Below are 144,179 nucleotides of genomic sequence, written 5' to 3'. Positions count from 1 at the left end.
CCGGTTCACAATGCAACCATAAAGTCGCATGACAAGTCGAAACATAATAATTTCAATGAGTGCCATCCTAATCAATGTGACTCAAGTCGCAGCGACGGAAAAAGGTTCCTGCACTACTTTTCTGCAACTTTGACGCAAGTTTAGTTCCATAGAACGCAATGGTAAAGCGGAGTTCCAACCAGAAATGGAACTTCCACGTATCGGATTCCCCCCCCCCTCCAGTACCGCATTTGACACTATTCAGGGGGGGTGGGGAGCGGATACCTGTCAAATCCAGGTATCTGCTCCCACCTCCGGGGAAAGATGGCCGCAATATTGTGCGGCGAACTACGCCATGTCCGGCCCCTCCTCCTTCCCTCCCCGCTGCCTTCTGAGAGACAGACGGCTATAAGTCTTTATGCAGGACAGGACTCTGACGGGAGGATTGCGGAGCCCCCTAAAAGACAGTCACCAGCCTCCAGCCGACGAGTATGAGCCGCAGCTCTACAACCAGCTAAAACACAGGTATAGATGACCAACAAACACAAACAACAAACAAACTACAACCCTTGTATACACTTTATGGTACGTAGAGCACTGGGATGTGGATACCACTAGCATACCCTCCCAACTTTCTGAGATGGGAATGAGGGACACCTATCAGCAAAAGTATGCAGGCATAGGACACACCCCCTGGCCACGCCCCCTTAAAGGAGACTTGTACAAAAAAAAAAAAACAAGATTGGTTAAACCCACGAGTGCTTTTTTTTACCACTACTATTCCTTTATATTGAATTTGGGAATTTACAAATGTAGCAATTTAGAAATCAGATGAAAGGTTTAGCACTGGGAAACACTTTTTGATAGATAAAAAGTGCATTTTATATACAACTATATGGATCAGACCAAAATGAGGGACAAATGAGGAGGAATGAGGGACGGAGGGACATTGCTCCAAATCAGGGACAGTCCCTCCAAATCAGAGACAGTTGGGAGCTAAGCACTAGAGCAGGGGTCTCCAAACTGCGGCCTGAGGGCCAGATGTGGCCCTTTGCTAGCCTTTATGCAACCCTTGGGGCACAACTCCTTCCACTGATATGAGGCACTATTCCTCTGAATGACACCAACAATGGGGCACTATATCTTCCACCGATACCAATGATGGAATACTATTCCTCCTACTAATGGGGGGAATACTCCTCCTATTGACCACCAACCCTGGGGCCATATTTATTCTCACTGATGCTGGGCTTGTGACATTTTCTGCCCCTTGCTGGCCACAATCCGGCCCTCCTAAAGTCTGAAGGACAATAAAGTGGCCCTTTGTTTGAAAAGTTTGGAGACCCCTGCGCCCCGAGCCCACCCTATTTTGAAACCTATTAGAGCATCTGGCTCTAATCGGGTGCTTCAAGAAGTACCTCCCCCTCCCACCTCCGCCATAGGAATCCATGCCTCTGGCGTCCTGAAAGGGGCTGGGCGCAAACATGGGGGGGTGCCCGTGCACCCACAGTGCACAGGCTGCCACTGTGTGAGAGTGCTCGTGAGCGCCCCTGCAGCCCACTCACAGGAAACTGTGAATGAATGACACGGCTGCATGGGCGGATAGCTCTTTTCAAAAGGAGACAGCAGGTGTGGGGAGAAGAACCCCCACCTGCTGTCACGAAGGGGAAGGGGGATCAGGGGGAGGAAGGCGGCAGTCACTAGATGAACTTATCCTTTAGGCTGGGTTCACACCATCCCCACATCCGGCTCACAGCAGGGGGTCCGGTGCGCCCTGGTTCACCATTTCAGGTCCGATTTCAGCTTGAATTTTGGGATGAATTCGGACCTGAAACGGACCAATAGACGCACAGCGCACAGCATTTTTTTTTTGCAAAACGCACCGGACCGGCTGCAGAGATATGTGAACCGGCTCCATAGAGATCCGGTCTAAATCTCCTGCTATTGTAAATTGGATGCGCTGAAATCACCTCCAATTCCCAATGGTGTGAACCCAGCCTTATACTTGGTTCACACTCCTGCGACTTAGAATCCGACTTGTGAGACCCAAAGTCGCAGGAAATGTGAAATGCCATGTATCTCTATATTCCAATTGACACTACTGAAGTCACTGTGACTTCAGAAAAGGTTTCTGCACTACTTTGATGCAACTTTGATAAGGCTTTAATGCCAGGGAGTGTAAAAGTCATATAAAAGTCACATAAAAGTCGTATCAAAGTCAGACTCCAACGTCACACTGAAAATCGTGTGACTTTGGAGTGGGCCAGTGTGAACTGAGCCTTAAAGTGGAACTACACTGTATCTGAGCACCACACAAAAAAAAACGCTTTTTAATAAATTTTTAATATTCAAAGCAAACTCACCCATCCATCCATGCTATTTTTTTGTTGAGAAATCACTTTGAAAAACACCCCCCTGGCCGTGGCCACCTTGAGTAAGGGTAGATGATTCATGTAACATTTACTTTCTGGAGTTCATCTGCCCCTAGCTCAGTCATGAAAGCAGGATGATGTTTTCAGCTGAGAGAGTTCCTCCTCCCCTCCTGAAGACTCCTGGTTTGTATGACATCATTTGCCTGGACATGGAACCAGGAGCTAACTGAAGAAAAAAACAAAAAGGTTAAAACAAGGAAATATAATTTGGAAGGCAGATTTTGTATTTCCTCTCCGCACTAGTTGGAACGATTTGAAACCTCTGCAGCGATAATCATGGTGCTTGTGCGCCATCTGCTGTCTCAGAAGTAGAACACCGCCAGTTAGAATTTGGTTTGTATGAAATCTATTTCTATTGTATTCGGTTCTACACTTCAATTTCTACTTTTATGTAAGAAAATGCAATATGTATAGCCAAAACGTTTTTTTTTAAGTAGTTTAAGTAGATCCCTGTCTGTTTTTTTTTTTTCTTTCTCCTGTGTCCTGTTGGTAATATTTCCTTTCCTGAGACACAGCAGAAAGGAGCAAGGGGATATCCCTTCTCAAACAGTTGTCACTGGAAAAGGTTTCCCGTTAGAAAGTGTCTCCTTATATAAAGATAAGTGCTACTTTTTATCTACTTCTTAGAGAATAGGTGCAGGTACTCCCCTTCAGAGTCACCTATTGTCTCCGCCCCCTACCCGCCTCCGAACACCGTCCCTTGGTACCACCTCCAAACACCGTCCCTTGGTACCACCCCCGAACACCGTCCTTTGGTACCACCCTCTATCCACCTCCCAGTACCTCTCCTTTTAAGGAATAGAGAACCAAGTATCATTTTGTGGTGCTAAAAAGTTTGTATGGAATTTGATAATGATTATAGGAAAAACAGTCAAATAGATCCCCTGCAGCCAGCAATAATAGACCCCCCCAGCAATAATAGACCCCCCAGCAACAATAGACCCCCCCAGCAACAATAGACCCCCATCAGCAGCAATAGAACACCTCCCCCCCCCCACCCCCCACCCCAGCAACAATTAAACCCTCCCTGCAACAATAGATCCCCCCAACAACAATAGATACACAAATACTCCACCAGCAACAATAGACCCTCCAGCACTCCTTGCCATTACATACATCCAGTGCTGGAGGTGCTGGAACTGTGCTCCCCCACGTTCCCTGCTTCTTACTAATAATCTGTGCCATAAGACATCAAAGATTTTTTTTAAATTGATTCTGGATGTGGTATAGAAGGGTTAGAACCTCTATTATATTTTTATTGCTGCCTGAGTCCCCCCTTTAGAGATTTACCCTATTCGTCCTAGGGGAGATTGTCTCTTGCGCAGAAATTGATGGGATCTCTAAAATTTGTTGCGGGAACAGGAAGTGAGATGAAGTTTTCCAGTGGTTGGGCTTCCCCTTTCCATGTTTATGGTACTAGTGCATACCTCCCAACTGTCCCTGATTTTGAGGGACTGTCCCTGATTTGGAGCATTGTCCCTCTGTCCCTCATTCCTTCTTATTTGTCCCTCATTTTAGTCTGATCTATATAGTTGTATATAAAATGCACTTTTTATCTTTCAAAAAGTGTTTCCCAATACTAAACCTTTCATCCAATTTCTAAATTGCTGCATTTGTACATTTTAAAAGCCAATATAAAGGAATAGTAGTGGTAAAAAAAAAAGCACTTGTGGATTTAATTAACCTTTTTTTAGGTTAATTCTCCTTTAAGGGGTTGTGGCAGGGGGGCGTGTCCTATGCCTACATACATTTGCTAGTAGGTGTCCCTCATTCCCATCTCAAAATATTTGGAGGTATGCTAGTGCCTGGTTCAAAGTTCCATAGTTTGGCTGTTGAGGATATGGTTATAACCCACGTCCCACACAAGTTATAAGGACCTCTCAAGCTCTATATTGCTTAAAGTGGTTGTAAACCCTTACAACACACTTTTTGCTACAGGTAAGTCTATAATAAGGCTTACCTGTAGCTACCCTGGATATCTCCTAAACCTAAACGATTTAGGAGATATCCCCTGTGTTTGCATGTGCCAACGTCGTCGGCACATGCGCACTGAAGCAAATTGAAGCAATGACAGGTAGGTGCCTCTGCTTCAGTGAGTGTGCCGTTACTGGCGGCTCCCGCGTGGATGCGCGGGAGTGACGTCATGGTGGCTCCGGCCAATCACAGCGCCGGAGCGCGTGATACCCCGAAGTAACTCCGGGAGCGATGTCGGCCGTGGGAGCGGTGAACGAGGACCGCTGCTGGGGCTTCGATCTCAGGTAAGTAATTCATACTAGCTCATTATGCCTTTGTCTTGCAGGTTTTTTTTTTGTCCTAGGTTTTACAACCACTTTAAGGCATGAGAAACCACTGATTGGTGGATGATCCCGCCAGGTTTGCCTGTGTATATTGTTTCGCATACTATGCACTACTGCAAGCTCCTGAAGAAGCGCTTAAGGGAGCGAAACATGTGAGTTTTCTTCACTACGTCTCTACCACCAACCAGCTGCTCCTTCCATTTGACATCATCTCAGTTTGAATCATTACTGATTGATCTGTTCTACTGTGGTAATAGTTGGTTAGGTGTCATTTAGACCAAACACCATGTTTTGTTTTTAACATGTCATGTCAATAATGTGAATTTTAAAGATTAATAAATGTTCATTTTGTATTTCAACGCTACAGATGTGCCTCTAAAGTCCATGTTTTCTTTTTTGAATACATTTTACAAGGGTCAAGTGTTAATGCTACTGCCAGAAGGCATACCTCCCAACTTTTTGAGATGGGAACGAGGGACAGCTTTTAGCAAAAGGATGTAGGCATAGGACACACACCCCTGCCATGCCCCCTTAAAGGAGAATTACAAAAAAAAATAATTTATTAAACCCATACATGTTTTGTTTTTTTTTTTTTGTTTTTTACCATTACTATTCTTTATAAATTTACAAATTCAGCAATTTAGAAATTGGATGCAGGCTTCAATTATTCCTCTCCCTTCAGTGTGTGAGGGAATACCTAGAACTCTATTTATAAATGTCTTCACACAATGATCACTCAAGATTCACACATTTAAAAAAAAAAAAAATCCAATGTGTGAAAACATTTGTAGACAGACTCCATAAGAGTACATACACATGTCTGTATGAAAATACGGCAACTAGTACGCAGGATCTTTCGGGTAGAAGTTAGCAGCAACATTCTGCGTTAAAAGTGCTCAATAAGCTGTACACTTATAATGTTTGAGCAATGTTTACATGCCTACAAGCCTACAGTGTTACCACAGCCTATTGGTTGGTAGAACGCAGGCAACCATTGTGTATTCTGTTGCTAGAACTGTATTGCTATTGCAACTGTAGACACTGGCAGCAAGTTCCAGTGCTAAAAGTTATATGTAGGCTGTGCGTATGTAACATCTGAGCAATGTTTACATGTGGGTCAATGAAGCCTATCGGTTGCTAGGACGCAAGCCAACATTGCCACGTAACGTCCTTCATTGCTAGGGCACAGGTGGCTATTGCCACCTAGAATTCTCCATTGCTATTGTCACCTAGTGTCCTCTGTTCCTTTTGCCACCTAGCATCCTCCATTGCTTTTGCCATTTAGCATTCTCCATTGCTGCCTAGCATGCTCCATTGCTATTTCTGTATCCTAGTATCCTTCATTGCTAGGACACCGGTGGTCATTGCTGCCAAGCGTCCTCCATTGTTTTTGTTGCCTAGTGTCCTCCATTGCTGTTGCTGTCTAGCATATTTTTTTGCTATTGCCGCCTAGCATCCTCCATTGCTATTGCTAGCTAGGGTCCTCTGTTGCTATTGCCCCCCTACTATCCTCCATTGCTTTTACCATTTAGCATTCTCCATTGCCACCTAGTATGTTCCATTGATATTGCCGTTTGGCATCTTCCATTGATAGGACTCAGTTTCTATTGCTGCCTAGTGTTCTCTGTTGTTATTAACACCTAGTGTCCTCCATTGCTGTTGCCGTCTAGCATGTCCTGTTGCTATTGGCGCCTAGCATCCTCCATTGCTATTGCCATATAGCTTGCTCCATTGCTGTTGGCATATAGCATGCTCCATTGCTGTTGCTACCTAGGGTTCTTTGTTGCTATTGCCCCCTATCATCCTCCATTGCTTTTGCCATTTAGCATCTTCCTTTGCCGCCTAGCATGCTCCATTGCTATTGCCGTTTGGAATCTCCCATTGATAGGACTCAGCTTCTATTGCTGCCTAGCATTTTCTGTTGTTATTAACGTCTAGTGTCCTTAATTGCTATTGCCGCCCAGCATGTCCTGTTGCTATTGCTGTCTAGCATCCTCTATTGCTATTGCCGCCTAGGGTCCTGTTGCTATTGCCCCCTATTATCCTCTATTGCTTTTGCCATTTAGCTATCTTCATTGCACCCTAGTATGCTCCATTGCTATTGCTGTTTGGCATCTTCCATTGATAGGACTCAGTTTCTATTGTTGCCTAGTGTTCTCTGTTGTTATTAACGCCTAATGTCCTCCATTTCTATTGCCTCCCAGCATGTCCTGTTGCTATTGCCGCTTAGCATCCTCCATTGCTATTGCCGCATAGCGTGCTCCATTGCTATTGCCGCCTAAGGTCCTTTGTTGCTATTGCCCCTATCATCCTCCATTGCTTTTGCCATTTAGCATCTTCCTTTGCCACCTAGCATGCTCCATTGCGATTGCCATTTGGCATCTTCCATTGATAGGACTCAGTTTCTATTGTTGCCTAGTGTTCTCTGTTGTTATTAACGCCTAATGCCCTCCATTGCTGTTGCCTCCCAGCATGTCCTGTTGCTATTGCCGCCTAGCATCTTCCATTGCTATTTCCGCCTAGCATCCTCCATTGCTATTGCCACCTAACATCCTCCATTGCTATTGCTACATAGCATGCTCCATTGCTATTATCACATGGCGTGCGCCATTGCTATTGCTGCCTAGATCCTTTGTTGCTATTGCCCCCTATCATCCACCATTGCTTTTGCCATTTAATATCCTCATTTGCCACCTAGCCTGCTCTATTGCTATTGCCACCTAGCATCCTCGATTGATATTGCCACATAGCGTGCTCCATTGCTATTGCCCCCTATCATCCGCCATTGCTTTTGCCATTTTGGAATTTCCATTGCCGCCTAGTATGCTCCATTCCTTTTGCCGGATGGCATCTTCTATTGATAGAACTCAGTTTCTATCGTTGCCTAGTGTTCTTTGTTATTAACGTCTAGTGTCCTTCACTTCTGTTGCCGCCCAGCCTTTGTTGCTATTACCATCTAGCATCTTCCATCACTAGGACCCCATTGTTATTGCTGCCTAGCGCTCTCTGTTGCTAGGATTCAGGCGGCCATTGCCACCAGGCGTCCTCCATTGCTAGAACACGGGCAACTGTCGTACTCCAATAAAGTACTTTTGCACAAATGCTTACAATGCATGTAGTGTAAAATATGGTCCATACATAGGACCTCGGATGAGGATTTTCTACTTTTTTATGGATCTGAACACAGTGCATGAATACACCTGCATCCACATCTATAAAAAAGAAACAAATGACTGATAAAAACGTCATTTTGTGCAGCCATGTGCATGAGACCTAATATATATTACACATTTTACATATGCATGCCCTGTGTGTGTTTTGTGATTTGGGTTTTTTTGACATTTGTATTTTTTTTTACTCTTCATTTTTCCTTCACTTCATATAATATCTTTATTAGACTACAAAATGGCTCCTGCCCCTTGTAAACGTTCTCTTCATGGATTACAGGTAATGATCCCCCTGCTTTTAGTGCGGACTAGAGTCAGCAGACTCGGAGGAATCACTGAGGGAGTGCCCAGGGCCGACATTCCCCTCACGGCCCCTCCTCGCCCTCAGAGATGTGACTTTCCACACATACAAAATGGCGCCTGACCAATTCGCCCTAGTAACAGAGCCCGCCCGGGCCAATGGGAGCCGCGGCCCGCGCTAAACCCCGCCTCCCGCACGGGCGCGCAGCCTATCGGAGGCCACCGGGGCGCGTGCGCGCTCTGACTGCAGTGAGCTGCTGAGGGAGGACGTAAGGGACGTCCGTACGTAAAGTTGCGGTGCCCTTCTACCGTGCCCTTAGCGTAGCGTGACGTGTTTCCGCCGGGCTCTAGCTGCACTTCCGGTCTCTGAGAGAAGTGACATTGAAGAGGGGTGTACGGACTGCGAGGCTGAGGTGAGAGGCCCGGGGCGTGAAGTAGGGGGGAACTAGGAGGAAATACGTTATATATAAATAAGAATATAGTCTTTGCGTCACTATTTTAATAAAAAAAAAATATATATAAGTGTGTGTATACAGAGAGGTCTATGGTGGGCTGCCATTCCTGTCATAGCAACCAGGCAGGTGACATTTTTACACACCTTTCCCCCCCTGACAGAGGGAGACTTCTGAGTGACATGTGGTTCTCTGGACACTCACCCTGGACAAGCATGCTGCAAGTGAAGGCAGGGCGCCTCACCCCCCCCCCCTCACCCTTTCTCTCCCCTCGTATGGAGTCAGTCTCACAGAATTAGCGATCAATCGATTGATTTGCACCTCAGGAAATGTCTAAATTATAAGGGAGCCCTCTGTCCATCCAGGAGGAAGTGACATGTTCCCTTTATAGCGCCCCCTGGTGGTGGTGGGTTTGTCGGAGGTCTAGGAAATAGCGGGTACTTCCGGGTATGGGAGAGCATGTGACCTACCCGTCTCCCACCTATTGGGAGATGGGGGGGCCATCTCCCGTTTGGTGGCGGGGGGGTCACCTGTTGGGGGAAGGGCGGGTCGTCTCCCGTTGGTGGGGGGGTCACCTATTGAGGGAAGGGGGGGCCGTCTCCCATTGGTGGCGTGGGGGGGTCACCTATTGGGGGAAGGGGGGGCCGTCTCCCATTGGTGGCGTGGGGGGGGGTCACCTGTTGGGGGAAGGGCGGGTCGTCTCCCGTTGGTGGGGGGGTCACCTATTGAGGGAAGGGGGGGCCATCTCCCATTGGTGGCGTGGGGGGGGTCACCTATTGGGGGAAGGGGGGCCGTCTCGTGTTGGTGGCGCGTGCGGGGGGGGTCACCTATTGGGGGAAGGGGGGATGTCTTCCGTTGGTGGCGGGGGGGTCACCTATTGCGGGAAGGGGGGGCCGTCTCCTGTTGGTGGCGGAGAGGTCACCTGTTGGGGGGAGTCTGAGAAGTAGCCTGCTTTCTATGGGTGGAAGTGGCTGCGTTTGGTAGGGGGAGGGGGCTTTTCAGATGGGGAGGAATCTGGGGAGTACCTGTGTTCTGAGGGGGAAGCCTCCAATGGGGGAGGGGGGGGGGTCTGTGTCCTTCTAGTTCAGGGATATGCAATTAGTGGACCTCCAGCTGTTGCAGAACTACAAGTCCCATGAGGCATAGCAAGACTCTGACAGTCACAAGCATGACGCCCAGAGGCATGATGGGACTTGTAGTTTTGTAACAGCTGGAGGTCCGCTAATTGCATATCCCTGTTCTAGGGGTATGTGGGCTGGCTCCAATAGGGGAGGGGTGAGGGGCTTTTTTTTGATTAGGGGGAGTCCTAGGTGTAGCCTGTCTTCTGTGGGGGGTTGTCTCCTATTGAGGGAAGGGGGTTTGGCTTATTTCCTATCGGTAAAAGGGGATGTGAACCTGTCTCCTATCAAAAGGGGCTGTCTCTTGATGTGGGAGGAGTCTGGGAAGTAGCCTGTGTTCTATGGAGGGGAGCCTTGAATAGGTGAGAAGGGATGCAGAGCTGTCTTCTGTCAGGGGGCTGGATCCAATAGCGGAAGGGTGAGGGGTTATGCCCAGGAGAAGCCTGTCTTCTTTTGTGGGGGTGGGGAGAATTGGGTTCTGTCTCTTGACGGGTGAAGAGTCTGGGAAGTGGCCTGTTGCTATAGGGGGTAAGGAGGTTGTCTCGTGATGGGGGAGGAGTCTTTTTGGCCTGACTCCTATAGGGGTGGAGTCTGTGTCCTGGGGGATAGAGGCTGGCTCCAATGTGGGAGGGGGCCCGTCTCCTGTCAGGGGAAGGGGGCTGCCTGCAATTGGGGTGGAGCCTGTCTCCTGTTGGCATGGCCCATCCCCCTGGCTCTATATGGGCAAAGTGACAGATTCAGTGGAGTCGTTTCCCATGTTGCTCATGACTTGACGCGGACTGTCACCCCGGGTGACCTGCTTATTGCTGCAGCAAATGTGATCACTTTAATGGGACCATCTGTGGCTGTCCTAAGGCAGCTTCACGAACAGATGTTGGCTTTCATTTATTAACATGTTAATGTCATAAGGCCTGTAACTGCTTAGAAATTATTAGCTGGAGTTTGGCTTCAGTTAGTGAATGCAAATCTGCTAGTCCATCTAACTCTCCCCTCCTCCCAGGCTGGCAGTGCTGCTGTTTATGGGTGCCCCCTGTGCTCTTTCATCCAGAGTGGGGAGGTGTCTTGGGCTCCATTCACACCAATGCGTTTTGTCATGCTTTTTGCAAAAATGCAGGACTTTTGTTTTTTTTTCTTTTTTAAATGTGGGTTCCTTTTGGAACGTGTTCACATCGATGCATTTTTGTGCCTTTGTGTTTTTTGGAAAGGGCCAGGGACTTTTTTAAAGCACAAAACGGTGTGTTTGTTTGGTTCAGTCAATTTCAATGGAGAAGCTGCAGACTGGCATGTAGTGCCTTTTTTGCCGCAATTTCCCTCTTAAAGTCTGCTCGGCAACAAATTTCTCCCCCCCAAAAAAATTTATAAAACGCAAATTGTGGTAAAAAAAAAATGCAGACACGCTTAAAAGCAACATGCATAGATGTAAATTGAGCCTTACTGGACAGATCACCAGGTGAAAACGGGAAAAACAAAGAAAAGGAATGCAGCCACCACATTCAGTAATTGGTAAGCTGCAATATGACATGTTTGGTTTTGGGTTTAACACCACTTTAATGTACACAGTGATCTGTTAGTAATATTTGTTTAGATTTGCAGCTGTCTTAATTTGTTACTCCTTTTCAGCAGGCAAAATGGCAGACAACATTCGTACCAAGATTGAGAACTACAAGACCGCACCATTTGATGCTCGTTTTCCTAACCAGAACCAGACCAAACATTGTTTCCAGAACTACCTGGGTAAGATAATAAAAATATATAGATATAGATTGTTGTTTTTTTTTCTCCTACTTGATTGAATTGGGGGTGTTCTGTGCCTTTTAAAAATGATAATATTCCCTCAGATAAGCATTTTCAGGAGCTGATTTTATCACTGTCTGAGTATGCAGCTTCTTTTATCTTGTAATCCCTCCCTATGTTCCAGGTTATTCCGGTGCCATGATCATTGCCCCTGGTCTCCAGTTCCAGGGTGGCTCCTTCCTCTTACAGCATCCTATGGAGCCGCCCTTGTATGCAGGGTCTAAAATTAGTATAAAAATAAGTTGCGCTAAAAATAAACAATCACATTTAAAGTGACACAAACTAAGAGTGACAAATATTGCAATAATGATCATTCAAACAAATGTCCATATGCACAATTAAAATCAGATGGTGACGAGTGCATAAATGAATTGGTATATGGAGAGATGAATATAGATGAACAGCAAGATCCTCTAGGGTTGTGTATTCCAATGTCGATCATCATTCCCTGAGGATAAAATTTAAATGGAAAGAGGAAGACTGGACTCAATCTGAAGAAATGAACTCTATAAGTGGGAACCCTTACCAGAGCGGGTGGACCCCCTTAAGAGCAGAGTCAAACACACAAGCAGATTGAGCCCTCTGCAGGGACAGGGATGTCTTCAGATGCCTCCAAACCCTCGGTGTCTTCAATGATGAACAACGATCGCTTCAGCGAGATGCGGAAAAAGCCCGGCAGACAGACACTACAATCTGTAAAAAGACACACTCTGGCCCGAAGCTACAAGTGCAAAAAAAACGAAGGGGCTCCAATTGTGTAGCAACGTTAAAGTAAGCCTTTAATACTACAAGAACGAACGGTGACATCCGAAAAATAACATGTACAGAAATTTAAAAAACAGCTAGTTAAAAACGAACACCCGTGTACGGGGTTACATGTGGCGTCAGCACAAAGCACCGCCCTACATGTTTCCTAATACCTTACGTCTTCCTGTGGCGGGTCTCCTTCCCCTTGTACACATGTACCCACACCAGCCCCCCCCCCCCCCAAATATACCACAATAGAGGACCAAAATAATGGACCCAGACAAAGCTACAGACCATAACATACAGTATTTCACAAAAGTAAGTACACCCCTCATTTTTAATATACTTTATTATAACTTTTCATGTGACAACACTGAAGAAATGACACTTTGCTACAATGTAAAGTAGTGAGTGTACAGCTAGTATAACAGTGTAAATTTGCTGCCCCCTCAAAATAACTCCACACACAGCCATAAACCGCTGGCAACAAAAGTGAGTACACTCCTAAGTGAAAATGTCCAAATTGCACTCAAAGTGTCAATATTTTGTGTGGCCACCATTATTTTCCAGCACTGCCTTAACCCTCTTAGGCATGGAGTTCACCAGATCTTCACAGGTTGCCACTGGAGTCCCTTTTCACTCCTCCATGATGACATCACAGAGCTAGTGGATGTTGGAGACCTTGCGCTCCTCCACCTTCCGTTTGAGGATGCCCCACAGATGATCAATAGGGTTTAGGTCTGGAGACATGCTTGGCCAGTCCATCACCTTTACCCTCAGCTTCTTCAGCAAGGCAGTGGTCGTCTTGGAGGTGTGTTTGGGGTCGTTATCATGTTGGAATACTGCCCTGCGGCCCAGTCTCCAAAGGGAGGGGATCGTGCTCTGCTTCAGTATGTCACAGTACATGTTGGCATTCATGGTTCCCTCAACGATCTGTAGCTCCCCAGTGCTGGCAGCACTCATGCAGTCCCAGACCATGACACTCCCAGCACCATGCTTGACTGTAGGCAAGACACACTTGTCTTTGTCCTCCTCATCTGGTTGCCGCCACACATGCTTGACACCATCTGAACCAAATAAGTTTATCTTGGTCTCATCAGACCACAGGACATGGTTCCAGTAATCCATGTCCTTAGTCTGCTTGTCTTCAGCAAACTGTTTGCGGGCTTTCTTGTGCATCATCTTTAGAAGAGGCTTCCTTCTGGGACAACAGCCATGCAGACCATATTGATGCAGTGTGCGGCGTATGGTCTGAGCACTGACAAGCTGACCCCCCCCCCCCCCCCCCTACAACCTCTGCAGCAATGCTGGCAGCACTCATATGTCTATTTCCCAAAGACAACCTCTGGATATGATGCTGGGCATGTGCACTCAACCTCTTTGGTCGACCATTGCGAGGCCTGTTCTGAGTGGAACCTGCTGTATGGTCTTGTACACCGTGCTGCAGCTGAGTTTCAGGGTCTTGGCAATCTTCTTATAGCCTAGGCCATCTTTATGTAGAGCAACAATTCTTTTTTTCAGATCCTCAGAGAGTTCTTTGCCATGAGGTGCCATGTTGAACTTCCAGTGACCAGTATGAAAGAGTGAGCGATAACACCAAATTTAACACACCTGCTCCCCATTCACACCTGAGACCTTGTAACACTAACGAGTCACATGACACCGGGGAGGGAAAATGGCTAATTGGGTCCAATTTGGACATTTTCACTTAGGGGTGTACTCACTTTTGTTGCCAGCGGTTTAGACATTAATGGCTGTGTGTTGAGTTATTTTGAGGGGACAGCAAATTTAAACTTATACAAGCTGTACACTCACTACTTTACATTGTAGCAAAGTGTCATTTCTTCAGTGTTACAACTCAGTTGAACAACAGACTGAAATCGTTTAGGTGGGGGGGGGGGGGGGGAAGTAAAAATAAACTAAAATAATATGGTTGCATAGTGTGCACACCCCTTAAACTAATACTTTTGTTGAAGCACCTTTTTGATTTTATTCCAGCACTCAGTTTTTTTGGGTATGAGTCTATCAGCATGGCACATCCTGACTTGACAATATTTGCCCACTCTTCTGTGCAAAAACACTCCAAATCTGTCAGATTGTGAGGGCATCTCCTGTGCACAGTCCTCTTCAGATCACCCCACAGATATTCAATCGATTCAGGTCTGGGCTCTGGCTGGGCCATTCCAAAACTTTAATCTTCTGGTGAAGCCGTTCCTTTGTTGATTTGGATGTATGCTTTGGGTCGTTGTCATGCTGAAAGATGAAGTTCCTTTTCATGTTCAGCTTTCTAGCAAAAGACTGAAGGTTTTGTGCCAATATTGACTGGTATTTGGGACTGTTCATAATTCCCTCCTAGCTTGACTAAGGCCCTTTTCCAGCTGAAGAGAAACAGCCCCAAACCACGATGCTGCCAACACCATGCTTCACAGTGGGTATGTTTTTTTTTTTTTTGGTAATGTGCAGTGTTTTGTGCCAAACATATCTTTTGAAGTTATGGCCAAAAGTTCAATCTTGGTTTCATCAGACCACAACACATTTCCCCACATGCTTTTAGAAGACTTCTGATGTGTTTTTTGCAAAATTTAGCCGGGGCTTGGATGCTCTTCATAAGAAAAGGCTTCCGTCTTTCTGCTCTACCCCATAGCCCAGACATATGAAGAATACGGGAGATTGTTGTCACATGTACCACACAGCCAGTACTTGCCAGATATTCCTACAGCTCCTTTAGTGTTGCTGTAGGCCTCTTGGCAGCCTCCCTGACCAGTTTTCTTCTCGTCGTTTTTTTTTTTTTTATTTGAAATCGAAAAAAGTTTTATCGTATAAAATACAAACATTCCATGTAAAGACTCCACGAGCATTGAGAAGACAAACCGGGAATCATTTTACTCTACATAAAGTATTACTTGTCTAAATTTTCATCAATTTTGGAGGGACGTCCAGTTCTTGGTAATGTCACTGTTGTGCCATATTTTCTTCACTAGATGATGACTGTCTTTACTGTGCTCCATGGTATATCTAATTCCTTGGAAATTCTTTTGTACCCTTCTCCTGGCTGATACTTTTTTAACAATGAGATCCCTCTGATGCGTTGGAAGCTCCCTGCAGGCCATGGCTTTTGCTGTAGGAATGCGACTAAGAAAATGTCAGGAAACACCTACTAGAACAGCTGAACTTTATTTGGGGTTAATCAGAGGCACTTTAAATGATGGCAGGTGTGTACTGACTCCTATTTAACATGAGTTTGAATGTGATTGCTTAATTCTGAACACAGCTACATCCCCAGTTATAGGAGGGTGTGCACTTTTTTTTTAATTAACAGGGGTGTGTCTACTTTTTATATCCTTTGTGTGTGTTTTTATTTTTCTCTAAAGATCAGGTCCATCATTCTCACCTAGGAGAAGATGACCTACTCTGACCCGCAGACCCCACTCATGCGCAGTAACTGTTGCAACATTTCTTCACATGCACACAGTCCTGCAAAGCTGCCTCCTGGGGTTTCTACGAGACTCATCCCATCTCTGTATCTTGCACACGGGCAGAGGCAGCACTGGATCTCTTCCAGTTTACTGGCAGGGCCCGTGGTGTGTCTGCACATGTGCACTGGGTTGGTGCAGACGCATGGCGGGGTAGACCTGGCGAAGATCCCTGCAGCATTTCTGCTTGCACCAGATACAAGTGCAAGATGGCTGGCCCAGAGAGGAGCAATGTAAATTGTCTAAATTGGCCCTAGTATTTGAATTTGAGTTAGGCAAATTAGATTGTAAGCTCCTTGAGGGTAGGGACTGATGTGAATGTACAATGTATATGTAAAGCGCTGCGTAAATGGACAGCGCTATATAAGTACCTTAACCACTTCCCGCCCGACCTATAGCAGAATGACGGCCGGTCAGTGGTTCCGTTATCGTGACTGGGCATCATATGATGTCTTGCACGATAACAGCCGCCGCGCGCTCGTCATCGCGGGGATCGATGGTGCGGTGTGTCAGTCTGACACACTGATCTCGGTAAAGAGGGGGGGTCTGTGCTGATTATCAGTGTATCTCGCCCAGGACCACCAGGATGGCCATCCACACTGGACCACCAGTTATGCCCCCCCAGACCAACAGGGAAATGGAAATCTGTGCCAAGGCAGCTGCCAATCAGTGCCCACTCACAATGACTGCCAGTGCCACCAGGGATGCCTTGCAGTGCCGCCTATCAGTGCCACCCATAAGTACCCATCTTTGCAGCCTTTCAGTCCCCATCAGTGTCGCCTATCGGTCCCCATCAGTGCTGCATATCAGTGCCACCCATCTGTGCCGCCTATCAGTGCCCATCGTTGGTGCCTGTCAGTGCCACCTCATTGGTGCCGCCTTGTCAGTGGCCATCAGTGAATGAGAAAACTTATTTATCTACAAAATTTTATAACAGAAACAAAAGCAAAACTTTTATTCAAAATTTTCTGTCTTTTTTTTTTTTTTTTTTTTTTGTTTAGCAACATATCAAAACCGCAGAGGTGATCAAATACCACCACAAGAAAGCTCTATAAAATGATAAAAATTCTGTTTGGGTACAGTGTAGCATGACCGTGCAAATGTCATTTAAACAGCGACAGCCTAGAAAGCTGAAAATTGGCTTGGGCAGGAAGGTGTATAAGTGCCTGGTATTGAAGTGGTATAATAATAATAATAATAATGTAGGGAAAATTCTTCCTACAAGTAAGACAACACTGAACTCAATTGACTAGAAAGTTTTGTCTTTTATGTTTATTCAGGGATACGTTTTTGGATTTATACAGGTTATTTTCCGTGGTAAGGTTAAGGGTGGGCGATCAAGTTTTAAGGTCTGTTTATAAAAAAAAAAAAAAAAAAAAAATAGTGCGTAGGGCTCCACTAAATGAGACCTGCACTAACGCCAGCAACCATTTAGGAATGTTATTGGTCACATTACAGTTTTGCTTGCTGTCTGGTTTCTCTTTTACGCTAGTGTATTGCATTGGCTGCTTTTGCTCCTTTTTTGCATTGTGAATAAGATGACCTGCAATTCTTACCAGTCTGTTTGATGCTTTTCCTTGTAGATTTTCATCGATGTGAGAAGTCTTTGAATTCGAAAGGACAGGATCCCTACCCATGTCAGTGGTATAAAAAAGTATACCAGTCCATGTGCCCCAACTCCTGGGTAAGTCCCTGGATCTTCTCCTGGTCACTTCAAGTTTTGGATCAAGGAAGCAGGCTTAGGTCTTGTACACACAGGCATAACTTTTAACATATGCCCATGGGAGATCTGTGTTTGCCCTCACAGGGATGCACTGGTTTACCTTGCATCCCCATGCAGGCAGTCCCATTCATGTCGGTGGGGATGCAGCAGCTGCACACACTGCTCACAATTTGACAACCATGCGAGTGAAATTTAAATGCAACTGCCTGCATAGCAATGCATGAAACACCTGTGCATCCCTGTGCAGTCAAGAATGGCTTTTGGGTGGGTGTACGCTATAGTACGCTGAAGTGAACGAGGCCTTAGAAATCCAGTATAATTTGGCTGCAATGGAACCACAAATCCCAGAATGTCAATTGCCTCAGAAGAGTATGGGTATTGCTATCTGCAGAATGAAATTTATTTTTTATTTATTTATTTTTTTAAAGCAGAACTTCACCTAAAAAGGGTATTTCTGCTTTTCCTGCTCCTCTTCCTTCCCTCCCTGTATTGGAGGTAATTTTTTTTTTTTTTTTTCTTCCTGGAATTGAGTACCTATTTATGGCAGGTGCCTGCTCCCACTTCTGCATGGCTCGCTTAAGCAAACTGAGCAGAAGTTTGGCACCGCTTCTTCCTGATCACAACCTCACAGGTCCATTTAGAAAGTGCAGAGCAGCTCGTGCATGCATGGTGGAGGGCTAAAATCAGAACCAACTTCCCACAAGCAAGATGGTGATGTTGGACACCTGGTGAAGAACCAGCCGAGGTGATGCATGCTGGATCCCTAGCTTAGTAAGTCAGCAGCTACAGTATTTGTAGCTGGTGACTTTTAAAGTTTGTTCAAAGGACCTGTGCTCCTTTTTAATGTCGGCGCTATAAATAAAATGTGTCTGAATACTGCTTTAAAGATGAACTGCAGTCTGCTCACATAATTTGTAATAAAAACATCTTTGCCATTCTAAAGCTTCCCTCCAACCACTTTGCATATTTTTATATATACCGTGATTCTGTACTTGCCAAATATGCTGCAGAAATCTCCCTCCATGGAGTCTGGCGGCAACCATTTTAACTGTGGGCAGCTGAAGCTGCTGCCTGTTCACTTCCTGGATTTACACATAGTCACAGCTCTCATTGGCCCTCTTATGACTCATCCCCCAGAACCAAAGACTGCCGCAGGATTCCTAGAGGTCAATTTGCGTTTGATTAGCTAGTAGAAAACACTCGGTCCTCCATGACCACACAACTCCCAATGGTAACATAAATGAGAAACAAAATGCTCCTAATGGTGTAATTAAAAATAAAAAAAATCTTTTTTTTTTTTTTTTATATTTAAAAATTACACAGTAGTACAAGTATAAAACAGTCATCAAGCTTGAACTCTCAGAACGCTTTCACTGTGGTCAAGCTGATGGCGTGTGACATTGGTATGGAAAGCTGTGACCTACGTGTTTCGTCCTCAGAGGGTGACGATACTGACCATTATATTCTCTTGAAAAGAGTTACTTTTAACATTCTTCTGCCCACCCTTTAATCTGGATCTGCCCCTTTGCTCATGGAGAATGTTCCCCATCAGCTTAGAGTGGAAGACTTTGCTCTAACACTCGTCCGTCCTTACGACAATCTTGATTTGCCAATTTTTATAAATGTAATGTCTCCTTTCAGCTTACAACGAACAGCTACCACAGAACCCACTTAATATATTATAATCAACTATCATTTCTGATGAATGTTTTGTTGGGTTCATTAGATATAGTTCTCAAACCTAGCCTCCAGGCATATTCTCTCTGCTCCTTTTCATGTTTTTGTCTTCCTTTGTTGAAGGTGAAGTTCAACTTTCAGGGAAAGAAGCACATATTTTTGCTGTGTGTGTATGTATATGTGTGTGTGTGTGTGTGTGTGTATATATATATATATATATATATATATATATATATATATATATATATATATATATATATATATATATATATATATATATATATTATTGTGTGTGTATATCTCTATCTCTCGTATATACTTGAGTATAAGTCGAGTTTTTCAGCACGTGTTTTTTTTTTTTTTTTTTTTTTTTTGTGCTGAAAGTGCCCCCCTCGACTTATACTCGAGTCAAGCACTTTTCTGCAGCAAAAAAATTCATTTTCTGAACCGAATTTGGGGCCCCGTATCTCAGGGCCACTTTGTGCTAGGAACCCCAAATTTGGTGTGCAAACCCAGTGGAACTGGTACCACAACATATCCAAAGCTGGGGTTCCTAGCACCAAGTGGCCCCGAGATACGGGGCCCCAAAATCGGTTCGGAAAATGTCATTCTCTGCTGCAGAAAAGTGCTTGACATTTTCTGAACCGAATTTGGGGCCCCGTATCTCGGCGACACTTGGTGCTAGAAACCCCAGCTTTGGATATTTTATGGTGCTAGTTCCACTGGGTTTGCCCACCAATTTGGGGTTCCTAACACTAAGTGGCCCTAAGATACGGGGCCCCAAAGTCAGTCAACTGTGTCCATCTGCAGCAATGTCATTTCGGGACCCTTTGGGTTCAGAGATCCCAAATTTTGACTGCAGCTAGGGGGCATCTAGGAACCCTTAACTACCGAGTTTGAAGTTCGGGGGACCTATGGCTGCAAATGGGCACAGTGAGGCTGCAAATGGGCATTGTTGACCCTCTTTTCCACTTACAGTAGCTGTGCATTTCTCACCCTCGTCTTATACTCGGGTCACTAAGTTTTTCCCTTTTTTTGTGGTAAATTAGGGCCTCGACTTATACTTGTGTGTTGTTTTACTAGCTTTCCTAAACTTCTACTTGATTAGGATCACTGTAGCCATCAACAGATTTACAGGACAAGTCCATCCAAGGTTTGTTTGGCTGTACTTTTCCTATGGATAACAGGAGTGCAGTTCGTTTTGCACTACTGTGACCCGTTTTCAGCAGAGAGCGGACTGCTGGCATCACAGGAATCGGTCCAGGCACCGTGTTATCCCAAGAATGGGAGTCTGGATCTGCCAGGTGCCTGGACTGATGCCTGTCTCAGGCTCTCAGCGAGCCGCTGAGAGCCTGAGATAGGCCGCTCCCCGCCCCTCCAAAGCTCAGCACTCCAGTGAGTGAGGAGGGAGCAGAGGAGAGATGCTGATTGACAGTCACCAGCTCACTGCTCTGGAAGCAGAGAGAACCGAGCCATCTGCGATGTTCGATCGCTCGGTTCTCAGTGCAGGGGCACCAGGCGACAGATGCTGCATCCACCGAGGTAAGTATGATGGAGGAAACCCCCCCCCAAACCCATACTTCTCTTTTAAATCTATTGAAGTCTCAGTGTTAAGCATTCTCTTTAGCCGATTGAGGACTTCTTCTATGTAACATTGCGGTGTCTCTCCTGTAGTAGGGGTCTGGCTCTTTTTTTTGTTCACTACATGACTGACAGACTGTGGCAGCACCACAATTGCCTCCTATGTCTCATGAGGAAGTGGAATGAAACACGATGAGCTTTTCTCATTCCTCAACTGTGGAACTCTTCTTGAAGGAAAAAAAGGCTATACTTGCTGTTCATATTATGATTATGTAGTGAGGGTTGGGGGGTCCTGTATATGGACACTCGTATAAAGTTTTCATAACCTGTTTAAATCAAAATGAAGTCTGCATTTTTATTTTTTTAACTAGATTTTATTTTTGCTCTGATTTTAATGGAAAACAACATATTACATAATACTTGGTTGTACTCAGGGATATTTCCATTTTGTGATTCTGTTGGAGAAATCTCCCCTTGCTTCTCATTCATGTGACAGATTGCCAGGATGGGTGCTGTTTTTCTAAAAGTGGAAAGTGAAGCTGATTGGTTACTATGCACAGCTGCACCAGATTCTGAGTGCTCCAGTTTTAGTAAATCTTAGCCCATGTGAGCAAAAATTTTAATACATGAATTGGTTCTAAAAAAAATATCTACAGTGTGGTTGGAGTTGGGCTTTAGCTGCTTTATTTAAAGGATAAGTTCATTCATTTATCGTTTCCTGTGAATGCACCAACTGCAACTGCTGACGGCTTGTAGTTCTGAATGGAGTGTGAGGTCACTGGTGAGCGGCCTTGTAGTTCAGCCACAAGCCCTGCAGCTTGTGAACAGTCGGCCCCTATACAGTTGTGAGCTGAAAGCTGCAGGGCTTGTCTGCAGGAGCCTGACATTGACATTGTACCCCTGATCCACTGATCACTGGTGCAATGCTTTCCAGGCTCCTTGGGGGAAAAATAAAAAAAATGCAAATTTTTTTTTTTTTTTTTTTCTTCTTCTGCAAAAATGTGTTTTGTTTTTATTTTTTTTTTTTTCAAAAGGTGAACTTTTCCTTTTAACATTCATGTATTTAGATATTTGCTGGTCCTGTAAGTATAAAGCATTGTTGATGTTTCCTGACCTGTTGTGTATTTGTTCCAGGTGGAGAAGTGGGATGAACAGAGAGACGCGGGCACATTCCCGGCCAAAATCTGAAGGGTCTACGTTGGACTTGTGAAGTTTATTCCTGTAATCTTGAATGTTCATGCCGGACCTGATATTTCTGCTGGTTTTGTCCACCTAAATTTTGCTTCCGTTGTAAATCAATGGAGGAGCATCCAGTAACTTTTTATTTCTATGTCAATAAAACATGAAAATTATTCAGATTGGCTTTTGTGTTAGGGTGTTTGTGTGTGGTGTGTTTGTTTGTTTTGTTTTTTTTTTGTTTTTTTTCCTGCACTGGAATCTGATTGCATGCGATCTGTTTCAGCCAATCGCACTGCGTTTTGCAGCCTGTTTTTGGGTTTGTCGTTAACCTAACATTGACACCAGCAGTAGTTCATATGCACGGAATGTGATGTGGTGCGGGAAACGCACAGGCATTGCTTTGAATCCCACACCGTTTCAGTGTCAAATTAGAGTCTAAAGCTCAAAACCCTTTTTTTTTTTTTTTTTTTCTTTTCTAGTTGTGATAGAGTGCAGAAGGATTAGAACACCTGTTAGTTTTCATTGCTGTCTGTGCCCTCATTAGGGAGACTCCCTCCTCTTTTTGTCCTGTTTACTATTAAAATAAAATCCAGAATTTTGGGTTGTCCCCAGTAAAGTAATAAAGAAGACCTTTTCCAATGGGGGGGGCCCCAAGGAACCCCCAAAATTTGCATGGATGTCTTCTCACTTCGGCCCCTTTCACACGGGCACTCAAATCTGATCCGCCTATCAGTTTTTCAGGCGGATCTGATCGGAAGCTCAATGCACCTCTATGGAGCGGGCGGTTGTCAGCGGTGACATGTCCGCTGGTATCCAATCCTGTCCGTGAAATCCAGACAGATGGAAACCCTATTTTCCATCCGTCCGGAGGATCCGATTGCATGAAAATGGAGTCCGTTTTTCATCCGATCTCCCCATAGAGCGAGAGCAGGGCTCTGACAGGACCGTCTCCGCACAGTGAGCAGAGACGGATCTCTCATCCGCCTGCTCATCGGGATCAACGGATCGATTTTCCCCACTGAGCAAGCTGAATCCGTATAACGAACAAGCCCGTGTAAAAGGGCCCTTCCTGTTTTGTTTTGGGACAGGAAGTGATGGGAAATCTCTGCAATGGTACACAGATGGCGAAAAAATAAAATAAACTTACAGGGGATATAACCCTCCCTCACTCTATCCTAAAAAGTTTTGCCTATAGTTCTACTTTGAGGGTATATTCACAGCAGATGCGGTGTGAATGCGTTGGGTGGCTATTCTAGCGCAGCCCCAGCGAATGGTCAAGGCAAAATGCCTTGTCTCCTATGTGCCCAGTTAAAACCACTGTGTTGCGGTGGTGTGCAGGCACAGTGACGTGATAAGTACTGCATGCAGCGCAGTGTGGGGCAAGGCAGTCCACTACCTTTGCACCACACAGCCAGCATTTGAACTTTATCTGATATCTTTGTTAACTCAAAGTTCATTTGAAAACAAAACCAAAAAAAAGTGTGATTCGCCGAGCTCAGCGCATCATTAATGAACTGATCTCTGCCAGATCACACTGCACACCAGCCGCTGCAGTGCAATGCAGCAGCTTGTGTGAACGAGCCTGAAGGCTCTGTTGAACCTCTGGCTATAAACTCATTCCATGTGCAAAACAAAAGGTGTCCAATGTTTTATAGTGTTTTTTTTTTTTTTTTTTCTTTCGAAAGCAAAGACAGCCTGAGTAGAAAAGCCTGTCCTTTGCCAGCATGCTGCGGAGAAGGACCTTTGCACTCTGTGTGGAGGTAGCTGTTTCTCTGCAGACATTCGACCCACCCCTCCAGTCAGGTAACAGTGTCCTCCCAATTGGTTTATTGCAGATGAGAATGTAATCATTTTTCACTGGTCATAGCAAAAGAATAATTCGGTGTTCTAGTAAATGTTTATTGGAAAACGGCAGATGATAACATACATGGCACATAAGTATTGCAGACTGTTGATGTGCGCTTTTAACAGGTATATTTATATTCACAGTGCATCGATATTAGAATAGAATGGCTGGTTGAAAAATAAATGCAACAGTATGAGAGGCAGAGAAAGCAATCAGTCAGTTACATCTCAGCTGTCGTTTATCTTGCTGCAACAGGCGAACGCCTTCAGGTTGGTGATTGGAAATGTATTCCATTCTATCCATCGTTCCAATGCTTTACTGGTGCAGTCTTAAAGGGTAACTCCACTTTTCATGGGGGAAAAAATAGCAATAAAAAAAAAAAATATAGCATACACCGTTGTGACACAAGTCATATTATTGTAACTGAATGTAATTAAACATCCTTTTCAATCTGCATTGCTGTGATTTATGATGTAAAATCCTGATTGATTTACTTTTTTAAGAAAAAAAAAAAAATGCAATATGGCAGCCTGGAGGCATTCTGTACACAGATGGTATAAAGAATTTACCCAGAAATATCATTTTCTGCTTGTGCAATTGGTTCACTGATATTTTTCCCAGACGTATACTCTAAAATACAAATCAGATTTTAGGCATTCTCTGCTACAAAAATATAACTTTTGGTGAGCTCCTCCCAAAGGGTTAATCACTTCTTCTAAGGGCCCTTTCACACTGGGGCGGGCGTCGGCGGTAAAGCGCCGCCATTGTAAGCCGCTGTTTTACCCCCTGCTAGTGGCCGAGAAATGGTTAAAAACCACCGCAAAGCGCCTCTGCAGAGGCGCTTTGCCGGCGGTATAGCCGCGCCGTCCCATTGATTTCAATGGGCAGGAGCGGTATACACTCCGCTCCTTCACCGCTCCGAAGATGCTGCTAGCAGGACTTTTTTTTACCGTCCTGCTAGCGCACCGCTCCAGTGTGAAAGCCCTCGGGACTTTCAGGTCGGTTTGCAGGCGCTATTAGCGCAATAGCGCCTGCATACCGCCCCAGTGTGAAAGGGCCCTAAAGGGATGATGACACTGCAACATTCTTCATTAGAGCCCTGCAAGTGCATCAACTAATTTTAATAATGAAAAAGTCACTCCCATTCAGATTCTCTCTGCAAACAACAAACAGCATTTACTTCAGAGCAGTAGCAGGTAGGGACTCTGCAGTAAAATTTGTTAAATCCATGCAATGTACATTAAAGGGGTTGTAAAGGTAAAAAATTCTATGCATTAAGGTGAAAAAACTTTTGACAGTACCGCCGCCCCCAGGCCCCCCGTTTTACTTACCTGACGCCTCGAATCTTCGCTGCTCGTCCTCGTCATCTTCATTGCAGCTCAGCCTGGTCGCTGATTGGCTGCAGTGGATGGATTGAAAGCAGCGCAGCCATTGGCTCGCGCTGCTGTCAATCACATCCGATGACGCTGCGCGCCGGGGGGCGGGGCCGAGTGATACAGCGAGCGGCTATAGCCGCCGGCTGTATCACGGGAGCGCGCTCGCAAGCACTCACCACCGTGCGAGGGAGCTCGCATTAAGGTGGTAAATGCTTGCGGGGAGGAGCTGAAACAGCCGCCGAGGGACCCCAGAAGACCAGGTTCGGGGCCACTCTGTGCAGAACGAGCTGCACAGTGAAGGTAAGTATAACATGTTTGTTATTTAAAAAAAAAAAATTAACTTTACAACCCCTTTAATCACCCAGAGGGGAGTGGTGTGTTTTTTTTTGTTTTTTTTTGTTTTTGTTTTTTTCCCTGAAAAAGTGGAGTTACTCTTTAGGTGAACTTTACTGCCACCTTGTGTGAAAACTGCAGAGGGGTTTAAGATTGGTCCATGTTCTTGTAACCTTAAGAAAGCCTTACATGATGCAATTTTCTGTTGAAACCTGCGGGTTGCAGGAAAGAAATTTGCTTGATTCCCCCATCAACAGTGTCAGTGTTGATGGGGAAATCCCTACCATAGCGCTATTGTGTTCTGCCGACGGGGAGCCTTCCCCCTCCAGCCGAACACAATGATCACTGCTGATAGCTATAGCGGTGATCACATGCAAAAAGAAATCTGACAGGCGGTTGTACTGAAGTTGGTCTATGGATCGACATCAGTACAACTGGCCTGCCCATACATGGATCGAATCTCGGGTGGTCCCTGCTGAACTGGCTGGAATGCAATCCATCTATGGCCAGCTTAAACCTCCATGATTGAAACAATTGGAATAGGCCAGTCAGGCTGTGGAGTAAAAGAGCTAGTTCAGGGATATGCAATTAGCGGACCTCCAGCTGTTGCGGAACTACAAGTCCCATGAGGCATAGCAAGACTCTGACACCTAGAGGCATGATGGGACTTGTAGTGTTGCAACAGCTGGAGGTCGGCTAATTGCATATCCCTGAGCTAGATGAAGCTGGGTGTCTTCCAGCCAGGAAATGAGGTGGCCTCTATCTGACTTTTTTGCAGGTTCTGATGCACATTCTGAGAAGCTCACAGTATGCAGTCAAATTAGAGTAAGCACTTTCAGTCTAGGAGAGGAGCCGGTACAACTGTCCTAGACTGAAGGGAAAGCTGGAGTTCAGCTTTAAGAGAAGTCCTGTTTTCAGCAGTGCTGACTGCTGCCTACTGGTTCTCAGTACTTCCATCTGTGCTCCAAAAAGTTGCCTCCACAATGCAGGTTTTCCAGGCTTTACAGAGTGCCCTCTAGTGGTGTCTGGAAATACTGTTTACAGCAAAGATGATTGCAAACACAGGTCCAGGCCCCATGAAACAGACTGATTTAGGGCAGAATGGGTCTGTAGGCAAGGTATCCCCATGTCCCTTCGAGTGACAATATGGGATGCAATAGACAGAGAAGGCACCCCATATGCAATATACAAGCTGGCATGGCCCCATGGGTCACCAACTGTTTACAAGTTCATCCTCCCTTATGAAGGGACAGGCTGATGCAAAGCTGTGACCAACTGCACTATAATCCAAGTATACAGCAGGAGTATGAATTTTGTAGCTGGGCCTGGATAGCCATTGGGCCCTAGGCTGCCTTGTGATTGATATTGCAAGCACTGGTAGGTTAGTGGGCTAGGGACCACATGTACTTAATAAATGCTAAATATATTCCCACTGGCTGTTCTACCCCTTTCTACAGCAATACCATTTGGAGACAGCATGGTTTGCTCAAGCTTTAATATGTATATAGGGGTGACTTTCTGAGGCACCCAGAGAAACTTGCATGCGTAAGAGCTTGCAATGTATGATTGTGTTTTTTTTGTTTTTAAACACAAATGCTTAAGTTTTATACGATTATGGTCAGCTTAAAATAAATCTTATTAGCGAGTGTGTTAATGTCTAGTTTGTAATGATCTATGTACACGAGGGAAAGATTTTCTTGTTCATTACATTTGCAGGCTGTGCTTCACAGTGATTGTTCCTTGCTGATCCTCTAATCCAGGGATCTCCAAACTACGGCCCCCCAGTTGTTCAGGAACTACTATTCCCATCATGCCCCTAGTCATGTCTGTGAATGTCAGAGTTTTACAATGCCTCATGGGATGTGTAGTTCCGCAACAGCTGGAGAGCCGTAGTTTGGAGATCCCTGCGTCTAATCTTCTGCAACAGGCAAGGTCCGATTGGTAAACATTAGACTGTCTGCAGTGTCTGTTGATATGAAATGCCCAAAGTTCTACAGGTAAGCATAGACCATGTGATCTTTCGCCTAGGCAATGGCTAAGGAGCAGCAGTTTTAAAATTCGACAAAGAAAAGTTCCTTTAAAAAAAAAAAAAAAAGAGTAATATGACTTGCTAATGTACTTCAAAGATTAATTTGTTCACATTTTAATCATGAAAGGGCTGTGTGATACATACACGAGGCGTGCCTAAAAAGTTGGTGAATAGTTCGATACCTCATTGGCAACATGGGCCAGGTGCACATGGCTATCCAGAGACAAGTCAAGAAGCGCCACCTAGCGTGGAGTACTCGTGACCGTCTGGGTAAACCTGCTGCAGGCAGTGGAACGTAGTCGGTGTGACAGGTAGGGTCAACGAGCAAGTTCTGCTAAAAATTGGGGAAAACGGCGACGGATGAAATGTTGGGGGCAAGTGCGCAGGACGAAAGGTGTGAGCAGAAAATGTGTTTTTACGCTTTTGCGATGGGAAGGAAACGGCTGCGGATGAGCCACGTTCAGGTCGGCTGTGGACAAGCAGAACCCCAGACATGATCGACAAGCGAGTGCGGCAAATGCTGGCACGAGATCGGCGACTGACTCTACGATTGATGGTGGAGGAATTTGGTATTAGCAAGGACACGGTGTGCACCATCGTCCGAGAAGATCTGGGTAAGTGGAAGATCTGTTCCTGGTTTGTGATGAAGGTATGGGAGATGTCAGGAGCTACTCCAGAAAATGCCCCATGACAAACGGGATTATGGGCTATCTCGGTACCCAGGGAATGAACAATTAGATATAAAATATATATTTTTATTAGAGAGAACAAGATTGATACATATGAATACAAGCAATGTATAAAAATTGGTTGCATACAATGACAAGATGATACAAACTAAACAGTGGGAACCCCACAATATAGTGGAGCCTCCGGAGATGTGGGTCCAAACCGTAATCCGCTACATGTTTGGTGAAATGATTTGCTTCTTCAGGAGGAGTTGACCTTATACATCTACGAAGAAATACAGTCTTGCAATTAGATTGTCACAAATGGTAAAAAAAAAGAGGGGGGGATAAAAGGAGAGGTTAAACTAAAGATAACAAAATAGATACACTGGTACTTTGAAGTATGTTATAGTCGGGCCTGGCTTACCAATAGGAACCCAATTCGGGGTCACGGGCGGCACAATTTCAGGCACCCAAAAATGAGTAATCCCCCCATGTCGAACACGGGGGGCACTGAAGGGACGCGGTAACTGAAAAAAACGTATTAAAGTTGTGTAACATAACTAATGTGTGTGGGTCCAAAAAACACACAAGTAGAAAAAAAAGGGGAAAAAAGAGAAAAGAAGGGGAGAATAAAAGGGGGCGGGTTGTAGAGGGAGGGGGGTAGAAGGGGAGGAGAATGGGAAAAAAGGGGGAGGAAAAAAATGGGGGGGGGGGGGGGGGGATGAAAAAAAGAGAAGAGGGGACAGGAACAAGAAGAAAGTGGGGGAGGGGAGAGGAAGGGTGGGGTGAAGGTATGTGGGGATATTGGGAACAGGTTGAAAGAAAGGAAAACGGGGAAGAAAGAAAAAAGGGGAGGAAACAGAGAGGAAAAGGGAGGGAAGGTGAAAGGGGGGAGGGGAAGGGGAGAAGAGAGAAAGGAAGAGGAAGGGAAGGGGAAAATAATAAGAAACATCTAGATAGATTGCATTTTCTGGAGTAGCTCCTGACATCTCCCATACCTTCATCACTAGGCTAAGGATGATGGTACCCGCCCCCTACCTCTATTTAGCTACTCAGATTGAGGCATCTCTTTTCACTGTTCCTGGTTTGTGCAACACAAGCTGACAGACGAACAGAAAGCAAACGGATGGAAACCTCTGGAGATTTCATTACCATGTGTGACCAGGATCCATCCTTTCTGTGAACCATCGTCACAGGGGATGAGACCTGGTGCTACCATTTCGATCCAGAATTCAAGCGGCACTTGATGGACTGGCGTTCACCATCGTCCCCACAAACCCAAAATGAGTCGCCTGCAAAAAATCCAAGGTCAAGACTGAAGAGTGCCACGAAAGGCGCAGGTTTTTAGTGGACGTGGCGGCAATCCAAGAATGCGTGACAGCGGTTCTGCAATCGATTCCTAAAAAAGGCCTTCGCTGACAGTTTCCAGAAGCTTTATGAACGTTGCAAAAAGCGTGTTGTGAAGGATGGCGATTATTTTGAAGGCCAATAAAGGAAAATTGTTTTCGGATACCACTCGCCAAACTTTTTTTTTTAGACACACCTCGTATATTGTTCTACAACAGTGAAGGGGACTCATCAATGCGATATTTGCTTTATACTCACTTATGTCTTAATGTGGCAATGGTGATATGCATTCTGAAAAGGCATTGCAAAACAAAAAAAGAGAGAAGACAAGAATGGATATTTCATAGCCAAGATAGTAAAAATGAGGACACATCAAAACAAGCTATTGTATCAAATCAGGCAGGCCCTTGCACTACGAAGGCCCTCGCACTTTTGTTCTGGGAGTGGGAAGGAAAGTTTGTGTCTTTCTATCAGAACACAGCGCTGTATACTGGATGTGTGTATATATTTTTTTTATTTTTTATTTTTTCTTCAAATCACTGAGTTCAGCTTTAACATGTAAAACAGGTGTACCATCTTTTGTGTCAGCAGCTGTCATAGAAGGACGGAGTAGCAAAGGGATATTCAGCTTTTGAACTATTGTAGATAACACCATTGATCTACTGCAGTGGTCTCCAAACTGCGGGCCGGATGTGGCCCTTTGCTTGCCTTTATTGGGCCCTTGGGACACTATTCCTTCCACTGATACAAGGAACTATTCCTTCTACACCAACGATGGGACACGATTCCTGTCACTAACCCCAAGAGTGGGACACTATTTTTCCCACTGACACCAATGATTGGGCACTATTCTTCCCACTGACACCAATGATGGGGCACTATTCCTTCCACTGACACCAGTGATGGGGCACTATTCCTCCCACTGACACCAATGATGGGACACTATTCCTCCCACTGACACCAGTGATGGGGCACTATTCCTCCCACTGACACCAATGATGGGGCACTTTTCTTCTCACTGACACCAACCACGGGGCACTGTTTACTCCCACTGACACCAACGATGGGGCATTCTTTACTCTCATTGATGCCAAGGGATTTTCTACTCCCACTGGGCACAGTCTGGACCTCCTTAAGTGTGAAGGACAGTAAACTGGCCCTTTGTTCAGAAAGTTTGGAGACCCCTGATCTACAGTGTTAGACTGAAACCCAATGAGAAAGTGAAATTACAGTTTTAATTCCTACAGAGCCCAGTAAACCCAAAATGCATCTTCACATCTCAAATTAGCATGTGAAAGTTCCCAGACCTTAAAGTTGGCCACACACGCCCATTTTTATATCAAATTATAAGAAAAAAAATTATAGCAGAAACATATCAAATTCCATACATCACTCCAGGCTCGCTCCTCCTGCCATCCACAAACAGTCAGGGTGCAGGATCCCGCAGCCCATCTCTGCTCACCATTAAGGCTCCAGTCACACCTGAGTGATCCGAATCGCAGTCGGAATTTGCCGCGATTCGAAATCGTGGCAAATCGCGGGACGCTTGTGCGATGCCAAGACTTCTTAATGGCACCCTAATCGACTTTGGTGCGATGAATCCCGGCAAATTGCAATGCGCGATGCTGTCGCTGAAAAGAAGTGCCTGCTCCTTTCTGAGCGACAAGCGTTGCATGATTTATCGCGGCAAAATCGCAGGGCAATTGGGCTGCCATTTAAGAAGTAATGGTATCGCACAAGCGTCCCACAATTTGCCACAATTTCGAAGCGCGGGCAGAATCGCGGCGATTCCGCCCGCGCTTCAGATCACTCAGGTGTGAATGGAGCCTAAGAAATGAAAAAGCTGCACTGCAGTAATAGCTTCTCTTGGCTTATTTATTCAGTCATCAATAGAGCGCTGCATACATGGGTATCTCCACGTGATGACCACACTTCGTAAACGCGTTTCACCACGATGGACTTGCTCCTGTGAGCTAACCAGTTGTGGTGAAATGCATTGGAAATTGTGGTTATCAGGTGGAGATATGTATGCAGCGTTTTATTGATGACTGAAGAAGCCAAGAGAGAAGTAAACACTGGAGTGCGGCTTTTTATTTTTTTTAAATCATTTTTCATTCTGTAAGAAAAGATTGACAGTGACAAACAACAACCTCCATTTTAAGGGTAACTCCACTTTCTTGGGTAAAAAAAATAGCAAAAAAAAACGCACACAATTTTGACACAAGTCATATTGTGATTGAATGTTATTAAAAACAGCTATTTCCTCAAAATAACAAAAGGGTGGGAATCTGCAACAGTTTGTTGCAATCCCTGCAATGTACATAAATCACCCAGAGGCGAAGGCTTTTTTTTTTTTTTTTTAACAAAAGTGGAGTTACTCTTTAAGATCTAAAATTTTGAAACCCGTTTTACTTTTTTGACTAGACCTCAGAAGAATGGCATGAATGTCACTGAAAAATTGCACACACAAGCTAATTACTGAACGATTTGATTAAAGAAATGATAGAAAATCCAAATATTCCAGTGATTTGGCAAGGGACCTGGAGATGTGCTCTGCTAGGAGAATCACTTCCTGGTTCACTATTTGCTGAGCTCATAGTAGACCAACTAACAGGAAACCCATTCATTTAGATGGATCCAAAGGCAATTTCGCCCTTGAGGTCATGGGGGGTGGGGGTTATAGCGCAATCATTGCATCATCTGTGATGGGGGTGGCTCAATAGGAAAGACAAATATTTTTTTGATTAGGTTCTATCCCTATAAGCAACTATAGTGCATCCTTTATCAGGCAGCGGTATTACACAAGGGAAGGTGGAGCCCAATGCACGCTTTGCCAGTGGTAGAGCAAGCACTGGTGTTTTGGACCAGCCTGCTGTGAGGATCTGGTTTGCTAGTGAAGCAGATATGCTGCTAACCTTTGAGTTTCTAGATTTTGTAGTGTATATATGCATATCTAGACATCATTTTTAACTGTTTCATTGGCTTATTCTTATTCTAGGGGTGGGGGGTGGGGTGGGAGTGGTATTGCAGTGCATTCTTTGCCAGTGGTAAATAGGGTTGCCATCTTTTCTTCAAACCAAACCCAAACACTTTAGCGGCCTGGGACACCTATAGCTGCCCCGTAGGGGAGTAGTAATGCAGTGCGCATAGCGTGCCGCAGCGAACAGTGGGTATGGCCATATTGCTCTTGCTTACATCATCGCCCTGCCCCCCCCCCCAGTGATGCCAGGCCTGCCCCCAGACAGCCGTCTGCAGCTGCCGGGCGGCAACAGATTTGTGTGTGACTATCTCGGTTACAGCCAGGTCTGAATGATGTGCCCGGGTTTCAGTCCGCCTGAAACCCGGACACGAGATTCAAAACCCGGACTGTCCGGGTGAATCCTGTACAGGTAGCAACCCTAGTGGTAAAGCATGCCCTGGTCTTTTGGACCAGTTTCCTGTGTGAATCTGGATTGCTAGTGAAGCAGATATGCCGCCAACCTTGACTCGAAGTGACCCAGATACATTCGCTGGGAGTTCTGGCTCCTAGGGCATACTTTACCATTGACAGAGCATGCTCTGGCCTTTAGGGCTCTGATGAAGGTGGAGTGGAATTGCTCCTGAAACTCGTTGGCTGCTGTTCTTTACATTTTTTTTCTATCAGCAAATAACATTTTCTTGGACTCTTTTCTCCGATTTGTTCTGGCGCTATTTTCTTTATTTTTATGCCTCCACCCCTGACTCGGAATGAGCCAAGGGTTCTAGCTCCCAGTGCATTCTTTGCCAGTGTTAGAGCATGCACTGGTCTTTTGGGACAGTTTTCCATGGGGATCTGGTGCACCAACAAAGCAGACATGTTGCCAACCTTGACTTGGAACTAACCAGATACATTCAGAGAAATTTCTGGCTTGTGCAAATGGAATGGAGAAGTGCAAAATCTGGTGCTGCTGTGCATGGTACCCAAGCTTGTTTAATTAAAGTGGATGTAAACCTGAATTTTTTTTTTTGATGTCATAATGTAGAGTATAAGATTTCCTATCATTTGAGCCCAGTCTTGCCACACAGAGTTAATCCAGCTCTGAGCAATCCTCTTTTATTGTTCAGTGAGATAAATCTTGACAAACAGAGAAAAACTTTGTCAAATCCTCCCCCTTGCTGTGAGTGACAGGTGATTTACATCTCATGCACTAGCCTAAGACATGCAGTATTTTTTAATTCCCACCCCCACTCCTTTCTTCGGCAGCTCTGCAAGGATTGGCTGTTCCACACCTCAGCATGATTTGGCATGCTGAAGTCATGTGGTTACTTTCCTGTCTTTTCACTGGATGTTAGAGATCATAGCAGAAGTTCAGTGTAAGAAATACACAGGAGAAAATGCATATTGACAAGGGGAGTGTAGAGGTGGGCGGGGAATCTACTGACATCACGACTCCGCCCACCGAGCTCCAAACAACAGACCCCGCCCACAGAATATGCAGAGGGGAGACATTTGACAGGTAAAGATACATGCAGGAGGCGTGTATATCCTTATAGATAACCCCTATGGCAGTAGTTTAGAAAGGATGACATTGGGTTTACATCCACCTTAGGCTTTGACAAAAAAAAAAAAAAAAAAACCTGGAAGCTGATCGGCTTCTTAGCAGAGCTGCACAAGATTTTGCACTCTCCAGTTTTAGTAAATCAACCCCAAGGACTGTGCACTTTGCAAGGGCATTTTCTCCAGAGCTTAGTAAGCGAAGGGGAAGCTCTGCTGACTCCTATCATCCAATCATGTGCAATCAAAATTGCATTTTTTTTTTTTATGTTCCTTGCATATGATTGGGTATTCTTTGCAAAGTGAAGCGTTATCACATTTACTAAGCCTTGGAGCAAATAGTTATATAGCAAATAGGGAATTAGTTCCCTTTTATCATAAGTTTTAATACATTTTATCTAAAGGATAATGCACATGGCTGGTGCACCCTTTCTTTCTTTTTTACCCTTGGAGCAAATGCAAATTGCACAGTCTATTTGCCTTTAGTAAACCAACCCCTATGTGTGTTCAGAATGAGAGGTCTCTGGGATCATCCTGAAATGATGGCTAGCCATGCATTGTGCAGCTCACAGCATTTCTATAGGAGAGGGTATAAAGAATGAATATGTATATGTGTGTGTATATATATATATATCGTTTTTTTGCTGTAAATCTGCCCACCTAATAATCAAGAAATAAAAATGAGCAAATTGCAGATTCATTTATGATTTACTAATGTAGCTAATGGATGGCCTTTAATTGCTCATAAAAATTTTCGGATGGTTCCTACCGTCTGTTACATTGTTATTGGTTACATAGGTCTCTGTAGCTGATGAATACTGTGCTTCTCATTGCTTCAAGCAGGTAATGTAAGCACAGGGGGGTGAAGGGGGAGGCTACATATAGATACTGAAGACTGTGTAGACATGTGAATGATGGTCAGTCCTTAGAAGGACTAGAATGCTCTTGTCTCAGCTTACATGCTGCCTGATCATTTTATGTTTGGCTCCCCTAGAGTTCATAACAGTAACTGCAGTATATAAAAAGCCAAACTAATTCACTGTCTCTGCCAAGACTCCTTTAACATCTCTGGTACTATAATAATACTGACTGTGGCCTACAACCATTAGATAAAAAATTGTATATTCTACCACTTTAATGCCCTTTACTGCTTTAAGGATTATGTCTTGAAGAGGTCAACCACGGCATTTCAGGAAGGTGGCACCATCTTTGTATTGCTGGCAAATATTCCATACATTTTGTGGGAATCCCACTACAGTGTCCCTACTGGTTCACTCACAACCGTCCAGTTTTGTTTTACTAATGTCCCCGTTGGCCACGGCCGGGAGGACCTCATCCTCTGGGCCTTCCTGTATGTCGTTGTCCGTGGTCTGGTTGCCCTTGCTGTTGATGGAGGTAAGCTGCAGGGCCTCGCCTTTCTCATTGAGTTCTGCCAGATCTTTGGCACTGCAGGTAGGGGTGGGTGTTTCGTCGGTGTTATGGAAAGTGTCGTAGTCCACTTCATAGAAACCTTCTTCAAGAGTAAGGACGGGCATGAACCGATGGCCCCATAGGACCTCACTTTCCACGTAGGAGCTGCGGGCTTGGCATGTCATCCCTAAAGAACAAACAAGAGCATAAAGAGAACCTGTGAATTTTACTTTGTCAGATTTGTAGTATGTATAGATTGGCACTTAAGATGTGCCAGGCTGTTTGCTTACAGTTTATCATTGATTGCTAGCGAGAACAAAAAAGAAAAAGAGAGGATAAATCGTATTTATTATCAGTCAGTCTATCGTTTTTACTGCTCCCCCTTTAGTTTTAGAGGCAGCGGTTGGAGGGTTACACATGCTGCGGCAGGAATTACTGACGCTTTTGGAAAGGCGCTACGTTAAGTGCCGGTTCACACCGGGGCGACCTGTCAGGTGACTTAGCCGCCCGACAAGTCGCTTTCCATGCAGTGCAATGAAACCATTTTAATGGTAGCGACTCAAGTCGCTCCGACTTAGAAAAAGGTTTCTGTACTACTTTCAGGCGACTTCGGAGCGGCTTGCATTGACTTCTATCAGGTAAGTCGTTTGCAAGCCGCGCTGAGGTCATGATGTGCGGGGCGGCTTCAGAGTCAGACGACCCAGTGTGAAACCGCACTAAATGGGGCCACTCTGCAAGTGCCTGCATCACAGATGCGGTGTTCTAGTGCGGTCTTTACCAGGTTACGATACAACGCCACCACACCACGCCTTTCAAATGCTCTCTGAAGAGCAATCCCGCTAATGCAAATCAGCCTTAAAGGGGTTGTAAACCCTTGCGGTTCTTCACCTGTCAATCAAATCCAATGACACGGGAGCCGGGGGGCGGAACCGAGTCCTGCTGTCTGTGTCAATAGACGCAGCAGCAGGACACGGGAGCGCGCCCACACGGGTTCCCCTCGAGGGAGAGCGATTCTCTTGACGGGGCACTTGAAAAGAGGAGGAGCCAGGAGCGGTGCTGAGGGACCCCAGAAGAGGAGGTTCGGGGCCACTCTGTGCAAAACCAACTGCACAGAGGATGTAGGTATGACATGTTTATTTTTTGTTTTTTTAAACAAAAAAAATAAACAACGAAACTTTAGATATCCTTTAAGTGAAAAGTTAGCACAACAGGGAACACATTTTGACAAAATATACGGCTGCACATTTTGATGTACAATTACCACTGATTTTTTTAATTTAAAGGATAAGTTCACCTTTCTGAACATGTTACATGTTATACCCGTATTTATGGTGACATGTTCAGCAACCATCCTTGCCCACCTCATACCTCATAGTGACAGCGGGCAGGGGGTCCTCTCCATGCACACGCTGTCACAATTTGAATACAGTATGGGCGTGCGGGGCTCCGCCCACACAGCTGCGTCATTCATTCACAGTTCTGTGAATGAATGAACTACAAGTACAATCTTTCATTGGAGAACACAGCTTGTAGTTCTCAATGAACTGCGATGGGCTGATGAGCGCTCTTGTAGTTCATTGATTATTCCTGTCCTCCAGTAACTGTCTGCCTGTACAGGATGTATGAGCCTGCAGACTCTCTTTACTGCCTGGCATTGCACCCACGATTGGCTGATTGCGGGTGCAATGCTCTGCAGGCTCTTAAGAAAAATATAAAAATAAATGCACATTTTTTTACCTGCAACATTTTTAGAACTATATATTTATCCTCCTAAGGACTGCCCCACGCAGATATACTGTGGCAGGGTGCGGCCCTCCTGCGTGAAATTATATACCTGTACGTGATCTCGTGCAAAGTGTCTGGGGTACATTCGCGTGTGTGCTTGCCACCGGCGAGCCGCTGCAGTTGGTCACAGCGGGAGCCAATCAGCGCAACCGCCGGACGCGATGTCCCCTGGGACCCACTGATCATTCACAGGAGAGGCAGAACTGCGGTCTGCCTATGTAAGCAGACCACTGTTCTGTCAGAGAGGAAGATGGAGATCTTGTGTTTCTGCTAAGCAGACACAGCCATCACGTTAGCGCCCATGTCCCGATCTGTGATGGGCTGTGTCCGAAGATCACAGCCATCACAGGATCGCGCCACTGCACAGCCTTCCGTGGCCACTTGTTCTGAGCGATGTAGGGGTATGTCCACCCAGAACAGGGAAGCTCTCACCCAGCTGTTTATGTACATTGGCTGGGTGGGAAGCGGTCAGAGTGATTCTAAACTCAAAAGTAAAAAAAAATACAAAATACTTGCTCTGACCCCCCCCAAGGCCCCAAGGTCCCTAAACAATTACTGCTCACGTTCCATCACTGCCCCCGGCTACAGCATCACTCTCCTTTTTACTTTAATGCTAGGAATGCTTTTAAAGTCATATTAAAAGTTTTTTTTTTTGTTTCTTTTTAAATAACAAACATGTTATACTTAGCTGCTCTGTGCAATGATTTTACTCAGAGCAGACCCAATCCTCCTCATCTCGGGTCCCCTGCCGACGCTCCAGGCCCCTCTATCTTACCCAGTGCCCCCCCCCATAGCAAGCCGGCTCATGAGCCGCTGCTCCGTGTGTCCGTTCACATTTGGAGCATGACTCGGCCCTGCCCCTGCTCTTTCCCCATTGGCTCACTGGTTGTGATTCACAGTAGTGGGAGCCAATGGCTACTGCTGCTGTCTCAGCCAATGAGGAGGGGAGAGACCCATGAGAGCCGAGGCTCTTGTGTACATCGCTGGATCAGGATGGGGCTCAGGTATGTTTTGGGGGTATGTTTTAAGAATGCATGCAGTTAAGAATAACCTTGAGCCTTTAGAACTACTTTAAGGTAAAAAGAACCACTTTAATTTTTACTTTTTCATCTCTTTCTTTTTTTTTTTTTTTTTTTACCTAAAGGACTTTTTGCACAAATCTGGATTTTTTATTAGTCATTTATGATAAGTTATTTTTATTTTTGAGCAATTCATCTCCTGTGTTTCACTTCTTGTAAAAAAACTATGGACAATATCTTTGGAAATTAAAAAAAAAAATCTTTTTTTTTTTTTTTTCTTTTTTTAACGCCAAATCATTTTCTTATTTTTTTTTTTTTTTTTTTTATGCCAAGATGTGTTTTATTGATATATTATGGGGGAGATTTACTGAAAATGGAGCACTCATAATCTGGTGCATCTGTGCATGGCAACCAGTCAGCTTCTAACTTCAGCTTGTTCGTTTAAAGTGATTGTAAAGTCTCGTTTTTTTGGGGTTTTTTTGCAAATACCTGCTCTGTTGCAGTGGATTTGCACAGAGCAGCCCCGATCCTCTTCTTCTCGGGTCCCTCTTTGCTGCTCCTGGCCCCTCCCTCCTGTCGAGTGCCCTCCCACAGCAAGAAGCTTGCTACGAGGGCCCCCTGAGCCGAGCTGCAGCTCTGTGTGTCCATTCAGACATGGAGCTGCCGTTCGGCCCCGTCTCCTCTCTTCTAATTTGCCAACCAACCTTGACAGCGCGGGAGCCAATGGCGCCGCTGCTGTGTCTCAGCTAATCAGGAAGGAGAGTCTTTGATGGCTGAGGGACTCGTAGACATCGCTGGACAGAGAGGGGACTCGGGTAAGTATTAGGGGGTGCTGGGGAGGCTGTGAATGCTGATCGGATGCCGATCAGCAGCTGTTTTTCCAGCATGCCCGTTCCACAGAACTCAGACTGGCTGCTGAAAACACAGGACGAATGTGGGACGATTTCTATTGAACCAGGCTTTAGTAAATCAACCCTTTTATGTCTTTCTGTCTTGTTCTAGACTAGAAAAAATGAAATTTGCAGTTAATTTGTCAGGTGATCAAACAAAACAATTGAGCCATTCAGGTCATTGGTTACATTTGATGACAAACGCATAATAACCCGCATAATCTAGAACTCATTTAGTTGTGATGCATTTGGCAAATGCACTGTAGGACATTAAACTGCACGCTCCTGGGATCCAAAACCGTGTTCTCTAATGTAACACTATTGGGCAAAGCTGCATAGAAACCACCCCGTACTACCCTGATGAAAATGTAATTCTCAAAATCAACAGCAGATGTCACTGTTGGATGGGGAATCCAACTATACATGGCACTCACCAGCATGCATTGCCTTATAGATACAGTAATCAGTTTTGTCAACTCTCAGTATTTTTACTGACAGCTAGTAAAAAAAAAAAAAACGGCACATTTTTCCTGCCAGTAAATGCCAGTGACAGGAAAAGGTTGGCAGTAAAAAACAGGGCTCTGACGCTCCGCCTGGAACTGCGCATCCCGAGCCAGCCGAGACCATCTGAGTACCTGCAGTGTGTTTGGGTGGGATGCATTGAGGTGAAAAAACACAGAGGGGTTACAACCCCATTAATAGTCGACAGTAGAGGTCGACCGATATATCGGCCGATATTTGGTGTTTTTTTCTTAATCGGCATCGGCCGATTGTACTGATAAAAAGGCCGATATAACTCAGCGAAGTCAATACAAGTTGCCTGTAGTCTTCTGTGAAGCACTTCTCTCCCCTCTCTGGGCAGCCAAATCTGATAAAAAGAACCTGAATTGATACAATGTTTACACTTCTGAATGAGCTGAACTCTGTGTGTAGAAGCTCTCAGTTTAACCATTTAAAGACTAAATCTTTTCTGACATTTGTTGCTTACAAGTAAAAATCCTGTATTTTCTGCTAGAAAATCACTTAGAACCCCCAAACATTATATATTTTTTTTTAGCAGAGACCCTAGGGAATAAAATAGCGGTTGTTGCAATATTTTATGTCACACGGTATTTGCGCAGCGGTCTTTCAAACGCCATTTAAAAAAAAAAAAAAAATACACTAATAAATTAAAAAAAAAAACTAAGCAGTAAAGTTAGCCCATTTTTTTCGTCCAAAAGTTTTGATTACCTGTTTTTGTGTATTTATTTTTAAGATATAGTTTTTTTTTTTATATATTTTTTTTTTTAATCTAAATTATACATACAAGTGAACTGATTGGAGGTTTGTTTAATAAATGTTTAAATGTAAAAAATTTTCTGTATCACTTTAGGTTGCTTTCACACTGCAGCGGGCATGCGTTGACGGTAAAACGCTGCTAGTTTTAGCGGCGCTTTAGCGTAATTTTAGTGGCACTATTCGGCTGCTAGCGGGGAGCTTATAACCCAGCTAGCAGCCGAGGAAGGTGTTAAATGCACCCCTGAAGTGCCGCTGCCGAAACGCTTTGCAGGCGCTTTGGCAGCGGTGCGCATTCATTTCAATGGGCAGGAGTGGCGGTATACACCGCTCCAAAGATGCTGCTTGCAGGACTTTTTTTAACATCCTGCCAGCGCATCGCCTCAGTGTGAAAGCACTCGGGATATCACACTGAGACTGCAGGGGAGCCGTTTTACAGGCGCTATTTTTAGCCCAAAAGCGCCTGAAAAACGCCCCAGTGTGAAAGGGGTCTAACTGTTAAATTTGATGAGATGAAGGGAAAAAAAAAAATCGGCCTAATATATCGGCCCAAAAAAAAATCGGCATCACATATCGGCCATCGGCCACCGAGATTTCTAAATATCGGCATCGGCCAGAGAAAAACCCATATCGGTCGACCTCTAGTCGACAGGAGCAACCTCCACCCACCCTTCACTGACTCTAGTGATCACAGTATTGGTTTATGTGTATACAGATGCTCCAAACACCTGCATATAGTTTGTGATCTTATCTCATAAATCCTAGTAACAGCCGCCTCTCTCATTGAGCCTAGCATGACTTTTCCAATTTAATTATTTCCTACCCCTGGGGGGTCCATACACACACAGATTACCTATACATGTTTTCCATTGGAACTAATCTTTCTTAACTAGGTAAGTGTGGTATCCCGCTGACAATCTCTGTGTGTATGGTGATTTGGCATCCAGACTTTCTGTTGTTATCTGTATGTGATTTCTTTATGTGTCTGTGTGTCCATTGTCTGTTTCTCACACTTCTCTTTACTAGTGTGGGATGCTATTAACCGATACCGGTGAAGGTGCTATCAATGTTTTTATATATTGAGTACGTTTTTATCGCTCAACCTTGAACTTATTAATTTGCTTTGTACTTTTTATCAGCCTTTATCACTGCCCCTTGCTGCCTTAGTAGCCGCTTTCTCCTTACCTGGGCTCCTCTTTTGTACGCCTTGTTTTCTGAGGCTGCACAGTTTCCTTTACTTGGCTGTATTACCGATCAGATTCAAACTTCTGGCGGAAAGGTTTATTCTCATCGATGACTTTGAGAACACCTGGGTCCTTCAATGCAACAAGGTTTCTATAGGACAGGGAAATGCAATTAGCGGACCTGCAGCTGTTGCAGAACTACAAGTCCCATGAGGCATAGCAAGACTCTGACAGCGACAAGCATGACACCCAGAGGCAGAGGTGTGATGGGACTTGAAGTTTTGCAACAGCTGGAGGTCCGCTAATTGCATATCCCTGCTATATGAGATAAGAGCCTACAGTGGGTGTGGCTGAGAGTGCATCCCCAGCATTACAGACAGGTACAAAAAAGGGGTTCTGAGATCCGCAGGTGGAGAGTGGAATAGACTGCCGTATATCACCGATGTCTAAAGACTTTAAGGTTTAGCCCAAATAAAAAAATAAAAATAAAAAATACGCACAAAGGTCATTACTTGTTATTGATCAATATGTCCCTTATGCTCCTGCCCACCCTTTCCGCCCAACAGTGACATCAACACAGGTAACACAAACAACCTAATCTACAAACCATGAAATGTGTCAAGGCAGATATTGATTGTCCATGAACAGGATGAGAGGTGTGAAAGTTGTGGAACCAACCTGTTCCAGTTACATAATTCTATACTTGGTGTCAGGAAGTCTGCATAGGTGTTAATTCTTCGATTCATATGGCTACATGTGTGAATTGCTGTCAAATCACCAGGGCAGAGGTGTTAAAACGTTTTTTTATGTGAAAGACAGGTGGTGTCAAAGGCCCCCAACCCTATTCAGCTATGGCTGCTTCGGTCTGACACATTGCATGGTGATTGGATTAAGGTGTCTGTGCTACCTGTGTAGATATAAATTCAGGGGTATGTTTCCTGATACTCATTAAAGTGATTGTAAACCCTCACCTTGCAAAACAACCCATTCAGTTTAACCACTTAAGCCCCGGACCAGTTGGCTGGCCAAAGACCAGAGCACTTTTTGCGATTTCGGCACTGCGTCCCTTTAACTGACAATTGCGCGGTCGTGCGACGTGACTCCCACCTTTGCGTTTTTTATTTTTTGCGCTATAAACAAAAATAGAGCGACAATTTTGAAAACTTTTTGCTATAATAAATATCCTCAAAAAATATATAAAAAAACAATTTTTTTCCTCAGTTTAGGCCGATATGTATTCTTCTACATATTTTTGGTAAAAAAAATTGCAATAAGCGTTTATTCATTGGTTTGCGCAAAAGTTATAGCATCTACAAAATAGGGGTTAGTTTTATGGCATTTTTATTATTAATTTTTTTTTTACTAGTAATGGTGGCGATCTGCGATTTTTATCGTGACTGCGACATTATGGCCGACACATCGGACAATTTTGACACATTTTTGGGACCATTGTCGTTTTTACAGCGATCAATGCTTAAAAATTGCATTGATTATTGTAAAAATTACACTGGCAGTGAAGGGGTAAACCACTAGCTGGCTGGGGAGTGATTCCAACTGTTAGGGGGCGTGGCTAAGAGTGACACTTCACTGATCACTGCTCCCGATCACAGGGAGCTATGATCAGTGACAGTGTCATTAGGCAGAACGGGGAGATGCTTGTTTACATTAGCATCTCCTCGTTCTTCTTCTCCGTAAAAGACGATCGCGGGTATTCCCGCGGACATCGAGTCTACGGGACCCGCGATTACACTCACGGAGCTCGTGACAGGTACGCCCATTTGCCCAGCCATGCCATTCTGCCGATGTACATGCACATGCGACGGTTGGCAAGCGGTTAAACACTTTAGTACCACGCCATAGCCAAAAGACAGCTACAGTGCGGTACTATGGACATCCATAGACATCCTCCCAGAACCCTGCTTCCTGCGCACCTCTTGTGTTGTGCATCGGGTTCGCTCTGTGACTGCTGTGTCCGATCACAGGTTGGGGTTAAGGGCCAATCACAGTGGCCCTGTACCATGTGATCAGCTGTGTCCAATCACAGCTCTTCACATGTAAACAGACTTGCTGGTTATTGGCAGTCCTTTCCTCACGCTCTGTGTTTGTGTGAAGAAAGGACTGTCCATACCCGGCAAGCCTGTTAGCACATTATTTACTCTGATAATTAGGACACTGATTATAAGTGTCCTGATTATCAGTGCTGCCTATCGGTGTCCATCAGTGCCGTCTTATCAGTGCTGCCTATCGTGTCCATCAGTGCCATCTTATCAGTGCTGCCTATCGTGTCCATTAGTGCCACCCTATCTGTGTCCTGATTATCAGTGCTGCCTATCGTGTCCATCAGTGCCACCCTATCAGTGTCCTGATTATCAGTGCTGTCTATTAAAGCCACCTATCAGTGCCCACCTCAATTGAGCACTCTCATCATTGCTGCCTCAACAGTGCACATCAGTGAAGAAGAGAAATTACGTATTTGCAAAAATTTATAACAGAAAATAAGACATTTTTTTTTTTCTAAAATTTTCAGTCTTTTTTCATTTGTTTAACCTCCCTGGCGGTATGATTCTTTCTGATTTTAGGTGCTGAAAGCGGTACATATATTTTGCATGGAAATTTGGCGTTTTATATTGTAGGTCTGTAAATCTTAACAATAACACACTTAAATCTGTCCAAACCAGAGTCTAGTAGATATCCCGGGTATGATAAAGTTTGAAACACAAAAACATAAATTATAATATAATAAATAAAAATAAATAATTAAAAAAAAAAAAAAATAAATAGTAATAAAATAAATTTCCCCACAATTCACTATCGCTCAATTCTGCAAGTGTTCTAATTTACTATCGCTGTTTTCTAGCTGGTCTAAAGCCACTTTCTAAAGGGACACTTTTTGGTTGCTATGGACAATCTCCAGTTTCCAGGCAGAAAGAACAGTGTATATCATGTAAAACTGCATGCAGGGCATGGGCCAAAGCACTGGGGACAAAAGGGATGTGAAATCATTTCATACAGTACTGTAATCTGTAAGATTACAGTACTGTATGTGTTATGATTTTTACTTTTTTTTTAATTTGCCGCCAGGCTCCGCCCCCGTGCGTCGCGCCGCTCGCAGGGAACGGAGCCTGGCACGGAGAGGCTTCGGAGGAGGACGGAGCCCTCGGACACTGCGGGTGACATCGCAGGATCCCGGGGACAAGGTAAGTAACGCTGCCCCAGGATCCTGCAATGCGATCCCGAGTGTGGCTCGGGGTTACCGCTAATGGTACTGAATTTTAACCCCGAGCCACACTCGGGAAAACCGCCAGGGAGGTTAACAAAAAAAAAAATAAAAACCCAGTGGAGATTAAATGACACCAAAAGAAAGTTCTATCTATCTCATAAAAATTATAAAAAATAAAAAAAAGTGTTGCATGACCGCTCAATTGCCATTCAAAGTGCGACAGCAGCAAAGCTGGGTTTACACTGCCGCACGGAGCAGCTCACAGCAGGGGTCCGGTGCGTCCCTGTTCACTGTTTCAGGTCTGATTTCAGTCCAGAGTTTTGGCTGAATTTGGACCTGAAATGAACCAAAAGACACTCACAGGATCCTGTGCAATTCGCACCGGACCTGCTCCGGAGATGTGTGAACTGTCTCCATAGAGAGCCGGTCACAGTCTCCTGACATTGGAAACCCGCATCCCATTCACATAAGTGTGAACCCAGCCTAAAAGGTGGAAATTGGACTGGGCAGGAAAGGAGTAAAAGTGCCCAGTATTCAGGTGGTTAAAGTGTCCAATTGATCTCAACGTCCTGCCACATTTTTGTAGCTGCTGACTTTTAATAAACAAACAAATAACCGGAACTCTGCTTTAAGCACGGATAGTGCATTTCTGTTTTACATGTAGAAAATACATATTCTTAAGGCCCCTTTCACACTGGGGGCGGGAGCAGCGTCGGCGGTAAAAAGGCGCTATTTTTAGCGTCGCTTTACCGTCGTTTTAGCGGCGGTATTCGGCTGCTAGCAGGGGCGGTTTTGCCCTCCTGCTAGCAGCCGAGAAAGGGTTAAGACCACCGCAAAGCGCTGCTGCAGCAGCGCTATGTCGGCGGTATAGCCGCGCTGCCCCATTAATTTCAATGGGCAGAAACGGTGAAGGAGCCATGTATCCAACTTTTTTTTACCGTCCTGCCAGCGCACCGCTCCAGTGTGAAAGCCCTCGGGGCTTTCACACTGGAGACACAGCAGCAGCTCTTTCAGGATGCTTTGTAGGGGTTATTTTTAGCGCTGTAGCGCCTGCAAAGCGCCCCAGCATGAAAGGGGTCTTACAAGCAGTAAGTAAACTTTAAAATTGCCCCAATGACCTATGTAGCTGCAGGCGCCGCATCATTGGATTTGATTGACAGCAGAGGGAGCCAATGGCTGCGCTGCTATTAATCTGTCCATTCAAGAGCCGAGAACCCCGGGCAAAGAAGAAGAGCACGTCTCTGCCGTGGGAAATTCCAGGGCTCAGGTTAGTAAAACGGGGGGGGGGGGGGGGGGGGGGCTGGTCACTGCCAGGTGTTTTTTCACCTTAATGCGAGGATTTTCAACTCCTTTAATAGATGGAGAGTTGAAAAAATGACTGAAGGTCCACTTTAAGAGGGGAGAGTGGAGTACTGAGACTTGACTAAAAGGAAGTCAGTGCTTCAATTTGAATCTTGAGGATTGAATATTGCACAGTGCCCACAGTTACAGAGGTCAGTATGCTCCTTATTTTACCCACTTGAGCTCTGGAAGATTTTATCCCCTTCATGACCATGCCATTTTTTGCTATTCAGCACTGCGCTACGTTAATTGCGAGGTACCCAAAGGAAATTGATATAATTTTTTTCACATAAATAGAGCTTTCTTTTGGTTGTATTTGATCACCACTTGGTGTTTATTTTTTTCAAAATAAACGAAAAAAAGACCAAAGTTTTGAATTTTTTTTACTTTCTGTTATAAAACATATAAAACTTTTTTTAAAAAATCTAATTTTTTCATAAATTTTGCCTAAAATGTATTCTGCTACATGTCTTTGATAAAAAAACAAAACAAAAACACAATAAATGTATACTGATTAGTTTGCGTAAAAGTTAGAGCGCCTACAAACTACAGTATATGTACTTGATTTATTTTTTATTTCTTAATACTACTAAGAGCCCGTGCACACTGGGGCGGTATGCAGGCGCTATTGCGCTAATAATAGCGCCTGCAAACCGCCCCGAAAGTGCCGCTGCTTTCATTCCAGTGTGAAAGCCCCGAGGGCTTGCACACTGGAGCGATGCGCTGGCAGGACGGTAAAAAAAGTCCTGCTAGCAGCATCTTCGGAGCGGTGAAGGAGCGGTGTGTATACCGCTCCTTTACCGCTCCTGCCCATTGAAATCAATGGGACGGCGCGGCTATACCGCCGGCAAAGCGCCTCTGCAGAGGCGCTTTGCGGTGGTATTTAACCCTTTCTCGGCCGCTAGTGGGGGGTAAAACCGCCCCGCTAGCGGCCGCATACCGACGGTAAAACGCCGCTAATAATAGCGGCGTTTTACCGCAGACGCCGCCCCCCGCCCCAGTGTGCAAGGGCTCTAATGGCCCAAATCATTGGGTGGAGGGGGGGTTATGGTGTGGGGTTGTTTTTCAGGGGTTAGGCTTGGCCCCTTAGTTCCAGTGAAGGGAACTTTTAAGGTGTCAACATACCAAGACATTTTGGACAATTTCATGCTCCCAACTTTGTGGGAACGATTTGGGGATGGCCCCTTCCTGTTCCAACATGACTGCGCACCAGTGCACAAAGCAAGGTCCATAAAGACATGGATGAGCGAGTTTGGGGTGGGGGAACTTGACTGGCCTGCACAGAGTCCTGATCTCAACCCGACAGAACACCTTTGGGATAAAGTAGAGCGGAGACTGCGAGCCAGGCCTTCTCGTCCAACATCAGTGCCTGACCTCATAAATGCGCTTCTGGAAGAATGGTCAAACATTCCCATAGACACACTCCTAAACCTTGTGGACAGTCTTCCCAGAAGAGTTGAAGCTGTTATAGCTGCAAAGGGTGGGCCAACTTCATATTGAACCCTATTAAGGGTTCCCCTACTAAGACTGTGACGCCAATAAAGTTCATGTGCGTGTAAAGGCAGGTGTCCCAATAATTCTGACAATATAGTGTATGTGTAATATGTTTAAAGTGTGCTGCTTTTACTAATAGATCTCTTAGTTTCTCATCCCTGCAAAGAAACAGAGAGATCGGTCCCTCTGTACAGAGCTCTGTGTTGATTGCCAACACAGAGCTCTGGGCTTGTACACAGCCAATCAGCAGGTCGGGGGGGGGGGGGCGGCGGTCTGCATGTAATTAAAGCTTATTTAGTCCTTGTAAATATTTGATTGACTGATTGACCTTAGCCTACCTAAGTGTAAATACCTGAATTTTACTTGTTATTGACATCTTGCACTGTACAGTGGAACTCAGATTGTGAGAGAAAGAAGTAGGAAAAAAGGAGCCAGTCAGTTGCCCTGCAGAGCTCATGTGCTAACTGAGGGACATGCTGATAGGGGAAGAGAACAGAGTGAATGAGCTCATCAGTCTGCTGCTTTTGCTTTCCCAGTCCAGTCACAGGCTGGGGGAGAGACAAGATCTATAAGTACTACTGAAATAAAGCAGAGAAAAATCTGTGATGTTCAGCTTCCACTGGGATTTTTCAGGTATGACACATGCATACTTGCACTGGTCCAAGCTGGACCAATGCAACTATGCAAAAATATGCATAGCTAAACTTCAGCATTAACAGAAATAATAAACAAAAGCAAACAAACAAAGTACAAAACCCACAATGCTCTGAGATACTGGTGTTGTGCATACACTTGTAATAAATTAAATGAAACCAATCTTTGCTGTCTACTAGATACGCTGGATGAATAATCTTCTGCACACTTCCGGCTGTGTTTGATGTCCGGTCCCCAACTGAGCCCTGTGTCTCCTCCATCAACCCCTACTTCACCACTTTGTCCTATAATGTCGCAGAGGCCAGGTTATAAAAACCAAAGTGCCAGGCGTCTGACACTCCCGGGCACTGAAGATTTTTCCCTGGACACCCAGGGTGTTGTGCGCTGAAAATGTTTCATCCAGCATTTTTTGTAAAGACAGCAAAGATTGGGTGTGTGGGCAGCGGGAGGGATAAGTAGTAACCCTTTTTTTTTGCCGAGAATATTTATTTAAAAACGTTTTTATTAGCATTTTTTTATATCAAAGTAGTTCCAGACTTCAGGATCTGGTTATACTGTATTGCCATGCCAAGTGTTTCAATACAATGCCTTACCCGTGGCTTCGACCATCCCTTCCAAAATAACTACAATCTCGAATTCTTCTTTCCCCAACTGCTCTTTGGAGATCTCCCAAAAGGGGCTATGTTCATTGAACTCGTGGCAGATGATTAGCGGAGAAACCAAGAAGAGGCGGTCATCCCCGGTGTCAAAACCCACATTGATGTCTGTCTGATTAAGAGGGATAAACTCGCCCTCCTTTGTTTGTTTGGATTTGATCATTTTGGCCCTTATAGATGCCTCCACGATATGCGAATTCCTCAGATCTCCAACCCTGAACATCAAACAGAGTTTGCTGTCCCTCACAGAGATGACGGCCATATTGGAGAACATAAGGGTCTCCGCTCGTTTCTTTGGCTGGGAGATCTTAACAAACATGCAGCCCACCATGAACGCATTAACAATGGAGCCAAGAATGGCCTGGACCAACAAGAGAACAATTCCTTCTGGGCACTTGTCCGTGATGACCCTGTATCCATACCCAATGGTGGTCTCTGTCTCAATAGAAAAAAGAAAGGCTGACACAAACCCGTTTAACTTGTCCACACATGGTGTCCACGTTGAATCATCTATATGGTCAAAGTCCCCACGGATATAGGCAATAAGCCACCAAATGAATCCAAAGAAAATCCAAGTGATTGTATAGACCATGGTGAACACCAGTAAATTAAATCTCCATTTGAGGTCTACCAAGGTGGTAAATATGTCCGTCAAGTATCTGTACCTTTCTCTGACATTTCCGTGGTGGACATTACACTTTCCGTCTTTCTCCACATACCTCTGCCGTCGCTTCTTTTCCGGCTCCGCCATGACCATAGTTCGGTTTGTGGCCACCAGCGACGGGTTCTGTACTTGCTTGGGCACCTTAACTCCCCTGCCCTCAATGTCCTGATCTAAAAACTTGCAGGTATTCATCTTGACTCGACCACACGTGGAGCACCGTCACTCCTGACCTGAACAGAGAGAAGAAAGGTCACGTATCGAAGAGAGCACATTAGATCTTTCTCTACAGCTATGCAGCATTCATATCAAATTACTAAAGTTCAAAAATAAAATACCAACCCCCCCCCCCCCCCCGTCTCAAGAATTAACATACCAGCACAAAAAATATTAAACATAATTTAAATTAAGTGCTGAATGCATTTATTTCTAATTAAATTAAGCAGATGTGTGCATTTGCATTGTTTTTGGAACGATGTTGGAAGGCTTCACATGATTTAATTTACTGAGCTAAGAAGGAACAAGCTCACATAGAGATTGTACATTAATTACACGATTATGCTCCATTGCCTCGAATATATTTCACCCAACAAGGTTCTGGAGAAGACGAAATCTGGCTTTATTCAAGAGAACATTTCATTACAAAAATGCTTACAAACTATTCCAAGACACTAATTGAAATCAAAGTTTTGTGACTGATTGAATTGTGGGAGATGTTTAGTAAGCCATCCGTGAGAAAACTATTGATGATTTTTTTTTTGTGTGTGTGTGTTTGAAGTTCTTTAAAGCTCAACCCCCTGTGGGAGGTTCTCTTCCAACCCCCTATGGAGGCCAGTGTTAAAGTGGTTCCAAAAGCTTAAAGTTTTTTTTTTTTTTACCTTCATGCATTCTATACATGAAGGTAAAAACCTGTGTGCAGCAGTCCCCCAGCCCCCCTAACACTAATACGCGTTTCACACATACATCTTGTGCTTAATCATTGATTAAGCACAAGATGTATGTGTGAAACGCGTCTACGTGACCACAGTTTGGTGTCATTGGTGTTATCTTTGTGAAACAAAATAAAAGGCAATCGGAAGTTCTGGATGTGCAGCCATTTCTTTCTTCTTTCCAAGTTTCCCACGGAGGCAGGCCTGGGCTAGCACTCTGCAAGATACTCCAATCAGCCTTATCTTTATACACCTGGAGCAGCGGTTCTTTTTCTTGTAAACTACCCCCTAATACTTGCCTGAGCTCTCTCTCTATCAATGTGCATGAGAGCCTCAGCTCTCCAGGGACACTCCTTCCTCATTGGGTGAGATAGCATTGGCTCCCGCTGCTGTCAATCACAGCCAGTGAGCCAATGAGGAGAGGGGGCGGCTTTGTGTGAATGGACACACACACAGCCGCAGCTCAGGGACAAGCCTGCTTGGGTGCCCCCATTGCAAGCTGCTTGAGGAAGGGACCAAGAGGGCCAGCGAGGGACCTGAGAAGAGGATTGGGGCTGCTCTGTGCAAAACCATTACATAGAGCAGGTAAGTATGACATGTTTGTTATTTAAAAAAAAAAAGAAAGCTTTTAATATCACTTTAATTTTTGTGTCAAATTTAGATTTAGTTTTAGTCATATAGTCTTTTGAAGGGTACTGTCTAGAGCTGCACGATTCTGGATAAAATGAGAATAACAATTGTTTTGCTTAGAACAAAGATCACAATTCTTGTGGCCTTACATCATCTGTCACATCATGCAAAAAAATTGGGCTAACTTTACTGTTTCACTTTTTTTAAATTTCATTGAAGCGTATTTTTTCCAAAAAGATTGCGCTTGAAAGACCTTTGCGCAAATACCGTGTGACATAAAATATTGTAACAACCGCCATTTTATTCTATAGAGTCTCTGCTAAAAAAAAAAAAATATATATATATATATATATATATATATATATATATATATATATATATATATATATATAAAATGTTTGGGGGTTCTAAGTAATTTTGTAGCAAAAAATACTGATTTTAACTTGTGAGCAACAAATGTCAGAAAAAGGTTTAGTCTTGTTAAGTGGTTAAACTGACCTCATTTACAGACTGAAGTTCATTCCTTTGATCTAAAAGAACTAAATGTTACATTTTATCTCTTCTCTTCTTTATCTCTCAGCTGTGGATAAACATTTGCCAGCTTTTTTTTTTGACAGCTCTGAGCAGAGAAGGGCTCTGTACTGTTTACATAGAATCGTAGAAATGCCAGATTAACCACTTAAGCCCCGGACCATTTGGCTGGCCAAAGACCAGAGCACTTTTTGCGATTCGCCACTGCGTCGCTTTAACTGATGATTGCGCGGTCCTGTGACGTGGCTCCCAAACAAAATTGGCGTCCTTTTTTCCCCCACAAATAGAGCTTTCTTTTGGTGGTATTTGATCACCTCTGCGGTTTTTATTTTTTGCGCTATAAACAAAAAAAAATTGTCAATTTTGAAAAAAAACGCATTATTTTTTACTTTTTGCTATAATAAATATCCCCAAAAAATATTTTAAAAAACCCCATTTTTTTCCTCAGTTTAGGCCCATACGTATTCTTCTACATATTTTTGGTAAAAAAAAATGCAATAAGCGTTTATTGATTGGTTTGCGCAAAAGTTATAGCGCCTACAAACTAGAGGATAGTTTTATGGCATTTTTATTAATAATTTTTTTTTACTAGTAATGGTGGTGATCAGCGATTTACTACGACATTATGAAGGACAGATCGGACACTTTTGGCGCTATTTTGGGACCATTCACATTTATACAGCGATCAGTGCGATTAAAAATGCATTAATTACTGTGTAAATGTGACTGGCAGTGAAGGGGTTAACCAGGAGGGGGCGCTGCAGGGGTTAAGTGTGTCCTAGGGAGTGATTCTAACTGTAGGGGGGATGGGCTACGTGTGACGCGACACTGATCACCGCTCCCGATCACAGGGAGCGGTGATCAGTGTCCTGTTATTAGGCAGAATGGGGAAATGCTTGTTTACATCAGCATTTCCCTGTTCTTCCTCTCCGTGAGACGATTGCGGGTATCCCCACGGACATCGGGACCCCAGGACCCGCGATCACACTCACGGAGCTTGCGGCAGGCGCGCACGCGACAACGCGGCGGCAAATTTAAAGGGACGTACCTGTACGCCCATTTGCCTGTCCGTGCCAATCTGCCGACGTAAATGTTCGCGCGGCTGTCGGCAAGCGGTTAAGATGCAAAACAATTACACAGGGCAGGTAAGTATAACATGTTTGTTATTTTTACCTAAAAAAAAAAAAAAAAAAAAAAGGAGACTTTGTTATCACTTTTAGCTTATTTGGCTGTGTTTCTCCTATGGATCACAGGAAGTGCAGTTTGTTCTGCACTCCTGTGACCTGTTTTCAGCCAGCAGCAGGCTAAAGCCCGCTGTTGGCTGACGTCACAGTGCCGGTCGAGGCTTGGAAAAGATTACGACTTTACAGTTGGGATCCGCCCAGATTCCTGGACCAGCAGCTGGATCAACCTCTCAGCGAGCCCCTGAGAGCCTGAGCCAGCCGCTCCCGCCCTCTGTACAGCTCAGTGTTCCAGTGAGTGCTGGAGGGGCAGAGCAGGGAGCCGGTAAATTCAGGCCGAGGACCCAGAGCTTGAGCAATCAACCGTGTTTGATCGCTCAGCTCTCGGTCTGGGGTCGGCAGGGGACAGATGCAGCATCCGAACGATGCTGCATCCACCAAGCTGAGTATAATTTTGTTTTCTCAAGAATCCCATACTTCTCTTTTAATAGTGGGGGCCACATCGCGGCACAGCAGTCTTACTGCTGTCGTTTTTGCTACATACAAACAGCAATGAATAAAATTATGTACACATCATTTTCCCTTTAAGGTAATATTTAAATTCCAAGATCTTTGAAAGATTAAAGAATGTCTTTCATCGTCTGCTAGTAAATCATACAAGACACATAAATTAGGCGGCGAGGGCCTGTACATTTAATTAATTTAAATATTTAAGCAACGTAAATAATTAAATACAGGAGTGTATCCAGGAGCAGGCCAGGCGCTCCCACTACTCTGCATTAGAAATTTACGGCGCGTGGTAATTGTCTTTATTACATTTTCATGCGCCGTGAACTCGTGTATGGGCTCTGCAAACAGAAATGATCGGGATGAGTGACTGCAGATGCTGCAGAGGCACGAGTGGGGATCAGGTAACACAGGGAGTAAAAACTGAGCCGCACCATGGTAAAATCACTCACAAGTGCTCCCAAAGCAATCTACTTTAAAGGAGTGTATCACTTTACCTAGATGTTTATCCCTACCCCCTTTAAAGTGATATTAAAGGTATTTATATATATATATATATATATATATATATATATATATATATATATATATATATATATATCAAACATGTCATACTTACCTGCTCTGTGTAATGGCTTTGCACACAGCAGCCCCGATCCTCCTTTGCTTGGGTCCCCTGCCGACGCTCCTAGCTCCTCATCTTCTCTGAGTGCTCCCACAGCTGCTTGCTATGGGGGCACTCAAGCATGCTCGCTCCCGAGCCCCGCTCTGCATTCTTTAGACACACAGAACGAGGCTCGTCCCCGCCCCTGCTGCCTCCTCACTGGCTGTGATTGACAGCAACTGGAGCCAATGGCTCTTGCTGCTGTCATTTAGCCTTCCAAGAGGCAGAGAGCTGGGAGAGGAGGTATTAGTTGGGGCTGCATATTAAAAGGTTTTTTTTACCTTAAAGCGGAGTTCCGCCGTTTTTTTTTTTTTTTTAAGTCAGCAGCTACAAATACTGCAGTTGCTGACTTTTAAAATATGAACACTTATCTGTCCAGGGCGCCCGCGATGTCGGGTGCTGCCGCCACCATCCTCGGTAAGGGAATCAGGAAGTGAAGCCTTGCGGCTTCACTTCCTGGTTCCCTACTGCGCATGCGCGACTCGCACTGCACTATCCCACTGGTCCCTGCTGTTTTCTGGGACCCGTGTGTCTCCCAGAATACAGCGGGTGGGGGGGGGGACGGGAAGTGGCGTAGATACGTGCGGGTGGCTCGGGTATCTATGCCCGGAAGTGGGAGCAAAATACCTGTATTAGACAGGTATCTGCTCCCCCCTCCCCCCTGAAAGGTGCCAAACGTGACATCAGAGGGGGGGAGGAACCAGAAAAGCAGAAGTTCCATTTTTGGGTGGAACTCCGCTTTAATGCATAGAATGCCTTTAGAACCACTGTAACCACTGGATCACCTCTACATGTGGCAGAATGGGGTACCGCCCTTCCGCTACCACTGCCTTTGCTTGGCTCTCACATCCCATCGGGGGGGGGGGCCCGATATCAAAGCGACCGGCTGCATCTGATGCCCAAGACAGAGTGAAAAGGACTGACGTTATTTCTTCCCCTCTGTGATGTCAGAAACTGGAAGCAAGAAGGATTTCATCACCTCTGTTTTCCATCTTGTTGTAAACAAGCCATTCCCAGCTTGTAAAGGAACTGATCAAACCGATCTCAGTTTGATCAGATATTTTGGAGGGCAGAGGAGAGATCTGGGGTCTAATAGACCCCAGATCTCTCAATAAAGAGAGATTTGCCAAATAAAGTTGATTTAAAAAAATGTAAAATAAAATAAAAAATGTGAAAGTGCCCCTATGCTCACACACAAAGGTGAACACGCATATATAAATGGTAATTTCACCACACATATCACCGCAAATGTCAGAGCAAGAGCAATAATTCTAGCACCAGACCTCCTGTGTAAACTGGTTGCCATTTTTTTTTCTTTCATCTGGAGAATGGTGAGCAGGGGCTTTCTCAGCACACCCTCCTGCCTGCATGCCTGAGCGAAGGGCTAATGGATTCCAGGAAGTAAATACTACATAAATCATCTGCCCTTACTTTGGATGGCTGCAGCTAGAAATGCTAGGGGTGTTTTTCAAGGTGATTTCGCAGCAAAATAAAGTTTGCTTTGAATATTAAAATAAAATAAAAAAGTGTTTTTGGTTTGTGGTGCTCCACTTTAAGTATGGTTTGTCCTCCAGGCCCTCAGGATTCCCCCATGCCAATTTTAAGGATCTTTTGTCCTCCAGGCCCTCAGGGTCCACCCATGCCACTTTAAGAAACTTTTGTCCTCCAGGCCCTCAGGGTCCACCAATGCCACTTTAAGAAACTTTTGTCCTCCAGGCCTCCAGGGTCCGTCCCATGACACTTTAAGAATCTTTTGTCCTCCAGGCCCTCAAGGTCCGTTCCATGCCACTTTAAGGATCTTTTGTCCTCCAGGCCCTCAAGGTCCGTTCCATGCCACATTAAGGATCTTTTGTCCTCCAGGCCCTCAGGGTCCGCCCATGCCACTTTAAGGATCTTTTGTTTACTAGGCCCCCAGGGTCGGACCATGTTGGTATCAGCTGGCACGTCCCTAACTTCATAAATGCTCTTAGCTGAACATCAAGCCTGCAGCAGGGGGCATTGCCCTTAAGTTATAAACGATTAAGATGGTGCTCCACTTCAAGTATGGTTTGTCCTCCAGGCCCTCAGGATCCGCCCGTGCCAATTTTAAGGATCTTTTGTCCTCCAGGCCCTCAGGGTCCACCCATGTCAATATTAAGGATCTTTTGTCCTCCAGGCCCTCAGGGTCCGTCAATGCCACTTTAACAATCTTTTGTCCTCCAGGCCCTCAGGGTCTGCCCATGCCACTTTAAGGATCTTTTGTCCTCCATGCCCTCAGGGTCCGCCAATGCCAATTTTAAGGATCTTTTGTTTTCCAGGGCCTCAGGGTCCGTTCCATGCCATTTTAAGGATCTTTTGTCCTCTAGGCCCTCAGGGTCCACCCATGCCACTTTAAGGATCTTTTGTCCTCCAGGCCCTCAGGGTCCGTCCCATGCCACTTTAAGGATCTTTTGTCCTCCGGGCCCCCAGGGTCGGCCCATGTTGTTATCAGCTGGCACGGCCCTAACTTCATAAATGCTCCCAGCTGAACATCAAGCCTGCAGCAGGTGGCATTGCCCTTAAGTTATAAATGATTAAGATGAGCTGATATAACATGCCAGCCTGGCAGATGATGGTGCACAGATGGCCGCTTTCCCCGCGCTGCTACTCAGCAACTAGCCGTTGCGCGTTCCTGAATGCTCGCCAAAACAACACAAAGTGTCCAGCATTCAATTAAAAGACATTCAGCATAAAATAAAGCTCCTACTTATGGATTTGGCAGAGGGAGATAAGGAACATAAGTGTGTGGCAGGATCAGCCTCTTGATTGCCTTTGCCAGGTCGATCAATGAGAATCATAAACAGCCGCCAGTTATAGGCTGAATATTTGTCTTTTCCCGCTGTGGACTGGAGGAAAAGTAAAAAACTATGAGATTATTTTATATATATAAAAATAAATAAATTTTCAGCAACCAATCAACAACTTTCAGCAATAAAACGAAACTCCATTAATGTTCCATCTGAATCTAGTTAATAAACCAGCTGAACCGTCATAAAACTCATTACTCTGTAAGGATAAGCGTCTCATAAGCTCGACTCCCCCCCCATCTCCTTAAACCTCCAGATGTTCCCCTAGTCCGTCTGCTCCAATTAACGTCGCCGAAATGCTCTGCGGCGTATTCATGCGCGCCTTACAAGAGCGCGCGGCTCGAGCCCTTGAATAAGACTTGTTAAAACTGAGAGCAGCTGACAGGAGTCACCGCCGTCCGTAGGGGAGGCTCGTAGAGGAGACACGATGCATCAAGATCAAATCTACAGTCTTCTCCCGCAACGTAGCCTGACAGCGAGAGCTGGAAAAAATCCTGCCAGGGAGAAGGGCGGCTTGTGATGTTCTGAATCAGTGCAGCTGAAGGAACAGCACAATCCTCCAAGGAGCCAGATTTCCGATTTAAACTGTGTTTATGTTTTTCCACCAACGAGCACTGGAGTGTGTGTAAAGCTAGGGAAGACGGCCGTGCGACCGCCAGAGAACAAAATGTCCTTGGGTCGTTCAGTTAGCGCGAGCAATTATTGGGTCACTTCAAGGGTGGAGATGTTCATAACTCTTTAATTTAAAGCGGAACCAAACTTAAAGTGATACTAAACACACACTGTTTAACTTACGTTATCCCTTCTCTTTCCATATGTGCATAATGGCACTGTAATTATTTTAATCAACCACTTATATTTATATTTAACTGACAATTGCGTGGTCATTCAACACTATATCCAAATGAAATTTATATCACCTTTTTCACACAAATAGAGCTTTGTTTTGGTGGTATTTGATCACCACTGGACTTATTTTTATTTTTTGTGCTATAAAGGAAATAAGAAAATTTTGGAAAAAGAAAACAATATTTTCTACTTTCTGCTATAAAACCTATCCAATATAGAATTTTAAAAAATCAAATGTCTTCATAAATTTAAGCCAATATGTATTCTGCTACATATTTTTGGTAAACAAAAAATTCCAAAAAGCATATTTATTGATATTGGTTTGACAGTTATTACAAACTGTGGTATATACAGTATCTCACAAAAGTGAGTACACCCCTCACATTTCTGTAAATATTTTCTTCTATCTTTTCATGTGACAACACTGAAGAAATGACACTTGTCTACAATGTAAAATAGTGAGTGTACAGCTTGTATAACAGTGTAAATTTGCTGTCCCCTCAAAATAACTCAACAAACACACAGCCATTAATATCTAAACTGCTGGCAACAAAAGTGAGTACACCCCTAAGTGAAAATGTCCAAATTTGGCCCAAAGTGTCAATATTTTGTGTGGCCACCATTATTTCACAGCACTGCCTTAACCCTCTTGGGCATGGAGTTCACCAGAGCTTCACAGGTTACCACTGGAGTCCTCTTCCACTCCTCCATGATGACATCACGGAGCTGGTGGATGTTAGAGACCTTGCGCTCCTCCACCTTCCTTTTGAGGATGCTCCACAGATGCTCAATATGGTTTAGGTCTGGAGACATGCTTGGTCAGTCCATCACCTTTACCCTCAGCTTCTTTAGCAAGGCAGTGGTCATCTTGGAGGGGTGTTTGGGGTCATTATCATGTTGGAATACTGCCCTGCGGCCCAGTCTCTGAAGGGAGAGGATCATACTCTGTTTCAGTATGTCACAGTACTTGTTGGCATTCATGGTTCCCGCAATAAACTGTTTTTACTAAGGGATGTGTCGGTTTTTACTGGCACATCTCCTCAGACAGGACAGAGCTTGGTATTGTTTATATTCACGAGGCTCTGTCCTGTCATCCTCTTTGCCGTTCAGCGGGTGCCGGAAGTCAATCATTGACCGGAACCCCCTGATAGGCTTGTGCTGTGAGTAATCACACAGCCGGCGCGGTGGCTGCGTGCCCCCCCTACTCGGAAGTGCTGGATCATGTATTAGATACTCCAGCGCAAGAGTGGGGACATGGACGGAAGGAGGAAACAGTTTTTTTTTTCAAAATACAGAAAACGAATCCCATAGTGAACAGCATTTAATACACCATTTATTGAAAGTTTTTTAATGATGTGGGTTTAATGTCACCTTAAAGCTCAGTTTTTACAAGGTTAATGTTGGTCCAGCTTGGACCAATGTAAGTATGTATGTGCCATACCTGTAGGATTCCCATAGAAGCTGGAAATCACTGTAATAGGCACCACTAATGCAGTGACTGCTGCAGCTTTCAAGTTCTGTCCCAAGCAACTTCCCTGCTGCTAACTGAACAGAGGAGGTTGACCTCTCAGCACAGGCACCATTCAGAGGACACTTTCGTTTTTTTCATTGAATGAGATTGATTTACTAAAACTGGAGAGTGCAAAATCTGGTGCAGCTCTGCATAGAAACCAATCAGCTTCCAAGTTTTATTGTCAAAGCCTAATTGAACAAGCTGAAGTTAGAAGCTGATTGGCTACCATGCACAGCTGCACCAGATTTTGCACTCATCAGTGTTCTCTGATTTGACGAGGAGATCATGATGCCACATTCCCATCTCCCCACCTAATCCAATCAAAGAACCCTTTGCATTGAGAAAATGGAAAGTGTTCTCTGAATGGCGGCCGTGACAAGCGGGTTACCTCCTGTGTTCAGTAAGCAGCAGTGCAACCCCTTGGCACGGGACCCAGAAGCTAGTAGAGATCACTGGAGTAGTGGTGCCTAGTATAGTGTTTTCCAGCTTCAACAGGGATCCCACATATATGGCCAATACATACATACATTGGTTCAAGCAAGTCAAATGTAACCATATAATGATTGCCGTACCTTGAAATTTATCTTTAAAGCCCAATTCCAGGCTGTGTATAACTATAAATTGGCAGCACTGCAAAAATTACCAAGTGCACAACAAATAACATCAATCAAAATAATATATTTAATGAAATGCAGAAAAAAAACTCTCCAATGTAAACGCGCTCCAAAAGTGATACATTTAATTAGTATCTCAATAAAGTGCATTCAGTGTTCCAATAAAGTGCTTTAAACAAAAAGCACAAAATTACTACTGCGCACTTATCTATAGAGTGCCTAAGAAAGGGCGACATATAACCATCCAGCTTAAACCTGTAGGGGGAGCTCCACCGCTCCACTTCAATTACTCTGGAGCCGGCGTGAGTTCCCCTCCGAAACAGAAAACTAGAAGTTCAGAACTGGATGTGACATCACATGTAGTAAACCACATCCCAATACGTTTCGTCCAAACGTCCTCAGGAGGCAGTCAATTTTGGGCTTGCTAGTCTGGCAACTCCTTCTCCAATTTACCTCTCCCCCCCCATTGCAGCACCCAAGCAGTCTTGCAGTCTTATAAAGAAAAAATATACATGCCCGTTTTGTCACAACCCATCTTTACCCTCTTCTGACTCTAGTGGTGGGTGGATCTTAAATGCTGCAGAGATTCAGGTACTTACACTGCTTACATATGTAAAACACATTTAATGGTGCAAGTGCGATTGGAGCCTTATACATCATTGAATGTATTTTATATATGTAAGCAATGTAAGTACCTGAATCTGACCAGATATCAGCCTCTTGCAGTCCCTGAGGCTGGAGTGTGAGAGAGAAGAACCAGCGCAAGGAGCCAGTTAATTGCTGATGTGCTGACAAGAAGCATGCTGGTAGGAGCAGAAAGCAGAGCAACAGGGAGGTGAGCTCATTACTGTGCTGCTTCCTCTTTCACTGCTCAGCAACAAGTTGGGGGCAGGTCCAGGATGACCTGGGCTTAGAGGAAGCGGGGTTTAATGATGCCAGCCATCAAAATGATGACATCTACTGGTAAAGGAAAAGTACTGCAGGGTAAATCTCTGAACTGAAGGTGAACACTGCAGCAAAAGCTGTCTTTGTGATTATACCTGATAGGGGGCTATTCATTTTCATCGTATTTTTGGCTGGAGTTCTGCTTTAAGTGACACTTACTCAATATGAACCTATGTGCAAAATACAATGGGGCGAAGTAACCAGTTAAGAACCACCTTATAGCAGATTTACTGCTACAGGGCGGCTGTCCTGTGCATGATCGAACATATATGTGATTATGCATTTCCGCCTACAGGAGATTAATCACAGCAGAAGCTGATCTGGTGCCGGGCACTGGATGTCTGCTAGCACCCGCCGATTTTCTGTAAAACACAAAGAACGCAGATCTCCCTATGTAATCAAGGCAGATCTCCGTCCTGACAGGGGGAAAGAATGGATTTCGTGTCCCCGCAAAGCAGGGAATAAAATCCATATCTCCCCCTAGTAAAAGCAGCACACAGTACAGAAAAACACTCACTAGGCACACAATTAACCCTTTGATCGCCCCAGATGTTTAACTCCCTTCCCAGCCAGTGTCATTAGTACAGTGACAACGCATATGTTTAGCACTGATCGCTGTATTAGTGTCACTGGTTCCCGCAAAGTGTCAGTTAGTGTCCGATTGTCCGCTGCAATATCGCAGTCCCGCTATAAGTCGCTGATGATTACTAGTATAAAATTATTAGTATTTTACTAGTAGAAAATAAATAAAAATTTGATAAATATATACCATAGTTTGTAGACGCTTTGTTCACGTAAACCAATCAATATACGCTTATTGGGATTTTTTTTTTTTTACCAAAAATATGTAGCAGAATACATATTGGCCTAAATTGATGAGGAAATTAGATTTTTTTTTTTAATTTTATTGGATGTTTTATAGCAGAAAGTAAAGCATTTTTTTTTGTTTTTCAAATCTGTCGTCCTTTTTTTGTTTATATTGCAAAAAATAAAAAAAAAAAAACACAAAAGGTGATCAAATAGCACTAAAATAAAGCTCTATATGTGGGAAAAAAATGACATTTTATTTGTGTACCGTGACCCTGACTGCGCAATCGTCACACACAATGCCGTATTGCAAAAAATGGCCTGGTCATGAAGGGGGGTGGGGGTGGGGGTAAATCTTCCAGAGGGCAAGTGGTTAATAGTCTCTGGGACAAACTATGTCTCAACTTTGTCTCATCTGGACCACAGCCAAATCAGCTTTTACATTTTCATTTTCCAAAATAAAGAAAAATTCAGTGGAGTTGGGTAAAAACTTTGAGGACTTATGTTGCCTGTGCAAACTTTATGCTATTTTTGTTCTATTCTTCCTTTTGTGATGTTAAAAAAAAAAGGAAAAGTTACTGAATCTGCCAAGTGTAAAGACCGGTTGAGGCTGTTCTGTTGAGTTGTTTTATGCTGCAGCAAAACATCATAGGATGGCATCTGATAAAAAACAAAGAAAAAAAAAACATATATATATAATAATATCACTAGCAAGCGGGATCTGGAACACAGAGGTAAATGATGCTCTTGGGTGGAAATAAATAAACTAATCCTCTAAAGGAGGAAAGGAGGATGACAAATTGCTGAAGCAGAACGCCGTTTCAAAATTGACCTATTTCCAAAGTTTCTTTGTCAGGAAAGGAAGAAGAGAGTATGAAATCCTATTCTCTTTGGGTCAGAGAAGAATAAAAGATCATGGAGCAAACGCCGATGTCTCGTTTTTGGTGAAATGTTTCAGTCCAAAGCCTGAGCAGGTTTTTAAAGAGGATTTTTGGAGGGTATCTGTGGGGATTGGTGGCCATTTGTGAGGTCAGGGTACTGATGTTGGATGAGAAGACCTGGCTCACAACCAGCCTTCTAATTCATCCCAAAGGTGTTCAGTAGGGCTGAGGTCAGAGATCGGTGCAGGCCACTCCAGTTCCTCCACACCAAACTGGTCAACCCATGTCTTTATGGAGCTGGCCTTGTAGACAGCGGTACAGTCATGCTGGGTCCAAAAAGATTGTTCCCCAAACTTGGAAGGGCACAATTGTCGAAAAAATGCCTATGTATGCTGGAGTATGAACAGTGCCCTGCACTGGGAACACCTCAACTCTCATTATTTGAAAGGGGATCCACATTTTATTATTATTATACAGGATTTATATAGCATCATTAAATGAACCCAAAACAAGTCCAGTATGTGCTCAAGGTATGGCCCCATGGCACAGGCCGTAAATGACCAAGGTCTAAAGGCACCGGCACATATTAGAAAAGGCTGAGGGAACCGGCGGAAGCCCCAAAGGAAAGAGAGAGAAAGGAGAAGAAGAGAAGAGGAAAAAAAAAGTGAAAACGGGACACAGAAGGACACAAAGGGGAAGGAAGGGGAGTGGGAGAGTAAAATACCCGCAGCCTAGGATCTAGGCCCCACCATTAATTATGAAGTGCCCAGACCGATTGGTTACAATACAATTCAATACAGGAGGAATCACAGGGCTCTGCACGTCAGAGCTTACAATCTAAATAGATCTTACTATATAAAATAGAGGAAGTAACATTTTTTTTCTCTTATTTGCGTTCCATCTTTCAGATCCACACAGCTTCAAAGATGAATTCCAGGTATTGATATTTTTACATGGTTACTTTGGTCCAGCTTGGAGCAATGTAGCTATGCATATACCATACCTGTGGGATCCCTCTAGAACAGATGTGTCAAACACAAGGCCCGTAAGCTGGATCTGGCCCGCCAGGTCATTTTACGTTGCACTTGCAACCAGGGCTTTTTTTCAGCCGGAATGTGGCAGGAACCCCTAAAGCCTGCAATATGTATGTAGCGCACTCCACAACCCTGCACGCTGTACACAGCACACCCCTGATTGCTTCACTCTGTACACAGCTCACCCCTGATTGCTTCACTCTGTACACAGCACACCCCTGATTGCTTCACTCTGTACACAGCACACCCGTAATTGCTTCACTCTGTACACAGCACACCCATGAACTCCGCAACCTGTACGTAGAGCACCCCTGAACCCTAGCCTGAACCTTTGAGAAAGCCCATTGGGCGCTACGCGTGAGGTGGGTGGTGACGTAATCACGCTGGGACTAGGTGTAGCTGTGTATGCAGAGGATTGTATTGTGAAATGCTCGTTTTTTTTACTTCTGAAGTGTGAGTGGATTTTTATATGGAAATAAATACTTTTTATTAGCGATTTGTACTATGGTTCTTTCCTCTTGCCTCCTATATGACTGACACCACGCTGAGAGTCATGGATTTGGAGTGTACAGCCAGTGGGAGTAGTGCCACTTATAACACTGCAAAGCGCATATAGACCTCCTGGAAGTAGTGAGGTCCATTCAAGCAGGTGAGAAGACACCCATAGGTGGGGTGGAGGGCACTGTGGTGATCAGAGGCAATTACTGAAGAGTTTCTGGTGTGTGGGACTGCACATTGAATCATTTATTGATGGACTGTATATATATTTAAAAGAAAAGATGGACTCACATAAATATATTATATATAGATGATTTTTACACAGTTTTCAGATATTTATTTATGCACTATAATTTGAATGCACTTTATTTAAGGAGAGCACTGCACTGTTTTGTGACTACACCCCTGAACTCTGCACTCTGTATGTAGCGCACCACTGAACTCTGAATTCTGTGCATAGAACATCACAAATTCTGCATTCTGTTAATAGGGCACCCCTGAACTCTGCACTCTGTACACAGCACACCCCTAAACTCTCCACTCTGTACACAGAACACCCTTGAACTCTCCACTCTGTACACAGCACACCCCTGAACTCTGTACGTAGCGCACCCCTGAACTCTGCTTTCTGTGCATAGGGCACCCCTGAACTCTGCACTCTGTACAGAGCATACCCCTGAACTCTGCACTCTGTATACAGCACACCCCTGAACTCTGCACTCTGTACGTAGCGCACCCCTGAACTCTGCACTCTGTATGTAGTGCACCCCTGAACTCTGCACTCTGTACACAGCACACCCCTGAACTCTGCACTCTGTACGTAGCGCACCCCTGAACTCTGCACTATGTATGTAGTGCACCCCTGAACCCTGCACTCTGTACAAAGCACAGCCCTGAACTCTGCACCCTATATGTAGCACACCCCCGAACTCCGCATTCTGTTCAAAGGGCACACCGATCTCTGCATTCTGTGTATAGGGCACCCCTGAACTCTGCACTCTTTACGTAGTGCACCCCTGAACTCTGCACTCTTTACGTAGTGCACCCCGGAACCCTGCACTTGGTACATAGGGCGCTCCTTCAACTCTGCACTATATACGTAGCTCACCCATGAACTCTGCACTATATACGTAGCTCACCCCTGAACTCTGGGATGGGAAGTGATTGAGTTCCTGCACCTATTGTCTGAAAAAAAATGCTGTGGATAAATTTATATAGTCTTACAGATACCACTGGCCATTTGAGGGCAACCATAATGCTGATGCGGCCCGCAATGAAATTGAGTTTGACACCACCGGGCTAGAAGCTGGAAATCCTTGTAGTAGACACTCCTACTACAGGGATCCTCACTAGTTTTTGGGTCCTGTGCCGAGTAGCTGCTCTGCTGCATTCTGAACACAGGAGGTCAGCTAATCAGCATGGGGCACCTTTCAGAGGTCACTTTGCATTCTCCCAATGAATTAAAAAACGATCTATGATTGGATGAGGTAGGGAGGTGATGTCACACTCTCCACCTCATCCAATCAGAGAATGCCTTACATTCAATAAGAAAATGCAAAGCCTTCTCTGAATGGCGCTCGTGCCCAGCGGCCGACCTTCTGTGTTCACAATGCAGTGGGTCAGCCACTCGGCATGGGACCTGGAAGCTAGTGGAGACTCACTGGAGTAGTGGCGTCTACTACAAGGATTTCAAGCTTCCAGGGTCATCCCAAGCTGGACCAATGTAACTAACAATGTAAAAATATTAATAACTGGAATTCTCCTTTAAATCTGAACTTTAAGCTTATTTTTTGCCTTCTCATCTCCCCTCATCAACATGCTAATAACATTTTTAAATAAAACCTTGCCATTTTCATTACAAACCTTACTAAAGTCTAATGAATGAAAGGGGTGGGGGGAGGAAAGAGCTAGATGAGGCTGGGCATCCTCTAGCCAGGAAATGAGGTGGGCTCTATCTGACTTGCTGCAGTTTCTAATGCACATTGTGGGAAGCTCTGATTTCGCAGTGAGATCACAGTAAGCAATTGAAGTCTTAGTAAGTTTTATAGGTCTTTTATTGTGATATGTTTGTGAAGAGGATTTATATTAAAGATGTTACAGCGTCCTCGTACACAATTCTCCTTCTCAGGGAAGAGGTCTCTCGGGGGGCTCCCAGCTATGCGAAGGCCTAAGACCTTAGAATGACACTTGCTATAAATCTGAAATGAATGGAAACCAAAGAAAAACTCCGGAGGGCACATTGATATTGAATAATTTAGATTTCTGTAGACATACATCACAATAATTAGGGAGACATAGCAATTTATCATTGTCACCAGCAAGAGTGGAAAGGATAAAAAAGAATAAAAAAAAACATTAACTACATTAAAAACACCAAACAAAATATAATAAAGCACAAAAAATAATATAAGAACAAAGGCAATGCATATTGCTACTACTTAAAAAACATAAAAACAAAATAAATTAATATTATTATAAAAAATACCAATAATTAAAAATAAAATAAAAACAATATAATTTAAATCCCAGTTGTAGCTTTCGTAAAAACATAAAGTATCAAAGCAAGGTGCATAAAAACATTGTTTTTTAAATGGCTTCCTTTTTCTTTCTCTTGAATTTTTTTTCCCGTGGCGGCCCACATGGTAAGGGTCGTGACTGATGCCCTCTGTGTGAAAACAGAGGGTTGTGTCCAGTGGTCTGACCTGCCCTCAGCATAGTCACAACCAATTCTGTCCAATCAGCAATAGTTGTGACTGTTCAGGGGATGGGTTGGACCATGGGTGATGGACTTCTATTTTCACAAAAAAAATATATATATATCATGTGTATATATATATATATATATATATATATATATATATATATATATATATATATATATATATATATATATATATAATATATCAATAGTATAATAATAATAACAACGTTATAAGATTATTATTAATAACAATATTCATATAAAAAAAATAATAATAAGATTATTAGTAATATGAATAAATATTGCTTTTACTCTGAATATCCAGTCACATGATAGCAAAAATGTCCCTTTCCTTTAAATTTCTCTCATATGACTGAGTATTCAATCAATTTGTAAAGTGAACAGCTGCTATTCTAACTAAACAACAGGCAAAACGTAAAAATGACATTAGTATTGCAGATATTTATAATAATAATATACTATTGTAATTTCATGATATTATTATTATTAATAATATTAATAATATCATTAAATGAAAACTAAATAACAATATCATGCTGTTTAAATGTCATGATAGTATTATTATTTATTATTATTATTATTATTATTATTACTACTAATAATAATAATAGTAATATACAGTGTACATTTCATGTTATTATTATTACTTCCTTTGAACAACATTAAAAACAAAAAAAATGAAATTAAGATTAAAAATATTTAATAATACAATTTTAGTCTTATGATGTTATTATTACCATTATTATTTCATGAATTTGCAACTGTATATTAATATCATGAATTTAAAGCTGTATATTAATTTTGTTAATATTGATAATAGTAATAACAATAATAATAATATACAGTTTACATTTCATGAAATTATTATTAATAATAATATTAATAATGATATACATTTAAAATTTCATGATATTATTATTTCCTTTGAACAATATTAAAGCAAAAATGGAGACACTTAAAAACTAATTATAACTGTGTTAGCAAAAATAAAAAAAATAAAAACACTAAAGAAAATAAAATTTCTTAACTAATTAAAAAGTACTATAAAGCAAAAAACAATAGAAAAAAAACTTACAAGGTACAAAAGAACACATAAAAATAATTACAATTTAGAACTACAAGACTGAACAGTGACAATTTACACGACATTAATTGAGCAAAGTAAGACTAATTAAGAGAATAATGAACCGAACGCTCCAATTCTGTAGCCAATAGCTCTTCCAGCAGATTTGTAGTAAAATCTCCATGGCAGTCAATCCAGAAGACATATCCATGACTGAGTGCCTAATCATTCTGTCTCCCCTTTCCCCAATTGCTTTGTTATTTATAGACCAGATGTTCGTGTGAATCTTGTAGAAGCTGAGCCAGAGTAGCATCTCTGTTATTTCCCTGGAACTGGATGTTCTGGAATTATTTTGGGACTTTAGTAAAGGGTGATGAACCAGGACGGGGAAACTCGACTCTGATAAATTTACATTTTACCACTCACTGCATCCAAGGGGTGGTACGATAAATCCTGTCTTCCAAAAAGAACTTTCAGTACAAACCGGCCCTGAGGCACCTAAAAATAATAATTCTTGGAGCCTTCTGAGATGATATGTTGTTACGTTTTAAACAAAATATTAAAGGGAAAAAAAAATATCAAATTGTGGTCCAAACATTTTTAGATAATGGATTTTGTTGCATTTTGCAGGCCAAATAAGTCATTTTTGTAATTTTGTCAGTGACAAAGATTTGCCAGCTCTGACTTTTCCAAATCTGTAAAGATAATTTTTAAGGGATTCCGGTGAAAACAAGAAAAACTTCTTTTAAAATTGATATAATGGTTTCTTTCTTATAAAACATTCCTGTTCTGGTTTGTTCAGTTTTTGATTCAGCAAGTTTCTCTGTTTTATACAACAGCTTTACTGAGTCATTTTTTTTTTTTTTAGGATTATGTCTCTCTTTTGAATCTGTGCCTCTTTTTATACAAAAAAAATCTTGCTTACTCAGGAAGCTGAATCCAAATCTTTCTCCTTCATTGACTCACCCAGTTTTACTTCTAGATTGTATGATGCTGGCACATTTTTAGCCTCAGGTTCATAACTGCAATTACCAACAGTAAACCTCATTTGTTGTGTAGTTGCCCAGTCAAACAGTGCACACTTCCTTCCTTCCTTCCTTCCTTCCTTCCTTCCTTCCTTCCTTCCTTCCTTCCTTCCTTCCTTCCTCCCTCCCTCCCTCCCTTCCTCCCTTCCTTCCTTCCTTCCTTCCTTCCTCCCTTCCTTCCCTCTCCCTTGCTTTCTTCTTTCCTGCCTCCATCCCTTCTTCCTTCCTTTCTTCCTTCTATTCTCACCTATTTATCTCCTTCCTTTCTTTTATTTCTTTCTTCCTTCTATTCTCACCTATTTCTTTCCTTCTTTTCTTCCTCCTATTCTCACCTATTTCCTTCTTTCTTCTATTCTCATGTATTTCCTTCCTTCCTTTTATTTCTTTCTTCCTTCTATTCTCACCTATTTTCTTTCTTTCTTTCTATCTTTCTTTTTTTCTTTCTACTCTCACCTATTTCCTACCTTCCTTCCTTTTTTTCTTCCTCCTATTCTCACCTATTTCCTTCCTCCCTTTTTTCTCCTATTCTCACGTATTTCCTTCCTTCCTTTCTAGCCTATTTCCTTCCTTCCCTTCTCACCTATTTCTTTCCGTCCTTCCATTCTCACCAATTTCCTTCCTTTCTTCATTTTTGACCCATGTCCTTCCTTCCTTATCTTTTTTCCTTCTATTCTCACCTATTTCCTTCCTTCCTTTTCTATTTCCTTCTTTCCTTCCTTTCTTCCTTCTATTCTCATCTATTTCCTTCCTTTCTCCCTTCCTCACCAATTTTCCTTTCTTCTTTCTATTGTCAGCTATTTCCTTCTTCCCTTCCTTTCTTTCTTCCTTCCTTCCCTCCCAATTTTCATTCTTTCCTTCCTTTCTCACTTTATTCCTTCCTTGCTTCCTCACCTATTTCCTACCTTTGCACTCCCCTTTCCTTCACCTCCCTTCTTCCTATCTCCCTGCCTCTTTCTTCCTTCATCCTTCCACCTTTTCTTTATTCTTTCTTGCCTCCATCCCTCCCTCCTTCTTTCCTTCCTTCCTTCCTACCTCTCCTCCTTCCTTCCTACCTACCATTTCTCCCCCCTCTTTTCTTCATTACTCTAACAGGACCCTTATAAATTAAGCTTTGTTCTTTTCTGATTAAGAAAGCCGTGGTAACAGAAATGTACAAGCAATTGTCCTTTAAGCCAGGTCCAATCAATACTTCAACAGCCAGGATTTAAAAATTACAATTCAAAGACAATTTCCGCAGACAAAGCAAATAAAGTCGCTACGGAAATCAATGAGAAGGATATTATTCTAATGAATCTGTCCATAACAAGGACAGTTACTGGCAGAATTACCATCAGGTCGGCTGCGACATGGGGACAAGAAGATTATAGGGGAAAAAGAATTTGTAAATGTCTGATCTGCATGGAAGGAAGCAGAGATGAAGGAAGGAAAGAACGAATAAAAGAAGAAAGGAAGGATGGGAGGAATGGAAGAAGTAAAGAGAGGAAGTGAGGGGAATGGAAGGAAGGGAAGAAGAAAGGAAAATCGGAAGGAAAGAAAGAAGAAAGGAAAGGAAGGGAGGAAGTGAGGGGAATGTAAGAAAGAAATGAAGGAAGGGATGAAGAAAGGAGAATGGGAAGGAAAGAAATAAGTAAAGAAATGAAGGAAGGAAATGAGGGGAATGGAAGGAAGAAATAAAGGAAGGGAGGAAGAAATGAAGGAAGGGAGGAAGAAAGGAGACTGGGAAGGAAAGAAAGAAGTAAGGAAATTAATGGAGGAAGTGAGGGGAATGGAAGAAAGAGATGAAGGAAGGGAGGAATAAAGGAGAATCGGAAGAAAAGAAAGGAAAGGAAGGGTGGAAGTGAGGGGAATGGAAGAAAGAAATGAAGGAAGGGAGGAAGAAAGGAGAATGGGAAGGAAAGAAAGAAGTAAAGAAAGGAAGGGAGGAAATGAGGGGAATGGAAGGAAGAAATAAAGGAAGGGAGGGAGACAGGGAAGGAAAGAAAGAAGTAAGGAAAGGAAAGAAAGAAGTAAGGAAATGAATGGAGGAAGTGAGGGAATGGAAGAAAGAAATGAAGGAAGGGAGGAAGAAAGGAGAATCGAAAGAAAGGAAGGGAAGCAGTGAGGGGAATGGAAGAAAGAAATGAAGGAAGGGAGGAAGAAAGGAGAATGGGAAGGAAAGAAAGAAGTAAAGAAAGGGAGGAAATGAGGGGAATGGAAGGAAGAAATTAAAGAAGGGAGGAAGAAAGGAGAATGGGAAGGAAAGAAAGAAGTAAGGAAAGGAATGGAAGAACTCAGGGGAATGGAAAAAAGAAATGAAGGAAGGGAGGAAGAAAGGAGAATTGGAAGGAAATAAAGAAGTAAAGAAAGGAAGGGAGGAAATGAGGGGAATGGAAAGAAGAAATGAAGAAAGGGCAAAGGAGGGAAGAAAGGAGCATGGAAGGAGAGAATGTAATGAAGAAAGGGGAGCAGAGAGGGAGAAAGGAAGGAGGGAAGGAAGGATGTTTAATGAGATAAATGGTTGATAGAACTGGACAGAAACCGCTCACCCACACTGTAGGAAAATACACAACAGGGATCAGAAAACTCCACTAAAAACAAATGACTCTGCAATAAATCATTTTCATTGCAGGCAATGTAACCTATGCATCAAAGTCAGGGAATGCAATGTGGGGTGGACTCTTGCAGGGATTATATAAATAATTTATACATATCTTTGAGAAGAAAGCCCAAACCAAACAGGTGATTCTGATGCTATACACATCACTCAGCACGATGGGTCACAGCTTCTCATACCCACTGCCTTCCATCAACCTGTGCTGTGATTTCCAGACTATCTTGTGCTGAAATCAAGTTGTAGTAGGAGAGGATAAACTACCAACTGATGGGTGGGACATGGAATTACTTAGATGAGCTTAAAGTATAGAGAGAGCTCGGGGCAAGCCTCTCCACTGTGGTCTCTTCACTAGTGCCCAAATGCCAATAGGAGGTGTAGCAGTGACCTCTAGTCTACAGAATTGTTGGCTAAATAAACTGTTGTCACGCTCCTTATTCCCTGCAGTCACATCCATGCACAGCCTTAAGAGCTTTACAATGTATAGTAACTCCCCTATGAGTGCAGCTTTACCTTTCAGACATTACTAGATGTTTATTCTTTATTTAAAAAGGAGTCCCCCCCCCCCCGAAAAAAAAAAAAATCAGAAGCTACAAATACTGTAGCTGCTGAGTTTTACTATCAGGGCACTTAGCTGTCTAGGCAGCCAGCGGTGGCTCTCGGGTGCTGGCGCCGCCATCTTGGCCAAGGGTAACCGTCAGTGGAGCCTTGTGGCTTCACAGCCGGTTTTCTACTGTGCATTGGCGAATTGCACTACGTTCAGGTAGGAGACAGGTCAGCCTCCATGGGAACCATACAACCTGACAAGTCTACTCTGGCAAAGAGAAAATAATAGCTAACCTTAAGAATTAAAGAGGAGGTCCAACCTGGGTGAAAAAAAAAAGTCAGCAGCTACAAATACTGTAGCTGCTGACTTTTAATATTAGGGCACTTAACTGTCCAGGGAGCCCGTGATGTCGGCACCCCAGCTGATCTATGGATCGACTGCCAGGTGCTGCTGCTGGTAAGGGAGCCCGGCAGTGAAGCCTTTCGGCTTCACAGCTGGTTCCCTACTGCGCATGTGCGAAGCGCGTTGCGCTTTCTAATTGTCCCAGCTGCGGGGGAAGGAGGAGGGGGGCCGAACTTCCAGGAGACCGGGCTATGGCCCTGTCTCAGGAAGTGAAAAAGGGGACCTGTCAAAAACAGGTTCCCGTTCCTCCCCCCTGTGAAGGTGGCAAATGTGTCACTGAAGGGGGGAAGGAAGCGTATAAGTGGAAGTTCCACTTTTGGGTGGAACTCCGACTTAAGGCTCAACTGTTATTACAATTTAAGTTGGACATCCATGTTTTTACAAACACCCAATACTTTATGGTTTTCCTTTAAAATCGTTGATCACTGAGCAGTCACTATATCAACATGCTTATAGTCAGGGCCACTGATAAGCCAGCCCTTCTGTACTGGGTCTGGACCCAATCAGTTCAAAAGGGGGGCCTGGGCACCTACTGAGCAGGTGAGCTGTACTATCTTATTGTATACACTGATCCTCTTCTGCTCACCCCTGCAACGCTGCCAGCTTCTCCACCTCTTTCTCCCTCCAGCTGCACTGCAGAGGGATTGGTTCTAGCACATGCACCCCTTCCATCTACTGTCTGGGCCCCCATGTGTGCCCATTTCCCCCACAGTGCTGCCGGCTTCCCTCCTCTCCCACCGGCGGCTGCTACGGTTTTTATCACATAATGTTTATTATGCTTCGGTTTGTGAATGAGCAGGAAGCCTCTGAGCGCCTCCTATTCATTCATCTGTGCAGCTGAGGCTTCAGAGAAAGGGACTGTTAAATCTGTGTCCTCAGTCCCTTTTGACCGGGGGGGGGGGGGGGTTCATGTCAGGTAGGCTGTATGGGGGGCCCCCTGATTTCTAACAGCAGCCCTGCTTATAGTTCATGTCTTACAGTCTGGCCTTGAGCTGTCTATTCTGGCAAAATGGGTGAATACAAGTGAATAACAGCACACATAGCTATCCCTGAGAGGTAGGGCTGAACTATTTTTACTGTTTAGGAGTGGAGATGTTGATTCTTACAAATACCAACTGCTGGCTGGTTCTGCTTTAAAAGCTTTGATCACCAAGCAGTCACTACATCAACATGCTTGTAACATTAATTGCTAGAAGAGACTTGGGAAATTAGAGTCTGCAGAACCATGAATAACGCATTCTATACATATACACAGACCAGTGTGAATACTGAAAGAAATTATTGAATATATTCATTTTTATCTGCAGCCATTGACTATGGGAACTCTCAAGTCAGGTTTGGGCATTAATAATTAACTCGTGTTCTGACAGATCCTATGCGTGTGGGAACATTAGCCTTTGCTGTGTAAGGCAGACACTTCAACAGTAAATCAATATAAGGAATACAGTGCTGATCTCTACACAACGTCCTCCCTTTCCACGTTACCTGCAAACAAAATCTTCTTCTGCTTTTCTCAGTCTTCTGTTTGACTATAGGTGGTTCATTTATTCTTTTTGTATCCCAGCACAAAGCAAATTTGCCAGTTTGTGGCTCTTGTGGTTTTATTTGCCAACCCGGTAACCATCGTCCCATGGCTAATTCATTAGCAGTTATCCCGTACGCCTGCACACACTTTGCATATTTGCTAATTGATATGGGATTCAAAAATGACTTCCGGATGCATTATTAATTGCCAGTACCTTTAATTAACGTCCTATCTTTTATTAGAAAAACACTAAAAACATGAACAGGAATTATGCATGCCAAAAAAATATTGAAAGGGGTACAGGTCATCCTTGAGGCCCGCCAGAGACTTTAAAGAGGAACTGCAATCTGCTCACATAATTTGTAATAAAAACATCTTTGCCATTCTGAAGCTTCCCTCCAACCACTTTGCATATTATTTTATATATACTGTGATTCTGTACTTGCCAAATATGCTGCAGAAATCTCCCTCCACTGAGTCTGGCTGCAGCCATTTTAACTGTGGGCAGCTGAAGCTGCTGCCTGTTCACTTCTTGGATTTACACAGACACACAGAGGAACACCTCCAGCTCTGCAACTTTCATTGGCCCTCTAATGACTTTCCCCCCCCTTTCTTCCTGGCAAACTCTCGAGAGTGAGAGAGTGAGCTGTGCATGATGTCATAAGCCTAGGCTTTTTACCAAACAAGAAACAGGAAGTGGGCTGTATAAGGTCTTTACTGGCAGAAAAAATTGTTTTACTATCCAAAGTTAAAACAACAACAAGGGCAGAAGATTTAATAGATGGAAAGATGAAAAAATGACTTAAGTTCCACTTTAAAAAGCAGTCCAACATGTAGAAACAATCAGATCACTAAAGACTATGAGCAGCTCTGCTATAAGGTTCTCGACTTGCTCACTCCACCAGACAGGGAATAGGCATGAGCGAAACTGGGAATTTGTTGCTTAGCTGAAATTTCTGCGAAAATCCTAACATTTTGTCAAAATTCCCCGTTTTGGCGAAACATATTGGTGTCTTTTGGTGGTTTGGGTGCAGCAGGCTTTAAATGACTCTTGTGGGTTAGAGATGCTCATTTTTTTTATCCTGTATCTATTCCTGTACCAAAAAAAATGCAGACTCTAAATCTAAAAGTAACACTATTCCTGACCATAATGCTAACCCTTGCTATAGCTCTAACCCTAATGCTAACCCTATTGGCACTCCTAACCCTAAGGCTACTCCTAACCCTATATCTAACCCTAATGCTAACCTGATTGGTACTCCTAACCCTAACCTTAAGGCTACTCCTAACCCAATATCTAACCCTAATGCTAACTCTATTGGTATTTCTAACTCTAGCTCTGATCCTTAATGGTACTCCTAACCTTGCTCTAACACTAATACTAACCCTTTTGGTACTCCTAACCCTAGCTTTAACCCTAATGCTAACCCTAATGGTACTCCTAACCCTACTTGTAACCCTATAGCTAACCCTAATGGTACTCCTAACCCTAGCTCTCATATAAATAGTACTTCTAACCCTAGCCCTAATCCTAATGGTACTCCTAACCCTAGCTCTAACACTAATGCCAACCCTATTTGGTACTCCTAACCCTAGCTCCAACCTTAGCGGTACACCTAACCCTAGATCTAACCTAAATGCTAACCCTATTGGTATTCCTAACTCTAGCTCTGATTCTTAATGGTATGCCTAACCCTAGCTCTAACACTAATGCTAGCCCTATGGGTACTCCTATCCCTAGGTCTAACCCGAATGGTATTCTTAACCTTCGCTTTAACATTAATGCTAACCCTGTCAGTACTCCTAGCTCTAAGCCTAACGGTACTCCTAACCCTGGATCTAACCTAAATGTTAACTCTATTGGTATTCCCAACTCTAGCTCTGATCCTTAATGGTACTCCTAACCCTAGCTGTAACCCTATTGGTACTTCTAACCCTAGGTGTAACCCTAATGGCTTTCTTAACCCTAGCTCTAACATTAATGCTAACCCTATTAGTACTTCTAACCCTAGCTGTAACCCTAATGGTACTCGAAATCTTGGGTCTAACCCTAATGGTATTCTTAACCCTAGCTCTAACATAAATGCTAACCCTATCGGTACTTCTAACCCTAGCTGTAACCCTAATGATACTCAAAGCCTTGGGTCTAACCCTAATGGTATTCTTAACCCTAGCTCTGACATTGATGCTAACCCTATCGGTACTTCTAACCCTAGCTCTAACACTAATGCTAACCCTATTGGTACTCCTAAAATTAGATTTAACCTGAATGCTAACCCTAATGGTACTCCTAACTCTACCTGTAATCCTATAGCTAACCCTACTGGTACTTCTAACACTAGCTCTAATCTGAATAGTACTCCTAACCCTAGCTCTAATCCTAATGGTACTCCTTACCCTAGCTCTAATTATAATTCTAACCCTAATGGTTGTCATGGTCTGGAGTCAGGCTTGGAGGCCAGGAGCTATAGCAGTAGAGAGGCACCTACTGACTGGATAAGTACAGAAGCAGGTCACCCTGGTGGATGACGCAAGCTCATCTGAGGTGCAGAGTCTAAGTACTAACTGGTGTTCACCAGAGCTTCTGATGATGGAGATGGGTTTTGCTGCATGTTAGTACCAGGTGATGGTCCTCAGGATTGCCCCGCCAGGAGGTGAGCAAGCCAGGGTCCAGTAGCAGTGATTGTGGGTACGGATAAGCAGAAGCGTATTCCGTAAACATGCCAAAGGTCGGTGACAAGTGGTTGCAGGTTGGAATCAAGCAGAAGCGCGTAGTCGAGGAACAAGCCAAAGGTCGGCAACGGGTGGTAGCGAACATATGGACAGCAGGAGGGGTGACAAGTGCAAGATATTGGCTGGACAGAGCACAATATTCTGGCAAACAGGATGTGCAGAGACATGGCTAAAATCAGGAAGTTCATTGGAGGAGAAAAGAGTTCAAGGTGCAAAAAAAACAGGGTTCAAGGCAAGATCATTCAAGGAATTGTCCAGGGAGCTGTCCAGCATCCCAGGTGGCTCAGCAAGAAGAGACATAGCCAGACACAGCAGAGGTTGCGAGTTTAGACCTGGGTCCTGACAATGGTATGCCTAACCCTACCTCTAGCCATAATGCCAACCCTATTGGTACTACTAACCTTAGTCATAGAAGGATCCAATGAAGATCTCCCCCCATCGTGATGGTCATAGGTAGTTTGGCAGTACAGTTGTACAGTTTGGCAAGACTTTATTGCGCAAACGTCGTAAGATACTTACAGACTAAAAGAATTAGTATCGCAACAGGTAAAATCAAGGAAAACGCCGCATCCAGCGTGCGTTCCACCAAAACCGGAAGTGACGTTGTTTGGACTCGAACACCGGAAATTATGTCAATGCGTTTTGCCCTCACACGATGGCGTCATCAAGGACCTGATGGGATTGCCTTGTCAGCACTTCCGATCAATAAAGACATGTCACACAGCTATGGATTGTTACAGCTTAGTACACCCAATGCTCCCAATCCTACCCTGTCGGAAGGATCATTTTCACCTAGGGTTAATGGCCCGTGGGGTTTGAGGTCACACGTACAAACATGAATACAACGCCAAATTGCCAATATTCGTTGTCACCTCCCAATTTCATGTATGTGTGTACCTTAAATCCCAATTACTGCCAAAGTTGTGCCTTCCTATTCAAGTAAGGAACCATCACTCCTTTTCTTGTGTAGGTGTCACAGTGACAGGAAGTAAGGAAAAGTGTCACAGACAGAAATAAAAACAAAATCTCAAAATGTTGGGAGGTATGTATATGATACGGGCCATCACTGCAAAATGGCCCTGGCTACCCACAATGCACTGGGCAACAATGTCTCCCCGACCACCTCCATATTGTGTATTCAAACTGAACGCTTGACTTAGCTGAAATTGCGGCCGTCCTGGGAGATCATTATCTTTTAGTTCCTGCCGAGGTCAGGCCCGGTGGCGGTCCAGATAACAAAGAAATTGAAATGGAAATGTTACGCACCAATAAATTAAATGACATCGGAATCAATACGATGCGTTTAAGATGCTCTTGTCTGGCTTGCGGGGATCCTCCTTGGAATTCCTGGAGGGATTGACGGGGTAATGAAATGCAACCAAAACATGGCAAGCCTACAGAATCCTGAGGAGGTACTTTGTGTGCTCAATGCATTTCGCAAAGCTGGAGAGGAAACCGCAGAGATAGAGAGAGAATGACAAGACAATGTAAACATATATGCAGTGCCTTGCAAAAGTATTCACCCCCCTCGGCATTTTTCATGTTTTGTTGCCTCGCAACCTGGAATTAACATGGATTGTTTGAGGATTTGCATCATTTAATTTACAGAACATGTCCACAACTTTGAAGATGTTTTTTTTTTTTTTTTATTGTGAAGCAAACAACAAATAGGACAAAATTACAGAAAAAGTCAATGTGCATAACTATTCACCCCCCTAAAGTCAATACTTTGCAGAGCCGCCTTTTGCGGCCATCACAGCTGAACGAATGGACTTGCCTACACACGATCACACCAAAGTCCGACGGATTCGTACGTGATGACGTACACCGGACTAAAATAAGGAAGTTGATAGCCAGTAGCCAATAGCTGCCCTAGCGTGGGTTTTCCTCCGTCGGACTAGCGTACAGACGAGCGGATTTTTCAACTGGACTCGAGTGCATGGGAAGCATTTGAAACATGTTTCAAATCTAAAGTCCGTCAGATTTTTGACTGAAAAAGTCCGCTGCAGGTCCAATACAGCCCACGCACGGTCGGATTGTCCGCCGGAATTCGGTCCGTCGGACCAGTCCGGTCGAAAAGTCCGCCCGTGTGTACGCGGCATTATACCTGCCAATAGATTTCTATCGCTGGTCATCCAGTCCTGAGATTTACACAGTTCTCTCTAGTACAGGGGGTCTCAAACTGGCGGCCCTCCAGCTGTTGCGGAACTACAAGTCTCACGAGGCATTGTAAGGCTGACAGTTACAAGCATGACTCCCACAGGCAGAAAAATGGTTCTGCAACAGCTGGAAGGCCACCAGTTTGAGGCCCCTGCTCTAGTAAGATTGGGGGGGGGGGGGCTGATCTAGGCCAAATCTTTCTCTGATGCAGTTTCACTTTCACTTACATGCACCCTCCTCACTCTCACCCTTTCACTGAGTAGTAAAAGGAGAAGCAACAGACTTAGTAACTCTTCTCTTTTACTCTGCTCTCTCCTATCAACCTGTCCCTTGCACTGCAGCACAACAGATTGGATTCTTGTGCTGCTTCTACTAGTCCGAGCTCGGCTGTAACCTGCAAGAGGCTGAGACCAATTCAGGATAAAGTTGTTATGGTTGCTTATACCTTGGGGCTTTCTTTACCCAGGTTTAGGAGTAGCAGGGAGTGAATAAAGGTGAGTATATGCTGCTGGGGAATGGGGTAGTAGAGTGACCCACTTATTTTGTCCTGCATGGACAAAAGGTAAAGTATTGAACTATTTTTAATCCTGCTAGCATTAGTAAATACATAGCTCCCAACTGTCCCTGATTTCGAGGGACTGTCCCTATGCCTGCATATATTTGCTGATAGGTGTCCCTCATTCCCATCTCAAAAAGTTGGGAGGTATGGTAAATACACTTACCAGACACTTTATTACGTCCTCCTTGCTAGTACCGGGTTGGACCCCCTTTTGCCTTTATTCTTTGTGGCATAGATACAACAAGGTGTTGGAAACGATCCCCAGAGATTTTGCTCCATAGTGACATGATAACATCACGCAGTTACTGCAGATTTTGTCGGCTGCACATCCATGATGCCAATCTCCCATTCCACCACATCCCAAAGGAGCTCTATTGGATGAGATGTGGTGAGTGTGGAGGCCATTGGAGTACAGGGACCTCATTGTCCAGTGGTGAGATGATTGGAGCTTTGTGACATGGTGCATTATCCTGCTGGAAGGAGCCATCAGAAGATGGGGACACTGTAGTCATAAAGCAATGGACATGGTCAGCAGCAATACTCAGGTAGGTCGTGGATTTTAAACCATGCTCAATTGGTACTAAGGAGCCTAAAGTGGGCCAAGAAAATATCCCCCCCCCCCCCCCACACCATTACATCACCACAAGGCAGGATGGATCCATGCCAAATTTTGACCCTACCATCTGAATGTCGCAGCTGAAATCGAGACTCGTCAGGCAATGTATTTCCAATCTTCTATTGTCCAATTTTGGTGATCCTGTGCCAATTGTAGCCTCAATTTCCTGTTCTTAGCTGACAGGAGTGGCACCCGGTGTGGTCTTCTGCTGCTGTAGACCATGTGCTTTAAGGTTCAATGTGTTGTGTGTTCAGAGATGGTATTCTGCATTCCTTGGTTGTAAAAAGTGGTTATTTGAGTTATTGTTGCCTTTCTATCATCTGGAACCAGTCTGCCCATTCTCCTCTGACCTCAACAAGGCATTTTCCTCCAAACTCACTGGACATTTTCTCTTTTTCTGACCATTCTCTATAAACCCGAGAGACGGTTGTGTGTGAAAATCCCAGAAATCCTCAGACCGGCCCGTTTGGCGCCAACAACCATGCCACATTCAAAGTCACTTAAATCCCCTTTCTTCCCCCATTCTGATGCCCAGTTTGAATTTCAGCAAGCCGTCTTCACCGCGTCTAGATGCCTAAATGCATTGAGTTGCTGCCATGTGATTGGCTGATTAGCAATTTGTGTTACCAAGCAATTGGACAGGTGCGCCTAATAAAGTGGCCGGTGAATGTAGATAGGAAGATATATTATATTTATATCACAGGAGTCTTCATGAGCAATTTTTTTTCTTTCACCTGGGGGAGGGGCTTTCTCAGCTAACCACACCTTTCTGTCTGCACGCTTGAGCTAAGGGCAGATGGATTCCAGGAAGTAAATGCTACATGGATCATCTGCCCTTACTGAAGGTGGTCATGGCAGAGAAATGCTAGGGGGGGTGTTTTTCAATGTGATTTCTCAACAAAACAAAGCATGGAGACATGGATGGATGGTGGAGTTTGCATTGAATACTAAAAAATGTATCAAACTGTGTTTTCAGTTTTTGGTGCTCAGATACAGTTTAGTTCTGCTTTAAGAGCCAGTAGCATGAAAAGGCCGTATAATGAAACATTCGCTTAATCACAATAGAAAGTTCTCTTTCTAATTGGTTACGGGTCTATAAACTGCAAAACGCTGTAATAATGTAAACCCGGTGTTATTACAAGGGATAATAAAACCAGAGGATTATGTGTTGGAGACGATATTAAGGAAAACTCACCCTGTAATTATGTTTTTATTTCTTTTTTTTTTTTTTTGGTTTAAGTCGCCCAGTTTGAAGCATCAGATTCGCAAACGCCCCCTAAATTATGGATCCCCACAGCCACTGAAAGATTTGCTTCAGCAACTAAAATTATAATTCTGTTCCTATGAAAGCCGCAACATGGTTACTTTGTAAGTGCGGTTGAAAAGATACATATCCATCGAGTCTAACAAAAAAAAAAAAAATTTTCTTTCTAAAATTCTGACGGACCAAGAAATAGAACACGTTTCAAATCTTTCCAACGAAATCAGTTCCTACCGGGAAAACCGTTCGTCTGTATGCTATTCCGACGGACCAGAAACAACGCAAGGGCAGCTATTGGCTACAGGCCATTGAACTTCCTTTTTCTAGCCCCGTCGTACGTCATCGCGCTCTAAACGATCGGACTTTGGTGTGATCATGTGTAGGCAAGTCCGTTTCAGCGGAACTCCGTCGGAAAGACCGTCGGAGTCTATTCTGAAGGAAAGTCCGGTCGTGTGAAAAAGCAGCCGGTAATGTTTATTAACAACACTAAAATAAAAAGAAACATTGTTTCTTTTTGTATCTTTCTGTTTCTTCATCTGCAGATCAAAGGGATGAACAAATGTTCCTCTGTTTAACCCCTTAATTTACTCTAATCAGCCTCAATTAACTCCCTATTCTCTTCCATTTAATTATTATTTTCCTGCTTTTTTTTGTTCACGTCTATTTTATAAACGATAAACAATTAAAACTTTTTTTTGTTTGCTTTCTTAGTGATTTTTTTTACACATATATATATTAACATATATTTACACATTTCACATTGAAAAAGCGCAAAATAAGAAAAAAAAAAAAAATTATTTCATTTGTAAATAGCTTTTCAATGCTTTATACCATTGCTGGCAGCTGGAGTGAAAACAAAACAGTTGCGGTAGGTATCGGTAATTTGTATCTGCGAGTACAAAAAAAAAAGTATCGGTACTTGTAGTCGTTGTAGAAAAAATGGTATCGGTGCATCCCTAGTCAAATCGCATGGGTATGAACTGGGGATCGACCGATATCGTTCTTTCGGTGCCGATACGATACCGATATTTCCGCCACTTCTCAGACCGATATTCTGTACATTTGAAATTTTTATTTTTACACTGTCCTTTTACATTTTTATTTTTTTAACACTGTTATTGCGGTCACAAGAAATGTAAACATCCCATGTGACAGGAATAGTCAGTGACAGGTACTCTTTATGGAGGGATCTGCGGTCTATAAGACCCCAAAAACCCTCCTCTGCACTTGAAAGTATTCAAAAACGACAAGATCTGCATTTTTTGAATACTCTTTTTTTTTTTAAAACTGACGCCTTTAGGATGGCAGTAATCCGGGAAGTGATGTCATGACTTCGCTTTCCTGTTTACTAGATCTGAGACCTGGTCTTCAACCAGCTGGGGGACGTGCCGACTGGTTGCTCGGGCCTCCTGGTGGGATGGTAGAGCCCGGTCGAGCGGTGGCAGGAGGAAAGAGGGGTGACGTCACCTCCCGCTGCTTGTAATTACAGCCGAGCGGCTGCTGAGCCGCATCGGTTGTTAATACAATAAAGCTGACCGTCCGCTCTAAAGCTGCACGCATCACCCCGGTAGAACCCCTTGAAGCAATATCGGTAATATCTGGTAGGTTTGTGACCGATACTTCCAAAAAAGTGAATATCGGCCGCACCGATAATCGGTCGATCCCTAGTATGAACACCAGTGCGGCAACAAAAAAAAAGGCCCCTGCACCTGTATGGATACGGTGCGATTTGAGCCATAGAAAATGATGGGCTCAAATAAGGCTCCATGCACACTGGAGGTTACAATAACGTTATAAAAACGCCAGTAGCTTTGCAGTGAGTCTTTCAACGTTTTTGCAATAGCGTTTATTAGGCTCCATGCACACTGGAGCTCATAAACGGACGTTTTTTAGAGTTTTGGGTGTTTTTTTTAAACAGCCCATAAACTCCACTCCATGTTATCCTAGGTGTCCATGCACACACGTTTTTTAGCTTTTATCAGCAGTGGAGTTTATGGGCTGTTCTCTGAACGCCATAAAATCGCGCTCAAAGTGCCGTTTTTCCACTGCTGATAAACATCCAAAAACGTCAGTGTGTGCATGGACACATAAGATAACATAGAAGGGAGTTTATGGGCTGTTCAAAAAAAAAAAAAACGCCCAAACTCCCAAAAATGGTAGTTTATGAGCTTCAGTGTGCATGGAGCCTCAATTTGTGATTCTGTATATTTATTTATCTTTTTTTCTATTTGTTGCACTAGATAGACTTGTGTCTTTTTTTCATTGCCGGGCCTTGACTAGTTCCACAATGACAAGACAGAGCACAGCTGTTGTCCTGATTCACACCTTGCAGATAAATAGATTTCTTTGTTAGGCGATATAAAAAAAAAAAAAGAGAGAGAGAGATATGGTAATGCTGGAGGCTGCGGATGCCGCTGTCTGCACGTCACATCATCAGCAGGGTGAAATTACAGGGAGAAGTGACATGTGTAATATTTACAGCTCCCATCTCAGCGTACGAGTCAATGAATGACTCTGTGCAAATCACATCCCGTGTTGTGTCATTCTGGGAGATTCAGCCACCCACCTGCACAGAAGAATGAAACATTCATACCGGATTCTATTATCTTACTACCCCTTCTTCCCTCTCTCTGTGGCTGCCTGCCCCCCCCCCCCCCCCTCCCTGTGCCATGCATTCCCCAACTCCCTTCCTTTTCCAAAGTACCACACCACCGCTAGAAGGTTAAGGTAAGACTGTATTCCTGTAAAAGTCAGGGGGACAATCCAAAGAGCAGCCATACTTTTTTGATTGTCCCTTTGTCTTTTATGGGAATAAAGTTGAATCTAGACCTCTTTGCAGTGGTATGGCGCTTCCATTTCCATTTGTGTGACATAGTCTGATTTTGCACATGCGCAGACACACCACAGGTCTTTTCCAGGTCCTGTAGACCCATGGCATGTGCATTTGCAAAATGCGTAGATATTGCATAGCATACGTTGTCCTCTCCTAGGCGAAGGATGGTGGAAGTAAAAAAACGTTGAAAAAAGAAACAAAACAAAGGTATTGATTGTTAAAAAAAAAAAACAAATTTGCTTAAAGTGGTTGTAAACCCTTTTGTTTGTCTTTTATCTATAGGTAAGCCTAGAATTAGGCTTGCCTATAGGTAATGGAAATATCTCCTAAACGTATGCCGTTTAGGAGGTATTTCACTTGTAGGGCGCCAATGTCGTCTTCGGTGCATGCGCTGTGAAGAAACGGACCACTGTGCCGTTTCTTCCCCCAGCGTGTGCCACGACTGACGGCACGCAACTCCAGCCAGTCACAGAGCCCGAGTCCATGGCCCCGGAACGAAGGAGGGCGAAAATGGACATGGCCTGCACAGGGGACAGCACGGGCTTCGTTTGCAGATAAGTGTCATATAATGGGCTAGTATGCGATGCATACTAGCCCATTATGCTTTTAATTTGCAGGCCTTGCAGGGAGCAAAAGAGGAAGTAAAACCCATCGGGGTTTACTTCCTCTTTAAAGAAGAAGTCCAGCCTGTGCTCATTCGGCTGGGCTTCTCCTAAGGATCACAAGAGAGCAATTCGTTTTGCACTCCTGTGTCCCGTTTTCAGCAGAGTGCGGTCTGATGTCCACTCTCTGCTGACGTCACACAGATCAGTCCACTTCGGAAGTCTGGATCCGCCGGGTGCCTGGACTGATGGCAGTCTCAGCCTCTCAGACGGCCGCCGCTGAGACGGCCGCCCCCCCACCCCTCCACAGGTCAGCGCTCCAATGAGTGTGGAGGAGCAGAGCAGGAGAGCTGCACATTGAATGTTTTTTTTTACCATGCCTTCATAGAATGCATGAAGGTAAAAAAAAATCCTCAGCCTTTGTAATCACTTTAAGGGAAAAACTTTTTTTTTTTTTTAGTTTTGGATAGAGTGGAGAGGGATTAGAACCCCTGTCAGTTTTTATTGCTGTTTGTGTCCCCGTTAGGGAGATTCACCCTCTCTATTTACCTGTTTACCATTATTATTGAAAGTGAAAGTAAAAGAAAACTCCAAATTATGGGTTGTCCCCAGAAAAGTAATAGAGGGTAAACTAGTTCTGGGGGGCCCCAAGAGATTCCCTTAATTTATGAGGATTTCCGGGCACTTCCTATGTTGGCGAAGGGACAGATAATGAAGGTAAATCTCCCCAATGGGACAAAGATGGCAGCAATAAACTTTACAGGGGTTACAACCCTCCCTTTGGCTGGGTTCACACTGGTGCAAATTGGATGCGGTTTTCGCTGCATCCAATTCGCATGTCAGGAGGCTGTGGCCGGCTCTCAACGGAGCCGGTTCACACAGCTCCGGGACGACTGCGGAGCGGTTTGCAGAAAAGTCCTGTGCGTCTTCTGGTCCATTTCAGGTCCCGAATTCAGCCAAAAATTCTGATTGAATTCAGACCTGAAACGGTGAACAGGAACACACCGGACCCCCTGCTGCGAGCCACTCAACAACAGTGTGAACCCAGCCTAAAGCCTCGTACACACAATCGCATTTTCATCTGGGAATTGTGTGATGACAGACTGTTTCCCTAAAATCCAACCGTTAGTAATCTCCATCAGACTATTGTTGGCCAACTTTCTGCTGATAAATGGATGGCAGGCTAGTAAATGTGCGGCGGACAACGGTCTGTTGTCAGATTTTCGTGAGTACAAAAGTCCGTCACACAAAAGTCCAAAGTACAAACACGCATGCTCGGAATCAATGCTCACCAAACACGACATTAGCAGAAGGTGCCCAAAGGGTGACGCTCAAGAGCTGAAATTCCGCGTAGTCCGTCACTACGTTTGTGTTTGTTGGCCGACAATTGTGTGCCGTATGTATGCAAGACAAGTTCACGGCACACGCCCTTCGGACAAAAGTCTGAAGCTTTGTCTGCAGAAAATCTGATCGTGTGTACGAGGCTTTACTCTAGCCTAAACGAAAAAAAAAAAAAGTTTTGCCTATAGTTTTACTTTAAGAGGAAAGAAAAATCTGCTTAAAGCGGAGTTCCGATAAAGAAAAGAAAATAAAAGTCAGCAGCTACAAATACTGCAGCTGCTGACTTTTAATAATCGGACACTTACCTGTCCCAGGGTCCAGCGATGCGGGGGGAACAAAGCCCCACTCATCTCCCCCTCCTCTCTGCGGCACCGGGAATTTACCTGTGGGCGCCCGGCTGTGGCTTCACAGCCGGGCACGCATTGCTCATGCGCGAGTCGCGTGGCGCGCCGTGACTGGCCGGGCAATCATCTGGGACCTGTGACGCATCCCAGATGATTGCCGAGAGGGAGGGGAGAGAGGTGATCTCCCTTCCGGCGTTGCGGTGCGCCGGGAGGAAGTGGGAGCTGAATCCCTCTAAAAAGAGAGTATCTGCTCCCCCCCCCCCCAAAAAAAAAATGACATGCCAAATGTGGCATGTCAGGGGGTCACCTTCCCTTAAAGCGGAAGTTCCATTTTTGGGTGGAACTCCGCTTTAAATAGAGTAGACACAGCAGGCGGGAAAACGCTGCTTCTAATTGCAAGGCAGTGGCTTAGCATTGTCAGCCGACATAAGGAAGTGTTGTGCAATTGCCAGGAGTCTATTGGACCTAGGGCTGGGAGATTTTCTGAAAAAAAAAAAAATCTGAGATTTTCTTAAAAAAAAAACTCGATTCACGATTCCAATCGAGTTTTTTTTTTTCACCGCGCCGGCCCTGAGGAGCCTAGTGCGCAGCGTCCGGCCTTGCGGACTAGGCTGAAGCCGAGGCCTCGCCTAAAAACTCCTGCCCGCAGCTCCTCAGGACCGGCGCGGTGAAAAAAAAAATTTGCTTAAATTTTGAATCGATTTGACCTCTCAACTCGATTCAAGATTTAAATCGATTTTTTTCCCCAGCCCTAATTGGACCTCGCTGAGACACGTTTGCGCATGCGTGCAATCAGGCCAACCCACCGCACATGCGCAGATGCACCACAAGACTGGTACAGACCCGCCGCAAGATGGGCAGCGTGGGAGCGGAGCCCCAAGGCAGGCAGGATCTCCAGGGAAGAAACTTTGCAACCAATGAAAGCTGTGAACATTGGGGCATGATGCCAAAAATAAAGATAAAAGCCATTTTAGGTTTATATACTTTCAGGGCTGCAGGAAGTGTTGGCACAGAAAAAAAGTAACTAATATAATAAATACACTTTTTTTCTAATTAAGAGAAAATGTATTCGTCTATCACCACTTCAAACATCAACTTTACAGACGCCGTAGTCATTGTTCACAGCATGCATTTTTGCAGTCTGTTTTCTTTTATTTTCTGTAGATTCAGCTTTGTGTACACCCACCGCCACGCTGCCGGGTTTATTCTCCGTCTTCCCATTGAATCTTGGCACCGGTGAAGCTCCAGCGGGCTTCCCTCAGGGAAGTTTTGATACACTGAGGAGCGCCTCTGTAATATAACGTATGGGCGCACAGAGACGCTTGTTCTCTTTTGATTAGAGTTTCTTTCATGTGTTTTTTTTTTTTTCTTCCGCATTTCATGCTCAAAAGATGCAGCCATCAATGAGAATGACAGATGGGCACAACATGAAAAATGATGCTCCGAGAAAAAAAAAAGGAGATCGAACAGGGAGGAATTTATGGCAGATTAAAATATGTTTGTGTGTTCTCATTTCCATTTTCTTCTTCGATATGGAAACATATGCTACTGGCAAAAGCATAGGCGCAACATGAGATCATGTTAATGAGGCACACAGTTAAAATGCAAATTGCGACTGTATAGATCGCATTCCTTTGCCAACAATGCAGCTTACACGGCTTCTTGGTAATTGTAAATTGCGCTGGGACTAGGTGCTTAGGCAGCCAAGGAAAAATGGCCAAAGTCAGCTCCCACCTTCATGAACTTGCACCTACCCATGGGTGGGTTGTCGAATTATTTTTTTTTTCCACAGCACATTGGGGTTCCTACTTACAGTATATACAGTATATCGTCAAAACCTTTTATTTTTATTTTGAGTGGAGTAGAGAATGGTTAAAAACCCCTGTACCCCGTAATGTTTTCTTTCCTACTTATGTGTCTGATTGGGGAGATTTCCTTCACTCCCTGTCCTACTGACAGAAAAATTAAAGGATATCTGAGGGAAATTTTCTTTTATATGGTTGTAGATGGAATAAGTGGCCCTATTTCTTTAGATTATTAATGATAAAAGAATTAATGTAGGCTTTCTTATGACTAAATGGGAATATTAGGTGCTTATATGCTAATGTTTGATTCTTTATATAATAACAGGTTTGCTTGTCATAATGACTTTGCGGAAACACCGTATGTTACTAGAACAAGTTGTTGTTCCCATGTCTTTGGAATGTCTTGTTGTGCAGTGAAGAAAGATAGATTGTTTCCATATTCTACAGAGAGGCATTTTAGAGTCAGGGTTGCAGTCAAGTTGATAAGGTTGTCCCAAGATTGACTGCAGGAACTATGGGGTCCAATATGGGCTGCAGGACCTATGGGGTCCACAATGGGATGCAGCAACTGTGGGGTCCACGATAGGCTGCAGGAACTATGGGGTCCAACATGGGCTGCAGGAAATATGGGGTCCACGATGGGCTGCAGGAACTATGGGGTCCACGATGGGATGCAGGAACTGTGGGGTCCAGGATGGGCTGCAGGAACTATGGGGTCCAACATGGGCTGTAGGAAATATGGGGTCCACGATGGGCTGCAAGAACTTTGGGGTACAGCATTGGCTGCAGGAAGTATGGAGTCCAGAATTGGCTGCAAAAATGATGGGGTCTAAGGTGGGCTGCAGGAACTATGGGGTCCATCATGAGCTACTTGAACTTTGGGGTCCATGATGGGCTGCAGGAACTATGGGATACAGACATGATGGGCTGCGGGAACTATGGGATCCAGACATGATGGGCTACAGGAACTATGGGATCCAGATTGGGGTGAAGGAACCATGGGGTCCATCATGGGCTGCAGGAACTATGGAGTCCAAGATGGGCTGCAGGAACTATGGGGTACAGCATTGGCTGCAGGACGTATGGGGTCCAAAATTGGCTGCAAAAACTATGGGGTCTAGGATGGGCTGCAGGAACTATGGGGTCCATCTTGAGCTGCTTGAACTATGGGGTCCATGATGGGCTGCAGGAACTATGGGGTCCAGATTGGGCTGCAGAAACTATGGGGTCCAGGCTGGGCTGCAGAAACTATGAGGTCCAACATAGGCTGCAGGAACTATGGAGTCCAAGAAAGGCTGCAGGAACTATGGAGTCCAGAATAAGCTGCAGGAGCTATGGGCTACAGCATTGGCTGCAGGACTTTTGGGGTCCAAAATTGTCTGCAAAAACTATGGGGTCTAGGATGGGCTGCAGGAACTATGGGGTCCATCTTGAGCAGCTTGAACTATGGGGTCCATGATGGGCTGCAAAAACTATGGGGTCTAGGATGGGCTGCAGGAACTATGGGGTCCATCTTGACCTGCTTGAACTATGGAGTCCAAGAAGGGCTGCAGGAACTATGGGGTCCAGGCTGGGCTGCAGGAACTATGAGGTCCAACATAGGCTGCAGGAACTAAGGAGTCCAAGATGGGCTGCGGAAACTATGGAGTCCACAATAGGCTGCAGGAGCTATGGGCTACAGCATTGGTTGCAGGACATATGGGGTTGAGAATTGGCTGAAAAAACTATGGGGTCTAGAATGGGCTGCAGGAACTATGGGCTCCAAGATGAGCTGCAGAGACTATGGGTCCCAGAATTGGCTGCAAAAACTGTGGGGTGAAGGAGTACAGATGTGTAAAAAAAAATTAGGAGATAGGAATGCAGATCAAGCCATATCTAGACTGGGTCTGGCTATTTTCCTGGTGACCCTCCACTGGAAAAGAATTTGGAATACAGCTGTAACACATCACAGATTATAAGAAATCGGGTGCTCTTCTGCATACACCATCTGTTGGAATATTGCCGAAGCAGCACCACTAAACCTATTACAAAATAGCAGAGTCAAGTAATTTGGACTATTCTCGGTTGTATACAGAACACAAGAAATGTGGTCGAGTGCTAACATTCTGACACGTCTCCTTTGATCCTTGCCGTGGAACACGTAGCCTTGGCATTTGCGTTGCTCTGATGACTTTAATTGATTTTCTGTTGTTTTATCGGTTCTTATTATACTTCGGGTGAATAGCCAATAAATAACAAGTAAAAACCAATTCATCTAGAGTGTTGAAACCAGGTGATTAATTAGACTTCTGACTGCATTAGTATTCCTGCACAGTGCTTGATGCTGGAGGATTGGTGTAGGTAATGCTCAGATCTCTGTGTCTTCTGATAAAGATATCATCATGCCTACCTACTGTATAGAGGGGATGAAAGGAAAGGGTCCGTGCTGCCCATAGCAACCAGATTTTAACTATGACAGCAAGGGCACATACACTTTTCCCTTATCGGAATTTGTAAAATGTTATTGCATATTGTAACTCTATTTAAAATTGATTTATTTTGGTTTAAATAGAGAGGGGTAAGGTTTATTCCTTCGCAGGTCTTCACTGGACTAGTTCCCTCAATGGTTGAGCTTGACCTGAGCTACTATTATCACCAGGGTTTGAATTGTAGACCTACGATGAACTGGTTCTGCCAGCCCTTGTGACCCACACCTCCAAACCTTGTCTGTAACCCTCTTTTGAACCTTAACGGAACCCAGATTGACTCTCAAGATATATGCCTGCAAGCGTACCAAGAGCCCATATACAGTGCCTTGAAAAAGTATTCATACCCCTTAATATTTTCCATATTTTGTCATGTTATAACCAAAAACGTAAATGTATTTTATTGGGATTTTATGTAGTAGACCAACACAAAGTGGCACATACGGTAATTGTGAAGTGGAAGGAAAATGATAAATGGTTTTCAACATTTTTTTTACAAATAATTACCTGAAAAGTGTGGCGTGCATTTGTACTCAGCCCCCTTTACTCTGATACCCCTCACTAGTGAAACCAATTGCCTTCCGAAGTCACCTAATTAGTTAATAGAGTCCACCTGTGTGTAATTTAATCTCAGTATAACTACAGCTGTTCTGTGAAGCCCTCGGAGGTTTGTTAGAGAACCTTAGTGAACAAACAGCATCATGAAGGCCAAGGAACACACCGGACAGGTCAGGAATAAAGCTGTGGAGGGGTTTAAAGCAGGGTTAGGTTATAAAAGAATATCCTAAGCTTTGAACATCTCATGGAGCTCTGTTCAATCCATCATCCGAAAATGGAAAGAGTATGGCACAACTGCAAACCTACCAAGACATGGCCGTCCACCTAAACTGAACGGCCGGGCAAGGAGAGCATTCATCAGAGAAGAGCCAAGAGGTCCATGGTAACTCTGGAGGAGCTGCAGAGATCCGCAGCTCAGTTGGGAGAATCTGTCCACAGGACAACTATTAGTCGTGCTCTCCACAAATCTGACCTTTATGGAAGAGTGGCAAGAAGAAAGACATTGGTGAAAGAAAGTCATAAGAAGTCCTGTTTGTAGTTTGCGATAAGCCATGTGGGGGACACAGCAAACATGTGAAAGAAGGTGCTCTGGTCAGATGAGGCCAAAATTGAACTTTTTGGGCAAAAAAAAAAAAAACGCTATGTGTGGCAGAAAAGTAACACTGCACATCACCCTGAACACACCATCCCCACCGTGAAACATGGTGGTGGCAGCATCATGTGGTGGGGATGCTTTTCTTCAGCAGGGACAGGAAAGCTGGTCAGAGTTGATGGGAAGATGGATGGAGCCAAATACAGGGCAATCTTAGAAGAAAACCTGTTAGAGTCTCCAAAAGACTTGAGACTGGGGCGGAGCTTCACCTTCCAGCAGGACAACGACCCTAAACATACAGCCAGAGCTACAATGGAATGGTTTAGATCCGGGATATGCAATTAGCGGACCTCCAGCTGTTGCAAAACTACCACTCTCATGAGGCATAGCAAGACTCTGACAGCCACAAGCATGACACCCAGAGGCAGAGGCATGATGGGACTTGTAGTTTGTCAACAGCTGGAGGTCCGCTAATTGCATATTCCCGGGTTAGATCAAAGCATATTCATGTGTTAGAATGGCCCAGTCAAAGACCAGACCTAAATCCAATTGAGAATCTGTGGCAAGACTTGAAAATTGCTGTTCACAGACGCTCTCCATCCAATCTGACAGAGCTTGAGATATTTTGCAAAGAAGAATGGGCAAAAATTCCCTCTCTAGAAATGCAAAGCTGGTAGAGACATCCCCAAAAAGACTTGCAGCTGTAATTGCGGAGAAAGGAGGTTCTACAAAGTATTGACTCCGGGGGGCGCCATATAAATGCCCCCCCACACTTTTCACATATTTATTTGTAACAAAATGTTGAAAACCATTTATCATTTTCCTTTCACTTCACAATTATGAAAATATTACAGAAATATTTTGGAACGTCAGATTTTAAATAGATACCATCTACTGCCTCTTGATAGCCTCTTGATAGCACATGTCTGCAGCAAACTCCAAGTTCCCTCCCACCTTTCTGCTGCAGGAGTCGACCCCAAGCAATCTCTAGGTGTCCGATGGTGTCGGCTTTTATCTGGGTAAAAACATAATATTCTTCAGGCCTGTCACATTGGGAAAGGTTGGTGCTCTCCAATACTGGGGGGTCTGAGTAAAGGCTCTGATGGAACGATGAGTTGTGAGGGAGCTCGGATTGGATAACTGTACCTTGTTGGGGCTATCAAGAGGTGCTGTCATTTGCCCTTTATATATATTAAAATGACAGCGTCTCTTTAAAAACCTAAGTGATTGTAAACTGAATACTTACTCTCTATAATGGCTAAACTGCAATCCCTACATTTTACTTCAATCACAAAATATGGAAGTGCAAGAAAAAATGTGTACATCACATACAAAAATTACCTTATGCATAGGTGTACACAGCCTATTGCATTAGAGTGTGCACCCCAAAGCTCAAACACACATGTATATATACTGCCGGTGTCAGTAGAGCAATGGACAGTGTCAGTAAGGCAGAGTTTGGTGTCAGTAGGGCAGTGGACAGTGTCAGTAAGGCAGAGTTTGGTGTCAGTAGGGCAGTGGACAGTGTCAGTAAGGCAGAGTTTGGTGTCAGTAGGGCAGTGGACGGTGTCAGTAAAGCAGAGTTTGGTGTCAGCAGGGCAGTGGACGGTGTCAGTAAAGCAGAGTTTGGTGTCAGTAGAGCAATGCACAGTGTCAGTAAGGCAGAGTTTGGTGTCAGTAGGGCACTGGACGGTGTCAGCAAGGCAGAATTTGGTGTCAGTAGGGCAGCGGACAGTGTCAGTAAGGCAGAGTTTGGTGTCAGTAGGGCAGTGGATGGTGTCAGTAAAGCAGAGTTTGGTGTCAGTAGGGCAGTGGACGGTGTCAGTAAAGCTGAGTATGGTGTCAGTAGGGCAGTGGACGGTGTCAGTAAAGCAGAGTATGGTGTCAGTAGGGCAATGGACGGTGTCAGTAAAACAGAGTATGGTGTCAGTAGGGCAATGGACAGTGTCAGTAGTTTTTATTTTTATTATTTTATTTTTTATTATTATTTACAATTTTTTTTTTTTACAATTTTTTTAGGAGCCCCGTTAGTGGGCTTTGGTGAAATATCAGGGGTCTAAACAGGGGGGATCTGCAACACACAGGGTGATTAGGGTGTTCCCAGACACACCCGGCAAACCCTGTGCGCACACCTATAACCTTATGGTTAGCACTGCAATAATAACTCAAACCATCCACTCTGCCAAAACACACTCTACGTTCCCTTTAAGAGAGATGAGATGAATCCAGCAGGCCAGTATCGATTCATGGAATGTAAATAAGATGAAAGAGGGCTGTAAAACCCCCATTCCTTCCTCACCCTCATTCACACAGCGAGTAATCTATAGGACGTGACAGTCCCAAGGTCGAACGAACGAAATCTTCCAATATCCTAATAGGACACGCTATGCAGTAAATGGCGCTTTAATAAAATTAGTAGAGCAGTAAAAAGAAAAGAGTGAATGTATTGGTTATTTTAATGTTTAGCAGAAGGTAACAAAGCTTCCACACTGCAGATTAAAATCCCCCTGTTCATTCCAATCAAAGGCATCAAAATGGTCATGTGATCTCTGCCAACTGCCACTTTGGGCTTTATTTAAAGCTGTACTCAAGTCAGGGATAAAATATACGAATAAGGCAACATTGTTTTCTTTATGACCTCAAAGGAGGGCAATAGGGAAAAACAAATAGGGGTTATTTGTGGCATATTATTAAAAAATGAAATAAAACTGAGCCCTTCTAAATATTTAATATATTTAGAAATATTTATATATGTATTTATTTATAAATATATTGGTTAAAGCGTAACTCCACTTTTGTTGAGAAAATAAACATTCCCCTCTGGGTGATCTATGTACATTACAAGGATTTTAACAAACTTTGTTGCAGATTCCTACCTTTTGTTTTTCTGAAGAAATCACTGTTTGTTCCTCTGTGCGGAGTGAGTCTAATGGGAATGGTTTCATAATTATAAACCAGCTGTGCACCTGCAGGGCTCTAATGAGGAAAATTGCAGGGTCTGCATCCCTTTAGGCCTGGTTCACACCTGTGCATTTTTTAGTGCGTGTTCAGTTTTGCAAAAACACACTACAGTCCATTTAACATGGTTTCCCATGTTGACATCTGTGCATTTCATGGAAAGGGCCAGGGACTTTTTTTCTGGTTTTTGGTTCCATAGGCTTCACTGGATCAAAATGGATCAAAAACGTGTATTGAAAAATGGAATGTGCAACCTGCATAGGTGTGAACCAAGCCTCAGCTGTAATTTCCTATTGAAAGTATCTCACCAAAAATGAAATTTTTGTTGCCGGGGATGCCAGAAGTCTGTCGTGTATCTTAGTGCAGACTTCTGGGAAAATCGGTGAGCCAATCACACAAACAGGAAATGATGTTTCTGGGGGACGTTCTGTACACCCTCTAGGGTAGATTTACTAAAGACAAATTGACTGTGCACTTTGCAAAGTGCAGTTGCACTCTGCAAGAGCAGTTGCTCCAGAGCTTAGTAAATGAGCAGAAGCTCAGCTGACTTCCATCATCCAATCATGTGCAAGCAAAAATGCTGTTTTTTTTAATTTCCTTGCATGTGATTGGGTATTCTTTGCAACGTGAAGGTTTACTTCATTTACTAAGCTCTGGAGCAACTGTTCTTGCAGAGTGCAACTGCACTTGGCAAAGTGCACAGTCAATTTGTCTTTAGTAAATCAACCCCTCTGTGTACAGTACACCTCCAGGTGGCCATATTGCATTTTACAGAAAATGACAGCGGCTGCAGATTGAAAAGGAAAGACGATTTTTAATAACATTCAATTACAACATGACTTGTGTCGCAATTGTATATGCTAACTAATTTTTTTTCTTTATTTGCTTTTTTTTTTCCCCCCACAAAAGTGGAGTTACCCTTTAAGGTTATGCATAGATCTATTGCAAAATTACTAATGCACAATTCACATAATACACAGATTTTCATCCGAAGCATTTCCTGGAACAAAGTCCAATTTTTCAGGGGCTGCACCTGAATTTCAGATGGAAAACATAATTTTGTATTGGATTATGTTTATTATATTATATCCAGAACACCTTAACCAACCCAAGGGTGGGCAATGAAAGCGGTAGTAATCCGCAGGTGGTTAAAAACAAAAAAAAAAACTCCCTGCAAGGCAATGTCATAATGTGCTAGTATGCATCGCATACTAGCGCATCAAGATAAACTTACCTTAGAACAAAGCCCTCCAAGTGTCACAATGTCACCGTTGAGAAGGCTGACATCTTGTCCCAGTCTTCCTTCCAGGTTCGTAGCCTCTGGCTACATGAGTGGCCGGGGGCGCGATGACTTCACTCCTGCGCATACATGCGGGAGCCGCCGCTTCCGGCACGGGCTCTGAAGGTCCGGCACTGTAAGCCAGACCTATAGAGCGCATGCGCCGGTGAAGTCATGGGCTGCAGGCACTCTGAACATCTTCTAAACGGTGCACGTTTAGGAGATATTCACAGTACCTACAGGTAAACCTTATTATAGGCTTACCTGTAGGTACTAGTGGTGTAAGAGAGTTTACTACCACTTTAATTTTCCCAAGGGGCCACATGAGAAAATAAGACTGTTGTGGAGGGCCATATTAAATATGGTAAGCTGGCATCTTCTTGGGGAAAAACATACACAACAAAGCAGCCAGTCTATGGGAACCTGTGACAGTGCCGGGCCCTGCCACTGTGAAAATGTAGGAGAAAATGACTCAAGATTCACATTAAGGCTTAAAGCTGAACTCCAGCACTTTATATAGCCTGTTTGGGCCAAGCTGGCCCAAATGAAATGTTCCTCACTAACATGAGGCCACATACAGCATACTGCACTATGTTCCGAGTTCGAGCCGAGACTTCCTGTCTCAACCCTGAACACAGTAGAGTCTATCTGATCGGCGCTCTGTGCAACTCATTGGAAAAAGCACCTACCACATGAGTATAATCACCCCAACACCACAGAACCCTATGATGGTATTTATATATTCTCTCCACTGTTAAGCACACCTTGTGACGTCACTTCCACAGCAAGGCAAAAGTTAAGGCCAGCTCCTGGGGGGTGTAGACTTTGCTCATTACATGTGAGATGGAGAGCGTGACCTAGCAACACTTCCCCACATGCCCTCATCCACATCATATCCTTGTTACTTACCTCCCATGATCCGCCCCAGTTGCTCCATGGGCAGCACTACTCCTCTTACACAACCAATGCTGTTCTGAAAGGGCGGAAATGCAACCGCTACCATCTTGGCGACCGGCAGACCAACAAGGGAGGAAGCACAGCCGCCACCATCTTGCCTGCCTGGACCCAGGGGTTTCTCATTTCCATTTGACCTCATGCGAGCCAGACAGGGACAGCCAAAGGGCTGGATGTGGCCTGGGGGTCCCTAAAATGCCCAGGTCTGCCTTAACCATAAATATAAAGTATCACAAATATACCCTTCCAGGTGATGGCGCTAGATCTGGGGAACGGATTCAGCATCAGGGATATAGAGAAGTCCTCGGATTAGGCCATTCCACCCAGTACCAAAGGCTGCCCACTCGGGTTATAAAGTAGTATCAGTTTATTTAGTAGCATGCCACAAATATCTGCTTATTGATTGTTCCCTATTGCCACTGTACAGTATCTCACAAAAGTGAGTACACCCCTCCCATTTTTGTAAATATGTATATATTTTTTTCAAATATAATTTTTATTGAACTCCAAGAAAGGATAGAACCCATTTGATACAGGAATGACATACAATTAGTTAAACTTATAATCACATAAGAGCTTGGACTTGCTAAAAATAAGAGGGAGGTATTCTAATGACTTCCATAGCTTCAGATTTATGTATCTTTAGGTTCAAAAGTGTGTGTCTTAACCCTCTTGGGCATGGAGTTCACCAGAGCTTCACAGGTTGCCACTGGAGTCCTCTTCCCCTCCTCCATGACGACATCACGGAGCTGGTGGATGTTAGAGACCTTGCGCTCCTCCACCTTCCATTTGAGGATGCCCCACAGATGCTCAATAGGGTTCAGGTCTGGAGACATGCTTGGCTAGTCCATCACCTTTACCCTCAGCTTCTTTAGCAAGGCAGTGGTTGTCTTGAAGGTGTGTTTGGGGTCGTTATCATGTTGGAATACTGCCCTGCAGCCCAGTCTCTGAAGGGAGGGGATCATGCTCTGCTTCATTATGTCACAGTACATGTTGGCATTCATGGTTCCTTCAATGATCTGTAGCTCCCCAGTGTCGGCAGCACTCATGCAGCCACAGACCATGACACTCCTACCACCATGTTTGACTTTAGGCAACACTTGTCTTTGTACTCTTCACCTGGTTGCCACCACACTCTTGACACCATCTGAACCAAATAAGTTTATCTTGGTCTCATCAGACCACAAGACATGGTTCCAGTAATCCATGTCCTTAGCCTGCTTGTCTGCATCATCTTTAGAAGAGGCTTCCTTCTGGGACAACAGCCATGCAGACCAATTTGATGCAGTGTGCGGCGTATGGTCTGAGCACTGACAGGCTGACCCCCCACCCCTTCAACCTCTGCAGCAATGCTGGCAGCACTCATACGTCTATTTCCCAAAGACAACCTCTGGATATGACGCTGAGCATGCGCATTCAACTTGTTTGGTCGACCATAGCGAGGCCTGTTCTGAGTGGAACCTGTCCTGTCAAACCGCTGTATGGTCTTGGCCACCGTGCTGCAGCTCAGTTTCAGGGTCTTGGCAATCTTCTTATAGCCTAGGCCATCTTTATGTAGAGCAACAATTCTTTTTTTTTGGATCCTCAGAGAGTTCTTTGCCATGAGGTGCCACGTGGAACTTCCAGTGACCAGTATGAGAGAGTGAGAGCGATAACACCAAATTTAACACACCTGCTCCCCATTCACACCTGAGACCTTGTAACACTAACGAGTCACATGACACCGGGGAGGGAAAATGGCTAACTGGGCCCAATTTGGACAATTTCACTTAGGGGTGTACTCACTTTTGTTTGTTGCCAGCGGTTTAGACATTAATGGCTGTGTGTTGAGTTATTTTGAGGGGACAGCAAATTTACACTGTTATACAAGCTGTACACTCACTACTTTACATTGTAGCAAAGTGTCATTTCTTCAGTGTTGTCACATGAAAAGATAGAATAAAATATTTACAAAAATATATATCTCACTTTTGTGAGATACTGTATAAATACTGCATAACGTGGGTCAACACACATGCATTAATGCACGGCAACGGTATGAATGGGCCCCCAGGCTAAATGGAAATGTATGCATTTATCTCTGAGTATTTCACTCCCGCCACCTAAGCATTCGCTGTAAATGGATGCAGCAGGTGCATCCAGAGTATGGAAAATCAGCTCATATGCAATCCGGTCTCTCCCCGTAGGGAGCCGTGCCTGCCAATACATTATGCCTGGAACATGTCTTAAATTGTCAACAAATAGTTCAATAGCTGTTAGAATATAATAAAATGATCTCTGCCTTGGCAACCGGCCTCTGCTGTCTAATATCAGTGGGGATAATATTATCCCCCCCCCCCCCCCCCCACTTCTCTCCGGCTCTGGGATAAAAGCGTGATTCATAATTCTTGTACTGTGCTGCTTTCAACAGGGTACAATGGAGACGGAATGATTTCCTGGTATTAATGAATGCTTTCGATCACAGAGAGACGTAAAACCCGGCTCTGACGGAGAATAGTGCCTTATTGCTGAGTATGGGCAATTTGGTTTTCAGATATTATGTTCTATGGATGGTTAAAGAGCCAGTCCACCCAGAAATCGATGCTTCAGCTCTAAAGCTGCGATGGCATTTGAAGTGGACCTTCAGTCATTTTTCTATCTAATAAATCTTCTGCCCTTGTTGTTGTTTTAACTTTGGATAGTAAAACATTTTTTTTCCTGCCAGTAAATCCCTTATACAGCCCACTTCCTGTTTCTTGTCTGGTCTTTATTCTAGGCTTATGACATCATGCACAGCTCTCTCTCTCTCACTCTCATGTGAGTTGGCCAGGAAGGGAGGAGGGGGATGAGTCATAAGAGGGCCAATGAGAGCTGCAGAGCTGGAGGTGTGCCTCTGTGTGTCTGTGTATATCCAGGAAGTGAACAGGCAGCAGCTTCAGCTGCCCACAGTTAAAATGGCTGCAGACAGACTCAGTGGAGGAAGATTTCTGCAGCATATTTGGCAAGTAGAGAATCACAGTATATATAAAATAATAATGTAAAGTGGTCGAAGGGAAGCTTCAGAATGGCAAAGATGTTTTTATTACAAATAATGTGAGCAGACCGCAGTTCCTCTTTAAAGTCTCTGGCTGGCCTTAAGGATGACCTGCACCCCTTTCAGTATTTTTTAGGCATGCATAATTCCTGTTCATGTTTTTAGTGTTTTTCTAATAAAAGATAGGACTTTAATTAAAGGTACTGGCAATTAATAATGCATCCGGAAGTCATTTTTGAATCCCATATCAATTAGCAAATATGCAAAGTGTGTGCAGGCGTACGGGATAACTGCTAATGAATTAGCCGTGGGACGATGGTTAATTATTATTAAATTATGTGAGCAGGCTGCAGTTCCTCTTTAAGGTATGCTAAGTAGTGCCGAAACCAAAACTTTTTCTTTTTTTTTTTAAATAATTAAAACCCCTGTCTGTTGATTCAGATTCAGAATTCAGATTCAGAATACTTTATTAATCCCTAAGGAAAATTATTTAGACATAGTTACACTCAACAAAGACAACACAAGATCGCAACAATGAACAAAACAAGACACAGTGACACAACAATATTACCAATAACAGCAATTAGCACCAAATAAAACCAATTAAAACTCTGCTCTAATAAACCATCATAGAATAAATAACACAGATTAAAAAAATAACAGAAATCAAACTACCAAAATGCAAATAACGCACCACTATGGAACAAAGAAAAAGAAAAAAACTATTCGTTTTTTTTTTGTTGTTTCCCCTTGGGGAGATTTCCCTTCACTACCTGTCCTGTACCCACAGGGGCAGGAGGAGCGACTGCCCTGGGCACAGCATGTATTGTAGGGATGGGGGGGCGCCGCAAGTTCCTTCTACTATAAGGCTGATAGGAGTAGTGACAGCAGCATCACTACTTCTGTCAGCCCTGGAAGTGGCAAGGAGAGGAGGAGAGAGCTGGCAGGAGGTGTGAGCTGTGCTCTCACCCCCTCCTCCTCATATACTAGCACATAATGAAGGGGGGGGGGCGCAATTTGGCATCTTTGCCCTGGGCACGGGATGATCTTGTCCCAGCACTGTGTACACACAACAGGAAGAGGGGGTCTTCAAAGTGGGAGATGTCCCGATTGGACAGCTGTCATCTGCACAGGTGTCCATGTTGGAAGATTTCTTCCCTATTGCTGTTCGGGTGACAGCTATTTGTCCTGGTGTCACCAGAACAAATAGATAAGGTGAATCTCTCCAGTGGGGACACTGAAAGCAAAACTTACAGGGGTTTGATCTCTTCCCCTTCTATAAAAAAATAAATAATTCAATTAAAAATATAAAATTTAAAGCATGCTAAACATGATATTATTGACTTATAGGTCATGTTAGCATACCTTAAACCAGAACTCCATGAAAATATTGTATTCTCCCATGCACTGGGGCTCTTCCCGGTTAACTGCTCGTATAGTCTAGAGCAGGGGTTCTCAACCCCTGTCCTCAGGACCCACTAACAGGCCAGGTTTTATGTATTACCTTGGGGAGATGCAGACTGGAATAGTGCAATCACTGAGCAGCAAATTATATCACCTGTGATGTATTTCAGTTATCTTGCAAACCTGGCCTGTTAGTGGGCCCTGAGGACCTTCGATCCTCAATCTTGGCGATACCTCACATGTGTGGTTTGAACACTGTTTACATTTGTGGGCGCGACTTACGTATGCGTTCACTTTTGTACGCGAGCTCGGAGAGACGGGGTCTTTTTATTGATTCTTTTTTTCTTTTTTTTTCTTTTTCTTTTTTTACATTGCCCCCTTAAATGTTTTATTTTTGATCACTTTTATTGATGTCACAAGAAATGTAAACATCCCTTGTGACAGTAATAGGCAGTGACAGGTACTCTTTATGGAGGGATTGGAGGTCCATAAGACCCCCCCCCCCCAATCCCTCCTTTACACTTAAAGCGGGGGTCCACCTAAACCGCCAAAAAAAAAAATATTAAAAGCCAGCAGCTACAAATACTGCAGCTGTTGACTTTTAATACATGGCCACTTACCTGTCCCAGGGTCCAGCGACGTCGGCAGGCGACGCCGAGAACCCGCTCGGTTCTCGGCAGCTGCCGCCGCCATCCTAGGTGAGGGAATCAGGAAGTGAAGCGTTGCGGCTTCACTTCCTGGTTCCCTACTGCGCATGCGCGAGTCACGCTGCGCATCGTAACTGGTCCCCACTATCTCCTGGGACCTGTGTGTTTCCCAGCAGACAGCACGGAGGGACAGGAAGAGGCATAGACTCCCATGGGAGTCTATGCCGGAAGTGGGTGCAAATATCTGTCTTAGACAGGTATCTGCACCCCCCCCCCCCTGAAAGGTGCCAAATGTGACACCGGAGGGGGGGAGGGTTCCGAAAAGCGGAAGTTCCATTTTTGTGTGGAACTCCGCTTTAAAACCATTCAAAACGCCAAGTTTGGCCATTTTAAATACAGTAAAACGTTGGATTGTGAGCACAATTCGTTCCGGAAACACGCTTGCAATCCAAAGCACTTGTATATCAAAGTTAATTTCCCCATAAGAAATAATGGAAACTCAAATGATTCGTTCCACAACCATTTATTCATAGGTTCTTCAGTTTATAGTCCATATAAAAAGATTATAGCAATGTGATAGGTTGTGTAACCATAAAATGTCCATCTACAAATGGAAGCCTCCACAAGGGGATTAGAAGCAAAATCCAGCAGGAGCTCCAGAGTATAAAAGAGAAGAGAGGCGCCTCTAAGAGCCCATTCACACAGGGACGACTTGTCAGGTGACCTAGTCGCCTGACAAGTCGCCTCCCGTTCTGTGCTATGGAACCGTTCTAAGGGGAGCGACGCAAGTCACTCCGACTTAGAAAAAGGTTCCTGTACGACTTCGGGGGCGACTTGGGGCGACTTGCATAGACTTCTATACAGAAGTCGTTTTGCAAGTCGCCCGGGCAGTCGTGTGCAGGTCGCCTCGCTGAGGCGACCTGCAAGTCGTGTTGCCCCTGTGTGAATGGGGTCTAAGTGTAGCAATATGTTGCTAAAAGTTGTACCTTCATAAATGTAACCATATTGCTACACTTAGAGGCGCCTCTCTTCTCTTTACTACTCTGTTGTGACATGACGCTACTTGTATATCAAGGCATCGCTTGTATATCAAGTCAAAATTTATATAAAAATTTTGCTTGTCTTGCGAAACGCTCTCAAACCAAGTGTACTGTCATTTTTTTTTTTAATCTGGCGCCTTTAGGTCTTCAGTAAACCAGAAGTGATGTCATGACATTGCTTCCAGGTTACTAGATCTGAGACCCAATCAGGGTTGCCAACCGCCAGTCAATTTACTGACAGTTTGTATAAATCGGTGATTTTTTTTTTACAACTGCCAGTAAATGTCAGGGGCTTTTCATTTCATGCCGTGTTGACTTTTCAAATGTAAATCAAGCAAATTACTTTGTTCTAGGTATTGTCAGCATTTCCACATCATGTTTATACTAGTCAAATATTCGCTGTGTTAGTTTTCAACAGGAGTTCTGTAATTTCTCAGGTTGCAAGTAAAAAATGTGCTCCGCCAGTAAATTTTCCACGGTTTGTCCGTAAAAAAAAAAATGCCGCGGGACGTTGGCAACCCTGGACGCGATGGGTTGCCGGGATTGGCTTTGATCGGGCCAGCCGGTGTGTCGCTTAGGCCTCCCGGTGGACAAAAAGACAAAATGAGGTGCCGCTCAGGTAGAGAGGTAAAGCCCAACTAGACCGCTGTGAGTGCAGGCATGGGACAGGGAGCTCGTCCCAACTCCAAATTCAGCAATGTCAGAGGAAAAGATCCATAAGCAGCATATCATGAAGCAGACCCCTGTGCATGAAAGATGAAAGGCAGCCTCAGCCTCCACTCCAGTCAGGTCACGCCCCCCCCCGATGTGTTTCGCTCGGCCCCTTGGAGCTCAATCACGGGGAACATCTCACTTCATGCACATGGGTCTGCTTCATGATGTGCGGCTTGTGGATCTTTTCCTTTGACACTGTGACAGCCAATCACAGTGGTCACATGATCACCAATCCCCCAGGTGTTCAGAAGTGCTGTGCAAACTGTTGCCGCTATATAAACCCTGTATAATAAGAACAATAACTTAAAAAAGGATGCTGGGGCAGGCGGTAGGGTTGCCACCTGTCCAGGATTCACCCAGGCAGTCCAGGGTTTTTGAATCATGTGTCCAGGTTTCAGGCGGACTGAAACCCGGACACATTATTCAGACTGGGCTGTGGCTCCCCAAGTAACCAAGATAGGCACACACAAATCTGTTGCCACCCGAGAGCTGTCTGGGGGGGGGGGCAGGTTTTGTATCACTGGGGGGCAGGACGATTTGGCCACACCCACTATTCGCTGCGGCAAGCTATGCGCACTGCAGTACTATTGTCCTTGGGGGCACCCAAAGGTGCCGCTAAAGTGTTTGGGTTTGGCTTGAAGAAAAGGTGGCAACCCTAGCAGGCGGGAAGACATGAAAGTAATACTATAGGCGAAACTTCTTTTCAGTTGAGGCCCGGGTCACACTGATGCCACAATCCCTCCGAATTTGGAGCGCTTCTCGCATCAGAAGTGGGACCCGATTTGGACCCCATTCTCTGCAATGGAACCCATTGTACTTGGTGTGACTTGAGTCTCACCGACTTAGAAAAAGGTTCCTGCACTACTTTTGGCCCGACTGGCATTGACTTCTGTTGAAGGAGTCGCATGCAAGTCGTGCCGAAGTCACGATGGGGTCCGACTTCAAAGTCACGCAACTTTGATGTCGGGGGGGGGGGTGTCAGTGTGAACCCTCTGTTTGTTTTTATTTTTTGCTGTCTGCATCTCTATTAGGGAGATTGACTCTCTTTTAAATGTCCTGATTGGCATACCTCCCAACATTTTGAGATGGAAATGAGGGACACCTACTAGCAAGTGTATGTAGGCATAGGACACGCCCCCTACCACACCCCCTTAAAGGAGAATTAACTAAAAAAAAAGATTAGTTAAATCCACAAGTGCTTTTTTTTTACCACTACTATCCCTTTATATTGGCTTTTAAAATTTACAAATGCAGCAATTTAGAATTTGTTTAGCGCTGGGAAACACTTTTTGAAAGATAAAACTTGCATTTTATATACAACTTTATAGATCAGATCAAAATGAGAGACAAATGAGGAGGAATGAGGGACAGAGGGACTTTGTTCCAAATCAGGGACAGTCCCTCGAATTTAGGGACAGTTGGGAGCTATGCTGATTGGTAATGTCATATAGGAAGAAAGTCAGGGTAAATCCAACATTTGTAGTTGCCACCAGAACAGGAATAGAGGGGAAATCTTTCAATGGGGAAACTTGTTTTTGTGACAACTGCCTAACACCTATGTGCAAACACTCCCACCAGCCATGATCTGTCTGCATTCATAGCTCTCAACTGTCCCTGATTTGGAGCAATGTCCCTCTGTCCCTCATTCCTCCTCATGTGTCCCTTATTTTGCTCTGATCTATATAGATGTATATAAAATGCACTTTTTATCTATTAAAAGGTGTTTTCCAGCGCTAAATCTTTCATCGGATTTCTAAATGGCTGCATTTGTAACTTCTAAAAGCCAATATAAAGAAATAGTAGTGGTTAAAAAAAAAAAAGCACTTGTGGGTTTAACCAATCTTGTTTTTTGTACAATTCTCCTTTTAAGGGGGTGTGGCCAGGGGGTGTGTCCTATGCCTGCATACTTTTGCTGATAGGTGTCCCTCATTCCCATCTCAAAAAATTGGGAAGTATGCTGCATTGCATAGAGAAGCACAGAGATGTCTTAACTAAGATATGTAATGAAAATAGAAAGGTTTTATTGAACAATTTATGTTTTCATGTTGATGGGGGGGGGGGAGAACCAGGGAATGCAAGATATATTTAGATTAAATGTGAGCGTTAAGTAAATCCAGGCAGTCACGCCATAGTAACAACCGAACCCTGTTTACTGTTTCTCAACATCAAAAGCTTGCCGGACGTTGGGCTGATATCTCCTGCTGCTTTTCTTTGATGTATAAAAAAAAAACAAAAAAGATGACTTAAAGCGCCGTTTCTAAAAGATATTTCTCTTTAGTGGCATTCTAAAAGCTGTCTTCCCTTTCTCTGCTATTATTAACCTCTTTACCCAATTATGTCTAATTACTTTACTAATTACCTAGCAGCAGATCTCGGAATAAAAATCATCTCTCAAGCAAGGAGGCAGAGATGTTAGTGAGGTCACAACACAGCCAACCCAAACTGTCTTCCTCCAGAGGGATCCTAGAGGTTAAAGTGTTCCTATGGTGGCAGAAAACACACGTTACTGGCCTGCTCCCGGAAATGCCAATCGCTTGGCTGCCCTTTGGTTTTAATACTTTGTGGGTTTCTGACCTGGAAGAAGCATGAGGCAAGCGCGAGTTTGGGATAACTTCGGTGCTAGTTATCTCTATGCTGGTTCCTGTCGGTGATGCCACAGAAGTATTGACACTAAAGCAAGACAGGCATAGAACTAGCATTTTCAGATGAAGCGATCAACGGGGGCAACCTTAACCACTTGCTTACTAGGCACTTTCACCCCCTTCCTGCCCAGGACAATTTTCAGCTTTCAGTGCTGTCACACTTTGAATGATAAGTACGTGGTCATGCAACACTGTACCCAAATAAAATTTTTATAATTTTTTTTCCCTGCAAATAGAGCTTTCTTTTGGTGGTATTTAATCACTGCTGTTTTTTTATTTTTTGCTAAAAAAAAAAAACGAAAAAAAGACCGAAAATTTGGAAAAAAAATTTTGCAAACAGGTAGTTTTTCACCTTCATTGATGTGCGCTGATGAGGCTGCACTCATGGGCACTAATAGGTGGCACTGGTGGGCACTAATAGGTGGCACTGGTGGACACTGATGAGGCGGCACTGAGAGGTGGCACTGAAGGGTGGCACTAAAGGGCATTGATAGGTGGCACTGAAGGTCACTGATAGGTGGCACTGATGGGCACTGGTAGGTGACACTGATAGGCAGCACTAATAGGTGGCACTGATGATGAGGCACTGATGGGCATTGATAGGTGGCAGTGGTGGGCATTGATAGGTGGCACTGGTTGGCACTGGTAGGTTGATTACCGATCTTTTATTTACATCACATGATCAGCTGTCATTGGCTGACAGCTGATCACGTAGTAAGGGGAGGGGATCGGCTCCTTACTCCAATCTGTAATCAGCCGAGTCTCATTGACTCGGTGATCACAGAGCGTGCCATTTGTGCCCCGCAGGGGGCGTGCAGGCAGCTTATGCACAGGAGGACGTCTATTGATGCCCTCCTGGCAATTAAGGCCCGGCTATAGCGCGGGCGGGAAGTGGTTAAAGTGTTACTAAACCCAGGAGCCTGCATTCACTATATCTGGTCTCCCACAGTACACAGAACATGGAAATACAATTATTATTATTTTTTTTTTTTATATATTGTCATTTTTATTAATTTCCAAGAAATTACAAAGTAATATAAGCAAACAGAAATTAGAATAAAATATAATAAGATTACAAAGAAAAAGCTATAACAAGCAATCTTACAAGCACCAATATATTATTAAACCCAGGACCCTGCATTCACTATATCTGGTCTCCCACAGTACACAAAACATGGAAATGCAATTATTTTAGTAAATATAAACTGCTAAATACCTTTTCTCATCAGCGGTATATAGCAGTCTTGTGCCTTTTATCAGTGTCTGGTTAAAACTTGTAGGAGTTTTTATTCTCCTCTGATTGTCCTTTGAGGCTGCAGTCTGGACAGTGCTGATTGGCCCTGTGCTGATCACCCTCCCAAGAAAAAAAAGGAGTGGCTGGATCAAGTTCTCAGCAGCACAATGAGAGGCTGTCATGAATCTGGGTGGATCCTGACATTAAAGTCTGGATCCCTCCAGGATCTGAACCTGCTGAGATTTTAGCCCGCTTTTGGCTGAATACAGGCCACAGGAGTGCAGAACGAAGTGCAATCCTGTGACCTACAGGTGAACAAGGGCTAAAAGAGCTTTGACCTTCTCCTTTAATATCTGTGATTTTTTTTTTTACAATCTATAAAATATCTTTGGTTTACAGATAAATGTTTAAAACTTGACAAAGGATTCCCAAAGCACAGTGGGCTACCTAAAGAGGCAGTACAGCAAGACAGCTTGCTTTAAGGCTACTTTTGTCTGATTAAAACCTCAAACTCATGTGATAAAGGAGGAGGGAGTGCTGTGATAATTCATAGGAGTTCTGTGACTGATAGGTAAGGAAACACAAACTAAACTCTCCCTTTAAAGCAGAACTTATGTAAAGGATATGTAAACGTTCAGAGTGGCCCCGATCCTCCTTTTCTGGGGTCCCTCAGCGGCGCTCCTGGCTCCTCCTCTTCTCGAGTGCCCTGTCGGAGAATCGCTCTCCCTCGGGGCACCCATGTGGGTGCACTCCCATGTCCTGCTGCTGTGTCCATTGATGCAGACAGCAGGACTCGGCTCCGCCCCCCCCCCCAGCTCCCACGTCATTGGATTTTATTGACATCAGCGGGAGCCAATGGCTGTGCTGTCTTAATCAGGCTCAGGTAAGTCAAAGGGGGGCTCTAGGGGGCTGGTGCACTACAAGAGGTTTTTCACCTCAATGCATAGAATGCATTGAGGTGAAAAAACCGCAAAGGGTTTACAACCCTTTCAAGGCAGTTTATACCCACCATTCCTTTAATAGTCTTGTCCCTCGCCGGCGCCAGAATCTTCTCCTGTGTCCATCTTCATTGGCTGTCATGGGATGATGTCACTCCTGCACATGCGCATAAGCTGTCATTCCAGCACACCGGGATTGGACCAGCCGATGTAAGCTGAGCTGCACATGCACAGCTCAGTTTACATGCCGGGGGTTGCTGAAAGCAGGCAGGTAAGTGTATTTTATTTTTTATTTTGCAATAAGAAACCTGCCTGCTTGCAGTGAGCAACAGTGGAACTATTTTTTCACTTTAAGGGCTTGTTCACACCTAGTGCGTTAATCTGCGCTGATCAGGGTTGAGGGCACAGAAAATACTCTTGCTGTTTCACGATCCCAGAGTGAGAATTTAAAGTAGATATAAGCCCATATGGAAAAATATTGTATAAGCTTTAATATGTCAATGTAATTTCAAAAACGGTGTTCAATCTGCCACTTTGCATTACTACACTGTGCGTTTGCAAACAAAATATAATCCAGTTAGGGTTTAGATTTACTTTTAAAGTAGAATTTTTTTTTTTTTCACAGAATCATATTTTTATCTAGGTGGATGCAGTATTGTTCCGATGCTGCATTTGTCCCCCCCCCCCCGTCGGCTCTAACACTTAGAACTGAGCGATCAAACACCGCTGATCACTCGGTTCTCAAAGACTCCATGAGCAGAGAGCTGTTGACTGTCACTCTGCTCACTGGAGTGCTGGGCTGTTGAGGGGGGCGGGAGTGGCCGGCTCAGGCTCTCAGCCGCTCGCTGAGAGCCTGAGCCAGGTTGCTGGTCCAGGCATGTGGGCGGATCCCGACTTCCTTGTCGCAATCTTGCCCGAGCCTGGACCGCCTCTGTGGCGTCAGCTGATTTCAGGCAGCCGTCTGAAGAAAAATGGGTCACAGGACTGCAGAACAAACTGCACTCCTGTGATCCACAGGAGAAGAACAGCCAAACGAGCTTTGGCTATACTTCTTCTTTAGGGTGTTCTAGCATGATGTCACTTCAAATCTACAATAAGGAACATCAAACTGTGTAATGGACATAAAAACTGCTGCATGCAGGAGTTTGGACTCGCACCACATGCAACCCCAGATGTCTGAACTGAGCTGTTTAATAAAACTTTGCAGTTCCCACATGGTTATCATGCATTGCAAATGCATACCTCCCAACTTTTTGAGATGGGAATGAGGGACGCCTGTCAGCAAAAGTATGCAGGCATAGGACACACCCCTTGCCACGCCCCCTTAAAAGGAGAATTTTACAAAAAAAACAAGATTGGTTAAACCCACAAGTGCTTTTTTTTTTACCACTACTATTCCTTTATATTGGCTTTTGGAATTTACAAATGCAGCAATTTAGAAATCAGATGAAAGGTTTAGCGCTGGGAAACACTTTTTGATAGATAAAAAGTGCATTTTATAGACATCTATATAGATCAGACCAAAATGAGGGACAAATGAGGAGGGACAGAGGGACATTGCTCCAAATCAGGGACAGTCCCTCGAAAACAGGGACAGTTGGGAACTATGCAAATGTTAAGCTAAAACCCTCAGACCAGCCATTCTCAATCAGAGTTCCATGGAACCCTAGGGGTCCTCCAGAGGTAGCTAGAGGTTCCTTGAGTTGATTGACCTCCCATCTGAGGGTGTCTGCTTAGTTCCGGAGCCAACGCTACTTGGCAGAGCCAGCAGCATGACACTAATTATTTTATTTAGCTGCCTGTATATGAGGCAGTCTTCCCACTGGTCACCACTGTAATGGGCAATTTCCCTCCCTGACCCTCAATATATTGGTTTCAGCAGGGATTCCCAGAGAGTTGAAAATGATTTTGAGGGTTCCTCTGAGGTAAACAGGTTGAGGAAGGCTCCTTTACACATAGGGAGGTGTACTGTATATTTATACTGAGTAGCTAATATATCAGCCCTAAACCAAAAATTATATGAACTTCCTTTAGAAGGGTCTAGAGCAGCCATTCTCAACCAGGGTTCCATGGAACCCTGGGGTTCCTCCAGAGAGTTGCTAGGGGTTCCTTGAGCTGTGGCTGATGAACCACCTATATGCTGATGCCTACAGGATTCAAGGTTCAGCACCACTTAGCAAAGCCAGCAGCACGACACCTAATATATTTTTAGCTTTTTAGCTGTCTTTAAGGGTGGCATTCTGAGCACCACTTTAAGGGGGGCCTTCTTCCTATTAATCACCAGTATAAGGGGCATTGTCCCTTTTGAGCCCTGATGAATTGGTTTTAGTAAGGGTTCCTCAAGAGATGAAAATTATTTTTGGGGGTTCTTCTAGGGTTAAAAGGTTGAGAAAGCCTGGTCTAGAGATTCTCAATCCATTTGTGATTTGGAGTCTCCGTTCTAATTATAATAATCTCTCAGGTAAACTAAATGTGGAAAAAGACAGTTATAATGGACAATTTTATGTTATAAAAGTATGATAAATAAAACCTAGAAGAAAAAAAAATCACAGCAATACCCTATCTTAGCCTTTCTAAACCTTTTCGCCTCCCAGGAACCCTTGAAATGATGTTCACATCTCAAGGATCCCTGCTTAAAATGATTTTGTATTCAAATTGCTTTAAATTAGCCACACATTAATGGATAATGAAATATGGTCCACTTAGGCTGGTGGTTATCGATAAGAATGTCCATTACACTGGTGGCCCATGTGGTTCCCCCCATATATTGGGGAGTGTGTTGAGAATGCTCATTACATTGGAGGTCAGTGGGAAGAATGTCCCTTACACTGGTGGTCAGTGGGCAGAATGTTCCTTACATTTATGATCAGTAAGAAGAATCCTCCTTACATTGGTGACCAGTGAGAAGAATGTTCCTTACATTGGTGGTCAGTGAGAAGAATGCCCCTTACATTGGAGGTCAGTGGGAAGAATGCTCCTTACATTGATGGTCAGTGAGAAGAATGCTCCTTACATTGGTGGTCAGTGGGAAGAATGTTCCTTACATTGGTGGTCAGTGGGAAGAATGTTCCTTACACTGGTGATCAGTGGGAAGAATGCTCCTTACATTGGTGGTCAGTGGGAAGAACGCTCCTTACATTGGTGGTCAGTGGGAAGAATGCTCCTTACATTGGTGGTCAGTGGGAGGAATGCCCCTTACATTGGAGGTCAGTGGGAAGAATGCTCCTTACATTGGTTATTAGTGGGAAGAATTCTCCTTAATTTGGAGGTCAGTGGGAAGAATGTTCCTTACATTGGTGGTCAGTGGGAAGAATGTGCCTTGCATTGAAGGTCAGTGAGAAGAATTCTCCTTACATTGGTGGTCAGTGGGAAGACTGTGCCTTATATTGAAGATCAGTGAGAAGAATGTTCCTTACATTGGTGGTCAGTGGGAAGAATGTTCCTTCCATTGGTGGTCAGTGGGAAGAATGTTCCTTCCATTGGTGGTCAGTGGGAAGAATGCTCCTTCCATTGGTGGTCAGTGAGAAGAATGCTCCTTACATTGGTGGTCAGTGAGAAGAATGTTCCTTACATTGGTGATCAGTGAGAAGAATGTTCCTTACATTGGTGGTCAGTGGGAAGAATGTTCCTTCCATTGGTGGTCAGTGGGAAGAATGCTCCTTCCATTGGTGGTCAGTGAGAAGAATGCTCCTTACATTGGTGGTCAGTGAGAAGAATGTTCCTTCCATTGGTGGTCAGTGGAAAGAATGCTCCTTACATTGGTGATCAGTGAGAAGAATGTTCCTTACATTGGTGGTCAGTGGGAAGAATGCTCCTTACATTGTTGGTCAGTGAAAATAATTTCCCTTATATTGATGGTCAATGGTAAGAATTCCAGTTTATAGATAGCTGAAAAGATCATTGGGGTTAATAGTAACTTATCTGAAAAGTACATTTTAAGGAACCCTGTTAACTTCTTGAGGAACCCTAGATTTGCCACATAACCCTGGCTGATAAAGGAGGATCTAGTGCAACCTAGAGGTCATTTGGAGCCTACAGTCTAATTACAATCAACTAAAACAAATAAGTAAAGGTCAGTTTTAATAAACAATGTTATGTGATAATGGATAATATAATGAACAACAACATGAAGAAAACAAATTTCCCAGCAATACCCTATAACTACCCCCATAAGCAAGCTCTGTTTAAAATATACAACATCATTTTCTTTAATGACATCACTTTTCGCACACGGCGATGTACGCCATTTCTCACCTCCCGTAGCTGCCGCGCATAAAACTAACTTCGCACAAGGCAGTTTTAGCCACGGGGAAAAAACTGATCGTAAGCGGAATTAATTAAACACAAGCCCGTGCAGTGCGGGGAAGCAGCTGGAGAAGCAAAACCTTTGAGATTGTTGGTGGAGCTTTGGCAGAGACGGAGTTAACTCGGGGTGAACCGCAAAAAAAAAAAAAAAAAAAGAAAAAGCGCCCAACGCAACGGTTACCGCTTTTTTCTGCTTTTTTCTCTAAGCGCGCAATTTGTTTGCTTTCATTGTCCTGTTTTTGATGCATTTAATAAGTTGCAAAATTAAGCGCTGCCTTTACATTCCTTTCTTATCTTAAACGATAACACGCTTGCGTTTTGCGTATATATTGTGGCCTTCACGTCCAATTGAAGAATAAAAATAATATTGACAGTTATTAAAACAATTAAGTTATTTTCTAAATCATTTTTGACTCGTCTATTGCAGTTCTGAGTTTATTCCGGGCGTATTTCAGTTTAGGGTTCCCCCTATGCTCGTGCCTTGCTCCACGCGTCTACTACTCCTTTTGTCAAATCGTAGTTCCGTTTTCAGACAATGACAACTGGAGACAATATCAGGGGTGACAAAAGACATCAGCCAGCAAGCTCCACGTCCCAGATATGTCCCCAGGCTGTCAAGAGTTGGGTAGCGTTGTCTCTTACCTGGGATGCTATTTAGAGAGATGACCCTGGAAGTGTCCCCGGTCCTGCATGGTGCTGATGCTGCTGGAAGGAGCCCCGAAAGGATGAGAGCCAGAGAGTGACTGGGAGGAGGAAGCGGAGTGACAGCAGAGAAAGAGATGCAGATCAGTGCTTGGATGCTGGACTGAGCAGCATGCGATTGGGAAGACACACACATCACACACAATGGGGTTTTATAAAGAGGAGAGAGGAGGGGCAGAAGGACGGGAGCCCACCAGAGACAGAGAGGAGCAGGAGATGCGAGGAAAAAAAATGGGACATCGGTGGGAGGTATGGCACGCGCGCGGTGAGGACAAGAGACGGCAAAGCCACGCGGGCGAATGAGTCGCTGCTGAAAGCAAGCAGCTGGCGATGAAAGGCAGAATTTACTGACCAGCCAAGACTTGAGAAGAGGCAGTGCTGCGTGTGTTGTAAGGGGAGACAGAGACTGGCATTTTTGGGAAGGCGGTATATCAGCAAGAAGCCATCGTGCCATAGATTACCGCACGTGAGCGAGCGCTAGCGAACAGTTGGACATGCCGATTAATGGTGTCTTTTGAGCCAGCTTTTGCCCCAAATAGAGACAGTCCGGCTATCTGGTAGCGATTAGACAGCGTTTGGGGCCGACGGGCAGATTTGTCCTGAACGGAGACTGGTTACTTGGCAGGGGGGGTTAGACAAATTTCAATCAGCTCCCACCCCTGGTATCTGGGAGCGATTGGACAATGTACGATCGCCTTTCCCGGGGCCGCCGGGCAGTTTGGTGCCCAGGTTGGCTCTTTGATTCATTGAAAGGTTTATGGTCACCTTTTTTTTTTTTTTGGGTAAGGGTGATAGTATTTTTAAAGTATAGGGCTCAATTCACAAAGTTTTATCAAGGATCGGCGACCCGAGGCCCACGATACTATTTGCATTGGCCGATTGATGGTGTCTTTTGGGCCAGCTTTTGTCCTGAACCGGGACGGTCTGGTTACTTGGCAGGGGTTAGACAATTTTCAATCAGCTGCCACCCCTGGTATCTGGTAGCAATTAGACAATGTACGATCGCCTTTCCCGCCCCCAAGAACGGTACGTTCTGGGGGCCGCCATGCAGATTAGTGCCCAGTCTAGCTGATCGATTAATTGAAATGTTTATGGTCACATTTTTATTTGGGTAAGGGCAATGCTATTTTTGAAATATAGGGCTCAATTCACAAAGGTTTAACACAGGTGTCGGCAATCCATGTAGTGTTGCTACCTCATCCCTTTAAACCCAAACACACATTAATTACACAGGTTCTGTGGGTGATTAAGGTGGTAATTAAACTTACTTGGTGCCTTATCTGTATTTAATTAGCCTCAGAACCTGTGTAATTCAAAGGTGTTCGGGTTTAAAGGGATGAGGTGGCAACCCTAAATCCATGACATGCCTGCCCAGGTGGGCACACATTGCCATTTGCGCTGGCATCTACTACCACTGGTTGTATTTGACAGCCCACAAGGCTTTCAGTTACAAAGCCTGGCCCCACCCTACTCCATGATGTCACTGAAAAACTGCCGCTGAGGACGTTGGCGTCCTGTGTGGAAGAAGCCTATCTACACACCTAGAGTGTTAATCTGCATTCCTAAATGTATAAGGATTGGGGCTGACCCAAAGTCTGAAACCCCATGCATTGAGGCTGATCCAAGGTCTGAAGTGAATGCCTTGGGAGCTGATCTTAGGTCTGAAGTGCATACATTCATTGGGGCTAATCTGAAGTCTGATACAGTGGTGGCCCGTCCATGCAGGGCGCAGGGGCGCCACCCCCCCCAATCCATCCATGCGCCCGGCCCCTAATCTCCATGCAGGGCGCATGTTGCATGGATTTGATTTCAATCAAGGTTTTTATTGGAAGCACATGATTACAGCCTGAGGTGCGAGTTTGCCACCCCAAAATATTGAGCATAAGCCGCCACCGAGTCTGAAGTGTATGCATTGCAGCTGTTCTGAAGTCTAAAGTGTTTGCATAGCTCCCAACTGTCCCTGATTACGAGGGACTGTCCCTGATTTGGAGTAATGTCCCTCTGTCCTTCATTCCTCCTCATTTGTCCCTCATTTTGATCTGATCTATATAGTTGTATATAAAATGCACTTTTTATCTTTCAAAAAGTGTTTCCCAGTGCTAAACCTTTCATCCAAATTCTAAATTGCTGCATTTGTAAATTTTAAAAGCCAATATAAACAAATAGTAGTGGTAAAAAAAAATCCCTTTTCATTATTTTTTTTGGATTGAATTAAATTTTTTTGGTTAATTCTCCTTTAAGGGGGTGTGGCAGGGGGTGTGTCCTCTGCCTGCATACGTTTGCTAGTAGGTGTCCCTCATTCCCATCTCGAAATGTTGGGAGGAATGTGTTTGCATTTGGGCTGACCTGAAGTCTGAAGTGCATGCATTGGGGCTGATCCGAAGTGCTTGCATTGAGGCTGACATAAGGTCTAAAAAGCATGCACTGTGGCTAAAGGTCTGATCAGCCCCAGTGCATCTGAGCATACCTCCCAACATTTTGAGATGGGAATGAGGAACACCTACTAGCAAATGTATGTAGGCATAGGACACGCCCCCTGCCACATCCCCTTAAAGGAGAATAAACCCCCCAAAAAAGATTAATTAAATCTACAAGTGCTTTTTTTTACCACTACTATTCCTTTATATTGGCTTTTAAAATGTACAAATGCTGCAATTTAGAAATCGGATGAAAGGTTTAGCACTGGGAAACACTTTTTGAAAGGTAAAAAGTGCATTTTATTTACATCTATAGATCAGACTAAAATGAGGGACAAATGAGGAGGAATGTGGGACAGAGGGACATTGCTCCAAATCAGGGACAGTCCCTCGAAATCAGGGGTAGTTGGGAGCTATGATTGCAGCTGATCTGAAGAATATGCATTGCAGCTGATCTGAAGCATGAAGTATATGCATTGAAGCCTTAAGTGCATGCATTTGGTCTGATCTGGGGTCTGTAGTGCATGCATTGGGGCTGATCTGGGGTCTGTAGTGCATGCATTGGGGCTGATCTGGGGCCTGCAGTGCATGCATTGGGGCTGATCTGGGGTCTGTAGTGCATGCATTGGGGCTGATCTGGGGTCTGTAGTGCATGCATTGGGGCTGATCTGGGGTCTGTAGTGCATGGATTGGGGCTGATCTGGGGTCTGTAGTGCATGCATTGGGGCTGATCTGGGGTCTGTAGTGCATGCATTGGGGGTGATCTGGGGCCTGTAGTGCATGCATTGGGGCTGATCTGGGGCCTGTAGTGCATGCATTGGGGCTGATCTGGGGTCTGTAGTGCATGCATTGGGGCTGATCTGGGGTCTGTAGTGCATGGATTGGGGCTGATCTGGGGTCTGTAGTGCATGCATTGGGGCTGATCTGGGGTCTGTAGTGCATGCATTGGGGGTGATCTGGGGCCTGTAGTGCATGCATTGGGGATGATCTGGGGTCTGTAGTGCATGCATTGGGGCTGATCTGGGGCCTGTAGTGCATGCATTGGGGCTGATCTGGGGCCTGTAGTGCATGCATTGGGGCTGATCTGGGGCCTGTAGTGCATGCATTGGGGCTGATCTGGGGTCTGTAGTGCCTGCATTTGGGCTAATGTGAAGTCTGAAGTGCATGCATTAGGGGCTGATCCGAAGTGCATGCATTGAGGCTGACATAAGTTCTGAAGTGCATGCATTGGGGCCGATCTGAGGTCTAAAATGCATGCTTACAGGGCTGAATGTGTTTTGTGTGTGCGCCAGTTAATCAGTTTTTACACACATAGCTGTACTGCCAATGGCAAGTTATGATATAATAATTAATGAGTTTAACTTGCCAAAACTGAAAACAAACCAAGACAATACAGCACGCTATTTTCCACTGGCATGGTTGTTGAATGCTTGTGAACACGGTACAGAAAAGGTTGCTTACCCTTTTTTTTAACACAAAAAAAAGAATGTATAAAAAAAAAAAAAAAAAGTAGGAATCTTTATTTTAGCCATGTGACTGTCATTTTCAAACCTCATTGGACTTGGTTGAGAATAACTGTCACTTTTTTTTTAAAGTAAGTGTCCTTACGCCGGTGTGAAAGCTTTGCGAATTGAGAATATATTTATAGTCCCAATTCACAAAGCTGACACACCGCTTTCAAAAAAGTGACAGTTATTTTTCTGCGGAGTCCAATGAGATTTGAAGAAGTGCAGTCACATGGCTAAAAATACAGATCCGTGCCGTTGCAATAAAGCTTTGCGAATTGAGCCTTCTGTGTTTTTCGTGAAAAGAACCTGGCCGCCTAAAAGTGGCATTTCATTTAGCGGTGGAGTCTGGTGGGTTAAGTGACCGGGCAGAGTGGAGAGAGATTAGAACCCCTGTCAGGTTTTTATTGCTGTCTGTGCCCCCGTTAGGGAGATTCACCCTCTCTGTTTGTCCTGTTTACTGTTATGGGTGAAAGAAAATCTCAAATCTGGATTGTCACCAGAACAGGAATTCGGGGGAAATCTTTCACTGGGGACACTAGTTGTGGTGACAACCAGGGATTCCTTCATTTGGAGGGATTTCTTCTCACTTCCTATTTTGTCTATGGGACAGGAAATTAAGGAAAATCTCCCCAATAGGACACGGATGTCAAATAAAGGGGTTGTAAACCCTCCCTTACTTTATTCAAAATGAAAAAAAAGTTTTGCCTTTGATTCTACTTAAAAATGACAGTGTTGCATAGAGTGGCCCGAACCTCCTCTTCTCGGGTCCCCCCAGCCGGCGCTCTCCTACTCGTCTCGGGGCATCGCTATAGGAAGCTGCTTCCAATGGTGGCACACCTACTGTCTCAATCTTGAGCCGGGCTGTGAGTGTCTATTGACACACACACACAGCACAGCTCAACCCCACCGCCCTGCTCTCTGCTCACAGGATTTGATTTTCAGCAGCTTAGGGTTGCCACCTGTCCGGGTCAGACTGCCTGAAACCTGGACACATTATTCAGACTACTCTGTGGCTTTCCAGTAGGGTTGCTGGCTGTAGGTGTCTAAGCTGAGAGTGTCTGTTACACTCTCTTTCATGCTGCCCAAAGCCAGCACTAACAATTCCCCCCCCAACACACACAGACGGGAGAGGAGAGAGGGCTCAATCTGCACCTCTTCCTCCCGCCCCTACCCCTCTGTGTCTGCCCACACTCCAATCCCTGGCGCTGTGCCTCAGAAAAGGAAAGTGGGGACCAGAAATGTGAAGTCCAGCAGCCTCAGATACATCTGGATGAGAGGTGCTGACTGCCAAGGGGTGAATGAGCTCACCATCCATCCCTGTCTGTGACTGAAGTCTCCACCCTTCTCTCTCCTGCCTCTGAGTGAGTACACTAAGGTAAATCAGAACACCCCTTACATCAGAGTTCCCCTCTCCACCAGAGGCCACAGTGTCCCCCCCTTACATCAGAGTCCTCTCAGTATATCAGAGTTCTCAGTGATCCCCCTTAAATTCGGGTTCCCAGAGCATCCCTTATGTCAGAGTCCCCAGAAGTTCTCCCTTACATCAGAGTCTGCAGAGTCCCCCCTTACAGTGAAAGGGAACTCTGCGAGTTCAGATGTAAAAGGAGAACTCTGTGGACTCTGATGTAAAGAGGGACTCTTCTTATTAACTTCATATGATTAGAAATGTTATTTAATAGCAAAATATATGTATAGTTTATACTACAAAAAAAAAAAATAGCTGTGCACCGCTAAAGTGTTCGGGTTTGACTTGAAGAAAAGGTGGCAACCCTACAGCAGCTGCTGCCTCTGCAAGCAGAGAGGAGAGAGCCGCTGAGGACGAGCACAGCACTGGGGTCAGGCTCAGGATAAAAACACAGGGAGGTGAGGGGGCTGTACAAACACTGGGACATTTGTCTACCTTAAAGAGGAAGTAAACCCTCGTGCCCTTCCTTCAGTGCGCATGTGCCGTTAACGTCGGCGCAAGCATATATGGTAAATATCTTCTAAACCGTGCAAGTTTAGGAGATATTTCCAGTACCTACAGGTAAGCCTTATTATAGGCAAACCTCCGGAGATGGCCTCTATGACCCACACCTTCAGGCCTTCGGTGGACTTTTGATGTTCAGTCAAAAAATGTCTTGGCACACTGTGCTCATCACATCCCTGCACCGCATACTAGCTCATTATGAAATACTTACCTTAGATCAACGGCGTTTCTTCCGGGTTCGCGGCTCTGGCGCTGTGAGTGGCCGGAGCCGCGAAGACGTCAGTCCCCCCAGCATGCGCGTGGGAGTCTCCTTCCCAGGCAAGGTCCGGCAGCATCTGCCGGACCTTCAGCCGGCCATTCAGAGCGCATGCACCGCTGACGTCAGCGGCTGCATGCAAAGTGAATATCTCCTAAACCTGTACCTACAGGTAAGCCTTATTATAGGCTTACCTGTGGGTACAAATGAGGGTATACAACCACTTTAAATAATCCCCGATGAGCTTGCCGAACGGGTCCCTATTCAGGCACTTCCTGTTAGGGGGGTGACAACGCTCTGACCCTGTCTCCCAGTTGCTATGTGTTGTCACCCTGAAACACAAGCTTTTGAGAGAAATGACAAGTGGAAATTACAACACCCATTACACAGACATGGTCCACTGTTGTCATCGTCAGTAAACCGCTTTGAGAAATGCCATGCCGCCATCGCTGGAGTCTGTGTAGATAGGAAGTGGCTGTAAAGTATCATGCGTTGTTAGTTTAACATTGTAGCCTCTATATTTCAATCTAATACTCTGATCCATCCTGCAGAATTCCCTGGTTCCTGTGCAGCCAAAGCAAAGGCTATTGATGGCATCAACACCCTTCCCCCAATGGATTTTCCAATATGCAGAATAAACAAATAACCAGGCAGGCCGCCTGTCAGAGGGACAGCTCGATTATCCCCTCGAGGAAAGGAGGGAGGAGAAACTGTTTATTTCCCTAGATTATCCAACTGGGACATCTAGTCAGTTTATGAAAGGTTCTTCTGTTGTATTATTCATTATGACTTTAGAAAATCGTAGGTTTTTAGATTTAAAAACAGGAAAAAACAAAACAAAACAAAAAAAAGGCATTTATTAACCCTTACCAGTGCATGGTGTCGAACACATGATCCCTGGGGAAGGGCGCCCAATTGGGTCACTCTGTGGTTGGGGGTATATAAAGCCAATACTTGTTTTTTTTTTTTTTTTTTTTTTTATTTAGTGTTCCTAAAGTCTGAAGGTTTTTTATTTTTTTTTGGTTTTTTTTAAAGCGGAGTTCTGCTTAAAAAAATAAAATAAAAGTCAGCAGCTACCAATACTGCAGCTGCTGACTTTTAATAATCAGACACTTACCTGCCCCAGGGTCCAGCGATGCGGGCGCACGAAGCCTCGCTCGTCTCCCCCTCCTCTCTGCGGCGCCGGCATTGTAACCGTGAAGCCACAGCCGGGCACTCACTGCGCATGCGCGCGCCGCGTGCCTTGACTGGCCGGGCAATCATCTGGGACCTGTGACGTGTCCCAGATGATTGCCGAGAGGGAGGGGGGAGAGGTGATCTCCCTTCCGGTGCCGCAGTGCGTCGGGAGGAAGTGGGAGCTGGGACCCTCTGAAAAGAGGGTCCCAGCTCCCCCATCCCCAAAAAAATGCCATGCCAAATGTGGCATGTCAGGGGGTCACCTTACTTAAAGCGGAAGTTCCATTTTTGGGTGGAACTCCGCTTTAAAGAAGATACTGTAGCTGCTGACATTTAATATAAGGACATTTACCTGTCCAGGAAACCCGCGATGTCAGCACCCCTAGCCGATTCTTCAATCGGTTTTGGGTGCAGGAGCCATCATTGTAAGTAAGGGAAACCGGCAGCGAAGGCTTCACAGCCTGGCTTTCTACTGCGCATGCGCGAGTTGCGCCGCGCTTTCTGAATGTTCCTGCCGTCTTCTGGGACCTGTGTGTGTCCCAGAAGGTGGTGGTGGGGGGGGGGCTGGGAGGGGCCGGAAATGTCACAGATGGGCTATCTTACCCGGGATTGGATACCTGCCAAAACCAAACATTGCGGTGCATTCCAGGCCATTTAGTACTGCAAGAAGCCTTAATGCATTGCAGTGCAGTGTGGATGGGCCCAGTCAATACCAGGACCTGGCCATGCACCACCCAGGGTGTAAATTACAAATGCGAAGATGCCACTGTGCTGCAAGCTGCCTAAATTGAGGTATACTGACATGATTGCAGCGCTGTCAGCACACCTCTGTCAGGGAGCTTGCTAGCAGTAGACTTCAGCAACCAAATGTCTTCAGGCACATAGAACTCTTCTTCCTCCAATTCAGTAGCAGAGTGCAGGGATTGATATCGCAGCAGGCAGCCCGCTGCAGGACGGGGGATGAGCTCGGCTGCTTGTTCAGGCTGACCATCAGTACTGATCACAATTGCAAAAGAGAGTGGTGGATTTGCTGGCATCCTTTGGAGCGGGGGGGGGGGGGAGAACTGATACCAGGCTCAACTAGGGTCGCCACCTGTCCAGGATTCACCCGGACAGTTCGGGTTTTGAATCATGTGTCCGGGTTTCTGTCCACCTGAAACCCGGGCACATTATTCAGACCAGGCTGTGGCTCCCCAAGTGACCGAGATAGTCATGCACAAATCTGTTGCCGTCCGGGAGCTGCGGGCAGCTATTTGGGGGCAGGTTTGACTGAAGGGTGGGGTGATAATGTCAGCAAGAGCAATTTGGCCACACCCACTGTTTGCCAAGGCACGCTTTGTGCGCTACATTACTACTCTCCTTGGGGCACCCAAATGTATCCAAGGTCTTTTAAAAATCCTATAGTGTTTACTGCAAAAAAAAAAATTCCCTGTGTTGCAAAAGTGTTCGGGTTTGGCTTGAAGAAAAGGTGGCAACCCTAGGCTCACCTGGTGCTGCTGGTAAATTACAGGACTGTAATAAGGGTACAGATCACTCTGCGGCAGCCCCCACTCCCACAGGGAAACACTGCACTCTAGGTACATGCCCCTCCTGCCCCCTCCACCTCATCCCAGCCCCTGGAACCAAAGTGTTCTCATTGACCTGCATTATCAATAGCAGCCAGGAACCCAAAAATCACTGAAGTGGACACAGTTCAGTCTCCCATCTTGTGACTTCTTACAGTGTACAATCTGAGTAATTACTTGGTGGGGGGGGGGGGGGGAGACTAAGGAAATGCTTGCTCCTGTTTGCAGCAGACTGATGGCATCATCTCAACCAAGCCAAAGTCACTGAACGGCTTTTTAATTTAATAAAGTGGATATTTTTTGATAAATGATACTGTTGCTGTATACAGTGACGGTAAAAATGTATATACTGTATTTATTGGCGTATAACACGCACTTTTTCACCCTGAAAATCAGGTGCAAATAGCGCGTGCGTGTTATACGCCAATACTTCAATTTTAGCTACCTCGGAGGGGAGGGGGGCGAGACGAGCGCCATCAGATTACATACAGTGAGAATCTCCTGTTTACTTGGCGGCCTTTGTAATAGGAAGTCCTGTCTCCTGGACTGCCATTGGACCACTGTTCTGTCTATCATAGGAGATTCTCACTGTATGTAATCTGTCGACACTCGTCCCGCCCCCCTCCCTGTCCCCTCCAGGCTGCAGATGGGCATCGATTAGGCTGCACTGATGGCAGTGGTGAGGCTGCTGCATTGAGGGCAATGGTGAGGCTGCTGCATTGAGGGCAATGGTGAGGCTGCTACATTGATGGCAATGGTGAGGCTGCCGCATTGATGGCAATGGTGAGGCTGCTGCATTGAAGGCGATGGTGAGGCTCCCGCATTGATGGCAATGGTGAGGCTGCTGCATTGATGGCACTTGTGAGGCTGCATTGATGTGGACTGATGAGGCTGCATTGATGGCACTTGTGAGGCTGCAGATGGGCACTGACCCTTATTTTGCTTCAAAGTTCCTTATTTGAAATTTAATTTTTTTTCCTGAAACTTCCCTCTTAAAATGAACGTGCGCGTTATACGCCGATAAATACGGTATATACAGACTTGCAATATTCTGAAAGGTCCATCGTCGATCAATCACAATCTTCTTATTCTGCAAGAATATAAATTTTTTGTCAAATTCTATAAATAAAACGGCCCAAAGTTTGCTCAGACAATGGAGCGCAGCGATCGCCGGGGCCCCGCTCAGGTGTTCGCAGAGTCCTGCCATTTTGGTTGCTAAGTGCCTTATAGATCCGCAGAGAAGGAAACAAAGGAAGACTCCAACCTCTCGCCGGCAGATCGATAGAAGGGCCTCAAAAAGTTCATTTTAATCCTTTTGCTGGAGCGGCACAATCCATAACAGCACATATCAGAAGACGCCTTGCCTTCAGCGTTTCATAGACATCCGCGTAAATTCTCCAGGAGCCAGCTGGCGGGTTCAGAGCCGCCTCTCACCAATGTATTCGGAAACGCTGTCATAACTCACTTTCCATGACGTCCTGCCTGGGTTCTGTTCATCATGCCATCGATTTTCTGCCTGAGCTGAGCGCGCTTTAATGTTTAACGCACAATTCGCTTTGTTGGCATTTTCTAGCTGTCAGTTAATTTTATTATATATATATATATATATATATATATATATATATATATATATTTCCAAGGGTAGCCACAGCACTCTATGTTTGAAGTAAATGCCCAGGTGCTCACCCATAAAATAAATCCAGTAGATAGATATTTCAGCTTACCAATCATTAAATGTGGTGGCTGCATTCGTTTTCTTCCTTTAAGGCAGGCCATACACGGGTCGAATTTCGAAATAATTTTCTTTCGAAAATCCTATCTAAAAATTTTCGTTCGTATTTCACACCATTAGTGGGGGGCTGCAGCAACAGCCGATTTTCGTGCCGCAATCAAATTTGAGTAATCGGACATGTTGGAAATTTTTTGTTAAAAACGAACGATTTTCTAATCAGTGATGGGAGAATCGCGCAAGAAATGTAATCGAAAAAGAAAGGCGCATGTGCAAGAAAAGAAAATTCCAGGAAAGAAAAGAAGATTCCCAGCCCCGAAAATTCTTTTCTGTAGCAACATGGAGGTGAAATTGAAGGCTTTTGTTTGGCCCGAATTTCGAAATCAATGGTGGCGCCATCGGATCGCAAAAACGCACAAATTTTCTAATTTTCAAAAGACAATTCTTTCGAAATTCGACCATGTATGGCTGGCATTAAGCTCCCCTCCCCCTCTGTTTTCACCTGTTGATCTGGCCAGTTAAAAACCTCCTGTTTTAGAATGCCTCCAATTTAGGAAGGAGAACAAGGGACACCTATGGACAGCAGCATTGCAAGTCTGGGGGGAGGGGGGTGCCTTTGACTTTTTTTCTGCCTCTAAACACCTCTCCATGTTATAAAAGTAACAATAATAATAATAGTACCATAATCAAATGATGACATAGTAAGTTCATAATGTAAAACATTATATAAAGGCAAGTACATTAGATAAATTGATATAACAATGACAGTGACACCAACAATGATAGCATAGTAAGTTCATATCATGCACAACATAGAAAACCATTTTCATAGAAACGTGTCTCCCTGGTAAAAAATGATATCTTAATTCATTGGTACAATCCAATTGGTAAGTACGGTAGTGTTGGTGAAGTACAGTATGGGCAAAAAGGCATCTATTGGCTCTACGCGTTTCGTGGCGACTGCCACTCTTCAGGAGCAAGTATGAGGAAGAAGCCTATATATATTGAAACACATAATTATTTTATAGAATAAGGTAAAATGATATAATCATTGTTGTAAAGAGGAGAAGGAGAGGGATCCCTTCAGGGTCTGGTACCCCCATGGTCATGGTGTATCCTGGAATTCACCTACTTCACTGCTAATCAGGTATCCCCTTGGTACCCCCTTCTTACCTCCTACCTTTCACTATTTACACTATTGCTCTCATATTTCTTCATCTTGGGCATTAACTACCCCAGTCTTGGGGTTAACGAGTAATTTACACCTCTTCCTTTTTTACCTTGTTATCCTTAATGGGAGGTTGCATCTTACCCCCACACTCTGCACTACAGGTACTTTTGATAACATATACTACCAGTCTCTTTTTTGTAACATATTGATTGCCATACCCCTACTTAATTTCACCCTACATTTTCTCTTTCACAGAAAGTCACACTTCTATGGCACACTACTTTTTCTGCTTCCTCACCCACAGGGGCCCTTCCCTGGGGAGCATTATCTCCCTCTGGCGATCCATCTACGCCTGGGTTTGTCCACCTCAGCTCCCGGGACTGGTATCTGCTCCCGGTCGGCCTTCCGGCCCTTCACGCCTTCACCTAGTCTCATTGACATATCTGTAAGTAGTCTTGGTAAAGTAGGATTATTTCCCCTCTCCTTCTCCTCTTTACAACAATGATTATATCATTTTACCTTATTCTATAAAATAATTATGTGTTTCAATATATATAGGCTTCTTCCTCATACTTGCTCCTGAAGAGTGGCAGTCGCCACGAAACGCGTAGAGCCAATAGATGCCTTTTTGCCCATACTGTACTTCACCAACACTACCGTACTTACCAATTGGATTGTACCAATGAATTAAGATATCATTTTTTACCAGGGAGACACGTTTCTATGAAAATGGTTTTCTATGTTGTGCATGATATGAACTTACTATGCTATCATTGTTGGTGTCACTGTCATTGTTATATCAATTTATCTAATGTACTTGCCTTTATATAATGTTTTACATTATGAACTTACTATGTCATCATTTGATTATGGTACTATTATTATTATTGTTACTTTTATATCAATAAACCATTGACTGCCAATTGTTGTATTGTAATGCTGTTATCCATGCCCATAGTGTTGGTATATCTAGTACCATCCAATTTCATATAAATCGTGATTTCTCCAGGGGTGCATTCTTCATATAAAGTCCCACCTTCTTTTCTCTTCATCAAATTAATAGGGATGGAGGCGCCTGGCGGTGGTAGCCTTGCGTTCTCATATAAAGTCCCAACTGGTTGCTCCTCGTTTTTCATATTCATAATAGGGATGGAAGCATGCACCCTTACCTCTATACATAAAATTGTTGGTACTCTCCATTGTCATATATATCTAGGTCCTATTTATTTAAACACATTGTTTTTATTAATCATTGAGAGACCTATATAACTTTAGGAATATAGGAGTTGAGCTATACGCTATTTACCATGTTGTTATGGCTACCTGGTATGCTTTGGCAGCTGGGTTGGGCTGTGCTTTGGGCTGATCTACTCCGGCCGGGCTCTGCCCAGTTCCGGGAGCTGCGATGCGCTCTTGGGGCCCTCCCTCTCCCCTCTCTTCCACTTCCGGGTCGGTTGGAGTCTGGGCGAGCACCCAATCGCGCATCGGCGTCACGCCTCCTACGCCGCTTGCGCAACGTCGCACTTAGTGACGTTGACGCAGCGACGCTGTGTTTTCCATTCTACGTCCTCCACGAGGTGACTGACGCCGGACGGGAGCGGCGTTTGCCGCTCGTCGTTTTGGCGCCCTCTCCTCTATTGGCCGAGCGTGACGTTGGTGGACACTCCCCACTTCACTGGAGTACTTATATACTCCTTTTAGTAGATTTATGCTCCCTTCAGGGTCTGGTACCCCCATGGTCATGGTGTATCCTGGAATTCACCTACTTCACTGCTAATCAGGTATCCCCTTGGTACCCCCCTTCTTACCTCCTACCTTTCACTATTTACACTATTGCTCTCATATTTCTTCATCTTGGGCATTAACTACCCCAGTCTTGGGGTTAACGAGTAATTTACACCTCTTCCTTTTTTACCTTGTTATCCTTAATGGGAGGTTGCATCTTACCCCCACACTCTGCACTACAGGTACTTTTGATAACATATACTACCAGTCTCTTTTTTGTAACATATTGATTGCCATACCCCTACTTAATTTCACCCTACATTTTCTCTTTCACAGAAAGTCACACTTCTATGGCACACTACTTTTTCTGCTTCCTCACCCACAGGGGCCCTTCCCTGGGGAGCATTATCTCCCTCTGGCGATCCATCTACGCCTGGGTTTGTCCACCTCAGCTCCCGGGACTGGTATCTGCTCCCGGTCGGCCTTCCGGCCCTTCACGCCTTCACCTAGTCTCATTGACATATCTGTAAGTAGTCTTGGTAAAGTAGGATTATTTCCCCTCTCCTTCTCCTCTTTACAACAATGATTATATCATTTTACCTTATTCTATAAAATAATTATGTGTTTCAATATATATAGGCTTCTTCCTCATACTTGCTCCTGAAGAGTGGCAGTCGCCACGAAACGCGTAGAGCCAATAGATGCCTTTTTGCCCATACTGTACTTCACCAACACTACCGTACTTACCAATTGGATTGTACCAATGAATTAAGATATCATTTTTTACCAGGGAGACACGTTTCTATGAAAATGGTTTTCTATGTTGTGCATGATATGAACTTACTATGCTATCATTGTTGGTGTCACTGTCATTGTTATATCAATTTATCTAATGTACTTGCCTTTATATAATGTTTTACATTATGAACTTACTATGTCATCATTTGATTATGGTACTATTATTATTATTGTTACTTTTATATCAATAAACCATTGACTGCCAATTGTTGTATTGTAATGCTGTTATCCATGCCCATAGTGTTGGTATATCTAGTACCATCCAATTTCATATAAATCGTGATTTCTCCAGGGGTGCATTCTTCATATAAAGTCCCACCTTCTTTTCTCTTCATCAAATTAATAGGGATGGAGGCGCCTGGCGGTGGTAGCCTTGCGTTCTCATATAAAGTCCCAACTGGTTGCTCCTCGTTTTTCATATTCATAATAGGGATGGAAGCATGCACCCTTACCTCTATACATAAAATTGTTGGTACTCTCCATTGTCATATATATCTAGGTCCTATTTATTTAAACACATTGTTTTTATTAATCATTGAGAGACCTATATAACTTTAGGAATATAGGAGTTGAGCTATACGCTATTTACCATGTTGTTATGGCTACCTGGTATGCTTTGGCAGCTGGGTTGGGCTGTGCTTTGGGCTGATCTACTCCGGCCGGGCTCTGCCCAGTTCCGGGAGCTGCGATGCGCTCTTGGGGCCCTCCCTCTCCCCTCTCTTCCACTTCCGGGTCGGTTGGAGTCTGGGCGAGCACCCAATCGCGCATCGGCGTCACGCCTCCTACGCCGCTTGCGCAACGTCGCACTTAGTGACGTTGACGCAGCGACGCTGTGTTTTCCATTCTACGTCCTCCACGAGGTGACTGACGCCGGACGGGAGCGGCGTTTGCCGCTCGTCGTTTTGGCGCCCTCTCCTCTATTGGCCGAGCGTGACGTTGGTGGACACTCCCCACTTCACTGGAGTACTTATATACTCCTTTTAGTAGATTTATGCTCCCTTCAGGGTCTGGTACCCCCATGGTCATGGTGTATCCTGGAATTCACCTACTTCACTGCTAATCAGGTATCCCCTTGGTACCCCCCTTCTTACCTCCTACCTTTCACTATTTACACTATTGCTCTCATATTTCTTCATCTTGGGCATTAACTACCCCAGTCTTGGGGTTAACGAGTAATTTACACCTCTTCCTTTTTTACCTTGTTATCCTTAATGGGAGGTTGCATCTTACCCCCACACTCTGCACTACAGGTACTTTTGATAACATATACTACCAGTCTCTTTTTTGTAACATATTGATTGCCATACCCCTACTTAATTTCACCCTACATTTTCTCTTTCACAGAAAGTCACACTTCTATGGCACACTACTTTTTCTGCTTCCTCACCCACAGGGGCCCTTCCCTGGGGAGCATTATCTCCCTCTGGCGATCCATCTACGCCTGGGTTTGTCCACCTCAGCTCCCGGGACTGGTATCTGCTCCCGGTCGGCCTTCCGGCCCTTCACGCCTTCACCTAGTCTCATTGACATATCTGTAAGTAGTCTTGGTAAAGTAGGATTATTTCCCCTCTCCTTCTCCTCTTTACAACAATGATTATATCATTTTACCTTATTCTATAAAATAATTATGTGTTTCAATATATATAGGCTTCTTCCTCATACTTGCTCCTGAAGAGTGGCAGTCGCCACGAAACGCGTAGAGCCAATAGATGCCTTTTTGCCCATACTGTACTTCACCAACACTACCGTACTTACCAATTGGATTGTACCAATGAATTAAGATATCATTTTTTACCAGGGAGACACGTTTCTATGAAAATGGTTTTCTATGTTGTGCATGATATGAACTTACTATGCTATCATTGTTGGTGTCACTGTCATTGTTATATCAATTTATCTAATGTACTTGCCTTTATATAATGTTTTACATTATGAACTTACTATGTCATCATTTGATTATGGTACTATTATTATTATTGTTACTTTTATATCAATAAACCATTGACTGCCAATTGTTGTATTGTAATGCTGTTATCCATGCCCATAGTGTTGGTATATCTAGTACCATCCAATTTCATATAAATCGTGATTTCTCCAGGGGTGCATTCTTCATATAAAGTCCCACCTTCTTTTCTCTTCATCAAATTAATAGGGATGGAGGCGCCTGGCGGTGGTAGCCTTGCGTTCTCATATAAAGTCCCAACTGGTTGCTCCTCGTTTTTCATATTCATAATAGGGATGGAAGCATGCACCCTTACCTCTATACATAAAATTGTTGGTACTCTCCATTGTCATATATATCTAGGTCCTATTTATTTAAACACATTGTTTTTATTAATCATTGAGAGACCTATATAACTTTAGGAATATAGGAGTTGAGCTATACGCTATTTACCATGTTGTTATGGCTACCTGGTATGCTTTGGCAGCTGGGTTGGGCTGTGCTTTGGGCTGATCTACTCCGGCCGGGCTCTGCCCAGTTCCGGGAGCTGCGATGCGCTCTTGGGGCCCTCCCTCTCCCCTCTCTTCCACTTCCGGGTCGGTTGGAGTCTGGGCGAGCACCCAATCGCGCATCGGCGTCACGCCTCCTACGCCGCTTGCGCAACGTCGCACTTAGTGACGTTGACGCAGCGACGCTGTGTTTTCCATTCTACGTCCTCCACGAGGTGACTGACGCCGGACGGGAGCGGCGTTTGCCGCTCGTCGTTTTGGCGCCCTCTCCTCTATTGGCCGAGCGTGACGTTGGTGGACACTCCCCACTTCACTGGAGTACTTATATACTCCTTTTAGTAGATTTATGCTCCCTTCAGGGTCTGGTACCCCCATGGTCATGGTGTATCCTGGAATTCACCTACTTCACTGCTAATCAGGTATCCCCTTGGTACCCCCCTTCTTACCTCCTACCTTTCACTATTTACACTATTGCTCTCATATTTCTTCATCTTGGGCATTAACTACCCCAGTCTTGGGGTTAACGAGTAATTTACACCTCTTCCTTTTTTACCTTGTTATCCTTAATGGGAGGTTGCATCTTACCCCCACACTCTGCACTACAGGTACTTTTGATAACATATACTACCAGTCTCTTTTTTGTAACATATTGATTGCCATACCCCTACTTAATTTCACCCTACATTTTCTCTTTCACAGAAAGTCACACTTCTATGGCACACTACTTTTTCTCCTTCCTCACCCACAGGGGCCCTTCCCTGGGGAGCATTATCTCCCTCTGGCGATCCATCTACGCCTGGGTTTGTCCACCTCAGCTCCCGGGACTGGTATCTGCTCCCGGTCGGCCTTCCGGCCCTTCACGCCTTCACCTAGTCTCATTGACATATCTGTAAGTAGTCTTGGTAAAGTAGGATTATTTCCCCTCTCCTTCTCCTCTTTACAACAATGATTATATCATTTTACCTTATTCTATAAAATAATTATGTGTTTCAATATATATAGGCTTCTTCCTCATACTTGCTCCTGAAGAGTGGCAGTCGCCACGAAACGCGTAGAGCCAATAGATGCCTTTTTGCCCATACTGTACTTCACCAACACTACCGTACTTACCAATTGGATTGTACCAATGAATTAAGATATCATTTTTTACCAGGGAGACACGTTTCTATGAAAATGGTTTTCTATGTTGTGCATGATATGAACTTACTATGCTATCATTGTTGGTGTCACTGTCATTGTTATATCAATTTATCTAATGTACTTGCCTTTATATAATGTTTTACATTATGAACTTACTATGTCATCATTTGATTATGGTACTATTATTATTATTGTTACTTTTATATCAATAAACCATTGACTGCCAATTGTTGTATTGTAATGCTGTTATCCATGCCCATAGTGTTGGTATATCTAGTACCATCCAATTTCATATAAATCGTGATTTCTCCAGGGGTGCATTCTTCATATAAAGTCCCACCTTCTTTTCTCTTCATCAAATTAATAGGGATGGAGGCGCCTGGCGGTGGTAGCCTTGCGTTCTCATATAAAGTCCCAACTGGTTGCTCCTCGTTTTTCACCTCTCCATGTTAGCCTATGCAGTGGGGGGGGGGGGGGGGGGGGAGTAGCAGCACACTGAGCTTCCCAGTGAAAGGCTGTATATGGGGGGTTGACAGGACAAGTCTGATCATTGGAGATGAGCATACTGAGTTCCCAGCATAGCTAGTGAACTGACCACAGTGAGCTCTTCTGCTTAGTGTGGTCAGTTTTTAATAGGAAAGCAGAGGGACAAGCAGGAACACCAGGGATTTCACATGAATCAATACAAAGAGAACAGTAGACTTTTTCATACAAGTACATAGTACAGCAGCCACATATCAGGAATTTGAAATGCTGGGGTAACAAACACTTTAAGCTGCTTTTCTCTTGTAAAGAGAAAAGGCTTCCAAAGGAGCACAGTTTGCATGAAGCCGTAAAGGGGTTTGTAAAATCTCAAGGTTTTTCCCCTTAAAAAATCGAAAAAGTCCCCCAGGGTTTTTTTTTTTAGAAGCAATATAGAATGATTGAATAAATACGGTATACATGGGTTTAGAAAAATAGATTCTTTATTTGGAAAATAAGGTATAATAATAGTAATAGTTAAAATATGAGCTCTAATGGGGGCATAGCCATACCAAATACAAAGAATTTGCAAACATACAAATTATACACAACATTACATAATGTCTGATGTATAACAATGGTTGACGCGTTTCGACTCATACATTTGGGGTCTTCTTCAGAGGATAAGTTTGCTGAAAAGAGATTATGTTTAGCATATCAGAAAATCTTTTTTAAAAATTCTATGCATTAAGGGGAAAAACCTTCTGCCTAGCGGCCATTGGCTTCCGCTGCTGTCAATCAAATCCAGTGACGCGGGGGGGGGGGGGCGAGCCCTGCTGTCTGTGTCAATGGACACAGCAGCGGGACTCGTGAGCGCGCCCGCACAGGTGCCCCTACATGGAAAGCGGCTCTCCGTGGGGGCACCCGATGAAGAGGGGCCAGGAGCGCCGCCGGGGCACCCCAGAAGAGGAGAATCGGGGCCAAAACCCTTGCACAGAGCAGGTAAGTATAACATTTTCGTTATTTAAAAAAAGAAAAGAACCTTTACAATCACTTTAAACATTTACTACAACAGTTTTTTTTCCTTTTGGGATAAAGGTTTTCCATAAATAAATAAAAGCTGGTCATTGTAAGCACCCCTTGCCAGTGGTAAATGGTTTATCTCAACCCTCTAATTTCTATATGTGCAGGATAGCTTGTTCTGTTGAAAAACAACAAACTTATTGGCTGGATCACCAGATAAAAATGAAATAAAGCCTAAAAAAAGCCTAAAAACTAATGCAGATACCACATCTAAGAATGGGTAAGCTGCAATAAATTAAATGTTTGCTTTTGGGTTTAATACCGCTTTAAGGTATGTAATAAAAAACAGAAAGGTTTGGTTTAAAAATGTCATTAGCACATTGATGATGGGGGAAAAGGAGGACCCACAGATTCAATTTAGCTTTAAACATTTCACGTCTCATTGGCTCCAGATGATTCATTTGGATCTTTGGGTTTTTTTCGGATTCAGCTGAGAAGTTCCACAAATCTGCGACATATGGCGGTTCTGGAGCGCCGGAGTCTCGTCAGAGGACCCCAGAGGTTCCTCCATATGTGGCTTCATACGTATTGCGGTGCAGCTGTTCAAGCATAACGTGATTATGAGCCCGTTCCACTGTTCATCGAAGTGTCGGGCGCTCAGACAATTAAAGAAGTCAATCAGAAATGGGGGGGGGGAGAATTCCCCAATGAAAGCTGCTTACTTATCAAGTGTATTCTTTTCTCCATGTAGGCAGTTTCTGATTCCATCAACGTCTGAACTATATGGCAGATTTACATTGCTGAGTGTCTGCACTGAGGCAAGGTGAAAAAAGGAGAAGTGTATAAAGCTAATGTGGCTGCATTGTGTGTTGTTTTAGCAAGCCTAAGACCCCTTTCACATTGGGGCCGCGTTAGCGATCCCAAAACGCCCTGCCCATTGGAAAGCAATTCGGAAGCGCCGCGACACAGGAGTTTTTAACTCCTTCTCTGGAGTTACAAGCGCCCCGCTAGCGGCCCAAAAAGCGCAGCTTAAACAGCGCTAAAGCGTCTGTTGTTTTTCAAAAGAACAAGCTATCCTGCAACATATAGAAATTAGAGGGTTGAGACAAACCATTTACCACTGACAGGGGTGCTTACAATGACCAGCTTTTATTTATTTATGTAAAACCTTTATCCCAAAAGGAAAAACCCCATTAATTTGTTCAGATCTTCTTGCAAGTTTTCCACATCCTGCGGGGAAGTTATTGCCCTGCTTAGCTTAGAACCGTCCACAAATACTGAAATTGAACTGTTTATCCCATCCTCCAGGTCGTTTAGGAATAAATTATATAGGATTGGTCCTATGACAGAACCCTAAGACCTCTTTCACACTTGTGCGACTTCAAAGTCACGCGATTTTACGGCCGCGATTTTGCCGCAATTTGGGATCAGTACTACTTTGTACGACTTTACAGGGTTGGGGTTTACAAATGCTTGGAACCTCAGCTTGTGCTTACAAAGTCGTACTGAAATCGTGTCTATATAATTCAGGTACGATTTGCATGCTACTTGAGGGTTTAACATTGAGGTCTATAGACATTAACTGGCATGGAAGTTGGACCAAAGTAGTGCAGGGACTACTCTGAAGTCGGCACAACTTAAAGTCGTGCCAATATGAATGGTAGTCATTGAAAATCATGGAGAATGACTTGTCATGAGATTTTGCAGTACAAAATCGTGGGACAAGTTGTATAAGTGTGAAAGGGGCCCAAGGGACCCCACTTTCCACACCGGACCATTCCGAGTACTCCCCATTTATCACCACCCTCTGAACTCGCACCTGTAGCCAGTTTTCAATCCATGTACTCGCCCTATGGTCCATGCCGACAGACCTTAGCTTGTACAGTAAACGTTTATGGGGAACTGTATGTTGTTAGGCTAACTGGTCTGTAGTTCCCAGGGATATATCTTGGTCCTTTTTTAAAGATTGGTGCTACATTGGCTTTCAGCTGATACCATTCCAGTCAGTAGACTGTTCGTAAAAATTAGGAACAATGGTCTGGCAATTACTTGACTGAGTTCCATAAGGACCCTTTGGTCCAAGCCATCTGGTCCTGGTGACTTATTTACGTTAAGTTTTTCAAGTCTGTTTCTAATTTTATTCTCTGTTAACCATGAGGGTGCTTCCTGTGACGTGTCATGAGGATAAATATTGCAGTTTTGGTTACTGAAGCCCCTCCGTTTCCCTCGTGAAGATCGAGGAGAATACATTCAAAACCTTTGCCATCTCACCATCCTTAGTAACCAGATTCCCTTCATCATTCTTTATGGGGCCAAAATGATCTGTCCTCCCTCTTTTACTCTTTTACGATTTATGTACTTAAAGAATTTCTTGGGTTTTTTTTTTCTCTCCTCCGCTATGTGCCTTTCGTGTTCTATCTTAGCTGCCCTGATTTCACCCTTACATTTCTTATTGCATTCTTTGTACAGTTGGAATGCTGATGATGACCCCTCAGCCTTGTATTTTTTGAAGGCCTTCTCCTTTGCTTTTATATGAATTTTTACGTTGGCGTTAAGCCACCCAGGGCTTTTATTAGCTCTTTTAAATGTATCACCCTTTGGGGTGCACTGGCTAATACCCTTATTTAATATGCTCCTAAAGCACACCCATTTTTCCTCCGTGTTCACTAACTGTCACTGACATCACTAGTGCCACTAATACAGTGATCAGTAATAATGCTACACTGTCATTGTACTAATGGCTCGGAAAGGGTTAACATCTAGGGGCAATCAAGGGGTTAACTGTGTGCCTAACTAGTGTAATGTGTGCAATATGTGCTGCTTTTACTAATCAATTGGCTGATTTAAAACCGCCACATTGCTTCCCCGTGTACAGAGCCCTATGTTGGTAAACACAGGGCTCTGTAATGTGATTCGCTAAGCCGGTCAGTAGGTCTCGTCCATAAATCATTAGCCGGGACCTGCTGATTGACTTGTGCTGTGCTAAATCACAGCACAGATGGGGTGGTGGATGTAGACACGCGCGCCCCTCTCTGGAAAGGCCAGATCACTACATGTACATGATCCGGCACAGAGTGGCTGCCCCGTCACCGTATATGTGCATTGGGCAGTCCAGCTAAGAATACTTTCAGAAATAGAAGTGAAAATAGTTTATTTTTATCAAGTAACAAAATGGAAAGTAAATGAACAGAAGATAAATCCAAATCTAATCAATATTTGGTGTGACCCCCCTTTGCCTTCAAACCAGCATCAAATATCTTGAAGAACTTAGCACAGATCACAGATCTTTGTCGGCTGCCTCAAATCCTTCTGTCTCTTCATGTCATCCCAGACAGACTCGATGATGTTGAGATCAGGGCTCTGTGGGGGGCCAAACCATCACTTCCTCCTTGTTCTTCCGTACACTGAAGATACTTCCTAATGACATTGGCTGCAGGTTTGCTGCACAATACATTTGTGGCCAATTACATCATCTCTACTCCTCTCAAGACTGGGGTGTATCATCAAAAGTGGGCCCCGGTTATAGAGAAAGAAATAAAAGCAGAGCGCACTGTGGTGAAAAGTGGGCATGGTTTAAATTATATATATATATATATATATATATATATATATATATTGGGGATGGCTTAAAGGACCCCAGACATGCAGATATCAGTGTGGGTGTGTCATCTCACTCACCAACTTTCCTTCTCTTTCTGGCACTGCATTAGTTCCAGAGAAGACCAGGGGCCCACCTCCGTCCCCCAACCATAAACAAGCAGACAGTAAGGGTTCTCCAATCAGTGGCAGTTGTGCCTTGGGGTGCTGGCCAATAGAGGGTGTCTCAAAGCTGGCAGGTAGGTAAATTGGATTTAACCAGCACCTAAGCGCCTAAGCCAAAGGGACCCAAATATTTGTTTAAATGTTGGGATAGCCCCATGGGATCCAAGAAAATCACACAGGATCCGGGATGGTTTGGGGTATGGAGATGTACTATACCTTGAAGTGCAATTGCCATTTACTCTTTAGAGCCCAGATTCAGTCTCCCACCAGTGCCACCTACCACCAAGTCAAAGGGTCTTTCTCTCTTACCGGTGGGTATTTGTGTCAGTGTCATGCAGCCACTCCTCTCATACAGATACTCCCAAGTCCCGCCGTTCATTTCGGGCACCTGAGTTTAGCTGCAGCACTTCCAGTCCTCTCAAGCGGTGCCTCTCACGCTCTGCATAGCCTTTCCCGTAGAATTTATTGAGTGCGGGCACTGCACAGCTAGCTGAAAAGGCAGATCACCGTGTGAGGCATTTCCAGTGGCTGTGGGGAGTGGCGGTCAGATCTTTAAGACTAGGCATTGTGCTGCCTGTGCTTATGAAAAAAAAAAAAAAAAAGTCCCAAAGCTGCCATCCTGTTTTTAATATTACCGGCGCCATAAAGACCCAGAAATGTGCATTTTATCTTTGCAAATCTTACTCCAGGTGGGCAGAGTGTGGCAGGGCACAGTGGGCCCCCCTGCCCTTAGGGCCCGTGTGCATCGTACACCCTGCACACCTGGATGATACGCCACTGTCTTAAGAGCCTTCAGTCCTGATACAAGCAGTGGGCTGGCTGTTAGTAGGAGTTATGCAAATGCTTTGATGGGTGGATGTGAGTCTGGAGGTGTGGGTTTTTCTTGCATGCAGACTGCCCTAGGTAATGCCCACATGTGATGCTGAGTCTCCATGATTGAAAATCCAATAAAATAAAAGGGGCGTGCTAGGGACGGTGCAGCTGGAGAGGAACGAGTTAGATGATGCTGGATGCTCTCCAGCCAGGAAATGAGGTGGACTCCATCTGACTTGCAGCAGCTTCTAATGCACATTGTGAGAAGCTCACAGTGTGCAATTAAATCAGAGTAAGCCATTTCAGTACAGGAGAGTTTACAACTGTGCAAGACTGAAGGGAAGGACGATAAAGAATAAATTCCATGGAGGCCAATGGATGTTTCCCTCCTGGAACTATCTGGGACGAATAGGGTTAAAGCCGCGCTTTGTTTAATGCGACGTGTAGGTGTTTAAGTGAATTGGGCGCTAAGCTTTTCACTGTTCGAGTCTAAATTGTTCCTTTCACTAAGTGATACGCCATGATGATAATTACAGAGGACGTCACTCACAGACTCTCTTCCCCGGACGCCGAGGCAGTCAGCCATGAGTCGTCACATGGGAGGAGTCCATGCTTTTTTAAACTTAGGGACCTATTTTTAAATCAGTTGTGAAGACAATGGAGTGAGCCATTCCTTCCCTCGCAGAATCCTTCCGTGTTTCTGTAATTCTTTACAGCCATTCTCTAAATTTTCAGATTCTGCAATTTTATCAATGTAGCATCATCATCTATTTTTTGTGTCCATCCATCTAAGCATTTATCAATATATTTAATGAGCAGGGCCCTTCCCCCTGTATTGAGGAATTGAGAAGTTGCATGGACACCTGTGCTATCCAGATCTGGGAGGAAAGGTACCTTCACCCTATTGAGGGTATGTGGGTCTAAATTTATCAGCAAATCCCTAAAAACGAGGAAGACTTTATACCCCGCTGTGAGGCTTTTTAACCCATTGATGAGAGCTAATCCCAACTGATGAATATACTATAAGAGTACTACTCTAGAGACATACATACTATACTTTTGATACCTACTTCCGATTGTTGGCTGAATCTGGGTGGTCTTTTCTCTCCCTGTCTTTGCGCTTTAACCAATTTATATAAAAATTCTACTGGATAAGAATCATCTGTGATTGTGGTCTCTGAGGGGGCTGCATACGCGTCGTTGTCTACCTCTTCACGAGGAGGTCATATACATACATTGACCATCGTTAACACCTAAACTCGGTCCCCGACAAGATTGTCCTTGAGTCGTAGTCTGTGATGTGTGGTGTCCCCTCACACTTTGATTCAAGGCCCATCAGCACCTACCCAATATGTCCTGAGGAAGCTACTAAATTTGTGAAACGCGTTGACAAGCAAGCGTGGAGGATTCGTTGGATCATATCTCTCTATATAGACCCAATTATGCATATCTACATATCTACGAATTTCTCTTTCATATATGAAAGGATCCAACCTTCATGCTTGTTGTATTGGTGTCAGGGCTGGGCTCAGCCCTTCCTTCTTTGAGCTGGCCGCTCAGCTGTCGGCTAATTGCCGGCTCCTATCTCTCCATAGTTACTCAGCTGTTGATGATATCCTGCTCGTCAGTCCCGCCTACTTAAAGTGGTGTTCCGGCCGAAATTATACTTTTTATATAAAAATACCCCTACAATACACAAGCTTAATGTATTCTAGTAAAGTTAGTCTGAAAACTAATGTCTGTTTTGTTAGTTTATAGCAGTAGTTTGTTATTTTATAAACTTACAGCAGGCCTTGGCCATTTTTAGTGTGGGCATCTGAAGCCAGACTGTATTTCTTCCTGGATCTCATCCTTGCAGATCTCGCACATGCTCAGTACATCACAAGCAGTGTAATAGGTTTCAGGTCAGGTTTCCATAGCAACGGCAGTGTCAGAGGAGTTGCCGCCCCTTCCCAGAAGGCATTGCAAACAGGAAATGATGCGATGGGCCACGGCCAGGGAGGAGGAAGTGAAAAATGAATACAGCAGATATACAGTAGGTGCTGAGAAAAAAAAAAATATATATCTAATTCGTTTACAGTGCACAGTTTAGTGAGGGATGCTGAAGAGTTGTAAAAGTGGGTGGAACTCCACTTTAAGCCGTCCAGTCCAGAGGATCTCTGCCTTCGCCTTGGCCAAAATCACAGAAACTCCTGCGATCCTGTTCGAGACTTGCTTTGCTGACATCTGCTTGCTGTTCCACTACATTGATCCCTGACTTCTGGCTTGGCTGACTATCGGTTCCGGTTACTGAACTTTGGCTATGTTTTGACTACGCTTGTTCTTTTTTATTTTTATTATTAAACAAGTGTGATTTAACTGTACTTCTGTCTCGTCCTGATTTCATGGTTCCTGACAATAGGGTATCTGGTGACCCTGTCAAATAATAGGGTGTTGTCTAAACGTTACATGTTTTTTAATATTTTTTGTAATAAATATACTAATTTTTATCTCAGGATGTGCCCATTAAGTCTGCTTTTTTGGGAGTTGTTCTCAATCCTTACATATATTCATTGGATGTTGGCATAGTGGGGGTCCTCCTTTTCTATCCTCCTGTATTGAGTTATATTGTAACTGTACTGTCTGCCCTCATGTTGTAAAGTGCTGTGCAAACTGTTGGCGCAATAAGAATCCTGTATAATAATAATAATCTATTTCTATCTATCTACAGTAAAACAAGTAAAAAAACCCTACATTTAAAACTTGTAAACTTTTTAAAGCCCATTACATTTTCCCTTTAGTGGAAGCATCATACTCGATCACCAAACCAGAAAAACACGAAGCACACACCATACACCATATTAAACAGTAAATGGTTCTCTTTGCTCTCCTGCACTTAAGAAGAAAAGTCCCCCCCCCTCTGCTATCAGTTGAACGGACTCTTCCTATCACATGTATTGAAGCTTTAAGAATTCTAATAGAAGCAGAGATTGCTCCGATCGGTGACTCCGGCCCGGCAGCGTGTGGGATAATGTATTCCTCGGCAGATGGCAAACAGATTTGTGAGTGCGGAAAGGAGCGGTCATCTCACAGAGCTGTCAGGGGCCGAGGTCTGATTTCATTAATCCCCGCTATTTCTTCTGCAGGAACATCTTAAAAGAGAACTTGACTTTTGTTAAAAAAAAAAAAAAAGCCACTGTAGCAATTATAATTGGTAGTCAAGCCCTTCTGTAACTTCAAGTAGGTCTAAACCCAATCATTAAAATCTCATATGTTAGTGCAGAATCGCCATTGCTTTTATTCTATAAATTAAAAAAAAATCCCTGGTGATCCTGCCATGAAGGTCTTTGTTCAGGTCCTTCCTGTTACGGGGCGACAACTGTTCTCCCAACTGTGCTGCTGCGTTGTCACTCTGTCACATGGATCTCTGCTGAAGGCTGCAATGTGTAATAGGGGTTATACTTACCTCCTTTGTACAAGGGTTTTGCACAGAGTGGCCCTGATCCTCCTCTTCTGGGGTCCCTCAGCAGCGCTCCTGGCACTTTCCTGCATCGAGTTCCCCCCTCGGAGACCCCCATTCCAAGAAGACACCCGTGTGGGGGCGCGCTCCCGAAACTTGCTGCTGCGTCCATTAACACAGACACTAGGACTTGGCCCCGCCCCCATGTCACTGGATTTGATTGACAGCAGTGGGAGCCAATGGCTGTGCTGCTATCAATCTATCTAATGAGGACCCGAGACAGTGGCTGGAGCTGCTGTGCTCGTCCACGTCGATGGATCGATCGTGTTCAGGTAAGTAAAAGGGGGGGGGGGGGGGGGGGCTGCTGCAGGAAGGTTTTTGACCTTAATGTGCAGAATGTATTAAGGTGAAAAACCTCAAGGGTTTACAACCCCTTTAAGTATCCAATGTAGTGGCCTTTCAATAGTTGAGGAGCCGTCATTTTTGTTGCTACATCATAATATAGACCTATATAGCCGATCGGCTGCTCCTCGGACTCTCCGCGGATGCCCACCCAGGACCACCAGGGATGCCACCAGGACCACCAGGGATGGCCACCACTGATGACCACCAGGGATAGCATCCCTGGTGGCTATGGGTGGCAATATGTGTCCACACATGTTGCCAATGTGTGCCCACACATGATGCCAATTAGTGCCCACCAGCAATACCTGCCAGTGCCTCCTAATCAGTGATGCCAATCAGTGCCAATCATCAGTGTCCATCAGTGCCAACTATCAGTGCCGCCCATATGTACCCAGCTGTGCCACCTATGAGTGCCCATCTGTGCTGCCTATGAGTGCCCATCAGTGCTGCATATCAGTCCCACCGATCAGTGTCGCATATCAGTGCCACCTCATTGGTGCCACCTCAACTGTGCTCATTTTATCAGTGCCCAGCAGTGCAGCCTCATCAGTGCCCAGCAGTGAAGGAGAAAACGTACTTATTTGCAACATTTTTTAACAGAAACGAAGGAAAAAAATGTTTTTTTCAACATTTTCGGTCTTTTTTTATTTGTTTAGCAAAAAATAAAAACCGCAGAGGTGATCAAATACCACCAAAAGAAAGCTCTATCTGTGTAAAGAAAATGCTAAAAATGTTGTTTGGGTACAGTGTTGTATGACCGCGCAATTGTCATTTAACCACTTGCCAACCGCCTAACGCACATATACGGCGGCAGAATGGCACGGGCAGGCAGAATCACGTACCCGTATGTGATCTGCCTCCCGCAGGGACCCCCCCCCCCCCCCCCGGTGCCAGCGGCGGTCGGCATTTGACTGGGAGCTTCGGGAGGCGAGGGGGAGACCATCCGATCGTGGCCCCCCCCTCGCGATCGCTCCCAGCCAATCGGAATCCTCCCCTGCCTGTGTGTAGTTTCACACAGGCAGAGGATGTGATGTCATCTCTCCTCGGCTTGGCAGTTTCCGTCCCAGCGCCGAGGAGAGAAGACATGTGAGTGCACAACACACACACACACAGTAGAACATGCCAGGCATACTTGACACCCCCCCCCCCCCCCGATCGCCCCCCAATCACCCCCCCCCCATCACAAACTGACAGCAAGCAGTATTTTTTTTTTTTTTCTGATTACTGCATGGTGTCAGTTTGTGACAGTTACAGTGTTAGGGCAGTTAGTATTACCCCCCCTTTAGGTCTAGGATACCCCCCTAACCCCCCCTAATAAAGTTTTAACCCCTTGATCACCCCCTGTCACCAGTGTCACTAAGCGATCATTTTTCTGATCGCTGTATTAGTGTCGCTGGTGACGCTAGTTAGGGAGGTAAATATTTAGGTTCGCCGTCAGCATTTTATAGCGACAGGGACCCCCACATACTACCTAATAAATGTTTTAACCCCTTGATTGCCCCCTAGTTAACCCTTTCACCACTGATGACCGTATAACTGTTACGGGTGACGCTGGTTAGTTTGTTTATTTTTTATAGTGTCAGGGCACCCGCCGTTTATTACCGAATAAAGGTTTAGCCCCCTGATCGCCCGGCGGTGATATTGCGTCGCCCCAGGCAGCGTCAGATTAGCGCCAGTACCGCTAACACCCACGCACGCAGCATACGCCTCCCTTAGTGGTATAGTATCTGAACGGATCAATATCTGATCCGATCAGATCTATACTAGTGTCCCCAGCAGTTTAGGGTTCCCAAAAACGCAGTGTTAGCGGGATCAGCCCAGATACCCGCTAGCACCTGCGTTTTTCCCCTCTGCCCGGCCCAGCCCACCCAAGTGCAGTATCGATCGATCACTGTCACTTACAAAACACTAAACGCATAACTGCAGCGTTCACAGAGTCAGGCCTGATCCCTGCGATCGCTAACAGTTTTCTTGGTAGCGTTTTGGTGAACTGGCAAGCACCAGCCCCAGGCAGCGTCAGGTTAGCGCCAGTACCGCTAACACCCACGCACGCACCGTACACCTCCCTTAGTGGTATAGTATCTGAACGGATCAATATCTGATCCGATCAGATCTATACTAGCGTCCCCAGCAGTTTAGGGTTCCCAAACACGCAGTGTTAGCGGGATCAGCACAGATACCTGCTAGCACCTGCGTTTTGCCCCTCCGCCCGGCCCAGCCCAGCCCACCCAAGTGCAGTATCGATCGATCACTGACACTTACAAAACACTAAACGCATAACTGCAGCGTTCGCAGAGTCAGGCCTGATCCCTGCGATCGCTAACAGTTTTTTTGGTAGCGTTTTGGTGAACTGACAAGCACCAGCCCCAGGCAGCGTCAGGGAAGCGCCAGTACCGCTAACACCCACGCACACACCATACACCTCCCTTAATGGTATAGTATCTGATCGGATCAATATCTGATCCGATCAGATCTATACTAGCGTCCCCAGCAGTTTAGGGTTCCCACAAATGCAGTGTTAGTGGGATCAGCCCAGATACCTGCTAGCACCTGCGTTTTGCCCCTCCGCCCGGCCCAGCCCACCCAAGTGCAGTATCGATCGATCACTGACACTTACAAAACACTAAACGCATAACTGCAGCGTTCGCAGAGTCAGGCCTGATCCCTGCGATCGCTAACAGTTTTTTTTGTAGCGTTTTGGTGAACTGGCAAGCACCAGCGGCCTAGTACACCCCGGTCGTAGTCAAACCAGCACTGCAGTAACAC

The 144,179-nt window shown here is 44.4% G+C and overlaps 2 protein-coding genes across 3 annotated transcripts; one reads left to right on the top strand and one right to left on the bottom strand.

Moving 5' to 3' along the window:
- The first annotated feature begins 8,431 nt into the window (after positions 1–8,431).
- COX6B1 (cytochrome c oxidase subunit 6B1) lies at positions 8,432–22,098 on the top strand. 2 transcript variants are annotated; one of them, XM_073601709.1, is made up of 4 exons: positions 8,432–8,588; positions 11,366–11,479; positions 17,343–17,443; positions 21,875–22,098. In XM_073601709.1, the coding sequence occupies exons 2-4, from the start codon at positions 11,374–11,376 to the stop codon at positions 21,926–21,928; spliced, it is 261 nt and encodes an 86-aa protein (XP_073457810.1). In that variant the 5' UTR covers positions 8,432–8,588; positions 11,366–11,373; the 3' UTR covers positions 21,929–22,098. The 2 variants fall into 2 exon arrangements, with proteins under 2 accessions (XP_073457810.1, XP_073457811.1); XM_073601710.1 differs by having other exon boundaries at positions 8,440–8,588; positions 11,369–11,479.
- A 12,165-nt stretch (positions 22,099–34,263) lies between these two features.
- LOC141110388 (G protein-activated inward rectifier potassium channel 4-like) lies at positions 34,264–113,958 on the bottom strand. The gene is made up of 3 exons (XM_073601708.1): positions 113,545–113,958; positions 48,900–49,856; positions 34,264–35,631 (listed from the first exon to the last, which is right to left on the bottom strand). Exons 2-3 carry the CDS (start codon positions 49,816–49,818, stop codon positions 35,306–35,308), a joined length of 1,245 nt encoding a protein of 414 aa, XP_073457809.1. The 5' UTR covers positions 49,819–49,856; positions 113,545–113,958; the 3' UTR covers positions 34,264–35,305.
- Positions 113,959–144,179: the final 30,221 nt, after the last annotated feature.

The sequence above is a fragment of the Aquarana catesbeiana genome, linkage group LG10 (genome assembly GCF_042186555.1).
Source record: "Aquarana catesbeiana isolate 2022-GZ linkage group LG10, ASM4218655v1, whole genome shotgun sequence".
NCBI classification, from domain to species: domain Eukaryota; kingdom Metazoa; phylum Chordata; class Amphibia; order Anura; family Ranidae; genus Aquarana; species Aquarana catesbeiana.
The sequence above is the reverse complement of the archived record's forward strand: the minus strand, read 5'-3'. Positions and strand labels throughout refer to the sequence as shown.

What these genes read in the sequence shown, in the direction of transcription:
- COX6B1 (XM_073601709.1), top strand. Translation starts at nt 11,374, where the DNA reads ATGGCAGACAACATTCGTACCAAGATTGAGAACTACAAGACCGCACCA. An exon ending in TTGTTTCCAGAACTACCTGG is followed by an intron (nt 11,480 to 17,342) that starts GTAAGATAATAA and finishes TTTTCCTTGTAG; the next exon opens with ATTTTCATCGATGTGAGAAG. An exon ending in CCATGTGCCCCAACTCCTGG is followed by an intron (nt 17,444 to 21,874) that starts GTAAGTCCCTGG and finishes TATTTGTTCCAG; the next exon opens with GTGGAGAAGTGGGATGAACA.
- LOC141110388 (XM_073601708.1), bottom strand. Translation starts at nt 49,818, where the DNA reads ATGAATACCTGCAAGTTTTTAGATCAGGACATTGAGGGCAGGGGAGTT. An exon ending in AGGGATGGTCGAAGCCACGG is followed by an intron (nt 35,632 to 48,899) that starts GTAAGGCATTGT and finishes TTTGTTCTTTAG; the next exon opens with GGATGACATGCCAAGCCCGC.